Source organism: Mytilus californianus, unplaced genomic scaffold (genome assembly GCF_021869535.1).
Source record: "Mytilus californianus isolate M0D057914Y unplaced genomic scaffold, xbMytCali1.0.p SCAF_31, whole genome shotgun sequence".
In the NCBI taxonomy this organism is placed as follows: domain Eukaryota; kingdom Metazoa; phylum Mollusca; class Bivalvia; order Mytilida; family Mytilidae; genus Mytilus; species Mytilus californianus.
Window position 1 is genome coordinate 2,546,915 of NW_026262681.1, and position 106,881 is coordinate 2,653,795.

At 32.3% G+C, this 106,881-nt stretch overlaps 3 protein-coding genes and 1 long non-coding RNA gene across 6 annotated transcripts; 2 read left to right on the forward strand and 2 right to left on the reverse strand.

Annotated features, from left to right (window-relative positions):
• Positions 1 to 12,290: 12,290 nt before the first annotated feature.
• On the reverse strand, positions 12,291 to 13,779 carry LOC127736515 (uncharacterized). Its single transcript, XR_007998996.1, has 2 exons — positions 13,558 to 13,779; positions 12,291 to 13,365 (listed from the first exon to the last, which is right to left on the reverse strand). It is a non-coding gene; the product is annotated as an uncharacterized LOC127736515 (long non-coding RNA).
• A 444-nt stretch (positions 13,780 to 14,223) lies between these two features.
• Positions 14,224 to 46,128, reverse strand: LOC127736511 (probable ATP-dependent RNA helicase DDX10). Its single transcript, XM_052247077.1, has 18 exons — positions 45,925 to 46,128; positions 40,072 to 40,132; positions 37,238 to 37,368; positions 35,963 to 36,121; positions 34,839 to 34,959; positions 34,158 to 34,272; positions 33,230 to 33,326; positions 32,648 to 32,752; positions 28,401 to 28,563; positions 27,201 to 27,285; positions 26,175 to 26,276; positions 25,014 to 25,101; positions 21,466 to 21,554; positions 20,135 to 20,627; positions 18,131 to 18,289; positions 17,355 to 17,423; positions 15,579 to 15,712; positions 14,224 to 14,943 (listed from the first exon to the last, which is right to left on the reverse strand). Exons 1-18 carry the CDS (start codon positions 46,096 to 46,098, stop codon positions 14,763 to 14,765), a joined length of 2,526 nt encoding a protein of 841 aa, XP_052103037.1. The 5' UTR covers positions 46,099 to 46,128; the 3' UTR covers positions 14,224 to 14,762.
• A 4,746-nt stretch (positions 46,129 to 50,874) lies between these two features.
• Positions 50,875 to 64,337, forward strand: LOC127736514 (N-acylethanolamine-hydrolyzing acid amidase-like). The gene is made up of 10 exons (XM_052247082.1): positions 50,875 to 51,073; positions 53,725 to 53,825; positions 54,234 to 54,303; positions 56,272 to 56,398; positions 57,087 to 57,177; positions 60,278 to 60,357; positions 60,695 to 60,867; positions 61,981 to 62,043; positions 62,710 to 62,805; positions 63,135 to 64,337. Exons 1-10 carry the CDS (start codon positions 50,883 to 50,885, stop codon positions 63,205 to 63,207), a joined length of 1,065 nt encoding a protein of 354 aa, XP_052103042.1. The 5' UTR covers positions 50,875 to 50,882; the 3' UTR covers positions 63,208 to 64,337.
• A 2,400-nt stretch (positions 64,338 to 66,737) lies between these two features.
• Positions 66,738 to 105,908, forward strand: LOC127736513 (quinone oxidoreductase PIG3-like). 3 transcript variants are annotated; one of them, XM_052247079.1, is made up of 7 exons: positions 66,738 to 66,823; positions 90,214 to 90,369; positions 91,309 to 91,576; positions 92,703 to 92,915; positions 94,454 to 94,558; positions 95,396 to 95,487; positions 105,364 to 105,908. In XM_052247079.1, the coding sequence occupies exons 1-7, from the start codon at positions 66,770 to 66,772 to the stop codon at positions 105,556 to 105,558; spliced, it is 1,083 nt and encodes a 360-aa protein (XP_052103039.1). In that variant the 5' UTR covers positions 66,738 to 66,769; the 3' UTR covers positions 105,559 to 105,908. The 3 variants fall into 3 exon arrangements, with proteins under 3 accessions (XP_052103039.1, XP_052103040.1, XP_052103041.1); XM_052247080.1 differs by lacking the exon at positions 66,738 to 66,823 and adding an exon at positions 89,613 to 89,709; XM_052247081.1 differs by lacking the exon at positions 66,738 to 66,823 and adding an exon at positions 89,629 to 89,709 and having other exon boundaries at positions 90,177 to 90,369.
• Positions 105,909 to 106,881: the final 973 nt, after the last annotated feature.

Consider the following 106,881-nt stretch of genomic DNA (forward strand, 5'->3'; position numbering starts at 1 on the left):
GATAAAGTGTCTCTGTGTTTAAGATCTTCTGGTCAAAACAAACTTGAACCGTGTGTCAAATCTTCAAAAAAAAAATTTTTAAATGACAAAAATTAATTAAAAATTTGGTTTATATTCTGCTTTAAAACATACGACAATAGGTATTGAAATAAAATCATTATGGAAAACTTATTCATTTTACATTTTTATTTATCATTTTTTCATTATTAATGTTGTATATTAGCATGGTTCATTTTTTTATTATTTAAAAGATTATTATATTATAGTGATAGTTAAAAAAAAAACATAAATAAAAAGAGAAGCGAAGGATACCAAAGGGACATTCAAACTCATAAGTCGAAAAATAAACTGACAAAGCCATGGCTAAAAAAGGAAAAAGACAAACAGACAAACAACAGTACACAAAACAACATAGAAAACCAAAGACTGAGCAACACGAACCCCACCAAAAACTGGGGGTGATCTCAGGTGCTCCGGAAGGGTAATCAGATCCTGCTCCACATGAGACACCCGTCGTGTTGCTCATGTAGTACAAACCCGGTGATATGTCTTATTCGGTAGGTTTCATTCGGGGGAAGGTGACGAGTTTGTAGTTACGACAATTGGAACATATCCGTCGTCATCTGTGAAACGGATATTCCATAACTGACAACCAACTTCTGTAGGCGTCCATAAAGTACGAAAGATTTAACTTTTTGAACCAACTTTTAGTTATTTGTACCATTCGATTCCTTTTTGCCCTATATCAAACGGCGATGCAGTACAACATCTTGAGACGCATAAGGAACAGGCCATTATTTTATTAACAGTACAATACAAAGATACGTTTAAGTGTTTACAGTGAATTAATAAAAAAAATTGTTTTCCAAATATCGTAACCGCAACCGAGGTCTTCATTTATACACATAAATAGAAACATTTTGTTTAAACAAAATATTCCGACAAAGGTTTTATTTCATGTCTGAAAACATGCACAACCGACAGTTTCATATCCGATTCAATATCAAGGCATATGGTTTTGCATTTCGTCATTCGTTTCAATGGTAAGCTTCAATGAGTTTTTTTTTCTTGTGTTCTTCATTGATTGACAGTTTGATAAAATATGTCGACCATGTAACAGAACCTCCATAGTTTTTTTTCCAGGAGAACACGTGCCTAAGAGCGTATGTTTAACTAGATAATAAACTTTTAAATGATGTCTTTAAACTTGATGTAAAACAAAAGTTTCAACCATTCATACAGAAAGTCTATTTATAATATTCATTTTGTAACAAAATTGGTATGGTAAGAGACATTTATTTAATTCAAACCAAATGCATTGCTTTTTTTTAACATAAATAAATTGTAACATCAATGGCTGGATGGAAATACGATCCAAACCATGCATCTAAATCAAAATGATCCCTTCTTCATATACTTCGGGGGTATGGGAATATGAATTGTTATTTAATATCTTAGCTGTATTTGGCAAAACCTTTCGGAATTAAGGGTCCTCAATGCTCTTCAATTTCGTTCGTTAGTTGGCTTTTTTACCTTTATATTCGAGCGTTACTTGGTAGGTCTTTTGTAGACGAAACGCGCGTCTGGCGTACACAAATATAAGCCTGGTATCTTTGACGATGTTTTTTATATCCCCATATTTTCTCTGGTGCGTACATAACTTGTGTATCCTAGAAAGTCGTTTGTTAATAAGACAAATTATATGAAAGAGTGTAACCTACGGCAAACGTTTTGAAAACCTTCTCTCCGCGTATTAAGCTGACGATTACTGCCATGTACGTGTCAGAGGATTACTTAATTTTCTTAATTTACTGTGAACTACTTAACTTTTATTGGGGAGGATTATGGAAATTAATTTCTCACATATAATCTAAAAGTTTCTTTTTCTCGATTAAACATTGACAGTACAAAGTTTTTATTGGTTGATGGGGCAGAGAGATGTTTGTTTAAAGTTTTAATTTTCTTAATCTCAAGTATTATCGAATTTCTTCAATTTGAGAAAAGATGCGCGGCAAAACTGTAGTCGATAACGATCCGTGTGACAAACTATATCAGAGTGGTCGAGGCAAATAGATGTTTTCCTGTAGCGTTTTTACCATTTTTTTAAATGTGTTTTTGTGCAAAAAGACTTATTAAAAATGCACTTTCTAGAATTGTTTTTGTTCACCGTGTTTTTTTTTATTCCACGTTCTTACAGAAAATAGTCAACTGAAGAGGAAAAAGACACTAATTTTGTATATTTATATTGAATGTCTGCAATTGTTTTCAGAACGATACTCATGATGATACCAAAAAATAAGCAAATACCCTCAAATGCATTATAGCCGCATAAACCATAAAACTTTTACTACAACCTGAGACTACAACTAATGAAGTAATAAAGAAGCAATGTAGTACCTTTATGCTATGCTCCCATGCTAACAAAGGACCAGATTATATTAATAAGTCTACTAAGCAATATTATAAATCATAGTTTATTAATAAAATAAACAAAACTACACTTTCGTCGATTTCTCAAATAATTATAAACAATTTGAAGTTTTTAAACAGAAGTATAGCAATTCAGGATGTCAACGATTTGAATATTCACAGAAATGCAATCTAATTAAAATTCAGATCTATCGTAACTTGCTTACTCATCTTATGAACATAACAAAATCAGAGACCTTTAGATTGGCAAAAATAGACATAGCTAAAAATGCCGAACCAATATCATATAGTAAAGAAAAACAACGAAACAATATCATATTGAAAAGCAAAGCACCAAATACCACAAGCTCGAGACCACAAGTAATCTATAAAGAACTATTCGGAATTTCACGGTAAATGAAAAGAGGGGATTAGTAAACCAAAGATTTCGTACAATAGGTGTGTCCTCGTTTTACTGTTTCATACGCACACATTTTGTTAATTTTGTCTGGTACATAATAGTCCCAGATTTTATGTATCAAAATCAAAATGAACATTCATATTTATAAGTTGTTATGTATCAAATTCTTATTAAAAATATATTGTTCATATCTTTGAACATTCTAAGATTATTATCAGCTGCTTTTGATTTTCGCAATACTATCATTAATAAGAGAGTACGATTTAGTTTTTTTCAAGATTTTATTTCCAACAAACCAGGCACACAAGTGTGCAACATAAGCAAACACAAAACATAATATTATATAATATACAAAAAGCAACATAATCTATAATGAACAGTGTATAAAAATATGGGGGAAAGAGAGGATACAGGAGTCCAGTTTTAAAACAGTGGACTAATTTTTTTAATAAACATGGACAAGTTTGAAAGTAACTCTGTATGACATAGCATAAGCATACCACTCATTTTAGCTTCACATGGATTATCTAGATAATAGTTGATGAAAAGTGCCATGTTGACATTTTGCCAATACTTGAAATACATTTAAAAACGTTGATGTAATATTTTAATTCGTTAAACAAATTACAAGTTTATTAGAATATAATACTCCTGATTATTGGACTTAATTCCTTAATAACACTACATTCTTGAGAGGAAAGTCATAATTGTTTATTCTTTAAGTAAACAATTTCTTGTCCACGCGACCGATTGTCTCAGAGGACAATTGACGGAATGACACATTGAAAAAAATATTCTTCCATTTTAATGCCTCAATGGTGTTATAAAAATTCAAGCACGTTCACGTACTGTATTCTCTTTCCCCTGGTGTGTTCTGTGTAAAAAACGGGTTTTTGTGTTGCAAAAATTAAACTCGAATAAGCATAGTATTACAGTACATAAAGTAATTTCACATTTTAGAAATTTGGAATCACCACTTCTGAGTTGATGCCACTGATGGTTCACAAATCAACTGAACAGTGCGTTTGTAATTGCCTGATCTCGGTTTGATATTGATAATATGGAAATAGAAAACTAAGAGGCACTAATCGTTAGTCCTTTTTTGTCGATACATCGTTTTTATTTACTCGGGTCAAAATTATAACTCAGAAATTTAATCAAAAACAAACTATATTCTTTTTCAGTAACGCTTTTTTAAATTCAAATGAATGTTATTTTCTATACTTGATTTTGAATAGAAACTAACATTTTTCCACTTCTTTTTTTATACTAATTTATGATTCATTTAACGATAAAAAAAAACCGTGCTTCCCAAAAATAGAATGAATGGTCGGTGTTTCAGGATAATAAATTAAAAGATGTTCCTTCTCATCTGTTTTATTGATATTCCATTTTGTGAGTAATCATCTTCTAAATTTGATACTTACTTTCAATGTTTGGTTTCGAGTACTTTATAGTACCACTGATGACAAATAAGTTTCCAAAATTTGCAAATATATGGTGCATCAAATAAATTTCAGAGTCTTGTAATCTTTTTTTTTTAACATGAGAACATTTGAATATTATCGACCTTCTGTTAAAATTGGGGTAAATTGTAAAAATAAAAATTAAGTAACCGTAATAGTCTTCAGTAACGAAATTTAAGTCTTATCTAGTTGTATCTTCCGTTTCGCATTTTAATCTGTTTTGATTTTTCTGAGTTTTTAAAAAAAAAATTACATAAACAAATTTACTGCATTGAACATTTTATCAGCTTATATCTTTTGGTCAGTTTTATAACGCAATGAATGTTTTACTCATTAATATTTTTGCGATAGCTTTAGCTTCAAGCCAGTTATCATGACGAAGGTCGGTTTGTTCTCTCCGGGAATTCCGACTTCCTGCACCAATAAAAACCTAATGCCTCAATGGTGTTATAAGAATTCAAGCACGTTCACGTACTGTATTATCTTTCCCCTGGTGTGTTCCGTGTAAAATGCGGGTTTTTGTGTTGCAAAAAATAAACCCGAATAAGCATACGCTTCATAAAGTAATTTCATATTTTAATAATTTTGAATCACCACTTCTGAGTTGATGCCACTGATGGTTCACAAATCAACTTAACAGTGCGTTTGTAATTGCCTGATCTCGGTTTGATAGGGTTACTATTGAAATAGAAAACTAAGAGGCACCAATCGTTAGTCCTTTTTTGTCGATGTGTCGGTTTTGTTTTTACTCGGGACAAAATTATAACTCAGAAATTTAATCAAAAACAAACTATATTCTTTTTCAGTAATGCTTTTTTAAATTCAAATGAATGTTATTTTCTATACTTGATTTTGAATAGAAACTAACATTTGTCCACTTCTTTTTTCATACTATTCATGATTCATTTAACAATAAAAAACATGCTTCCCAAAAATAAAGTGAATGGTCGGTGTTTAAGGATAATAAATTGAAAGTTGTTTCTTCTTATCGGTTTTATTGATATTTCGTTTTGTGAGTAATTTGAGTAATTATCTTCTAAATTTGATACTTACTTTCAATGTTTAGTTTCGAGTACCACTGATGACAAATAAATTTCTAAAATTGCAAATATATGGTGGATCAACTAAATTTCAGAGTCTTGTAATCCTTTTTTTTAACATGAGAACATTTGAATATTATCGACCTTCTGTTAAAATTGGGGTAAATTGTCAAAATAAAAATTAAGTAACCGTAATAGTCTTCAGTGATGAAATTTAAGTCTCATCTAGTTTTATCTTTCGTTTCGCATTTTAATCTGTTTTGATTTTTCGGAGTTTTTTTTTTTAAATTATATACACAAATTTATTGCATTGGACATTTTGTCAGGTTATATCTTTTGCTCAGTTTTATAACGCAATGAAAAAATAATCTCTTGTTTTACTCATTAAATATTTTTGCGATAGCTTTAGCTTCAAGCCAGTTTTCATGGCCCAAAAGTGACAGAATAGCCAACATGATAACGATGGTCACTAACCGGTTGAAGTAGAAGCATGACGAAGGTCGGTTTGTTCTCTCCGGGAATTCAGACTTCATGCACTAATAAAAACCCTTAAATTTCGTGGTTTCGTGATCGAATTGAGTGCTTCTGCCAAGCAAGTACGTAGCATTTTTAAAAGAGCAAAAGCAAAGACTGGTAGGCATGGAGTCAGATTAATGTGTCCGATACCGTAGGTTTTCCTCCTGTGGTCTTTTAGCACGTCTTCTTAAGCATTTATCGACCTGAATATGCATGTAATATTTGCCATTATAGACGTTAAACAAACAACAATCAGTCATAAATATGTATGTAGTATTTGTTGCTGGACATTTATCAGTCATCAAAGACACGAAATTAATTTAATTGTCAGCGCATGAAGTCAAATGTTGCACGTTCTAACCGAAACCAATTGTCCAAAGTTAATAAAAAATCCCCGTTTTGTAATTCTTTCCATCTTTTCGTTTTATTTCATATCTTAAATAATTGAAATTCGTGTACCGATGCCAATAAAACACACGAAATCTCTGATAAGAACTTATATAAAGATAATGATTTTTTTTTGGAAAATTTTTTACATTTAAATTGAAACTCACTTGCACACCCATGCTGAAACTTGTGTTGCATCAATCCAGTTAAAATTTTCTCAATAAAATGTGAAAAATAGTGAAGTCTGAAAGTTATATGCTTAATTTTTGTATTATTTCAACAGCTGTTGTTTAATACTGGGCAGAACTTTATTAACAATTTACCGAGGAGAAAAACAGCTGTCCAGTTGACACAACAAACAGGTCACCTGAATAGACATGAGTTTATTGTAGGGTTTTACCATTTAGAAGCCATTTCATTATAGATACGTACAGTGCATACTTTGTTGATATACAGTTTGATGTTTTGTATAGAATTTAAACGCAAAATTTTGTATTTTATATCTACTTTTTTTTAAATTAATTTCCGTTTTCCTAAAGTGATTTAGGGTTGATACAGGGTTTTTTGGTACCTTTTTATATGGTGCACATAATGTATGTTATCACTTATTCAATATTTTTTTTTATTTCTTGTCGATTTTCTTCTCGAAATTTTCTAAAAAAAACATGCATACTCTTTTGACAGTGGAATATCCCAAGCGAACAAATTAAAGATAAATACGCATATGAATGAATGTTTTCACAGCGTTACATAAAATTAGAATAAAAAATTGGGTTTATAATTAAAACAAACATTTTTGCATATTTTTTTTCGTTCCATACCTTTTTTTTTAAATTCGTAAACAGATATCGTGAGTAGTTTTCTAAGATAAACAGGTTATATTGGTATACATTCGGACTTTTCTGTTTAAATTAATTGTTTTCCAATTCCCGAGATGCAAAAAAAAAATGTTTTACGTCTTAGACTTATCTTTAATCATTTATCAATTCTATATTTAGAACAATAACGGATTAATGTCTGGTCAGTGACCAGATTATCTATTTAATTCTTATCTCATTAAGAACAATTAAAGTGGTCAACTGTTTTATCAGTTGAAAAAATAATTTGAAGATTATTGACAAGAAATTATATCTTTATAGCGAAATGAAAGAAAATTATTGCCAAATATATTTAAATGTTACATAAAATCCCACTTTGACACTATTAGTTTTGTAATTTTCATTTGTTTTTCAGGCTATAATAATGGAACACTGTTGGAAATCTGTATTCAGATATGTCAATTTAGCAGAGCAAATGAACCAATATAAAACTACCCACACTTTTCTTAAAACTTGCCCTGTCTAAACAAATATTCTCTTTATTTTTTTTATTTGAAGATTATTGTCACGAATTTATATCTTTATAGCAAAATGAATAAAGAAAGCTACGCCATGAGCGCATGATCGATACGCCCGTCGCCCTTTAAGCTCCAAAGTTCCATAACGCCGCAATGTCATTTCAGAAATTAAAAAAAAAGCAGAAGAGTGTTTATTTCAATAGATATAAACAGCCACCAAAGTTTCATGAAAACTGCTCAAAGCATTTTTGAGTTACAATGGTTAAAGTTAAAATTGACACCCCCTTTTTATGAATAAAGTCCCAATACTCCAGAACGTAAAATCAGACATTTAAAAAATCGAAAGTTTAACTTATGTCAATATATATAGAAAATTCACCAAAGTTATATGAAAATTGTTCAAAGCATTTTTGAGTTATAGTCCGAAAACTGGTAAATCACCATTTTTTTATGAATAAAATCCCATAGCTCGGAAACGTAAAATCTAAAATTGATAAAAATCGAAAGGGAGCTTTCGTCAATAGATATAAACAATTCTCCAAAGTTTCATGAACTGGTGAAAGCATTTTTGAGTTATTGTCCGAAATGTTGACGACGGACGGACGGACAGACGGACAATGGTATACTATAAAACGTGCCGTAAACGGGCGTATAAAAACAGTAGAGAAACAGGTATTTATTTTGACAAAGATGAGTTTTATTTCTTCCTGTCTTCTTGTTTAAACATTCTGTACCCTTTCACATATATATCTTTGAAACTTGCATACAACTGCATCACATTATTGATGTGTATTGCAACATTAGCAATGTTTTATATTTATATATCAATAGAATAAAAATTATGATTTTTTAATCAAATACTATTTTTTTTAATTTAAGATCTAAATTATAAAATCTAAATCAAGTGTGGTATGATTGCCATTTGTCTATCCACAAGCACAGTGCCACAAGAGGCTTAAGGACGAGGATGTAATAACTATATGTCACCGTACGGCATCAGTCAACAATGAACAAAACATAAAACGTAAAGTAAAATATAAAAGGCATCAGCATGCAAGAATGTTAAACAATTTAACGAGAAAACCAACTGTATGATAAAACAACAAGAGTGCATATGCTGAAATGTCTCGCCTGCTTTACTTACCATGATTAAACTTATGTTGAAAGTCTGTAAAATGAAGGTTTAACTAATAGAATAACATAAACGTAATATAAACAATGATCTACGCAAACGAGGACAAGATCAGAGGTGGCAGACAGACACGTGCATATTTACAATCATACCACACACCAAATATAGTAAGCCTATTGTTCATAGCATCTGAGAAACTGACCTTTAATTACAAATTGAGGTCAAGGTCAGATGAACCCTGCCTGACAATTATGTACACATAACAATCATTCCATACACAAAATAAGTTGACCTATTGTTTATAGTATCTGATAAATTGACAAAACCAGGAAAACTTAATATTGAACAATGAACTATCAAAATGAGGTCAAGGTCATATCAAACCTGCCAGACAGACATGTACACCTTACATTCGTTTTATACACCAATTAAAGTTGCACTATTGCTTAAAGTGTATGAGAAATAGACCGTAACACAAAAACACTTTCCAATGAACCATGAAAATAGGTCAAGGTCAGATAAAACCTGTCAGACAGACATGGACACCATACAATCATACCACACACCAAATACAGCTGATCTATTACTTATAGCATCTGAGAAACCGACCAAATTACAAAAACTTAACATTGACCAATGAATCATGATAATGAGGTCAAGGTAAGATGGAACCTATAATCTTATAAATTCATATTTTTTTTTAAGCAGTCGATGAACCATGAAAAGAAACAAGAGTGCACACGCTGAAATGTCTCGCCTGCTTTACTGACCATTGAATTTATGTTGATAGTCCTAAATATAAAGTTTGACTACAGATATCACATACCCTTAACATGATCAACGAAAATGAGGTCAAGGTCAGATGAACCAAGCCAGAAATACATGTACACCTTAAACTCATTCCAGACACCAAATTTAGTTGACCTATTTATATTGCTTATAGTATACAAGAAACAAACCAAACCATGCAAACTTAACAATGAACAATGAAAATGAGGTCAAGGTCAGATGAACCCTGCCAGACAGACATGTACACCTTACAAGCATTACATGCTTTAATATAGTTGACCTATTACATATAGTATTTAAGAAACAAATTTACAAATGAAAACTTAACATTGACCAATGAACCATGAAAATGAGGTCAAGGTCAGATGATAACTGCCAGACAGACATATACACCTTACCATTCCATACACCAAATATAGTTAACCTGTTGCGTATAGTTTAAGAAAACAGACCAAAACACAAAAATTTAACATTAAAATTGAACCGTAAAAATGAGGTCAAGGTTAAATAAAATCTGTCAGACTTACATGTACATAGTAAAATATTTTCATACACCAAATATACAGTATTAGAAAAACAGACCAAAACACAAAAACTTAACTTTAACCACTGAACCATGAAAATGAGGTCAAGGTCAGATGACACCTGCCAATTGCACATGTACACCTTACAATCATTCCATAAACTAAATATAGTAGACCTATTGCTTATAGTATCTGAGATATGGTCAAGTGAAAACTGTCTGATAAGCATGATGACCTTGCAAAGTACGCACCTACCAAATATAGTTATCCTTTTACTCATAATAAGAGAGAAATAGACATTACAAAAAATCTAACCTTTTTTTTCAAGTAGTCACTGAACCACGAAAATGAGGTCAAGAACAATGGACATATGACAGACGGAAACTTCATATCAGAAGGCATCTATATATAAAGTATGAAACATCCAGGTCTTTAAGCTTCTGAAATATCAAGCTTTTAAGAAGTTTGTTAACGCCGCCGCCGCTGCCGGATCACTATCCCTATGTCTCGCTTTCTGCAAAAAGAAGTCGCAGGCTCGACAAAAAAAGACCCTAGAACAAAGGACATATGACAGACAGAAACTTTGAAACATAATGCATCTGCATACAAGGTATAAAGCAATAAGGTCGTATACCTACTGAAATATGAAGCTTTAAGCCAATAGTTTACGACATCAGCGCTGCTGCTGCCAGATAGTAATCTGTACGTCTCGCATTCTACTATTTTTGTCGCAGGCGACACAAAAAAAGCGAAAAACAAATATTGCAGACAGCAACCAACGACAACCACTGAATTACAGCTCCGGCACAAAAAGCATGTGACTGGGTTTAAGATGATTAATTCTCCCCCTAATCAGAGACAGTGGTGTAACGACACAAAATAAGAACAAACTGTAACTAGAGGCTCTCAAGAGCCTGTGTTGCTCACCTAGGGTTAGGTGCATCTTCAACAATGGACACTCTCCAACATTGTGGACTAGAATAGAATTCATGACAAAAAATCTCCTTTGTGTTGATCTTGTATTGCTGACCGTTTTTTTCTGTTTTCAGTTTCTTTCTATCTTCTTTAGTTTTTGCCCAAAACACCAAAAGTGGTTAACATGTTGTCATTTAAGGGCAATCACTCATATAAAGAGTCTACTAACGATTTGGGAAACATTTGGCTTATTTGTAGATCTTTTCTTGCTGATCATTTTTCCTTTTAAATTGTCTATCTTTTTTAGTTTTTAAAATAATATGGAAAAACATAACATATTAGTAAAAATCGTCATTAAAGAACAAGAACTCTAATCTAATCTTGCTGATCATTTTTGCATATGTATGCTTCAATCTATCTATTATAGTTTTTCAGATACTAGGCAAAAACGCAAAAACATCCAAAGAAACTTCAATACATGTGCAATCATTCTATTAAGTTTCAAGGATCTACGCTGGACACTGAAAGAGGAGTTGATACACAAAGGTAATATCTTTTATAATTTTGCTGAAATACTACTACAAGTTTCCAAGTCTGGAAAATGTGAAAGAATTCATCAAACAATTCCATGATAGCAGGATTACAACTTCAATATTTTTTCAATCGTTCTGTGAAGTTTCAAGGATCTTGTTGAAAACTGTAGTAGGAGTTGATTACACAAAAAGTAGACTTTTCATTGCTAGCCCGAATCACTTGTTTCGCAACACGGCAAAAAATAATGAACATTATTATAATTGAATCAATGAATGCTCACAGTACTTGTAACCTGCTGATATCGATTGCTATACTTCAAAGAAGATTTCATACGGCAACTTTATAAATAGTATTGGAAGACCTGATCCCATCCAATGACAAGAAGAAACTAGATTTTCAATGTAGAAAACCAAAGCAAAACATTCTAGTATTGCATCAAACTTTAAATTAGCAAATTAATGTTCATCCCACCAAAATACTAGACAAAGTGATTGAACAACAGTGTAATTATAACCTTTTACCAATAAGTCTATTGAACCAAAGACAGAGGGGTTTATTGATTGATTGTTGGTGATTAACACCACTTTTAGCACTCTTGGCTATTTCATGGTGGCTAGTTTTTATAAGTGGAGGAATCTGGAGTGTCCAGAGAGAGTCACAATCTTCGATAGGAAAACTGGCTATCCTAGTCAATCAAAATAGCAGCTCTATCCACCTTGTCAATTGCGGGTGTTGAACTCATAACCTCACTGTTGGCAGTATAGATTAACCACTTAGACTAATGACTACTGAGGCTCAGAAGAAGAAGATTTGAAAGACAATTCCTTTACTTATTAGCTTTATTAATGATATTACCATAAAAAGCAGCCTGCTAATTACAAGTTAAATTCTAGCAGGTGAACACATAATTTAACAATACACTTAATTAAGTAAAAGCTTTAACCAGTTAATTGTATCTTTACCCTTGCAGTAAAAAGTCAATGAGACAACAAATCAACAACACAAAATATCAAAGAGAATGAAATCACTGGTGGAAAGATTGCCAGAGTTGTGAGTATAATTTCAATAATATTTTAATCTTCCATTGAGGTATGTTGGTGGACAAAAACCCATTGAACTAGCACTTTAGCATTTTGCATTGTTGAAGTTCTATAGAAAGATAAGCATTTTTTGTCAGTAGCTAAAATGAGCTAATGTGTTACAATGTCAGTAGGTCACTGAATTTGCATAGCAGTTTATCTTTAAGTTGCAATATTTGTTGTTGTGCTATATTCAAATATTGGTATACTTCTTTCTAAATCTTCAAAGGATTTTGTATTGAAATTGTTAAAAATTCGTAAGGGTTCCGCGGAACCCAGTGTCTCGCCTACTTTTTCTGTTAATCGCAGGCTCAACAAAAATGAGGAAGTAAATCAATAAAAATATTCCTCTTGATACTATCTTTTGATTGTAAGAAGGTTCTGTCCAAGTTTGGTTAACTGGAAGAAAACAAAATTTCCTTCTAGATACTAGCATTTGATCATAAACAAGCTCCTGTCCAATTTTGGTACAAATCCAAAATAGTATAAGGAAGTTATTAAAATTTTAAAAACTTTAACCACAGAGTGAATGTGTTGTTTCCTGGCAGAAAATCTAAGTCTATTTAAAAGTAAAATACGGAAAAAATGGATTTATTTTTTTACAAAATTTCCTTCTAGATACTAGCTTTTGATCATAAACAAGCTTCTGTCCAAATTTGGTACAAATCCAAAATAGTATAAGAAAGTTATTAAAATTTTAAAAACTTTATCCACAGAGTGAATGTGTTGTTTCCTGGCAGAAAATCTAAGTCCATTTAAAAGTAAAATAAGGAAAAAATGGAATTTTATTTTTACAAAATTTACTTCTGGATACTATCTTATGATCATAAACAAGCTTCTGTCCAAGTTTGGTAGAAATCCAGGATAGTTTAAGAAAGTTATTAAAATTTTAAAAACTTTAACCACAGAGTGAATGTAATATTTCCCGGCAGAAAAACTAAGTCCATTTATAAGTAAAATACGGAAAAAATGGAATTTTATTTTTACAAAATTTACTTCTGGATACTACCTTATGATCATAAACAAGCTTCTGTCCAAGTTTGGTAGAAATCCAGGATAGTTTAAGAAAGTTATTAAAATTTCAAAAACTTTAACCACAGAGTGAATATTTGTGGACGCCGCCGACGACGACGACGCCGACGGAATGTAGGATCGCTGTGTCTCGCTTTTTCGACTAAAGTCGAAGGCTCGACAAAAATCATATAAATCAAGATGAATGAATGAATGGTTGTAGGGTGACAAAGCGAAATTTTAATTTCTATACTATTTTTTGAGGCAAATTCTTATTTTGAAATTGCACTGATGTTACATTTTTTTTCTAAAAATTTGTCATGAATGATTTCTGATATAGTTGCAAAGAGGAATTTTTCAGAGCGAAGTGATGTATTTTTTTATTGGAATTTCCATAAGATCATTTGTTTATATTTACATAGACACGAGAAGTAATGGGAACTATATTTCAGTGTATATTGATTTCCCTGCTAACATGGTTACATCCTGGTTTGTGAGGTGATGCTTAAGAAAGAATTGGAAAAATAGTTCCAATCTCTAAAAAACAGTAAGTTTTCCAACATTATTACATGCTTCAGATGCCTTCCAAACTTACAAATGAAGCTTTCACAGTAATTTTTTCTCTTTGAATATAATATAAATGATAGTTTGTTTTCTTTTTAAATTAAGGCTGGTAGACGCAAGAGACACAAGGTTTGAATCATGATAATCTTCATATCATCCATTCACCTCTGATGGAGAGAAAAAAGGTATTTGGCACTTTAACATAAATTAAGAGTTCTATCTCTCTAGGGTAAAGTTCACCATAGCATGTTTTGGTTGCTCTTGTTTTGACAGGAGGTTTACCCTGTCAACGCACCCTGTCTTGTTCCTTCTGGAGTTCATGTGATTGCCTTGGTTTTTGTTTGTTACCTTGATTTGTCCCTTCCTAAACGATTTAAAGATTTGAACATTGGTTACCTCGTCTAAATTTTCCCAATTGCTTTCGATTTTCTAAACTATCAAAAACTTCTAAATTTCAAAAAAAAGCTTAAAACATGTATTTACATGACTTTTAACTTTAAAATGTAATTCAAACAAACTTTTACAGAATACAGTGCCTGCAAATTCAATCCAAACAAATCAAGATCTAAAGATAAATAATTTGCTTACAAACTTGAACAAATGGTCCACATAATAGAAAAATACAAAAAGTTTATTTTTTCAACTTTTTAATAACTTTAATGCTAATTCTTCATCTGCCTCTATTGTTAACCCAGTATCCATGGTGACAGAATCTCCATCTGAATTGTCTTCATTATCACTGCTGTCTTTTTCACTATTATATTCACTCTCTGAATCTTCATCATCAGAATCAAAGTCTATCTTAGCTTTCTTCCTTGGACTGAAAAACAAAATCAAAAAAGTTTATTTCAAAAATTGAATAATTCTGTAATTACACAAAATGTATTTCTGAAGAAGACATGTCTACTTATACTTATCACTGTAAAACTTTCCATTGGCCTTTTCTCAGAAGTAACCATAAAACTTTCCATTGGCCTTTTCTCAGAAGTTACCATGTTTGACACTTTTGCATACATTTTGACATGAACACTGCAATTTGACACCAAAAAGGTCCATAATAATCAGGCTATTGAACCTTGTTTACATTTGTTTTGTTACCTTGTATAGATATAAATGTTCTGAAAAATCATAAATTTGAGAGAAAAATAAACATCAATGCATCACCTGTAGTAGGAATTTACTAGGTTGTTGTAGAAATAACTGTATTAAAAAATAAAAAATAACGCACACTTATTGTAAATCAGACATCATTGGATAATGCCAGATTAGTTTTACATCTATCTGTTCTGGTCATGTTTAAGTATATTTTTACTATCAAAACTTATGACAATAGTGAGCAAGCTCACATACTCCACACTCAAAGATATTGCTAAGTTGTATAATAACAAAGTTGCCCTCTGCAAAAAGGCTTAACTGTCAGAAGTGATTTTTTTAAAGAATTGTTTTAACAAATACCCTTCATCATCACTTTCTTCCTCTTCACTGTCATCTTCCTCTCCACTTTCTCTTCCATAGATCTTGTCAGGGTCAGGTAACTCTGCTATAAGCTGGTCTGTATCTTCTGTTCCTTCAAACACTACACCTTCTTCCTGTTATAAAGAATAACATATTAAATTATAAACATTACTTCTTGTTTCAACATGTACTTGATTTGTCAGGTTCTTTTCCTTTTTTTTATTGTCGAGCCTTCGACTATTGTTGAAAAAGTGAGACAAAGCGATCCTACATTCCGTCGTCGGCGTCGTCGTTGGTGGTGTCCACAAATATTCACTCTGTGGTTAAAGTTTTTGAAATATTAATAACTTTCTTAAACTATCCTGGATTTCTACCAAACTTGGACAGAAGCTTATTTATGATCATAAGATAGTATCCAGAAGTAAATTTTGTAAAAAAAAAAATCCATTTTTTCCGTATTTAACTTATAAATGGACTTAGTTTTTCTGCCAGTTAACATTACATTCACTCTGTGGTTAAAGTTTTTAAAATTTTAACAACTTTCTTAAACTATCCTGGATTTGTACCAAACTTGGACAGATGGTTGTTTATGATTAAAGGCTAGTATCTAGAAGGAAATTTTGTTAAAATTTTGTTCCATTTTTTCCGTATTTTACTTATAAATGGACTTAGTTTTTCTTCCAGTTAACATTACGTGCAGTCTGCAGTTTAAGTTTTTAAAACATTTATTAGATTCATAAACTATCCTGGATTTTTACCAAACTTGGACAGAAGCTACTTACAATCAAAATATATTATAGAGAGGAATATTTTTATTAATTTTTTTCCTCATTTTTGTCGAGCCTGTGATTAACAGCAAAAGTAGGCGAGACACTGGGTTCCGCGGAACTCTTACGAATTTTGTTATCTGATTATTTTTTTTACTGCAAGTTATAAAATCAGTGTTATCTCCCTTTCTTGAACATGTATAATATTAAACCTCTTTTCTGTTTGATATTTATTTTGTAAGGTAAATCAACAAAATGCATTCAGGGTAAACTATCTGATTCTCAAAAGGCAAAGTTTATTTTTATTGATAGATTCTCATCTAGTTGGAGCAATGAAGTATACATGTAATCTTTTTCAGATTAATGCAGATGCACTTAATATTTTTGTTGGTATCTATTTTCTTGATTGGAGAAAAATCCTATTTCTAGTCTTTAATTTCATGGTTTCATTTTTTGTTCCTATCAAAGTATTTTTAAATTGTTGAGTATTTGAATTCATGGTTTTCCCCTACCCACAAAATCAATGAACATTGGTATCCCACGAACATTAACAAATCCATAGTACACTTGATGTATATGGCTACTGGAAATAATTTAAATACAAAAATATTGCCTATTTTGTTAACTAAAAATTCTTTTACAAAAACCATGACATGAGTTAAGGAAAAGTATATAAGTTAGCTTGGTTAAAAGTGGATTTCCTGAGAAAAAATAACATTGAGTGTCCTCTCTTTTTTCAAAAAAGAAATCTGGTATACCTTTTAGTAATTAGCATTTGTTTAAAATTATGGGATGGTTTACGATATTGTAAGTAATCTTTAAAAAGCACAGTTTTACCATTACAATTTGTTTGTGATGACACTCATATTGCTTGACAGAAACATTGCATATATTTATGAAGCTAGACTGTAGATCAAGAATTAAAACTTCATCTGTATCTTAGGCATTTCAGAAGACAAATACTCAATTTTTCTATTTCATAAACAGTTTTACAAGGCAAAAATCTTACATCATCATCATCATCATCTTTCTTCTTGTTCTTTTCTCTCATTTTCTCTTTATTCTTTATTCTTTCTTCCTAAAAATATGAACATATGCAATTAATTTTACAACCCATATACCCATATATTGCATACAGTGGATTAACAAATTGGTATGAAGGTTAATTAGATGTTTGTTCTGATAAAATTATGTGTTTTAAAATTGTCAATTAAAGTCAAATGTACAATTATTTTTTATTTGCACTTTAACAGAAGTCAATATAATTTGTGGAATCAAACTCAAATGTATATTCTAGTCTGCAATTTGTCTATATTACCCTGCCTCTGTCAGGTCTGAAATACACAGGTGTGGTGTTATACACATCTAGCAATTAAATCTGATCAAATCAGCTTCATCTTGAACTTGCCTCGAGGTGTCAGCTTTTATTCCTTCTAAAAGGCCCTACTGTGACCTTGAGATGAAAAACAGTAATCAAGTGCTGTCTTTTACTTTGGGTTTTTGTCATGTGTGTGTAGTGATTTTGTATAATGAATTAATCACCCATATCTCTCCTTTTCAATTGAATACTGTGGATTCATTTATTTTCGTGAGTACCAATTTTTGTGGATGTTGGATTTCCCAAAATCTGCAAACAAGCCTATGTATACCTTTACCCACAAAATCCATGAAAATTGGTATCCAAGGAATAATAATGAATCAACAGTAATTTCTTTTAGGTAGTAAAATTCATACTCAGTACAACAAGGCACAGAACTGATTAAAAAGTATTTTATGGCCCTTTACCTTATGTTTTTGTTTGATCCTCTCTCTGAACAACTGTTTATCAAACTTATCTTCCTCCATCATGCGTTGCCTAGCAACTTGAATATTTATTCCACCCTCATCCTCGTCGTCCTCAAATGTCTTCTTTACAACTGGTTTCTTCATTTTATTCTCTATTTCCTAATAAAACAAATCAAAAGCTTTTATTTAACACTATTGAAAACTATATTTCAAAACCAAAATAAATGATGTATAATGCGCTTAATATAAAAATAAGAAGATGTGATATGATTGCCTATGAGATATATATTTACCAGAGACCAAAGGGGATGTGATATGATTACCAATGAGATATATATTTACCAGAGACCAAAGGGGATGTGATATGAATGCCAATGAGATATTTATTTACCAGAGACCAAAGGGGATGTGATAGGATTGCCAATGAGATATATATTTACCAGAGACCAAAGGGGATGTGATATGATTGCTAATGAGATACATATTTACCAGAGACCAAAGGGGGATATGATATGATTGCCAATGAGATATATATTTACCAGAGACCAAAGGGGAATGTGATATGATTGCCAATGAGATATATATTTACCAGAGACCAAAGGGGGATGTGATATGATTGCCAATGAGATATATATTTACCAGAGACCAAAGGGGATGTGATATGATTGCCAATGAGATACATATTTACCAGAGACCAAAGGGGGATGTGATATGATTGTCAATGAGATATATATTTACCAGAGACCAAAGGGGGATGTGATATGATTGCCAATGAGAAAATATTTACCAGAGACCAGAGAGGGATGTGATATGATTGCCTATGAGATATATATTTACCAGAGACCAGAGAGGGATGTGATATGATTGCCAATGAGATATATATTTACCAGAGACCAAAGGGGATGTGATATGATTGCCAATGAGATATATATTTACCAGAGACCAAAGGGGGATGTGATATGATTGCCAATGAGATATATATTTACCAGAGACCAAAGGGGATGTGATATGAATGCCAATGAGATATATATTTACCAGAGACCAAAGGGGGATGTGATATGATTGCCAATGAAATATATATTTACCAGAGACCAAATGACAAGGATATAAACAACTATACAATTGTCATCCATCATACCACTTCAACAATGAGCAAGACCAACAGTGACATTACGGCACAAATAAAAACAAGCTATTAAAATCCGTTGGAAAGGGCTTGACTCATCAGATCAGCAAGAAGCACAAAAAAAACAAATCCCAAAATGAAAAAAAAGACAAAAAGTACCAATCTTAAGAGTACTGGCAGTTCCTGAAAACTAGATCCAAACCAATTTTGACCAATAGATGAACTATGAGGATTTAATATCCTGATTTTAATAAGGTTTTGACAGGTACAGCCAAACTTCCAAACCAAATCTTTGTATTTATGAAATTCTTTAGTAAAGGTCTTAAGAAATTTGTGGTTATGAAAACCCCTGGCTTGATAATTTACCAGTTAAACATAGATTATGTTAATTAAAATCTGAACTGTCACTACATACAAGAGCATAGTGAATGAGTTAGGATAAATTCACACCAAAAGAAGAAACCAAAGAAATATTACCGTTCAAAAATGGAAAATTAAATGTACATGGCTTGCATGCAACTTTTTTCAAATGTACATCTACCCTTTACCCTCTTTGAAAAATAATATATCAAGAAGTCATTATCTGTTTCAAATATGGTACGTAATTAGTTTCAGGTCGTAATTTTTCATGAACTTGAAGAACAACATCTTGATATTTATTTTAATTTTTGCAACAAGATCAAGACAAAAAGTGCTTTTTACTGAGTAGTTCTTTTATATTATTTCCAGTGTGTTTATTTGATTATAGTTTTTTTTTTTTTTTTTTTTTTCTAATTAGTACTCTCACATCTTGACAATCCATCAAATCGCTATGGACTTGAATTTTCTTTTCCAGAATGCATTCATTTTTATTAAAACTTGCTTTAAAAATAACAAACCTCTCCCTCCTCATCAAACTGTATCTTTGTATTCACTGTAATCTTTTGCTTCTGTAATTTCTTTGCAAGAGCTGCCTTTGATTTTGGTTTTTCTAACTTTTCACTTTTTTCCAATTCCTCTTCTGAATCGTCCTCTAATTCTACCCGTTTTACAGTAAACAGATCATCAACATCGTCCTCATCAACATCAAAATTCATTTCTTGGTTGGATTTATTTTTAGTCACATTAGAATTTTTATTTTCACTTTCACTTTCTTCACTCTGATCTGAATCGTTTTCAGAGTCAATGTCTTCATCTGATTCACTTCCTGATTCTGACCCTGATGCTATTTGGGGATTTAGTCTACTTTCACTTTCTGAAAGGTCATCACTTTCATATTCTTCAACCTGTTTATCTTTTATTTTCTTTTTAATTTTTGCTGCTTTTTCTTCAAGTCTTTTCTGGTCTCTCTTCAAAAATCTTACCTTTGGTGCTATTGCTAATCCAAGAGACCTAGACAATAGATGAAATTAAAGAAAATCTATATTAAAACTTCTATTAAAAGAGACCTAGAAATAGATGAAATAAGAGAAATTTATATTATAAATTCTATTAAAAGAGTTCTAACAGTTAAACCAAGACATGCAGTCAATTAATCAAGTAAGAAATGTTTTCACTAAAAAAAAAAATATTCATGATTGATTCTCCATACATTAAACCTGAATGAACATTAGGTTGGTGAATAAGACCTCTCAAACACAGTGAATCTATGAATAAAAGGAAATGTGCAGTATATGGCAATGATGACATATCAAAAAAAAAAAAAAATCCATCAAGATAAAACATGTCAAAATCAAAATATGTTCTTCAAGAATGGAAAAGTGTTAATGTAAAAATAAGAGATGTGGTATGATTACCAATTGTCAACATTACATTAAATCTTCAAAAGACAAAAACATGAACTTTGTAAGTTATTGACACTGTTATGATACAGGTTTTTAGTTTGAAATACTGTTAATTCAGAAATTATTGGAATGTTTTATTGCCAAAAATGCCACATTATCAGGTTTGCAATAATAAAAACTGGCATTAATAATATCAGTAGTGATTTTCCTTCACAAAATTTTTGCAATCACATTTATTAAATCTAAATTTTTTACCAGTATTCAGTGATTAACAATAATAAATGCACATACTGAATTTTCCAATTGGGTAATCACATGGGACACTGATAAGGACATTTGAGCACATGGATTTTTTTCTCCGATAATTTGTGCTGTAACATACTCCACTTGAGAAAAAGAGCATTTTAGAAATTAATAAATCAAGCACACTGCTCTATTTCTAGTACCTTGAATATTCTTCAATATCAAGCTTGTGAACATCAAACACTTTTTTGTCACTCATCAGGAACACTGATCTTAAATATCCCAGGAAGGCCTGAAAAATAAAATTGTCCTAAGTCAGGAGCCTGTTTTTCAGTGGTTGTCGGTTGTTGGTGTTGTTCATAAGTGTTTTTCTCGTTTCTCCTTTTTTTATATAGATTAGATCGTTGGTTTTCCTGTTTGAATTGTTTTACACTAGTCTTTTTGGGGCCCTTCATAGCTTGCTGTACGGTGTGAGCCAAGGCTCCTGTTGAAGGCTGTACTTTTGACCTATAATTGTTTACTTTTTACACATTGTGACTTGGATGGATAGTTGTCTCATTGGCACTCATACCACATCTTCTTATTTACAATTAGGTGACACAACATAAAGTAAAACATAGAGTATAAATAAATAAATGGGGAATGTGTCTATGGGACACAGATGAGGCCCCGCTTGCATATCATATAAAGTTATAAAGGGACATAACTGAAGAACGGTAAAAGTGACGCTAACCAAATTTGTACCTGATCTGGGTTTTGTGGTAATAAGTATTGTGTATAAGTCTCATAACATTTGGTTTAGGCAAACTTAAGTTAGAGAACAGAAACGAAAAATTCAGTAATTTTTCCATTTGTAAACAGGCATAACTATAGAACAATAAGGTGACATCCCCAACATTCAAACTTGATCTGTATTTTGTGGTAATAAGCATTGTGTATAAGTTTCATAACATTTGGTTGAGGCAAACTGAAATTAAAGAACAGATACGAAAAAATTCAGCAATTTTTATGTTTAAAAAGGGGCATAACTCGAACGGTAAAAGTGACACCACCCAATTTCAAACTTGATCTGTAATAAGCATTGTGTATAAGTTTCATAACATTTATTTGAGGCAAACTAAAGTTAGAGAACGGAAATGAAAAATTCAGCATTTTTTATGTTTATAAAGGGGCATAACTCAAGAATGGTAAAAGTGACACCACCCAATTTCAAACTTGATCTGTATTATGTGGTAATATGCATTGTGTATATGTTTCATAACCTTTGGTTGAGGCAAACTAAAGTTAAAGAACGGAAACGAAAAATTCAGCAATTTTTATGTTTATAAAGGGGCATAACTCAAGAATCGTAAAAGTGAAACCACCCAATTTCAAGCTTGATCTGTATTATGTGGTAATAAGCATTGTGTATAAGTTTCATAACATTTTTTTTAGGCAAACTAAAGTTAGAGAACGGAAATGAAAAATTCAGCAATTTTTCCATTTGTAAAGGGGCATAACTCTACAACGGTTAGAGTGATGCCACCAAAAATTAAACTTGATCTGTGTTTTGTGATAATTAGCATTGTGTATAAGTTTCATATTATTTGGTTGAGGCAAACTTAAGTTAGAGAACGGAAACCAACTTTGGGACGTACAGACGGACTGACGGATGTACAGACGGACAAGGGTAAAACTTCATGCCCCCTCCGCTACAGCGGGGGCATAAAAAAGATAATTGGTATATATCAATGAGAAAGCAACTAAAAGACAGGAAAATCAAAAGGCATATGCGTTTTGCTAGAATATGATCTGTAAAAATATTCAATAGAAAGTTCAATTGATTGGCAATTTGCGTAAGGTTCTATGCAATATTTTTTTTCCTACTGCAACATTGTCGACATTATATTTTCAAAGGATAGTTTTCCAAGATCATTCATAATACATATAAGCAGACAATTTTTTAAACTAAATGTCTAGCTTCATCCTTAACCATGATCCACAGGTACATGGCCAATTAAAATCTTTTCTTGTCAGTATCTAAAAAATAATTTTTGCAATAAGTTATCTACAGATAAACAATTTGGATGTATGGGTCTGTAATTAAACAAGCATTCTGTGAATATTGCCTGGTAATACATAGTCCCCTTCCGGTTAAAAATTCATTGTACTGGAACAAAATGCTAACTTGATCTATAACTTGTCATGATAAAACTATATACCAAACATCAAATCAATATCTTCAAGCATGACGAAAAAAAGTGAGGAAAACTATTATTTGAGTGAATTTTCTAAGTTCAAGGACCATAACTCTGCACAAAATCGTCAGAATGGAACAAAATTCGAACTTGATCTGAAACTTGTCATGATTAAACAATGCACAAAATATCAAATCAATATCTTCAAGCACGAAGAAAAAAAAAAGCTCCGCTGGGCGCAGCTTGATACGACCACAGAGGTCGAACCCTGAACAGTTGGCAAGTATGGACACAACATTCAAGCTTGATACACACTGAGTTTGGATGGTGATTAAATATATGACACAGCATAGGTTTCTGACACAGAATGAATGTGGTCTAAGAACTTATAAATTTTTAATTTACCTATTCAAACCATATCATTATTATTTGCTTTTATATATAAATCAGAACTAACCAATTTAAAATGGAAAATTTTAAAGAAAAAAAAATGAAAAAAAAATCCCTGCCCCCAAATTTTTTGAACCCCTTATGATTCATCACCCCCAAACTCAATCCCAGCCTTCCCTTTGTGGTATGGTACCTTGCAGTACAATTTCAGAGAGATCCATACACTTGAACACGTTATTTTCTGGAAACTAGAAAAATGCTTTTTTTTTGGCCCCCTTGTCCTAAACGTTTAGAACAATTACCCCCAAACTCAAACCCAGCTTTCCCTTTGTGATATGGAACCTTGTAGTACAATTTCATAAAGATCCAAACACTTACACACAAGTTATTGTCCTGAAACTAGAAAAAATTCTTGTTTTTTGCCCCTTTTTGGCCCCTTATTCCTAAAATTTTGAGACAATTACCCCCAAAATCAATCCCAGCCTTCCCTTTGTGGTATGGTAACTTGCAGTACTATTTCAGAGAGATCCATACACTTGAACACAAGTTATTGTCTGGAAACTAGAAAAATGCTAATTTTTGGCCCCTATTTGGCTCCTTATTCCTAAACGTTTTGGGCAATTACCCCCAAACTCAATTCCAGCTTTTCCTTTGTGATATTGAACCTTGTAGTACAATTTCAGAAAGATCCATATACTTACACACAAGTTATTGTCATGAAACTAGAAAAATGCTTGTTTTTGGCCCCTTATTCCTAAAATTTTGAGGCAATTACCCCCAAAATCAATCCCAGCATTCCCTTCGTGATATGGAACCTTGTGGTACAATGTCAGAGAGATCCATACACTAACACACAAGTAATGTCTGGAAGTTACAAAAATGCTTATTTTTGGCCCCTAATTCCTTAACTGTTGGTACCATAACCCCCAAAATCAATCCCAACCTTCCTTTTGTGGTATTGAACCTTATGGTAAAATTTCATAGAGATCCATTCACTTAAACTAAAGTTAGAGTGCGAAAACCAATGTGTCTTCGGATGACAACGACGACAATGATGACGATGAAGACGACGCCAATGTCATACAGATGGACAGACAGACAGACGAACCTAAAGTCCCCTTCGACTTCGTCGATAGGGGACTAAAAAGACTTATTTTGAATACTGATAATTTGTTTAGGATTACCCTCTGTGCCATTTCTTTCAGACTGGGATCAGCTGCACAGTTAGATTCTAACTTATTCTGTATACTCCATATCTTCTTAGAATTAACTCTGAAAAAAATAAAACACATAAATGCAGAGTGAAATATAAACTATTTCAGTTATTAATGATATTTCTCCAACTGAAAAAAATGCAAACATGAATCATTTTGCAGTGCCAATTTTGTGAATGTAATGTTTATTGAAAATTAACAACTGCAATACCATCCCATGTAAACACATAAATTACGAAACCACAAAATACAGCTATAAACAAGAAAAATTGCTAAAGAAGAAAAGAAATTCAAATTCAGAAATGAATATGATGCAGTGTTTTCTTAAAGTGTAAAATGAGACAGGATATAAATTGCAATAATCTAAATTCACTTTACAGTCTTTGCTAGTAATATTCTACAGCAACAAGGGCAGAAAACCCCAAATTTAAATTTTTGATCATCACTGGTTGACAACTATTCACACTCATAAATACAAAAAATCAGTCTGAATTAGTAGTACTTGAAAGTTCTTACATTTCATTTTTAAATTTTGATATACATGTACTTGCCAAGGTTATTTTATGAACTTCCACTTCAAATTTTTACCTGCCTGTAGTCTAATCATGATAAATCAGTCAACCAGAACAAAACACAAACTCGATCTGTATGTCATCATTATACACTTATGTACCAAAATTCAGTCCCAGATTTACAGGCAATACAAAAAAAGTCAGGACATTTGTCACAAAATCCAAGGGCCTAAATGTAGTCAAAAGTCAGTCCACCAAATAAAATGCAAACTCGATCTGCAGGCATGACCAAAAAAAATCAGGCCAACTGTTTGATTCCAGAATAAGGTAAGGATGGATATGGGTAAAATTATATGCCCAAGGTACTTAGTGGTGGGGGAAGGTGGTCGCTTAAAAACATCAGGAAGACAAATGGGCATTATGATTACCAGGTATGCATTTTTCTATTCAGGGAAAATAACAGTGATAAGTGATATTAGGATGCAAATAAATGAACAGAGACCTATAATTGATTTTATCTTCATCATTTGAACTCTGGTGGATAGTTGTCACATTGGCAATCATACCACATCTCCTTATTTTTATAAAGGTCATTGTAAAAAGATTTTACTGCACTTACTTAATACATTCTATAGGTATCTTTTTATCTTTTAAATGCTGAACCATGGCTTCCTCCTCTGATGGCAATAATAACAACATGGCCTCTCCTCCTTTCTCATATCTGTGGAAGATTATGCGAACATTATAGGTTTTGTGCTTTTGATTTAGTTTTCATCATCAGATAAATATTTTACAACTAATTGGCATGTAGGCAATTGTAGATGTAGAAAAGAATGATTTTATGTGGAAATTCAAAACAGAAATCAGATGTTTCATTTGTGAATTTTTCTCTTTTTGCCTGTCCCAAGTCAGAGTTTTGTAATTCAGTGGTTTACTGTTTGTTGCTGTATATCACACCTATTTTTGTTCATTGTTTTGTACATAAATCAGGCTGTACGTTTTCTTGTTTGAATTATTTGAATGGTCTTCTATAGCTTGCTATGAGGTATGAGTTGTACATAATGATGAAGGCCCTACAGTGACCTATAGTGGCTTATTCCTATGTCAGTTAGTCTTGGGTGGAGAGTTTTCTTTTTAGCAATCATACCACATCTTTTTATAAGTGTAACTTTTTGTCACAGTCAGGTTGAATATCTTTCACCAACAAAATATGGATTATCTCCCTTAGACCAAGTATTCAATGTCATCTTCATATTATTTTGAAGGTGGTAATTTAATCATTTTCACAGATTTGCTAATACCATACGTTAGCAGGTTTTTATTTTTGCAGTTTCATAAAAAAAAAGCAATGTGTGTTTCTGATTTTGAATAATCTTTTAAAGGACACTATATTTCACAATTCTATTTGTATCACAAACAAATCAAAATGTCTTACAACCTTTAAACATCTATTTTTCGACAGTAATAACTTTTGTGGGATAATTTTATAATTTGACATATTTAAAGACAAAAAGTGCAGTAAAAATATGCATGTTTTTGTATAAAAGACAGTAAGTGCAAAAATTCATCCATGATTAAAGATGAAACTTTTTGGAATATGAACCAAATCCAAGAAAATATCTTAAAATTTTCCCATCATAAATACCGTGCAGTTCTTCCAGCTCTGTGTATGTATGTGTTAGCATCTTCAGGACAGTCCATCTGTATTACCCAGTTAACAGCAGGAAAATCTATAATTATTTATTGACAAACATCATAACATGCTTTTTTATCCAAACTTTTGGTCCTGATGAAGTTTATTCCAGAACCATGTGTCTATGTACTGACATTGTCACCATGCATTTATATCATAAACAGGTAAATTAACAAATAAAGCTCTAAAAAATAAATGGAAATTCTGACTTTTTTTAATCTACAATTCCTCTTAAAACTTACTTTTTTGCCATCTAGCTACTGAGAAAAATGCAATTTTTCATGACAAACAGGACACCAATTTATCAACTGATTGTGGGATTTAAAAAAAAAATTATGGTTTTTAGTGCAGTAAATTCTGAACAAAACATTTGAAAGGTCAAACAAACCTCGCCACATTCTGTATGTGGCTGTTCCAAGTCAGGACCCTGTAATTCAGAGATTGTTGTTTGTTGCTTTATATCATATTTGTTTTTTGTTTATTCTTTTGTTCATTATTCTGCCTGTTAGTTTTCTCGTTTGAATTGTTTTACATTTGTCATTTCAGGGCCTTTTATAGATTGCTCTTCCGTATGGGTTTTGCTCATTGTTGAAGGCCATACAGTAACCTATAATTGCTAATTTCTACTTCATTTGGTCTCTGGTGGAGAGTTGTCTCATTGGCAATTATACCATATCTACTTATCTTCATACTTATCCCCTAGCAGTAATATCTGTGGCAAAAAAAATAAAGAGCTGCGCCATGAGCACATGATACGCCCGTCGCTTTTTCAAAGAATAAAGTTCTATAACTCCTCAATGTTATATCAGAAATTTATAAAAAACTAAAAGGAGGTTATTTTAATAAATATAAACCAGTCACCAAAGTTTCATGAAAACTTCTCACAGCAGTTTTTGAGTTATTGTATGAAAACTGGAAAATCCCCCTTTTTTTTATTAATAAAACCCCATAATTCGGAAACGTAAAATCAAAAATTTATAAAAATCAAAAGGGAGCTCACATCAATAGATATAAACAATTCACCAAAGTTTCATGAAAACTGCTCAAAGCATTTTTGAGTTATTGTTCGACATGTTGACGACGGATGGACAACAGTATACCATAATACATCTCTTAAACAGCATATAAAAACAGTTCAAGGGTCAAACAAACCTAATCCTCTAGCAGCAATATCTGTGGCAAATAAAACAGCATGTTTCTTTCTACAGAATTCTCTATAAGCTGCCACTCTTTTTAACTGATTCATTCCACCATGTAAACAAAGAACAGTGACACCTGGTCGGAATCTTCTAAAACATTCAAAGATGAACTTCACCTATAAATTTAAATAAAATCATCTTTGAGTATGCTTTGATATTTTAAAAGTTAAAGAAAGAAATCTTATATATAATCACATAAATTTAATTTGTGAACTTACAAAACAGAAAATGCTTACATGAATGTTTTACTTTAAAAATTGCAAATGGAACTCATTTTAAGCAGTTTTCAAAAATGTCAATGTACTTTCAAATTTTAATATAAAACATGGGGCCACAAAGACCTATTTTTCGTTAAAATACATCGAAACCAGTTACCAGTATTCTATATGGGTTATATAGGGGAAACTTAATTTTTTCTTACTGATGAAACATTAAATAGAATTGGTTAAAATTCAAAGAGAGAATTGCTTTTCATAAATACTTCCAAAATATCAAATAAAACTAGAGGCTCTAAAGAGCCTGTGTCGCTCACCTTGGTCTATGTGCATATTAAACAAAGGACACAGATGGATTCATGACAAAATTGTGTTTTGGTGATGGTGATGTGTTTGTAGATCTTACTTTACTGAACATTCTTGCTCCTTACTATTATCTCTATCTATAATGAACTTGGCCCGGTAGTTACAGTGGAAAATACTTTGTAAAAATTTACAAAAATTTACAAAATTTATGAAAATTGTAAAAAATTGACTATAAAGGGCAATAACTCCTTAAGGGGTCAATTGACAATTTTGGTCATGTTGCCTTATTTGTAGATCTAACTTTGCTGTACATTATTGCTGTTAACAGTTTATCTCTATCTATAACAATATTCAAGATAATAACCAAAAGCTGCAAAATTTTCTTAAAATTACCAATTCAGGGGCAGCAACCCAACAACGTGTTGCCTGATTGGTCTGAAAATTTCAGGGCAGATAGATCTTGACCTAATGAACAATTTTATCCCATCAGATTTGCTCTAAATGCTTTGGTTTCAGAGATATGAGCCAAAAATTGCATTTTACCCTATGTACTATTTTTTAGCCATGTCGGCCATCTTGGTTCGCGGGCTGGGTCATCGGACACATTTTTTAAACTAGATACCCTAATGATGATCGTGGACAAGTTTGGTTAAATTTGTCCTAGTAGTTTCAGAGGAGAAGATTTTTGTAAAAAATTACAAAAAATTACGAAAAATGGTTAAAAATTGACTATAAAGGGCAATAACTCCTTAAGGGGTCAACTGACCATTTTGGTCAAGTTGACTTATTTGTAGATCTTACTTTGCTGAACATTATTGCTGTTTACAGTTTATCTCTATCTATAATAATGTTCAAGATAATAACCAAAAACTGCAAAATTTCCTTAAAATTACCAATTCAGGGGCAGCAACCCAACAACGGGTTGCCTGATTGGTCTGAAAATTTCAGGGCAGATAGATCATGACCTAATGAACAATTTTATCCTCATCAGATTTGCTCTTAATGCTTTGGTTTCAGAGATATGAGCCAAAAACTGCATTTTACCCTATGTACTATTTTTTAGCCATGTCGGCCATCTTGGTTCGCGGGCGGGGTCATCGGACACATTTTTTAAACTAGATACCCTAATGATGATTGTGGACAAGTTTGGTTAAATTTGTTTAAGTAGTTTCAGAGGAGAAGATTTTTGTAAAAGATTACAAAAATTTACGAAAAATGGTTAAAAATTGACTATAAAGGGCAATAACTCCTTAAGGGGTCAAATGACCATTTTGGTCAAGTTGACTTATTTGTAGATCTTACTTTGCTGAACATTATTGCTGTTTACAGTTTATCTCTATCTATAATAATGTTCACGATAATAACCAAAAACGGCAAAATTTCCTTAAAATTACCAATTCAGGGGCAGCAACCCATCAACGGGTTGTCCGATTCATCTGAAAATTTCAGGGCAGATAGATCTTGACCTGATAAACAATTTTACCCCATATCAGATTTGCTCTAAATGCTTTGGTTTCAGAGATATAAGCCAAAATCTACATTTTACCCCTATGTTCTATTTTTAGCCATGGCGGCCATCTTGGTTGGTTGGCCGGGTCACCGGACACATTTTTTAAAATAGATACCCCAATGATGATTGTGGCCAAGTTTGGTCAAATTTGGCCCAGTAGTTTCAGAGGAGAAGATTTTTGTAAAAGTTTACGGACGACGGACGACGGACGCAGGACGACGGACGCAGGACGACGGACGCAGGACGACGGACGCCAAGTGATGAGAAAAGCTCACTTGACCTTTCAGGTCAGGTGAGCTAAAAAGGGGCCACAGGCCTTAATTTCTTCAAAAATCCAAAAAGCACAAATTGTCCTATCAAATTCAATATAATTATCTGCCCTTGATTTTAAAGGATTTTTTCTGAAAATTTTAAATACACTTATAATAATGACACTTCATTTGTTGGTAGTTTAATCTTTAAATTTAAACTTTTAGATGTTTCTGGTGTATATTGAATGATACAAGTACTTAGGAAAATATTTTTAAACCAAAAGTATTTTTGCAACATGCCCAGAAATTAAGCTGAGCATGAGACTAATGAAAATAATGATTACAGTTACAGGTATATATTTTGGAGGACAACTTACCAATTTGTAATGCCTGGTGGCATACAGTTTGGAATAATCCAATATATTTTTTTCAAATTAAAATAATTTTTAGTTTTTTTTTTAATTTAGTATGTATGTGAGAGAAGAAATTGGTGAAAATTTCAATTGTGTTTATACTATTAACTCATTCGCCCCCAAGAGATTTCTGGAAAATCAGGCATTTCCGAAAATTTGCAATCATATGCAAATTATATGCAAATTAGCAGACTCTTGATGCTGTAACTGATGCTCATCTATTAAACTATGTATTGAGATTTGGGGGCGGATGGCATGGGTTGGGCGTGGGGTGGGAGGTGGAATATTTTCTTGTGGGTTTGAACCCACCCCCACTGAAAAATGTTAATTTTCCGTCTATTTTCCGATTTTAAAACGACCTTGAGAGGTGAACATTGACCAGACTGTTTTTCTTTGTCATTCAAGTATTACCCTATAGTTACAGCAGTCCATTCATGCTAACTGGGAGTATATTGGACTTAAGTGTCTTGCTGGGGAATTATTATTGTCAAGTCAGGTCTGCCTAAATGTCCGTTTTTACGGATTTTTGACAAAACGGTGACCTAAATTTTACAGACTAGATTCCTATTGGCCATATTATACCTCGTTGTGTTCCTTTACCACCTATGCATGCATTTATGATAATAGTTTATACCTACAGTCACTACGAGTTACGTAGTGGCCATCAAAAGATGCCCACCCCCACCTGATTTTGGCTACTTTTCACGTTTTTCCGATTTTGAACTCTTAAACGGCTTTCAAAGTGCCATATTTTCATGAACAGACATCTGAGAAGAGTTTATGGACCATGAACTGCTTGGTTGAAGTCCCTGCTATCATGACAGTTCAGCTGGGGCAGTTCAAAAAAGGTATGGAGGGTCATACGGGCCATCAAAGAATGGTTGTCGCCATCACGCCTACAGGCGGGATTGGGGGCTAAAGGGTTAAAGTGAATCTTAACCAAATGCTTTCTAAAAAAATAAATTTAGTACCAGGGTAAAAATTTAACGTTTTTACTGCTTGTCTCACAGTGTTTTGTACTTAACGAGCATTGAGGTCAGTAAAGAATTTTATAATATGATATTTTAAGACAAGATTGCCTTATACTTGATGCACTGACTATATGAATATAATGAGACTACTACAGGGGTGTTTAACAACCTGGACTACCCATGTGGGTGTCGCATAGTCAGTAATAATGAGAAATAAACATATTGTATTATCAATAAGGGCTATTCCATTAAAATGGATGAGGGAAGATAAGGAGGGAAGTTTTATTGTTGGAAATTTTTGTTGTTGGTTATTTATTGTTGTAAGATCATTTGATGTAGGCAAAATCACGCTGATTGGGGAGAGATTTTCTAGGACCCTTCTGACACTCCTATGTCCATTTTAATGGAATAATAGCCCTTAATATAATGTTATTTCAATGATAAGGAAAACATCCAAAATAATATGCCTACAAACAAAATATAGTTTTTTCCTTAAGGACTTTTTTGAAATAGTACATAATGACAAAATCTTACTTGTTTGCAGCTAGACATGAAGATTAAGACTTTAGACTTCAGATGATTCTTTACAAATGACCATAAAATATTCATCTTGTCATGAAGCTCACATACAATGTAACTCTGAAATGTAAAATAAGAAATTGATGGCTTCTAGCAGAGGGATTAATTCATTGCTTATAATATTGTGTACAATGCATTATAAATTTAGATTTCTTTTTAAATTGTGAAAACTTTCAAGAGTATCGATTATATATGACACTGCATCCAGATGGAAATAATTTCTCAACTACATGTACTGAAAATAGTTGAAATATTAAAAATTTTAACAATTGAGAGTGGAGAGATATAGCTCCCATGTGATGTGGAGAAATAATCTGTTTTCCTAATGTTTTTTTTTTTAATAGAATCAAATATTATTGGTGTCCTATTTTCTATCTATTTACAGAAACTGTGTTCCATTGAGGTGTTAACTTCTATAAAAATTTTGTGTATATTGTCAATTATAAGTGACTTACCTGTTCAAGGTGCGTAGGTGTGCTATGAGCAAGTGACTTAGCTGTTCAAGGTGGGTAGGTGTGCTATGAGCAAGTGACTTACCTGTTCAAGTTGCGTAGGTGTGCTGTGAGCAGCATTTTCATGAACAGAAACATAAACAGGATTATTCAAACTAAGTCTTGCCAAGTCCTTGATAGATCTGAAAACATCAAGTAATACAATAATTATTGATAATATATCAAATATCAAGTTCCAATTGATTTGAGTAAAGAAGTTTTGAGATAAAAAAAAAACCCAATATATTAGGGCTATAGGGTAGGAAAGGGTGTTTTCATTTTTGAATTATGTTGCAGTTCGTTTATCATTGTATGTCCAAATATTGAATTCTTCCTAAGTGTTTCAGAACTATAGAAATATCTAACATGTCTGAAGACAAAAGTAATTACTTCACATCTATAAAATTTTTAACCCTTGGTTTTTAGTTGGATTCTTATTGCTCAATGTAGTTTTCTGTATGTTTTAGAATAATATTTGTTGTTTACTTTTGGAAATGGAGTTGTCTGCCCCTTTTTTAGGTCCATGATTTTTTTTTTGCTCCTTCTTGTGTTCTTGTTTATAAGATATATTTTTGTCTTTATTACAGTAGTTTTTCAGTAGCATTTAAAGAGAGTTAATTTTCGTTTGCTGATCATTCTTATGTTGCAGAACTTGTAGTTGCTTCATACGGTGAAAGTCCCTACTTTAAATTGTAAATTTCAAACTTCAGCAATTATATACATGACACTTAAGAAGCAATTGTGTGCTTCAAACAAAATTTGCTTTGGTGAATGCTATTTCACCCAAATAAAATTTAGAAAAAGAAGCATTCAATTCTTAAAAAAATCTTCTGAACCAACTACCGTTCTTTTACTTAAATAGTGTAACATCAACACAAATGAACCATGCATAGAAGTATAATAACTTTAATTTCTAGAAAAATACTTAAAAAGCATATAATTTTTTTCCATATAATACACATATATATACTTACTTAGTTTGTGTGGCACTGAATAACAATGTCTGTCTTTCTGATGGTAAATTTTCTATAATGGCATTCATTGACTGGGCAAAACCCATATCTAATATCCTGTCTGCTTCATCAAGAACTGAAATATATAGATGCACAATATTAAATTAACATTGATTTCTTTTTCATTCTAAAATATTATTCAGAATAAATTCTCTTCTAAACACAGTTTTTTCTGCCTTTTGGAACTTACAGCTAATTTTGCAGATGAACTAAATATTCAGTTACATTTATGAAAAAACACTTTTATTTTTGTATAAAACAACAGATATCATTGCTGGTTGTTTTGCAATTTTTCATTTGCTGATAATTCTTATGTTGTTGTTGCTTCATACTGTGTAGTCACTACTTTAGAAAAAAAATGATACTTTGGAGTGTATTTTCTTACCCAATCTGATTAGAATATAGATCCTGTGTCTAAGCTTTACTTACAAGGATCTGACAACACTCTGTTTTATTTTCTGTTCTGGTATTATTACATCAGCCAATGAAATTTCAACCTTCAAATTTTTGAAAGTGTGTATTAATCCTACAAAACCAGAGGATCCCGAAAGAACTTAAAACTGAAAGTAGAAAAGGGAGTTTTTAGATCCTTGAAAGATAAGCTTGGACACAGGATCTGTATTAACCAGATTGCTTTCTCACCAAGAATTTGTAAAGAATCCGCTGTAAAGTTGAACGTTTCATCCATGTGTTGTAGAAGTCTGCCTGGGGTACATATCACTATGTTTGTCCTGTTTAATCTCACCGTTTCTTCTCGTAAATGCTAAAAAAAAAAACAACACATAATTATTTCAATGAAAGAAAAAAGTTTAATGTAAACTGAACATTTTTTAAAAGTTCATTTTGCGAAAACAAAAAATTAGAATAATACATTTTATCATAAAACAAAGGGTAACTTTTACAAGTAATAAGTCTGATATCTTGGTACTTTCAAATGGCAGAGCTGAAACTTATCATACATCTGATCAATTGAGGACAGTTAGTTATATCTGAATTGATGTAAAACATTATCATAGTAAGAAAGCTATAAGATGTTGATTTAGAGTATATGCTATCACTAAAGCATTTCTCTGACAAATGAAAATGTGTAAAATGTTGAGTATATTGACTGTAATTACAATGTCTTGCTATTGTGATCAGTACTATATCGTTTCAATGCCTTTATTTCAGTCAAGTAGTGGCTAATGACCTTCTTCACATACTGTTTATATATGTATCATTTCCACATTGCAATACTGTAAATTCAGAAATTATTGTGAGGTTTTTATTTTTGCAAAAAAAGCGACAGAGTTGCAAACGCAATAATTTAAACTCGCATTTTGAAATATTTTACATGAATAAAACAGGATTTTTCTCAAAATCGTAAAAATTAAAATCGCATTTAAGTCTTAAATGACAAAATCGCAATAATAAATGCATGCAATAATTTCTGAATTTACAGTACCCTTTTTCACATCTAGAAAAAAACATGACTTGTTAGAAATAAACCATTAGAACAAAAAAAGTATACATATTATGTTTCCTGCCTCCCTACCTACCATAAATTTTCATGCCCACCCTAACACATTTTATGGGCAACTTTGGTTAAGCACCTTTAAAGTTCAGTCATTTTTTATCATAATCCCTGTTGAAGTCCAGAACATTTCATTATAATGTCTATGTAAAATATTTTTCAAAAATAAAATAACTTTACACTTTTTTATCTGGGGAGACAGGAAACATGTATGTATTTTTTTGTCCTTTTATAATCATCATGGATATACAACCTTCCCACCAATGACAAGCCCAGCTGAGAAGTCATGCCTGTTTCCAACCCTTTTTAACACTTCAAATGTCTGGTAGGCTAACTCTCTAGTAGGGGAGATAATTAGAGCTCCTAAACCATCCATGTGACTCCATTTTTCTCTGAATAAACATTCTAACACCTGGAATAAATTGTAATTCAATAAGATACAGGCTAGTCATTTAATCAGCATGAACACACCTTTGATATAACAATATATAAAAAAAAAGTCATTTTCCTGCAAATGGTTGATTAGAAATCTGTATTATTATCTCCATTAGGTATAATAGGTAGTTGTTATCCAAGTACACTCCTCTTTTAAAAAAAAAAAAAAAAAATAAAATAAAAAAATGTCAAACAAAATTAAGTTGGCACGAGAACATAGCTATTTTGTAGTGCATTTCTCTAGAACAAAAAATGCAAATCAAAATAATCTCATCCGCCCTTTCTCAATAAGATTTTTACAGTGCAATGCAATACTCTTGGGACAAATTATATAAAACTTCATCAACTCTTAACTCAAAATATGAACAATTTTATATTGAGGGTCTTGAATTCAGTTTGACAGCTTCAGAATCTTTTTTTACCTTTTTCAACGGGACCAAATTACTACTTTACCTTATAATTCATGACCCAAATTCTTTTTAACAGTGTAATTACATTTCCATACTTGCTATTTCGTGCATAAAAAATGAAGAAAAAAACTTGGAAGGTGTAAGAAAAAATTTTGCAATTAATACTCTTTCCAAACTAGGGACTATATTTGTAGACAACTAAAATCAAAGGAAGATAACAATATTCTCAAACCTGTTTTAGCCTATTTCAATGGATATAAAATTTGTAGATTTCGTACATAAAAAAATCATTGAAGTTTTATATATATCTAACATGTCTAACAAAACATACATTTAATAAATGTTATAACTTTGTCACTCAGACTGTATGAAGGATTAAAAAACTTGATTTGATTTGATTGTTGGTGTTTTAACGCCACTTTTAAGCATCGCTTTCAGGCTATTTCGTGGCTGCCAGTTTTTATTGGTGGAGGAAGCTGGAGTGCCCGGAGAAAACCACCGATCTTCATTAGGAAAACTGACAATCCTAGTCAATTAAGATTGGAGTTGAGTGCACCTGCAAGAGCGGGGTTCAATCTCACAACCTCAGTGTTGACTGGCTAGTGATTACAGTAGTAACTACTTAGACCACTCGTCCACCGAGGCCCCTTTAAAAAACTTGTTTCTATGTCATAAACACATACTGGAATCAGAAATGCTAGAGTTTTTCCTGATCCTGTTTTAGCAGCTCCCAATACATCATTTCCTTTTAGTGCTAGTCCTATTGATTCTCTTTGTATATCTGTTGGTGTGGCAAACTTAGCTATTCTCAAACCTAAAAAGAAATACATATGAGGCAAACTTGTGAATTTGGAAATCAAGACACAAAACTATTTTTAAAATCTATGCAAATTTTTTAGACAATGTTAGAAAAGATAATTCGAAACAACTTTATTTAAAGAAAGAATCACTGTGCAAAAATAACAATTAATATACAATGGAACTCTGCAATGAGCTAAGGGAATAACTATTTAAAATTCACAAGTTTCAATTCATTTGCCTAAAATACAAATATTCTGACATACATGTATGTTTTATGAAATAAAACCTGGTTGGTATTGGAGAAAAACACAACTCTCAACTTTAAGTTAAAATGGTTGAATCACACTGGCATGTTATTTGAAGTAAATTAAAAAAATGATTTCTTCTTTAAAGCCTCATAAAGTTACATTTATTCAACCAAAAAACAAACTCAAACAGCCAACTTTGAAACAAAATATAAAATATTTTCATGAATGTGTATACACTGTGGCAAATATTTCTACCCAAAAACCATCTGTTTAAAAATATCAGTTATTTGAAAACAATCATTTTTATCCAGAAATGATTGATAGTCTAGAAAAAAATCTGAAAAATAAAGGTTTGTTTTAGTCATACATGCTACGATGACTGCAGTCTGCATCTTTTTATAGAACAAAGAATAAAATGATGACTGTCCATGCTTTTCATGTTTAATGCCAGAAACACATAATCAGGAGTTTGGCAACTCTACTTAATAGCTTTCTCATTGTTTTTAAAATTACATTTTGATACAATGACTTCAATTTTTTTCTTCTTGTTTTTAGGATTTTTCATGATATGGTTTTTTAAAGGCTTGAAAAAGATAATTTTTATTAAAATATAATTTTTGTATAAATAGCTGGATATCAATCATGATCAATTTTTGAAATTCATTGTTCATTTATAAACAATGAATTTCAAAAATTCATATTCAGATATTGAAAGTTCAATGAAGTCACAGAACGAGGGATGGAGTTGGTATGGTTGATGTTTTTTTTTATAGTACAAATGTGTTGTTTCAAAAAATTGAAATCTAAACGATTTCTTAATAAGGTATTAAAGGTTTTAATCAAACATCTTTTGTGATTATTGATTTTTGCTTTATATCAAGGGATTTCACATAGTTGCAGATGGGGTCAGACCTATAATCTGACAGTCCCATAATCCGACAGTCCTGTAGTCTGACAATCTTATAATCCGACAATCCTATAGTCCGACAGTCTTATAATCCGACCACCCAATAGTCTGACGCAAGGTCACTTGTCTCTGAAAAATATGCCTATATAGACATGTAACGTTTGTAAATTGGTATATTTTTTCACATAGACATGATAGAACATAATCAAATCAGTCAGTATGACGTCTTGTACAGGGCCGCACTAATCCCATACAAACCGGAAATTAACGCAGTGGGCTAAATTCAATTGGCAATCCTCGGATGAATAGCTAATACCCTTAGACGGTGGAACGAAATCTGTAGCTGCATTATTCATTATTGGGAAACATTTTTATTGGAGAGTAGTAGAGAACCACAGGGCTGCTCTGCGGGAATAGACAAACCGAAGAGTTATCAGCAGATTGATTGATTTCCAGGTCAAAGTTAAGGGGAAACTTTGACCATCTAGGCCCCAAAGTTTAAACTCCGATCTGGTTACCAGAGATGTGAGAGGGAGGGCGAAATTCACCCTTCTGATTAATGAAATGTCTAGCACCCAGAGTCAATATCCGTCTTAACTGCTATCTGCTTTGTCTGCTGTGTGTGAATAAGTACTGTCTTCACGTCATTGCCCATCTTCGTTCTGTTCTTTTTCACATAATTGGTGTCATATCGTGATGATTCTATGACTAGGAATGATTAGGTCCATATTATAATTTACATAGAAGTGTTATCATTTATCAGCAAAAAGTTCAGGTTCTGGCAATTAAACCAGAAAAAGACAAGATAGTACAGTGATTTATATTGCCATACAAAAGCAGTTATAAGGTATCATTTTGATGACAGAAAAATAGACGCAATTTATTAAGATTTCATTCCAAATCCATAACAATGAAACATCTTCTGAAAGTGTTACTGCATCTGGAAAATTCAAGATAACGACACTATACCAACTTTATCAAAACTAATTGCTCTTTTAAGAACAAGAGAAAAGATAAAAAAAAAAAAAAATATTTATTACTTCTATGTAAGTTGTCTCATACTTCGGTGCTAACGCCCCCTCAGATATGAGAAGCATACATCTAATACATGTGACATTTCACATTCAACCACATAATACGTTACATGCACGTGCATGTATGTAAACAGACATTCTCGTTATCAACTTCGGCATGATGAACAGAAATGGAATCTTAGATTAATTGTTCAAACAGTACAGGATTTAATTTGGATCCCATTACAACGCATTCCACTTTTAAAATTTTAAACACTTCTCATGTTTCGACAGTATACTAATAAGCTTATATGAAGACAAGATCAATATCCTTTGCAGCAGCACGGCCTAATGTCGAACCATCGGGCTGCCGGATTTACAGACTGTCGGATTATTGGACTATTGGACCGTCAGACTAATCGACTGTCGGACTACTGGACTGTCAGAATTTCTGGGGGTCGGATTATAGCTACACTCCTGTTGCCGATCTCTTGTATCATATCAATTTATATGTCACTGGTGTTACTTTGCACTGTATCAAACATTACCTTCTAAAGTTCGTTTAGATAATGGAAAATCTGTGAAACTGTTAATTTTACTTGGTTCAATCTGAAATATATAAAATTTCCTCTTTTATAACACTATAATAAATTTTTATCTACATGTTCATGTACATTGCTATACATGTACAGTATATGTATTTCATATGGTACATGTATATGCATTTAGAATATTGTGGTCCTTTGCATTTTATTCAGGTGCCATAAGACAATGAATTTTTATTTTTGATGAGGATTCCAATAATTACCCGTGCCATTGATTATTTTACCATCCCCAAGGGAAAATTGCACAGACACTTGTTTCTATCCATGGGAAGATCTACTATCAATGTATATTTACAATAAAATGCTCTGCTCGGGCGCAGCTTGATACGACCGCAGAGGTCGAACCCTGAACAGTTGAGGCAAGTATGGACACAACATTTAAGCTTGATACAGCACTGAATTTGGATTGTAATTAAATATTTGACACAGCATAGGTTTTTGACACAGAATGAATATGGTCTAAGAACTTAAAAAATTTTAATTTACCTATTCAAACCATATCATTATTATTTGCTTTTATATATAAATCAGAAATAACCAATTTAAAATGGAAAATTTTAAAGAAAAAAAAGGAAAAAAAAATCCCCCCCCCCAAATTTTTTGAACCCCCTTATGATTCATCACCCCCAAACTCAATCCCAGCCTTCCCTTTGTGGTATGGTACCTTGCAGTACAATTTCAGAGAGATCCATACACTTGAACACAAGTTATTGTCTGGAATCTAGAAAAATGCTTGTTTTTAGTCCCTTTTTGGCCCCAATTTCCTAAAATTTTGAGGCAATTACACCCAAACTCAAACCCAGCTTTCCCTTTGTGATATGGAACCTTGTAGTACAATTTCATAAAGATCAATACACTTACAAACAAGTTATTGTCCTGAAACTAAAACAAGAGTGCACACGCTGAAATGTCTCGCCTTCTTTACTAACCATTGATATTATGCTGATAGTCCTAAATGAAAGCTTTACTACAACTATTACATAAACTTAACATGATCCAAGAAAATGAAGTCAAGGTCATATAAACCAAACGAGAAATACATGTACACCTTACAATCATTCAATACACTAAATATAGTTGACCTATTGCTTATAGTTTCTAAGAAACAGACTTAACCAAGAAAACTAAACATTGACCAATGAATCGTGAAAATGAGGTCAAGGTCAGATGAACCATGCCAGGCAGACATGAACAGCTTACAATCCTTCCATACAACAAATATAGCTGACCTATTGCTTATAGTTTAAGAAAAACAGACTGAAACAGATAAACTTAACACTGAGCAATGAACCGTGAAAATGAGGTCAAGGTCAAATAAAACCTGCGAGACTGACATGTACATCATAGAATATTTCCATACACCAAATATGGTTGACTTATTGCATATAGTATAAGAAAAAAGACCAAAATTCAAAAACTGAACTTTGACCACTGAACCATGAAAATGAGGTCAAAGTCAGATGACACCTGCCAGTTGGACATGTACACCTTACAATCATTCCATACACCAAATATAGAAGACCTATTGCATAAAGTATAAGAAAAACGGACCAAAACACAAAAACTAAACTATAACCACTGAACCATAAAAATGAGGTCAAGGTCAGATGACACCTGCCAGCTAGACATGTACACCTTACAATCATTCCATACACCAAATATAGTAGACCTATTGCATACAGTATAAGAAAAACAGACCAAAACACTAAAACTTAACTATAACCACTGAACCATGAAAATGAGGTCAAGGTCAGATGACACCTGCCAGTTGGACATGTACACCTTACAGTCCTTCCATACACCGAATATACTAGACCTATTGCTTATAGTATCTGAGATATGGACTTGACCACCAAAACTTAACCTTGTTCACTGATCCATGAAATGAGGTCGAGGTCAAGTGAAAACTGTCTGACGGGCATGAGGACCTTGCAAGGTACGCACATACCAAATATAGTTATCCTATTACTTACAATAAGAGAGAATTTAACATTACAAAAAATCTTAACTTTTTTTTCAAGTAGTCACTGAACCATGAAAATGAGGTCAAGGACATTGGACATGTGACTGACGGAAACTTCGTAACATGAGGCATCCATATACAAAGTATGAAGCATCCAGACCTTCCACCTTCTAAAATATAAAGCTTTTAAGAAGTTAGCTAACGCCGCCGCCGCGGGATCACTATCCCTATGTCGAGCTTTCAGCGACAAAAGTCGCAGGCTCGACAACAATGCTTGTTTTTTTGCCCCTTTATGGCCCCTAATTCCTAAAATTTGGAGACAATCACCCCCAAAATCAATCCCAGCCTTCCCTTTGTGGTATGGTACCTTGCAGTACAATTTCAGAGAGATCCATACACTTGAACACAAGTAATTGTCTGGAAACTAGAAAAATGCTTATTTTTGGCCCCTTTTTGTCCCCTTATTCCTAAACGTTTTGGGCAATTACCCCCAAACTCAATTCCAGCTTTCCCTTTGTGATATATAACCTTGTAGCAAAATTTCATAAAGATCCATACACTTACACACAAGTTAATGTCATGAAACTAGAAAAATGCTTGTTTTTCCCCCTTTTTGGCCCCTAATTCCTAAAATTTGGAGGCAATTACCCCCAAAATCAATCCCAGCATTCCCTTTGTGATATGGAACCTTGTGGTACAATGTCAGAGAGATCCATACACTTACACACAAGTTATTGTCATGAAACTAGAAAAATGCTTGTTTTTTGCCCCTTTTTGTCCCCTAATTCCTAAAATTTGGAGGCAACTACCCCAAAAATCCATCCCAGCATTCCCTTTGTGGTATGGTACCTTGCAGTACAATTGCAGAGAGATCCATACACTAACACACAAGTTATGTCTGGAAGTTACAAAAATGCTTATTTTTGGCCCCTAATTCCTTAACTGTTGGTACCATAACCCCCAAAATCAATCCCCACCTTCCTTTTGTGGTATTGAACCTTATGGTAAAATTTCATAGAGATCCATTCACTTAAACTAAAGTTAGAGTGCGAAAACCAATGCGTCTTCGGACGACAACGACATACCAATATACGACCGCGGTCTTATAAAAAAGTACCCAACTACTTTTTTCACCTCTCCACTTCAAAACCTTATTTTGCTGTCAATTCATGCTCAAATTTCTTGTTCCATATATACCCCATTCTATTCGTTAAATGTTTTTCTTTCAGATGGTATGCATTGTATTTACCCTTGGAGTACCCCTTACCAGCAACACACAAGATTTGTCAATAAATTTTCATGTGATCGTTAAGCGGAGAGGTGAAAAAAGTAGTTGGGTACCTTCTCGTAAATATACATTGATAGTGGATCTTCCCATGGATAGAAACAAGTGCCTGTGGAGAATTGATACATGACACGATACATCATTGTTTTTATAATGTACTGTCATCTGTCAGACAATTGGAACACTATGCAATGAGACAAAAAAATGGAAAAAGGCTGCTGACAGATGAATTCTAAATTATCTTATTTAATCAATTTATATCGGACACTATTGATTTATAAGTTAGCAAGAGCAAGAAAGAGCATTTGAAGAAAAAAATTTTGATTTGATGTGCCTTTACATATGATTTAAGTATAGCTGCTTTGGGAAAATTGGGGAAAATTAAATTACACAGCCTTGGACCTGGCCCTTGACCTCAGGGATCTCCATGACCTGTTTTATGATGGTGCATCGCCATCGTTAAAATATATTCCGCCACCGTCAAATGATCCCCGCCATCATTAAATTATCTTCTGCCATCGTCAAATGATCCCCGCCACTGTCAAAATGTGTGTTTTCGTTTTTCTAGCTGCTGCCATTTATGTTAGCAATTATATAAATTATAATCAATTGCATGTAATTGCATTACCCTTATGCTTTTTGTATTACAATCCAAAGGGTCTTCAGGATTACAATTTTAAAGTCCTGAGGGATATCCGGCTAAAGGTCGCTAATCACTTGTACAGGTACATTTTTTGTACACTGTAGATCGACACACCTGACAGGAGAACACTTGATCAAGATAGACGATTGATTCATTGCATGGTTTGATTTTAATTAATTTAAAATCCGGTTACAAAGTAAAAAGTTTAACAAGGCGAACACGTGCTTTTATATTGACTTACTAAATCAGCATCCCCCTTTTTAAACAAGTACAAAATAAGATGTAAAACAGAACATAATTTCATGCCAAATAACACAAGTACAGCAATTGTTTATAATATTGAATCACTTTACAAGTTTAAAGTAAATTCGTGAATATTAACTGCAACTTGATAATCTGAAAAAATTTCGTATCGTAATTCCGAATTCATTTTGTAGTTTACAATCAAATTGATACATCCAGTTTTCCGGTTTACATTCAAAACCGAAAGATGCATGTTGCATGAAATTTGCTAGTTAGTCATTAAAACGGTATAAGTATGGGTATCGGGTCCTTTCTTTCTCATTACATGTTCGACCCCCACACGCTCGCCCCCCTGGGTTTGTTCGCACCTTATTTTTATTCAAATCCTGATTGAATTATTAGATGTATTCATCAAAATATTTAAATTTTCTTTAATAAAAATTAGGGAGTTTTTAAATGAAATATTTGTTTTTGTGATTTGATGATTAATTATTAATAAAAGGTTAATTATGTATGACTACTGCTAATTGGTATTTACAAAGCCAAATTTGGTATTATTGTTCCTCAGTATTGTTCTGTGTTTGAAAATCATGATTGTTGTTGTAACTAGCTTTGATGTCAATACCGCATGCAGTTCTCTTGGCATGAGTAAACTTAATGAAGATTTGGTATCTTCCGTCTTTCTTTTACAAGTCTTATACGAATGAACTTTGCCTTAATCTTCATGACAATTTTTTATTCATGATTATTCATTTCGTCAAAATAATAAATAAAACACTATAACATTAAAGGAAATCTGTTTACATTTTTATTATATCACTTTATTTTGAAACGATTAGAAAAACTTAATTTATAGCAATACACTAACTTAAATACGATTAAATCTTTATTCAACACAAAACCCATAAAAAGTGTGGGAACAGACCCAGGGTGTGAACGTGTGGGGTGCTTATGTGAAAGGGGGCGAACATGATTTTGGGCGAACTGACCTGGATTCCATTAAAACCTTTTAAGTTGTAAACATTTAACCTCCAAATCTTTCTTCAACGTTTTACAAAACGGGTACTAAACCTCTTGTTGTTGATGCTGCAAATCGTCGATACCGGTTCATGACTTCTGAATTTGACAGTGAAAAAAAATGATCACCCCGATTTTTAAGCCCTAAACAATTACCATAATAGCAAGAAAACGTTGTGGGAACTTTAAGGACAGCTTGTGGTCATCCTTGATTAAGGGGGAGCCATGCCAGCTTGGCATTGGAATTGTTACAAATGACAATTAATGAAAGTATTGGTTATTCTATAATGAAAATTAAAATAAATATAATATAAATAAGCAATATATTAGCCTGTTCACCATTCCTTAAGTGGAAATGGAAGAATGATATACTTTCGATCACGAAACGCCGTAGACGCGGGGATTTGTCTGGTGAAAGTTCCTCCATCGTTAAATCTTCAATAGAGACTTCATCCATGAAGATCCCTGGACCTTGTGGAATATTCTTAAAATCCTGTGTTTGTAAATAAAAATAGAAATCATTTATAAAATCGTAACTATACAGACTTCGTCCCTTTTCATTTTAAGGCGAACGGATTCGTTATGACGGTTATCTTTTCTTAAACTGTAAAACTAAAAGTAAAAATCTGTGAGAGGTTACCGTACCTGTGAATATCTGCTGCGAATATCAGCAATTTCTTTATCAAGTGCGTCAACTTTACGTTCTTTTATGCTCAATAATTGCTTTTTTCTTTTCTCGCCGCTTCGCCCTTTAAAATTGTCTTTTCTTGGACGATCTTGTCCACCAAACAAAAACCTCGTGTTCGTGTTTTTCTTCATTTTCTTATTTATCCGGAAGTGTAGGGTAAAAACGCCTCCAATATAAAAATCGAGAAATAAATTTGCTATCCCATGTATAATATAATCATAGGGTTACACTAATGTCCTGACAATGTCCTGACAATGTCCTGACAAAGTCCTGACGGATATGAAAATGCTAATTACGTTTTCATTATATAAAGGATTTACTTTAAATTTGGAACCAAGCAAGATGACAACATTAATCTAATAAATAAAAGAAAAAAAATTAAAAAAAATATTTTTAAGAGTTAGAAAACTTGACCTGACCAACTTCGACTTTGAAATCACTAATGTCCTGACCGATATGAAACGGCTAAATACTTTTTTATTATTCACAGGATAGACTTCAAATTCGATATCAAGGAAGATTAAAACATTTAATCCAAAAATATAAGAAAAAAATGAAAAAAAAATAATTTTTAGAGTTAGAAAACTTGACCTGACCAATACGATTTTGCCGCGACTAATGTCCGGACCGATATAAAACTGCTAATTTCTTTTTTATCTTTGGAAGGATTAACTTCAAATTTAGTAGCAAGGAAGATTTCGACATTTAACAAAGAAATAAAAAGAAATGAAAAGAAAGCAAATATTCAAAAGACCAAAAAACTTGACCTGACCAACATAGGCTATTCACCAAAAAAAGACATGTTCGTTTAAAAAATAGAAAGACTATGTATATTTCTTAAATAAATGTCTTTAAGTTTGATAAATATCAATATTTTATTAAATATTTAAATGACAAAAAGAAAAAAATGTGAACAAGTATTGCAAGGGTAAAAATATATTGACCTGACATTGTCGAACTTGTCCTGATCAATTTTCTAACTGAAAGAAAATGTTAACCTCTTACCTTAAATCATTGAAATTGAAAATATCCGATCACAATGATATTACAACATTGAACGCAGAAAGATACTGTTGAAATGAAACGAAAGAGAAATATTAGAACCAGTTGCTGAATGTGAGTATTGTTTATGCATGTTAACTTTCTGTTATTGCTCTAATTGTTTATCTGATTAGGGGCTTGTTATGATTAGATTAATCACCTACTTGTTAATCCAATTAATTAATTATGAACGTGAACTGTGACCAGCTATTATTAAGACTGATAATTTATGATAAACAATACATTGGTATTTATGGGCTTCTACAAGCTTTGGTGATTGCTTTTTAAAAGTGAACATTAGTTACTTACAGTTATAAATGAGGATGAAATACAGCTTATATCGCCGTCCGTGTCACCGAAGAGTACCTGCCGACTTCCGATGAAAAAGCGTAAATTAACAACAGACGCTAAAAGTATAAACCATACACCTTGGGTTGCAAGTTTAAATACAGAACACAAACTTATGTTGGAGAATAATTCATGGCTATGTTCCGAAATTATAAATGTGTGCATGAATATGCTAGCGAAACAATTTCCAATTATATCTGGATTTCAATCAACAGGTTTAGCGCCTCTTTTTGATGAAGATAAACAGTGTTGGACAGAAAATTTCGGGACATTCACCAGTCAAGATACACCATGTGTGCAAATTCACCATACCGGAAAATCTCATTGGATTACATCTCTTCAGACTAAAAAGGATAGTGCCGTTTATGTGTTAGATAGTTACAGTAAAGATTTCAGATTAACACCATCGACAGAAATTCAGTTATCAGCTATTTATTCTCATGGAAAAAAGAACTTGCTTGTTAAATTACCTGATGTTCAACAACAAACAAATGGATATGACTGTGGTGTTTATGCTATTGCCAACATGGTGGAATATTGTCATAAAGAAAAACTCAACACTCAAAGACGTACGAAGTTTATTGAGAAATACATGCGACCACATTTAATATCGTGTTTGGAAAAAGGACATTTTACACCATTTCCTCAAAATACAACATCAAGTACAGACTTTGTTAGGATTTTTGCCAGAAGAATTGAGTGTAGTTGTCAGTGTGGTAAACCAGATGTTTTTGAGAACATGATTGGATGTGAAGCGAAAAGAGGACGGATCAGCTGTACTAAGTGGGTTCATCAGACATGTTCAGGAGTTTCAGAAGATTGGTACTGTGATGAACATCGCGATGCTTGAACATTGTATTGTATTGTATTGTATTGTATTGTATTGTATTGTATTGTATTGTATTGTATTGTATTGTATTGTATTGTATTGTATTGTATTGTATTGTATTGTATTGTATTGTATTGTATTGTATTGTATTGTATTGTATTGTATTGTATTGTATTGTATTGTATTGTATTGTATTGTATTGTATTGTATTGTATTGTATTGTATTGTATTGTATTGTATTGTATTGTATTGTATTGTGTTGTGTTGACTCCTATATATTAGATATGAACGTTTTTCATTGTGGTAGGTAATCGTGACTAAATTGTTCTTTTCCATTTATCTTTATTGAACTCAATTTAATTGAATGTCTTCTTTTTTTCTGTTAGTGAAAATTGTGTGTATTAATTTATTTTATTTCTTTGTGATTCTAACATAATTGTAATTTATATGCTTGTATATACATCGTTTTTAAACAATACGAATCTCATTTCCTGCCTTTATATGACATGTATAATCACTCAATAACTAGATAAACAAAAAATAAATAATCAGATAGGAAAGAAAACATTCCAATTTGTGTAGGTAACTAATTACATTTCACTTTTATAATTATTTAATTGGGTTTAATAATTCAATAATTAGTTTCATTAGTCACACTTATTAATCAAATCAAATGAAGTAGAGTTGTGATGAGGGGTAAACAATACTCACAGTCAGCAACTTGTACTCATATTTCCCCTATCTTTTCATTTAACAAAATTTATTTGCTTTGGATGTTGTGTTTTATGGATAAGATAAATATAAATTCAATGACAATATAAGGTAAGAACTAAAAACGTTTTTGTTTGTGTATTAAGTTTAATAAATTGAAGGTGGTTAGGTCAAGTTTTTATTTCGTATGAAATATTGTTTTCCAATTACTTTATAAAAAGTATTAAAAAGAAAACGTTATAATTTGACTTGGTTTCAAATAAGAACTCAATCATACCAACAATGTTACAAGTATTAGCACTTTTATATCGGTCAGGACATTAGTCACGACAAAGTCGATGTTGGTCAGGTCAAGTTTTTTTACCCTTAAAGTATTTTTTTCCCAATTCTTTTCAAATAAGTATTAAATCAATATTACTTTCTTGTCTGGTGTCAAATTTGAAGTCAATCCTTCCAAAGAAAAAAAGGAAATTAGCAGTTTTATATCGGTCCGGACATTAATCGCGGCAAAGTCGTAGTTGGTCAGGTCAAGTTTTCTAACTCTAAAAATTATTTTTTTTGCATTTTTTTCTTATATTTTTGGATTAAATGTTTTAATCTTCCTTGATATCGAATTTGAAGTCTATCCTGTGAATAATAAAAAAGTATTAAGCCGTTTCATATCGGTCAGGACATTAGTGATTTCAAAGTCGAAGTTGGTCAGGTCAAGTTTTCTAACTCTTAAAAATATTTTTTTAAATTTTTTTTCTTTTATTTAATAAATTAATGTTGTCATCTTGCTTGGTTCCAAATTTAAAGTAAATCCTTTAAATAATGAAAACGTAATTAGCATTTTCATATCCGTCAGGACTTTGTCAGGACATTGTCAGGACATTGTCAGGACATTAGTGTAACCCATAATCATACCGTATGTTGTCTGATATGCGATCGAAGTTCCAGGTCAGATTAAATGATTAGAGTGTGTTGAAAATTAAAGATAATAACATAAAAGGTGTTTTAAAAAAGAGACATATATAATAAATGAGTCTAGTTGAAATATGGCCGGTTTTTCACTTCAGTGTAATGCACTACATGTGTACACACGAGCAGCTGGGATTAAAAAAACAAAATATATATATTTGAGGGGCCTGATGGGGGGGGGGGGGGGGGGTCTCATCACGATTCATGAGTTGATTTTTTTGTCAATCACGATTCACAGAAAATAAATTTCCATGATCACGGATCACGTAAATATAAAAAAAAAAATCTGTAGAAAAACGGATCACGATAGCGAAAATGCGCCGATCACGAAGAACGAAAATAACCCATCAGGCCCCTTATATTTAAACTTAGCTGAAATCCTGACCATACATATATTTGGAGGAAAAAACATAACTCAGCTCATATATACCTTGTTATATTAAGGTAAAGAGGGGTTTTCAGAGATAAGGGAGCAACCATTGAACTTCAAGGGGGCCTGGGTTATGGTTTTTATGTGGGAGTCAGAATTTTTTTTAGTTTAACGACGCTATCAATCAAATTTTTTTTTCAAAATTGAACACTATAAGGTATGGGGAAAATCTGGATTCAGAATATATTTTTTTTTGTCATCTGCTTGATCACAGTTTAACCCAATCACAGGACCCAAAATACAGGCAAACAAATCATAACAAAAACCTTTATACAAGGATTTGTATAGTGAGGGTCAGCTCACTATGCAAATCCTTGCTTTATAGAATATATATAACTACTTTTATTAATATTTTCACATAACTATCATACTGATTGTATTGTATTGTGCAATAGTTAAGAACCATTATTTGTCTTTTCGTCTTTTCCCTTTTGGCCATAATGTTGTCTGTTCTCATTTGATTCGTGATTCTTTATCACTCTGCAATAATTTTTCTGTTTTATTCAAAGGTACTATAATATCACATACTTAAACGTGAAAATTTATTGTACGATTAAAATCATATGACATATCCTGACATGTCACATGATAAAAACATGGCAACCTCCATAACAATGTTTTCTGCTTTCTTGATTTTGTTGTCAGTTACATGCATTAATGGATTTTCTGGCGACCCTGTCAATCCTCCTGCGTTTGTTGTTAATCTTGATCTACCTGAAGAGCAAAGATGGACAGAGGTGGCTCTGAAATACAAACAACTTGTACCAGATATTTACGCTATAATGAAGTAAGTCTTACTGATCCGTTAATAAATTTGTCCGGTTTCAGCTCTTATACTTTCTTCTTATTTCATTTTAAAATGTTTAAATATCAGTTATTAGGAGGATGTCACTTTTGCCCCATTTTGACCAAAAAATTTATTGAAAATCATGTATGTATGTTGGTGTAATTTAATTTGATACTGTAACGTTTTTACGGAAAATATGCAAGTTATTTTTCAAGGTCTTTTATGACAAAGTGCACGTGTAACATAAATTAATGTCCCCTATGAAATACTGTTTGTCCAATAAAATATTTATTATGAAATAGTGTCCTTGTCCATGAAATTTTGTCACCTCCTTCTGGAAAATATTTCACTATGAAATGCTGTCCATGACAATATTTCTGACAGTGTAAACTGCTGTTCGTGAAAATATTTCTTAAGGTTCATGTAGTCCCTTTGACTACTTTGTTTACACCGCAAAATTCACTCTGAGTGCAGACACACCTGTGCATCTGGAAACATTTTAAGGCATATCATGCCCCAGATATATAAAATTCAAATGCATTTTATGTTTCAGAAAATTAAAAATTTAACTGGATTTTGCTGTCCATGTTTTCTTAGTCCTTCAGAAGATGATGAAATAAACACCTGAGTTGCATTTGATACGGTCCACTCAGTTACACAGTTTATAAATCTATTGTTGTCAGACATCTATTGTCCTCTATTGTCCATGCCAATCAATACAGTTTACCTTAAGTATTGCACAAGGGGAAGTTCTCAAAACACTTTCCTAACTTTGTTTATTTTGGCACCTTCTGCAGGAATGAAAAAAAGTGGACAGCAAAATCCAGTTAATTTTTTAATTTTCTGAAACAAAAAAATGCTTTTGAATTTTATATATATCTAGGACATGCTACATGCATGTCTAAACAATTTTCAGATGCACAGGTTTGTCTGCACTCCGAGTAAATTTTGTTGTGTAAATACAACCCATATTAGCCAAAATGTCCACATGAACCTTAATCAAATTATGTCTTCCTCTGCATGAAATTGTGAGTGTCTGGAATCTTTAAAATATTTTTCATGATGAACAAAATAAAACATTTTAATAATATCATTATCCAAAATAATATACATGTATGTTGATAACCTCCCTTTCATGAGACAAAATATCATGACAATCCGTCTATGAAATATTGTCTCAAAATACACAAATTATAACCTTGGATAACCTCCCTTTAACAAGACAAAATTTAATACTATTCATCTATGAAATATTGTTTATATATAGACAAAACTTTATATGGAAATTTATCCTTCTTTGGACACTTTTTCATAGATGGGGACAATATTTCATGATACATAAATCATGAAATATTGTCTAGGGGAGGGGTGGGGGTGGGGCAATATATCATAGGATAATATTCTGCTTTACACACGTTCCATAGTGACTTTTCTCTGCACACTATATAGAGAGTTGATGTGGAGCTGCTTGTGTTGGCTTACTCTTATAGACGAAGGCGTATGATATTACATGTCATGATATTCATGACGATAAAATGATAATGAATTATGAATATACCCTACTTTGTACTAGACGACACACCGAGGAGGATTTTAACGCGATAACTCGCAAGGTAATAGTCCAAAGGAAAACCATCCTGCTCTAAGGTCGAGCCGACTATTATTTGCTAGCTTTATGTATAGATTCCAGGTGCTTGGGGTAGGGGGGAGCAGCAAAACGAAATAGTGTGGTTAAATTACCCGAACGGAGAATCGACCTACAGCACTCGAGATGATTGAGCGTGCTCCCACAAGACCATCGTGGTGATAAGGCTTAGTATCATTCATTTGAAGTTACTACAGTCTTACATGTCATGGATTCATAGATGGTTTGCATTTTCCTAGGTTCTCTGTATCAAACCAAGTGTTATTTTGGTATTTTTGGTTAAGATGTTTCATCGTTACCCCGGCGTATCCGCCGCGCATCTAAGAGTTTTGGATACGTTTTGGTAAACTCATGAAACAATAATTGGATAAAATTTTATAAACAAATTTATTACATACTTTAGTTTCATCAAATCTTCTTTAGGTATGACCTGGGAACAGTATATCAATATATATGTTCCTGGGTATGACCCCCTCTAAAATTGTATGGAATGTGAGTGGCGGAAGGACGTTTTTCGGGACATTGGGACTGGGCCTTTATTTTTGCGGGAATTCGGGATTTATACTTATCGGGACTCGGTAATTAAAGCTTAATTTTTCGGGATCCGGGAAAAATGCTTCATAATTTTCCGGTAATTCAGGATAACACCCCTCTCACAACCCCTAATGTGTGTCCAAAATTAAGGAAACATGATGACTAGTCTTCTTGTAGAGATGCCGAATCTGATTGGTTGCATAACAGGCAATCGTGAGGCATACATGTACATAAGAAGTGGCGTCTTGTTGCTTGCAAACACGTAAGTGGAATTTCATCTGGCTCTGTTACCTCGTGAATGTTGAGTTCTTTCATAAACTTTGTAATTTCCTTACACCCATATTTAATTTTAGTGTTAAATACATAATAAAATTAAGAAATAAACACTTCGAGTGGTTGTGTCTGATTTCCTGAATCGAGAAAGACAATAGTACAAGCTTGAAATTTCTTCTGGCTTTAATGTTTTTTTCAGACAATTTCTACCCGATCCAACCATCAGTTTACCACTTATCAGGAAAATAGCTGCGGATGTCGACAAATATCTAGCGAAACCGTATGCTGGTGAAATGAGAGGTATGATTTTCTGGCTTAGCGGATGAATTTTAAGGTATCACTCTAAAATGATAAAATAGGGAAAAGAATGTATCACTAATTGTGGAAGTAGTTATTCCTTCTTATTTTGAACACATAAGTAGATTTAAATTTACTTTAGCTTAACAGTTGCACTAATTGTATTCATTTAAAAGAAAAATACTGCTATACAAGTCAAATAAAATAAGCGTAACTTGAAAGTATACTTGGTTTGGATAACAAACCATAAAGTGTAACTATTCTTGTGTCATTTATGTCTATTTTACTTTATTTGACGTGAAAATGCTTCTAATTAATTATATTTTGTTTTTATATTTTCTTTATATTGCTGGTATGATTTTGGAACTACTATGATTATATAAGTAGACTTTTGTTTTCTTTTTACTCCAGGTATCGCCAAAACACTGAACATGAGCCTTGGGGATGTGGTAACGTGCAATTTGTTGTATGATATTTCTGCGTAAGTCGTTCTGTATGTTTTTGAACGAATCAATAGCGACAATGAAGGAATACATAAGGGCCTTTTATGCTCTGAACGGTAATCTTAACTTGCACTTCGGACGAGCAAGTTGCTTTGGAATTATTAATTAAACCCTACATTCCTATGATGCATAACAGTTGAAAATTTCAGGTGGTTCATCAGCAGTGAACAAATGTTTAAATTGAAATATGATAAGACGTTTGGATTAAGGCAACAGTATTTTACTAATGTTCAAATCTCATAAATTCATTAAGAAGATACAAATCATTGTAAAACACAAAATCTGGGAATCGCATGAACTCCAAAGTGAGCTTCATATAGACCGGATGCGTCAACAGTATAAGCATTTTCTAGCTGCTATGCATGCATCACCCGCCATGCGAATTCACACTCACTGAAAATATCACAATAGGAAATAGGACACAATTGATAAAATTACAGATCAAACGACTCTTCTGGTATCTTATGACCTAAGACTGCCAAACCAGTGAGTTAAAACACAGTACCAGTTAACCAATTCGTGATGGTGACTGCAAACCTTATGTTAAGTGCCAGTCTTTGTAAGAATCAGACAATTTTGAAAAAAATCAAAGCATGGCCGAAAAAAACCCACCGACCTAACCATACTCTTTTGAAGTTACCCTCATCATGAGTTAGAAATGGTAGATCTTTCATTTCTGCGTGCCTGGTAATTCGAGAAATCTTTAGATAACTTTTGGTAAGAATGATACCAAATTGCGGAGTTAGCTCCCCTTATTTGTTAATTTCTAGTGCATTTCAACCAAATTATATCTCGAATTATCAGAACTGGAAAAGAAAACGAATGTTATATTCGTGCACCATTATACATTTTGAACATAAATTTATGTCAACTTGAGTGGGTTTTTGTTTGTCATATTATCACCACTGCCTGATTCTTAGGCTGATTGACACTTAAGTCGATTTCGGCATTAACATTAACATGCCGAGAATGAGAAAGAGAGGCGAAAGATACAAAAGGGACATTCAAACTCATAAGAGTTGTTGAGAGAAGTTGACAATTTGATAGTTAAACTCGTCATGTTTGTCGTATATTCTAGTTTGAAGTCATCAATATCAGTTATGGTTCACCAAAATCCGTACGTCTCCAGTTCACTGGGATATATGAGATGTTAGCACTCACTGAAATGTTGTTTATTGAAGATATCTTGGGTGTATTTGTTTTTGAAATTATTGTGGTTCTTCACACACAGTAAGATTTTTCATGGCTTAAAACAAGGAATTTGTATCTACGATTCCAAAGTTAATTTTAGGAAAAGCTCTATTTAATGAGACGATATAGTCGACAATGGAACATTTGGTAAAGTAGCGTAAAGCGTACAAAAAAATCTTAAGTTTCGATGTTACTGCAAATTGTAAAAATTGTATTTAAGTCTTTAGAATTTTTAAGAATCTACATTTTTAGACAACGCTGGTTGAATATACATCACCACAATATTTCTGAAGGTCATCATTTACTGTAGAAAGAATGGCGGTGAGAACTTAACAGAGATGCTTAGTCAAACATCTTGACAACTCGACTACATATCTTTCTTTATAAGTATTTTGTGAAGTGTAGGTATCCAGTATGTAGACGGGAGATTTCCATCGTCCTTTTTTATGTAAACACCAAATGAGAGAAGGACGGATTTGTGATTTTCTAAAATTTTCTCTTACGTGAATGATGTAGAGGTATATTTGGAAACAGTAAATAAGTGTTCCAGATAAGTTGAACTACAGCTAGATACTGAAAGCTGTAGATTTATCAAAACAATATATAAAATAGATTTTCATGAAGTTGCATATAATTTTGGAACAATTCCATACACTCATGGCGTAGTTTAATACTGGGCTTATGATTTGTTTTTATGTCTTGGTGGGATGACAGAATTTCCGATCCGAATAATATTGATTATATTTTATGGTCAGGTTTTGTACTAGTATAGTCATGCAGGATGCTAATGGTACAATATGGCATGCCAGAAACCTAGACTACAGTTTCACTGAGATACTGAGAAATATTTCGATTAGAGTAGACTACCAGAAAGGAGGAAAGGTATGCATTATATGGAAAGATTAGTTGACCCGTTGATCATGTTAATGATTTTGTTATCATTTCTAGTTTGATTGATTAATCTGTTATAATTGGTGAAATTCAGAAACACATCTGCGATATCGAAAAAAATCAAAAATATATCTGCAGGACGAAGTTATCGAACAACATATTTAGGATCGAAGTACAAAGTAATAATGAAAAAACACACGCAGGATCAAAGTAAATGAAAAAAACATTAGCACTATAAAAAAAACCTACAAACACAAAACTATCCTGACGTCAATTAAAACAGTCTCAAGGACGTCTGAGATTGGATCACGATAATTGGTGCAACGGATGTATAATTAAGGTAATTGATACGATATAAAGATGTTATCCTCCTTTTGAAACCAGAAAACGTACGAGCAAATTCGACATATTGATCACCACATAGGTATTGAAACGGATAAAGATGTAAAATATCACACTTAACCAAATATTACTAGAATGTAATGCATGTAATATAGATGATGCGTCCCATTTTTTTTTAAACCTTTAGGCTCCTTAATTAATTGGTGACGGGGAGCACTTGATTACATTTGTTGTGTGGTATTATTTTAATGATGCTGTTCTCCTTACTTGTTTGTTTGTCCTGTCCCTTTTCATGTATTTTTGTTATTAGGATGACATTTTCCATTTTGAATTTCAGACAGCCTATACAGGGATTACCTACGCTGGCTATGTTGGGCTTGTAACTGGCCAAAGACCAAATGCATTTACTATGACAATGGACGAAAGAGGTGAACATGATTTTTCAAGAGAACTTTAGATTTATTTGTTAATACTGATAGAGGAATATGATTCATAACGATTATCTTACAGCACTCTGGTTACCTGTTGGTTAAATCTGACACATAGAGATAATATTGTACGGTGCATAAAATGTACCATTACAACCAAAGATTTATAGGAACTGACATAATTATCAGATGTGGATTCTAAACAAATTCCAAAATCTATTAAAGTACATACAAATCAAAGTCCCTTATGTCTTACAAAAGTATACAACCGTTTGATTTATTTACTCGGCGTTACAAAAATATTCATCATTTTAAACCTGAAATAAAAGATAAATCGGGAAAAGTGTAAAGATAAGATGAAAGAATTAGTCAAACTTTGTTTCATAAAAAATCGCCAATGTAGATAGAAATGTCTTGTTTTAGGAATAGACGAATCATACTTCTTATTCATCATTGGCTTTCAAATATTCGGCGCCTTCAGTTAGTGTTCCTGGTAAAGGTAAATAAAAAAAAAAACGCTTCGGACGCATGAAATTTATAAAGTGCTATTTTTATTTTTTTATTTTGTATAAAAACATGCACACTCTGATTCAAACAAAAGTTTTATCTGAAAGTATGGAAAGCCACAGTATGGAAAGCCACAGTGAACCCCCCGATTATTATTATTTTTCCTTTAAAAATACATGGATACAAATAAATCTTCGGCTTTCAGAATCCCGCCGATTATTATCAATTCTAAAATCTTCGGCTTTTCAAAATCTTCGGCTTTTCAAAATCTTCGGCTTTTCAAAATCTTCGGCTTTTCAAAATCTTCGGCTTTCAAAATCTTCGGCTTTTCAAAATCTTCGGCTTTTCAAAATCTTCGGCTTTCAAAATCTTCGGCTTTTTAAAAAGTGAAATGATTAAGATTCTGTTCTTTTTTTATTGACAACATATATTTGTTATTTTTGGAGAACGTGTATTTTAACAGAAAATTGGTATTCCTATGGGAACCAAATGTTCTCATCTTCTATTCGATTTGGTCCCATTTTCGTATGAGGCAACCTACACAAATGGACTTTTCAAGAAGAATGGAAAGACGCTATCCTCTCAGTTATATGTATGATGTTTTCTTACATAAAATTCAAATATGTTGAATGAATCTGTCCAATGGAACATGAAATAAAGGACACCTCATAGCATATATTTCCCAGATGATACAATATTTCAGGATTTGCATTTCTTAACATGATTTCCATAATAAAAAGGTTGCTGCTTAAAAGGAAGCGATCGAACGGTTCTGAATGACATCGTTTTACGGAAGCAATAAATATTTGGTTGACCGTTATGGAATATCTGTCTTATAATTTAGCATGTACGGATAAGTTTCTTATTTCCTCGTTTCTGCTGCTGAACTGTAAGTGTAAAGTAAAATCACAAAAATACTGAACTTCGAGGAAAATTCAAAAAGGAAAGTCCCTAATCAAATGGCAAAATCAAAAGCCCAAACACATCAAACGAATGGATAACAACTGTCATATTCCTGACTTGGTACAGGCATTTTCTTATGTAGAAAATGGTGAATTGAACCTGGTTTTATAGCTAGCTAAACCTCTCACTTGTATAACAGTCGCATCAAATTCCATTATATTGTCAACGATGCGTGAACAAAACAAACAGACACAATAGGTAAAAATGTCAAAAATAGGGGTACATCAGTCAACATTGTGTTATCATCTTAATCACTATAAAAACAAACAAATGTAACGAAGAAGCACAAAAAGGCATACATCAAATTTAACATCCTCATTTTGCTTTTTTATTTATACGGTTTTATTTATCTATGTAAAATCCACCCATAAAGGATGGAAGGTTTTAAGTACTGGCGTAAAATCGCGCGTTTGAAATTCGCACAGGTAGACATAAAATAATTTTGTCGTTAAAAGTATGACGGGATACATAAGTACAGAGTCACGTAAAATGGTTATCACAAAAAACAGACTTAACAGTAAAAGTAATATTAATAAATAAAATAATTTTGTGGTTCAAAGTATGACGGGATACATAAGTACAGAGACACGTCAAATGTATATCACAAAAAACAGACTTAAAAAACACTATTGTTTCGGAAAAAGGGTGAAGGTTTGGTACCATTAAAACGTTTAAACCCGCTGCAATTGTTTACACCTGTCCTAAGTCAGGAATCTGATGTTCAGTAGTTGTCGTTTGTTGATGTGGTTCATAAGTGTTTCTCGTTTTTTATATAGATTAGACCGTTGGTTTTCCCGTTTGAATGGTTTTGCACTAGTCATTTTTGGGGCCCTTTATAGCTTGCTGTTCGATGTGAGCCAAGGCTCCGTGTTGAAGACCGTACTTTGACCTATAATGGTTTACTTTTATAAATTTTGACTTGGATGGAGAGTTGTCTCATTGGCACTCATACCACATCTTCTTATATCTATTAACAGTAAAAGTAATATTATTAATAAAACAATTTTGTCGTTCAAAGTATGACGGGATACATAAGTGTCTAACTGTATCACCAGCCCATCAGCCCTTCAATGTTTGTATTAGTTTGATTTGCAAATATTTTGACCTCTAGCATCATGGAAGAGTGAGATCAATTTTCGAAATGTGCATCTGGTGCAGTAGATTTTTTTAACGTTATTATGACAATACCGATTGCATCTTAGCACCATATTTAAATAACCTTGAGCAACACCAGTGACTAGTGGAGGAGGAATTGCTCATCCGTTAGAGCAAAATACCTTTTTGATCACTGCAGTTTGCATTTTTCTACTATGTTAACGAAACTACGCACTTATGTTTACATTGATATTTTATAACCGATTCATGTTTAAGTCAATGTTTCACTTCGATTACACAGCTTGCATATCGTCTTCTCCTGTGATTTTTTAAAACAAATTCAATGTGCTTGGTTTCGAATCTTTTGGTCATACACATAATCAAGTACTTACACATCATTGGCATTTTTTTTTTGGTATAAGCGTTCTCAATGAAGTTAAATTCAGAAAATGGGTTCGAACTCACCAAATATATAAAGTGTTATTTTTATACTATACAAGAGTACTAAGTTATTATTGTCAATTTCAATTTTCAGACCAGGGAGCATGGTGGATGAATATTTTAATCGCCATTTTAGACAGAAATGCCAGCCCTGTCAGTTTTCTCCTGAGAGATGTAAGTAGTTTACTTCCTTGTTCATAATTGATAACCCTAAAAGCTCCAAAATTCTAAGAATTCCATTTCCTGATTCTGGGCCAAAGTTAGCTATTTATTGATATTGCAAAATGACCAAAGTAAGATGAGACGTATATGCAAATGAGACAAAGAACCAACAAAGGAAAAGACGGAATCATCTAGATATTCTGAATAAAACTTGATTGTTTGGGCAATCCCAAAATGTATAAAGTTCAATAATTTATATTGATGGAAAAGTGAGGCAACATTATATATGAAAGTCAAGACCGTATATATTTTTATCGTTTTCCAACTACTTAGATTTCTATTTTTGTAGACATTAGCAATGTCTGAAAATTTCACATCCGCACTTGAAAAAGTTGCCTACACAACAACAGCTGCTTCGTTTTACACGATTATGGGAGGCGTTCGCGTAGGAGAAGGGGCAGTCATAACTAAAGGGAGAGTTGGTCCAATAGATATATGGAAACTGGATGCCAAATCAGGAAGGTTTGTGAACTTAAAAAGTGTCATAATGACTTTTTAATGACTGGATTGCAACTGCCTAAGGCAATGTTAAACTTATATGGTTTTGGCTACTAGTATATAATTCTTTTTATGATCTATTTATTTATAGTAACCCCATATATTTATCCTTTTTGTTTGCTTCAAGTTTGTGTCTGATGATTCCTGATGAAGGTTTATTCAGAAATGTGAAATGAATGCAACAAAAACAAAAAAGATTCGTTTTACCTCGATTGTGCTACTTAGTTCCAAAGACATGAACTTTGGAATGGCTAACAACATTTGTTTGGATAAATATAATGAAACAGCTATTTTGACAAACAATGTTCCTAAAGAGTATAAAAAATACTCATGCAAGATATACCAGGCTTTTGATTTGTATATCTGTATAATTATAGTTAAATTTAACATTAAATATAAACACTGACATTTCTTTTTAAGAGCAAACAAACTCCATAAAATCACCGTACTGTGTATGTCACGTTTGTTTTACCAAACCATGTTAATAAATGATTAATTGGCATAACAGTATATGATAAAATTGTTGACAATCCATTGATTCACATATTTTAGTTAATAGTTTTTTTTTATCTAAATGCTATGTCTTGTTGTTGAAATTTTAAGGTGTTCTTGATTTATAATCCATCCACCCTAAGTGCACGTGAATTTTATAGTTTTCATAGTGATCTGTTTATATATTTTTTCTTACACGAATAATCAAGTCATTTTATTCCGCTCATACGATCACTCCTCGCTCGGGAACATGATTCCGGACAGGGGCCGCAGATTTTACTCCGTTTATCACTTTTCAGATATATGAGTATTTTATGTTTAACACGGGTGACTTACTTTTGCTGAAGACCCCAACCCCCCAAAAAAAAAGAGAAAACAAAAGAAAGACTGACAGATATAATGGGATTGACAGAAAACTAGTGTTTGAACGATATTGAATTTACCGCATTGAAAATATATGAAAACTGAATGAGTGACTGCACCTCATAAATTCTTGTTCAGAATCATATTATAGGTCCAGATCCTAAGTACCATTTCAGTTTAAAACGTATTCACTGTTTGTACTTTCACCTTTTGCTTATTCAGATGGTATGAAGTTGAAACAAATTATGACCACTGGGCACCACCTCCAGCAGGTGATGACAGAAGGTATGTGATATGTTTGTTTGACAGAAACAAATTTGAGCAAGAATTGTTTCCCTTTTGTTACCATGTTGGCGGTCAAAGTGCACACATTCCTTCATAATTCAGCCAAGTTCAACATTTTATGCTGACCTTTAGACTTATTAACAAAAAGTTTTCCAAAATATTTCTTTAAGCCTTGCATGATTCATCACCAGAATCTAGTTAGAATTTCTTCTCACACTTGCCTGTACTACATGTTTCAATTTGGTTAGTCAAATACAAAGATCAACCAGTTACACCTAGGTCCAACATGGGGATAAGGGAAATAACTCAAACTCAAACTTAGTCTTATCAAAATATATCTTTTATAGTTTCAAGCAAGTTTTCTTATAAGCTTACTTGCCAGAAAAATATATAATAAGAAAGTTGATTTCATATTTATATTATATTTATTTGAGAAAGGGGTATAGAAATACCACTCAAAGTCGATTCTCTCAGTCAGAGTATCAACTTTTTTAAAGATATTTTATCCGCCATTTCTGCATGAAAGTGAATCAGATCATCAAAGTTTAGATTACAGTCAGTAGTAATATTGTGGTAAAATTAAATTATGTTTAAAAGAAATCTATATGATCCTATGGTTTTGTTACATTATTTAAGTTCAGCTATCGATTTTAATTTTTGTTTCAGGGATCCTGCAATAAAAGCAATGAATTCCATGGGTCAGAAAAGTATATCAAAGAAATCACTTTTCAACGTGATGTCAACACCACCTGTTATGAATAAGTAAATAGTAAAAAAAGATTAAACATATTTTTATACACTCTTCAACTCATCATTGAATCACATGCTTACAGGGCTAACACATATAAACTATCACACTAATTTTTATTTATTTTTATATGAATCAATAATATTGACAATATATGGCAATTTTTGGCATATCAGTTTTAAATAGCATACAACAAGTTTCACAAAAAACAAAGCCATGATTTGATAACAAAGACATTTTATTTGCCATTAATTTTACCACATTCCTTCATAGACTTTGCTGAGTAAAGAAGACTTAAATTGTATAAAGACTGCTTTTTAAAAAAAATGTTTTATACTTTTAGCAAAACTACATATACGGTTGTAATGTCAGCAGCACAGCCAGATATAATGGAGGCCTGGATTAGAAATCCGTAGAGAACTCATGTCAAATATGTTTGATGAACAGTCTGTGATAGAAACATATACTCATTGGTTGTTTGTTAATAAAAATCAATATTAAATCGCATAATATGTTGATTCATGAGGGTCTGGATAAGGTTTACAGAATATAGAATAAAGGACAAAAAATTTAAGAATAAATAAAAACAGAAAAAAAAGAATAGTAAAAAAGGCTAAAAAAATTAGGAAAACATACATGCAGACCCCATCCGGACCCTCAACCATGACAATTGTACAACTGAATAAAAATCAGTTTTAATATTATTTACTTTTGACATGTTCACAGCGAAATCAATTCCACATGCAGGTTTTCTAGCTTCATGATAATAACATTAAACACGGTTTTCATTGATGCAGAAATTCATGTACTCTTACTTATGATAAAACAGCATTATCATGTAAACTTGTGTCATGTTTTGGAAGCTTGAATCATTATCACCCACTTCTAATAGCGGGGGTATGCATAATTTGTAATCTTATCATAACCCCTATGTTTTACATGCACGGGGATTACTTTGCAAACTGTAAATTCAGAATCATTTGCGATGTTTTTATTATTGCCAAAAAGTGATGAATTAGTACTACATTCGTTATTAAAAGCTTAATTTCAAATTTTGACTTCATTGTATTTCCTGAAACTGCACCAACTAGTCCTGCATTTTTATCCTGCTAATGATCACCAATCGCAATAATAAATACATGCAATATTTCAGTTCCATTATTTTCAACATGGTAGTTGTATTACATTTAATTTCTCTTACATATATAGCTTCTCTTTACTTAATAAACTGCAGAAGGAATTCTAATCATATTACATAAAGGATTCAGTTTACATTTAAAAGCATATACATGTATTATATTTGAAATACATTATTTTATAACTGCAAGTGAATTGAACATTAATTTATACCATTATGGTACATACTAATTAAGATTTTGCTATGAAATTCGTTTGTATTTCTATTCTTAGTGTTGTGAAATGATAAATTGTTCAAAATAATATAGACAGTCACTGATTTTTCAAAGACCATTATTATAATAATATACTTGTTGATACAATTTAGATTTTTTTCTTTATGAAATAAATACAATTAATGTTTTGGTTACGTTATGTTGTTGTGTTGCTGTCTCGTGTTGCTGTATCAATGATGTTAACACCACTATGACACCACTGTCAACGTATATTTGTTCCGTCTAACAGAAGTTCCCCTGAAAACTTTGTTATAAACAATGCCATAATATCTGTTCCTGTTGGATCATATATTATATACCCTTTATTCTGTAAGGAACAAATTATGTTATATTTTTCCAGTGGAACTTATATGGTCCGAGGACACAGTTATCGTCCTTAGATTTTCGTTGTCTTACAAATATATTCCCTAGTGTGGACAGTGTATAACTTGCAAATTTTTTTCATACACTTTCCAAATTCATTTCTTTATATTTTATGCATGAAATATTAAGAAAGGGGATGAAATTACATGTTAAAAAAATTTTGGGTGCTGAATCTTTATGTAAAGTAGTGATTTGGTCCAGTTAAAAAAGGTCAAAAACTAGTATGCCTGAAGCTGTCAAACTGAATTTTAGACCCCCTTAACATAGAATTGTCAATATTTTGAGTTAGAGCTGGTAGACTTTTCTATAATTTTGATATTATTTGTCCCAATAGTAGTACACTACACTGTAAAATTCTTTTTGAGATAGAGCAGGTGCGATTTTTTTAATTTGACTTTATTGTCTAAAAGAAATGCACAACGAAATAACTGTGTTCTCGGGCCTAAGAGTACAGAAAATGTATTCCATTTGGAAATTATATTATGAAGGAACTTCTATTTCATGACACCAAAACCATACAAGATTAAAATACAAGAAGAACATATTATTATATTTTCACCGTAGCTCATTTGGTAGCTGTCGGATTTGAGTGGACTACACATCAACAAATAACCAAAAAAGAAAATTCAACAACCTATTACAAATATAGTCGTGACAGGTAACACTATATTCTATCAGAGACTATATAAATATGACAATTGTCTCTGTTTCTGTTGACGATGAATTATAATCGAAAACCATAATACTGTATCTGACTCTTTTATAAAATACTTTTCTAAAATTCTCCGTTGATAAATATATATTATTAAGAAATTATTAAGAAAGTAAAGTTCCAACCCCTCGGCAATAATGACCTTGGTTGAATTTGGCTATTATTTAGTTCCTTATTGGTCATATAGTCCCCCATAACGTTTCTTCACAAAACCCCTTGCTTTAAAATGTTACGATTTGAGCGTTTACGATGAAGGTTAATACAGAAAATCGCTTCAGATGCACGAAATTTAAGTGTTATTTTCATTATGTATCCTTGTTCTAACTTTAAGGGATTTGAAACCCTTTTTAGACTTTTCAGTAACACACCAGACTATTTTAGCTTCGAAATCGTATCGGAGCAAAAGGGACGATTCGTCTTAACATCCTCCAAATTTGTGTATTATTATAGTATGAATGAATGAGTATGAAAGCTAACCATTTTATAGTCAAAATATCTTGAACTCATATGATTTTGTTTTGATCTATTTTGTAGCAATGAACTAAATAAATATAAGCATATCAAAACTAAATAAGTATGTTTTTGTTTCGTTTTCTATTTATTTCTGCGAATAACTAGTTTTTAAAAGTCGCTGTTAGTTTGTGTGCACAACGTCAACGGAAATATGTACTTTTACACACTCTGTATAGGTAAAGCTTTTTGCTTAAATGAAGGCCTGTACAACATAACAATAAACGAGTTATAAGAATGAGAAAACGTGAAACTTAAAACCCTCTTAAAAACAACTTGCAAATAAAGATTTCATTTTCATATTTATGAAGGGTTGTAAATTATCATGCATATCATACACTAGAAAACTATATAGTAATGAATGTGTTTGTGACTGAGGATGGACAGACATTCGTAAATGATAGAAAAAAAATGCAGATAATAATTAACATAAACAAAATACCAAATATTTGAGATCGAATTAAAAACAAAGATTACACGCCTTTTAGGCAAAATAAACTGAGTGGAAAACTGCAAAACGCAATCTGTCTCAATAACAACACTGTCATAATGAATATGACCAAGTTTTAAAGCAAAATTAAAAAAAAAACGTTATCCGATTAGACGACTTTGGAAATTGTTAACATGTTTACAATTCCATCTGAGAAATGAATTGTATTCTTTGACCGTCAATATACTGATTGAACACTTAAAGAGTCGGCGATGTAAACTAAAGAACACATTTACATAATGGATGTAGGTACATTTGACCCTTTTAAAAAAAGCCCCCTCCAAAAACAAACACAAAAAAAAAAAAAAAAACACAAAAACAAATTAAAACAACACAACAAACAAACACGGATAAAAACAATTTTATGACTGACGTATGCTCCGGATGTTTCCTTTATGAAACCTATCACGATGATAAACATAATTACCACAAATTATACGGTTCTAAGAAAAAAGAAAATCTCGCCTATACAACATACACCTAACTTTAGAATGGTGGTTAGACTAAACGTACCTTGCACAACAGTTTGTTGGTATAAGAGAATGGTAAGTAATGTTTTTTTTAGCTCACCTAACCTAATGGGCCATGTGGGCTTTTTCCATTACTTGGCGTCCTTCGTCGTCGTTTTAAAATTTAAAATATCTCTGAAACTACTGGGCAAATTGTTACCAAACATTACCTGGATTTTCCTTAGGGTATGTTGTTCATCCAGGAATTTGAAACATCATCAACCATGGCCGATGTTGCTACACATATAACATAGTGTTAAAACTCAGTTTTTGGCTTATATCTTAAAAGCTAAATCATTAAGTGGAAATCTGACATGGTTAAAAATGGTCAAGTTGAAGGTCTGTCGTCTGTAGAGTTTTCAGAAAAATCGAACAACACATTTTGGCGTGATTGTCTCTGAAATGTCAATATTTTGCAAATTTTGTATTTTTCCTACTATCTTGAGAACTATAACAGATAGAGAGAAATTTCAACAGTGAGAATGACCAGAACAATAAGATCTACAATTAAGTTTACTTGGCAAAATCATCAAATGACCCTTTATAGGAGTTATTGATTTTAAATAATGATGTTTTTCCTTTGTTGCAATTTTTTTTTTGAAACTCTAGTTGATAGAGAGAATCTTTCAATAGTAAAAATGTTCAACAAAATATGACCAACAAATAAGTCGACATGGATGAATCGTCAATTTACCCCTTACAGGAGTTATTGACCTTGACAACCTAATTTTACGTTTTTTGCACAAACTGTTATAGAAAAAATTTTAAAAGAAAAAGTGTTCAGCAAAGTAAGATCTACAAATAAGTCAACATTGCCGAAATTGTCAATTGACCGCTTATAGGAATTATTGCTCTTGAAAGTTTGTTTTTATCCGTCTTTTCATTTTGTGCAGAAACCATTTTAGATAGAGATAAATGTAATAAGAAAAGAAGTTTAGCACAATAAGATTTACAAATAAGTAAACACAGCCGAAACTGTCAACTTACTCCTTTAAGGAAGTTACAGTAAATGGGCTATGTCACAGATTTTGGTAAAATTTTGCATACAACTTTGGCTCGTTGAACTAAAAATGAAAATCGGAAAAATAATGCATTTATCTCTTTTATCATCTGAAATATTACTGGTTGAAATCTTTCAAAATAGGTGAACATTTGTATAGAAAGCACATAAAATCGGCGAAAAACCTTCTTAAATTTATCTTAAAATCATTAAACCTCTAATTTCTAATACATAGATTTTCTTAAAAAAAAACTATATGTTGTTGATCAATTTCCGTTTTGATAATGTAAAACAATGATATAGTCACCGACTTCGTTTTTACGGTATACATCATTCAAAGTGGTGTTCTATGTGAAAAAATACCACAAAACGTCGAAATCGAATTATATCATTGGTAGCATTGAATTACATTGATTTCCCAGTCAAATAAAAACCGATAATTTCACATGTGAAATAAACGTGGTTATTTCACTCTCTGACGTCATACAACAATAGGCGTTGTCAAGACGTCGATAACGTTGGATCAAAACAAATTGTGAATGCGTAGAAAAAAGATATAGTTCCTTACATTTTCTACATTAATTTCATTAAAAAAAGCCATTTGCCAATGTAATAAAAAGAATAACTAATCAAAGAATTCAAATATCGAAAAATATTCAACTCGTGACCAAACAACACTGATAATTAACTCATGCGCTACGCGCATTCGTGAATTAATGTGTTGTTCGGTCACTCGTTGAATATTTTTCTCTATTTGAATTCTTCGATTAGTTATTCTATAAATAATCGTAACGTCATCGCGTAGCAGCAGGCCGTAAACCGTTATTTTTTTACGTTTTTCACTACCAACTAGGTAACAGATTCATTATTAGACAAACAATGAAGTCGGTGACCATATGATTATTTTATGTCATTAAAATGGAAATTTATATATCATCAACGTATAAATTTTTTAAGAAAAATATATGTGCTTGAAATTGAAGTTTGATGATTTAAAGACAATTTTAAGAACGTTTTTCCCCGATTTTATGTCCTTTCTTTACAAATGTCCACTTAAATTTGAAAGAATTCAATCAGTAGTATTTCAGACAATAAAAGAGATAAATGTATTATTTTTTCGATTTTTAGTTAAAGTTCAACAAGCTAAAACTGTATGCAAAATTTTACCTAAATCTGTGACATAGCCCATTCACTGTTCCTTGACCTTAAGGAATAATTGCCCTTGAAAGATGAAGTTTTGCCATTTTTGCAGCTTTTGCGCAAATAATAAAAGACAGAGAGAACCAGTAGAAAAAATTAAAAAAATTAAGGACAATAAGATTTATAAATCAGTTATTATGACCCAAATTATCAACCAACTCTATATAGAAGTTATATTCCCTGAATGAGTCATCATGACCCAAATTATCAATCGACTCTATATAGAAGTTCTTTTCCCGGAATAATGATTTTTATCCATTTTTGCATGTGCATCAAAAACTATTATGAGTTGGAGAGAAACTTTAAATAAAAAAACAAACAGATCAGCAAAAGAGATCTACAAGTAGATCAACATTGCCAAGTTGTCACACTAGTTACAGTATTTTTTTATCCCAAACCAAAGGTACATCAGAAATCCCATTAGACCGGCAGATTAAAAAAAAAAATCAAAACCCGAGGAACTCTATGCAATAAAAAAAAAGGATTATTCAACCGATAATTTGATTTGTGATAATCGGTCATTATAATTCATTATCGAAGTTTATAAGTAGTTATAATAATAGATTATATAAATGTAACGATGTACTAATAGAATTATTTGATAACTGTTAAAAGTTAATAAGAGGTTTATGTAAGCAAACGTTTATTCAGTTCATATGTAACAAGCACACTTGTCCTCGGCTAAACATATTTTCAGACCTTAGGTTGGCCTTCACATCTGCATATATCTTTGTGATCTTTATATATAAGGAACTACCTAAAAGTATTTTTTATTTCACGTGCATTCTTGAAATATTTTTAAATCCTCAAGAAACATATATTTGAATGTACCTATTTTAGCATTTGATATTACAAGTTTTTTCATAAGTTTTGTAACTGTTTGAAAATTAATTATATTTTTTATACTTTAACTAAAAACAAAACTAAAAGCTTGATATGCGTCGTCTAACAATTACTCTATACAATACGCAAATGTTGGTTTGGTTTTCATGAATTTTATACGTTCAACCAATTTAGGATGCACAGTAGTAAATTTTAATGATTTACTTTCATGAGTATATAAACTCATCAAAGATACCTGGTTTTGTGAAACGTAATAGCCACTTTAGAAAAAATAAATCCTAGTTTATCAAACTTAAATTAGGATTTTTCTCAAAGCAGTCTTTAATTATCTCTGTTAAACCGGGACTATCTGAGCTTAATTCGAATTCAAGAAAACCGGGATTTTGTTTTAGCTTAACGCGAGATATTGAGATAACCCTTAGAGTACTTTTAGATCTGATGCCAATATATAATATCTTTCAAACTGATATAAAAGTTTGTTCTTATGTTGTGCTGTTACACCACTGTATCATAATCAGGTTAGGAAACGGATAAAGGTCAAAACATGCTGAAACCTGCTTCATTCTTTATGTACATGTCAAAAATTAGGAGCATATACTAGTAATCCAGTGGTTTTTGTCGAGTGTCGTGTGCTATGATTATTTTCAGTTTATTAGTATTATTCAGGTCGTGAATCTAATGACACTTTAAAAAGTAAAATAACAAAAATACCGAACTCCAATGAAAATTCAAATCGAAAAGTCCCTTATCAGATGGCAAAATCAAAAGCTCAAACAAATCAAACGAATGGAAAACAACTGTCATATTACTGTCTTGGTACAGGCATTTCCTTAAGTAGAAAATGGTGGATTAAACCTGGTTTTATAGCTAGCTAAACCTCTCACTTGTATGACAGTCGCATAAAATTCCATTATATTGACAACAATGTGTGAACAAAACAAACAGACACAATAGGTGAAAATGTCCAGTCCATTATTCAAAATTGGCTATTTCAAAATTTTCACGCCTATTTTGGCTTGTAGGTCCTTCGTAACCCCTCTAATCGGCATTGCGGCACATATTGATTATATACCTTTTGTTCCTCTATGGATAAGCTTTCGATTGGTGTATATATAAGGTTTCTCTGTAATTAGGGGATTGAGGGTCTTAACAGTCCATTCAATTATTCAAAATGTCCAGTCAATTATTCAAAATTGGCTATTTCAAAATTTTCACGCCTATTTTGGCATTTAGGTCCTCCATAACATTAAAACACGGAATTCCCGTTAAGAATAGTTTAACCTCCGAAACTAAATAAATAAAGTAAAGATAAAAATTTCAAAGAGTATTTTTTTTCTTTCTGATATCAATTATAAAATTTGTAAAATGACATAAACAAAATGGCAAAGTTCAGAAATACGAGATTGTGTCACAGTCAAATAATAATTAAATGATCTATTTCATTATTTACTTTTCAACTTGAATACTGAAACATGAACTAATTCATTATTCATTACTACACGTTGAATAATGAATACTGAACTATTTCATTATTCATCATTGATTTTTGAATAATGAAAAATGAATAATGGACGTACTTTAGCGCGGTCAAAAATAGGGGTACAGCAGTCAACATTGTGTTATAATCTTAATCACTATAAAAACAAACAAATATGTCAACAAAGAAAAACAAAATGGCATACATACAACTTATTAACTTTCTTTTCATATAAAACTGTGTATTGAAGGACATCCAGAACTCGTATTAAATCTTATCTGAAAAAGACCATCCTTCTTATTTTTCAAATAGTTCATAAAATAAGCCGAAAATCTATCAAAATGTGGTTTTGCAGCGACGAGTTAATACAATTACCACAAATTATACGGTTCTAAGAAAAACAAAATGTCGTCAATACAATATACATCTTCCTATAGATTGATGGTAAGATTAAACGTTTCTTGTACAACATTTTGTTGGTATAAGGGAACAGTAAAAAGGTATGGCAAAAAGGGGAAGTCCATAAATACGGACAAAATCAACATTAACAACCAACGGAACGAGTGGAAAACAACTGTCATATTCCCGTCTTAGTACAGGCATTTTCCGTAGAAAATGGTCAGTTAAAGCTGGTTTTTTGCTAGCTAAACCTCCTACTTGTATGACAGTTATTCATAGTTCCTTTTTGTTGACAAGACTTGTTGACCAACTCAAACGACATAATAGGTTAATGTGACAATACTTGGAAACAACACTGTAAAGAAGTTTTTATAATCTACATTTGAAATTTTATAATGATATGAGAATTAGTAAAAGAGCGAATAAACCATGTTTATTTGAATTGATATTAACAAAAATGGTCAAGAGTTGTTATTGTATAAGCCTATCTAGGCTTATAAGGTAAACCCAGAAAAGCGCTTAGGACGCATGGAATTTGTAAAATGTTGTTTACATTTAAGGAATGACTGTAATATTTTTTCTGTCTATGAAGAAATAACAGCGGGTTATTTTAAAGTGTGCACCACATTTTTTATGTTATTTCGAATAGACAGAAAAAATATTACAGTCATTTCTTATAATTTAATTCTAAATTCCATTTTAAACCGGAGTAAACCATGAAAAAACGTTGATGACGTCACGGTCACATGACAAAATTATGTCTATGAGCTGATAAACAAAACAACGTCAGCCAATCAGAAGACGTGTTACATCCAAAATTAAATTATTTCTTATTGTTTTAAAATTACGCACAACGGAGATGAAGTTCGAATTGTTTTCTGTACATCAGAATTGAAAAGACGGAGATTTTTAAAGATGTATTTAAGTGTAAAACTTTCTAAAAAAAATGTTTTCAGCTGATTTATATGACCTATAGCACAGCATGCAACAGTTGACTGTATACAGTGAAACAACAAAACATTTGTTTACCATTACAAAAGATATAGCTATTCCTGATGTCCCATCACAGTATTTTTAAACGTTAAGGATTAAAGTTTTACAATTATTGGTTTGAAAGGCAAGCTTACATCGAAATGATTTTTTTAAATGATTATGATGGTAGCCAGTCTGTTGAAAATGTCCAGTTCAATCATTAATGTTACAGATCAGTTGTGGTTAAATGGACTCAATTTCTCCTTATTACTCCATTCTTTGAATGATCACCAGCCCAGTAGTCAGCACTTCTGTGTTGACATGAATTATCATTGATATGGTCATAATTATAAATTAACTGTTTACAAAACTTTTCATTTTTGAAATACTAAGGCTTTTCTACCTCAGGAATAGATTACCCTAGCTGTATTTGGCAAAATTTTTAGGAAGTTTTGGTCCTCAATGCTCTTCAACTTCGTTCTTTATTTGGCCTTTTTTACTTTTTTTGATTCGAGCGTCACTGATGAGTCTTTTGTAGACGAAACGCGCGTCTGGCGCAAATACAAAATTTCAATCCTGGTATCTATGATGAGTTTATTTGAATTATGTACATTGATACAAAAGAAGATTTCAAACCTTAAACATTAATTTGCAAAGCAAGCGTGCGATCTTTATCTATTTCAGACATATGCTACAATCGCTTATAGTATTGATGGTACAAAAAAATATAAATGCAACATATGTACCTGCATTCTTAAAATGTTTTACATGTATTCATCATAATTCTATTTTGCGCTATACAATACTGTTGATGATGATTGTGATTCAATATTACAAATTCTACGTGGTTCTTTTCATATAAAGCTTTAAATTGCATTGAAGGCCATCCAGAACTCAGAATTTAATCTTATCTGAAATTCAAAACACAAAACCCTAGTCGTACTTCCGATAGAAGACATTCCTGTTAATTTTTTGAATAGATACAAGTAAATGCTGAAAATGTATAAAACTACAATTTTTCTTTTTTTATCCGTATTGTCATGCATGCACAATGATATAGGGAAAAATCAAACTGATAATTGTATCTGTGATAATAATTCATCATTAAGGTTTTATAAGTAGTTATAATGATAGTTTATATAATTGTAACGATGTGCTAATAGAATTATTTGATATCTATCAAAAGTTGATAAGTAGTTTATATAAGCAAACATTTATTCAGTTCAAATGTACCAAACACACGTTTCCTTGGCTAAACATAATATTAACAGAAATTTTATTGGCCCACAAATCAGTATATATCTTTGTGTCCTATATATTATATGAGTAACTACCTAGGTAATTTGTATTTCAAGTTCACAGACTTGTAAGCGTTCTCAATCGGATCCTCAGGAGGCATTTATTTGAGTAAACCTATTTTAGCATTTGATATTCTAAGACTTTTTTTATAAGTTTTGCAACTGTTTTAACATTAATTACTATCTTGTAAATAAATGAGAACAGAAACTTGATATGAATCTTCTGAGAATTACTCCGTACAGTACGCATATGTTTGTTTGGCTTTCCTTTATTTCATGCATTCGTCAGAGGATTTATATTACTAACTAAAATATATATCCTTGGTTCAGCCAGTTTAAAAGGTACAGTTGTAAGTTTGAATGATTTACTCTCATGATAATATGACACTATGTAAACACTTTAATTAATTAATGCTATAAAAATAAGGAGATATGGTGTGATTGCCAATGAGACAACTATCCACCAAAGTTCGAATAAAGTGGATGTAAGCAATTATAGGCAACCGTACGGACTTCAACAATAAGAAAAACCCATACCGTATAGTCGGCTATAAAAGGTCCCGACATGAAAAAATGAAACAATTCGATTGAGAAAACTCACGGCCTAATTTATAACAAAACAATTTACGAAAAGCAAATATGACGGACATCAACCAACGACAACCACTAAACTACATGCTCCTGACTTGAGACAGGCACATAAAGATAGTGGCGGGGTTAAACATGTTTATGAGCGCTCAACCCCCTTACCTGGGACAGTGGTGTTACAGCACAACATAAGAACAAACTATAAAAATCAGTTGAAAAAGCTTATATTAGATTGTTAAACAGAAAAACATATCTTACAAAAACACAGACCGGACGTGGCATGGTATTTATACATCCCTGACAACAAAAAAGACACAAAGTACAGATCTGAGAGTACTTGCAGTTACTGACAGCTAGTTCAAAGCCAATAACAACTAATAAAAAAAACATGAATCTTAGACTAAAATGTCAATCAGTACACATCCAACATCCAAAGGATTTAGTGTAAAGACGTTATTAACCGCTAGAGAAGAACACGACCTTGTGCATTGCCAAAATATAGGTATCGACAGATTGTAGTACCATGAAAGTGCATATGTGTATAACAATAATATTTAGTATGATTTTAATTTAATGATATAACAAATTCAATATTTATACAATAAAAACAATATTCAAAGATCTAATTACAATATTGAATTGGTAACCTTTTAGAATAAGTTTTTTTAAGGATTTCCAAGGTTTACCCTGATCGTATCTAAAATTTCCAGGCTCGGTAAACAACATCACCGTAAAAATTGGGATGTGCTATTCCGTTTGAAATAAGTTTTTTTACAGGTACAGCCAAACTTTCAAACCAAATCTTTGTATGTATGGAAGAATTAAGTAAAGGTTTTAAGTAATTTGTGATAACGAATCCTGACTTAAAAATTTACCAGTAGTACATAGATTACGCTCATTGATTACGCTAGTCTATCTAACTTAAATAGGATTTTCTCTACTGCAGTTTTACAATTAACTTATATGTTATTTTAGCTTAATTCGGATTCGAGGAAAGCCGGTTTTTTCTCAGCTTAATACAAGATAGCAATATAATCCGAGATAATGAGAATACTTTTAGATCGGTTATTTTTGATTTTGTCTTACTTGATACTGGTATTTTGTCTTAGTACCGATCTGATGAGTCAACCCTTTCTAACTGTTTATTCCTATTTAAGTTTGTTTTTCGTTGTCACTACTGCTTCAGTTAAGGAATGGGGTAATTTAAAAGCTCAAAACATGCTGAGCCCCGCCTCATACTTTATATGCATCCATGTACAAAATTAATAAAAGCATGTAATCCAGTGGGTTTCGTCGATTGTCTTCTGGTATTATTGTTTTTCATTTATTGTTTTTTAGTATTAATCAGGTCGGTAGTTTTTTTCCTTTGGATTGATTTATACTTTGACATCCCGATGCTTTTTATATAATAGCTTACAATACGGTATGGGTTTTGCTCATTGTTGAAGGTTGTGTTTTGACCTGTGATTATTCACATTCAAGGTCTTTGTGGATAGTATACCGTACATTGAAAATAAAAAGATTTTTTCATGATACGGTTGTGTAGAAATACCTTACATTTATCAAGAAAAATATAAATCTGGGTGGTACCAGTAGCTATTTGGTAAAATTGGACCCAAAGCAAGAAAAACATTTACGATGGTTAAAATGCAGCCAGTAACCAAACCCCTGTGTCTTCAACTGCAGTATCAAAAATATACTGTATAAATTATAAAATTTCTAAGAAAGGACCAAAATATCGTCCTCAGTCGATAATAAATTGGAAAGAGTGTCGTCGGATCATCAAAGATGCTCTTTCATGGTATTGTAAACTCTGGTGTTAACGAGAGAAATCTGACTAAAAGTCACTTGATTCCTATTTGAATAAATGTATGAATATTGTGGATATTCGCATATCCCATTTCGAAAGTAGTTTAAAAATTAATAAAAGGGTAAGTAAAACGTCCATTTCTAGGAATAAAAAAAAAACAAATTTCAAGTACTCGTAAAGCGTTTTGTGTTCGTGCCGGCCGAAAAAAAAACCAGCCAAGCCAAAAAATATGATAGTTGTCGGACATTCTACATGGAAGTTCTTAAGAATGAAATTATAAATTCTTCTACATTCAATTAATACCATGCGCTCCACAGATAGTCAAGTAGTAAATTATGTCACTACCATATCTCAGCTTAAGGCCTTCTCTGCATATATGAAGGTTTCTTCTATGTTCGGCTACCTAAACTACACAAAAAAAACCCCTTGAAATGTCGTTTCATTTCAGTTTCTATTAAGTGTTCTACGACTATTTTTTTCTGTGAAATGAAAATAATAGAATTAATTATTTTTGGAGTGTCAAAAATTCTTTGGATGGTTTGTTGAATTTGGTTGACATTTATGACTTCTATACAATCTTATCAAACAGAAGTGTTCTTATTAAATAAATGGCCTTTTGAAAAATCTTATTGCAGATTTATTTGCTGGAATTCATATAAAAAATTCTTCTGTAATGAAAAGGGAAATATGCAAGATATACCTACTAGAACTGTGATGAGATGATTCAAGCTGTAATCTACTTGACAACATCTATGTACGTTTCGGCAATACAGTTTGTCGACAGGTTGTAGGCATTCCTATATGCACTTATTGTGCCACTTTTATAATAGACTTGTTCCTGTATTGTTATGAATCACAGTCTATTCACGTGTCTGTAGTCGCGTTTTAGATTTCAATGAACATAATCTAAGAACAACTGGTAAATTATTAAGTCAGGGTTTTCGTTACCGCAAATTAATTAAAACTTTTACTAAAGTCTTTCATAGATAGATGTGATGTTGTTAATAAAGCACGAAAATTTAGATACGATCCATGTTAGCTCATCGATTCATCGAATAAACTTATTCTTAAAGTTTATCAATTTAACCCCGTAGTAAAATCTTTAAATATTGTTTTATCGGTACCGAGATTTATTTTGTTTTTCAAAATTTAAAACATAACTAAATATTTATTGCAATATATGTACAGTTATGAGTACTCGTGATCCTACATCCAGTCGATACTGTTTAGTTACATTTTGGCATTGCACAAGGTCATGCGCTTCTCATACTGTTCATGGCGTTGTTTATGACGGCTTTACACTAAATCCATTGAATGTGTACTGATTAAAACTTTAGTCTGGGTGAACATGATTTATTTTTTTTATTTGTAATTGGTTTTGAACTAGCTTTCAGTAACTGCGAGTCCTCTTTTATCGATGCTTTGTGCTTATTTAGTTTATGTACATTTAATTTTTTGGGGTTTCGTACAGATCTGTTGAGCTAAGCCATTTTCAACTGATTTTTACAATGTGTTCTAATGTTGTGCTGTTACACCGCTATTCCAGGTTTGGGGAGGGTATCGCTCCCACACGTATTTAACACGTACCGCCACATTCTGTATGTGCCTCTCCAAAGTAAGGAGTCTGTAATTGAGTGGTTGTTGTTGGTTCATGTCTGTCATATTCTGTCATATTTGCTTTTCGTAAATTATTTTGTTATAAATTAGACCGTTAGTTTTCTCGTTTAAAATGTTTTACATTTTTCATTTCGGGGCCTTTTATAGCTAACTATACGGTATGGGTTTTTTTCTCATCGTTGAAGGCCGTACCGCTGCCTATATTTGCTTACATCTTCATCACCCTGGTGGATAGTTGTCCCATTGGCAATCATACCATATCTCCTTATTTTTATCTACCACATTTTAGTCCTTATTTTGTATATGTACAGCTTCATACAATACTGTTTTCCATTAAACAATTGCTTAATATGATTTTTTATGTTTGTGAAAAGAAATCAAAACTCAATTCAAACTTGTAAGGTGGAAATCTGTGCTCATGCAGGAAATACAATGCTTATCCATCAATGCAAGAGTTTGTATATATTAAATCAAAGCAAATTATTTAAATGGTTTAAAAATCCAAATGTACGACTATCATGAAAATCTACAAATTCAACATTAACGAACACGCAACCGACATATACCTAAATATAGATAAGAATATACATGGCACACATATGTTTTATATATGTAGAAAATCGATGATGTATAACCAAAATTAAAAAAATCATAAGCATATTAAAAAATATAATTGTACTCTAACATGTGCTAACTGATATACAAAGGTCCATAGAACTCCAAATTCTCTATGAATATTTTATGGTATGCTTATTGTTTCTAAATAATGCATGCAGTTGCATAAAAGAAAATATATTAATCATCTTAGTAAGATGTGGTAATTAATTTAGAGTAAGATAACAACTGGTCGGTTTGTTTCGTTATTTCTATAATAAGAACATAAAACTAGTTTGTGGTTTTATGATGAGTGGAACTATATTGTTTTTTCCATACAAGCAGAGAGCAATTCACTTTTCGACAGTCAATAATTATGACAGTACATGTAGTAGTCCACTTTTGACTAGACGAACTTTACCGCGGAAGATATATCTTAAAGAATAATATTACAAAGGACTCCTGATGAATTCAATACTTAAATTAGAAAATTACTCTTATGCTTCCAAAAAATAAAAGGATGCATAGTATACGGATATAAAAAAACTCATCATTAAAATACATAGCCTACAATTTAGTCCGCCAGACGCGCGTTTTGTCTGCATAGGAATCACCAGTGGCGCTCGAATCAAAATAGTTGGAAGGCCATAGCAGATACGAAGTCAAAGAACATTAATAACAGAAAATTTCTAAAAGTTGTGCAGAATACAGATAAGGCAATCTTTATTTTTTTTGGTACGAACCAGCTGAACCTTCATAATGGAGTCATCCTATAGTGTATGAAAATAATGGGGAAAATTGTGTAGCTCCATAACAAATCACACTCCTGTTATAAAGACATCGTCATCCCAAGCACTTCCAGAATCAGAAGTACATTTGTTGAAACACATTTGTTTAATCTTTTTTCGAAACTCAGTGAACCGTAGAAAGTAAATGATTGGATTTCCAAGTGGTGAGAGAATGAAGAAAATGTTTCCTATGGTACTTGCTTCCGCTGGCATTATGAATACTATGATATATTTCGGAAGTATACTCACTGTAAGCACTGATAGAAGAAGTCCGAGAGTGAAAATGTTCAGTTTCAGTCTTTTCAATCGATGCACATGCTGCGTTTCAGACATGGCCTGATCTCCAATGGCAACCTTTGAAAGCATCCTTCGAAGATGAACAATGATGACCGTATATAAATATATAATTATAATAAAAATAAATAAAATTGGAATTTGATTTGCCATTACGTATGTAATATTCTGATGGCCCGTGCAACCTTCAGAAAAATCTATTGAATTAATGGTAGCTTTATATGCAAGGCTTATAACTAAAAATATCGGCAATATTTTTTTCTGAGTAAGTTTTCCCCTCAGCGATTGGTTGGTCGATTGTGTTACTGCCATATATCTTTCTATGCATATCAATAGCGTCTGAAACATAGAAAACGATATGAAACAGTAGACTAATGACGAAATGACTTTACACAGGTACGGCACATGCCATCTAAAAACTTCTAGAGATGCATTAACGAGCATTGCATCGAGTAAAATCATCGATAGAAAATCTCCTATACTTCGACACAGAGTGAGGTAATGGAATCGGCTTTTCTGCAACTGAGGGGTTTTGACTAATACAATTATACAGACAACATTAAGGAGAGCGATAAGAAATACCACTGTTGCTATCCATATGTACTGAGAAAGTTTGGTCACATCGCTGGAAACAGAACCGTTGTTGAAAATTTTCGAATTGTTCATATTGTGGTCTTAGGTTTGCATAAATAAAGACAGGTAATATTATTTATATTTATATTTACGATATGTTTATCATGTCAGCTTGGTTTTTTCAGTTACTTTCATTTTTCTTCTAAGTACTAGTAATCCATTTGCCAAATTGTATTTTTTGTACAATAAAACTAGTCTGATGGAAGTTATTTTCCAGGATCACGTTAAATCCAAAGGTATGTTTTCATTTTGTCTTTTCTTTTGGCTTGTTGGTATAGATTTTCCGTCAATTTTTTCTAAACTTTTCCTTCGCAGTGAAGTGTTTGTTATTTCATCAGTACTGTGTCAACTGTTCTTCTAGTTCAACCCACTGCAGGCCGTTTTATATGTGTTCGTGTTATATGTCTCTACATTTTATGCAGCCCCTGTTTACGAAAATGCTCGTCTCCACGATAGTATCGTCCCTTTTTAAAACATTATTCCTTTATGGTCTAGTATCTAGTCAAGAATTCTGTTATATAGTATAACATTATGTTTTATCGATTTCGTCTTTATGTTTGTGATAATTGTGTCGATGTAACAATCGTATTATTAGACCTTTTAAACAATTGTCTACACATACAGTTGAGAACGACTACGACAGGTGCGATATGAGGGACCGTCTCAAAAATAAAATTGAAAAAATTATTATTGATCGCATATGATTATTTTGATTGCCAATGAGACCACTATCCAACATGACGTGTATATAAGCAATTGTTGTGTACCGTACCTTATTTTGTTTTTCAATAGTATTTACCTATTAAGATTAAACTTATTTGTGAATTGACTGTGAAGAAAAGGAAGGACTTCGATGTTTCATTTCTTTTAGACGTAGAGTTGGAAAATGAAAAAAACAAACAAACTGAAGACAAACCTGTATGTTTGTATTAGATGTTTAATTAATCAACGTTTTATGTCTGTTGACTACATATTTCTACAATGTCTGTTAATTTGGCTTCGAATGCCTCAATGGTACTCATTACTTTATTTCTATTTAATTCATCAATTTGATTTCAACTTGAAATCGATATTCAGCGACAATGCAATTTAAATTTCGACTATTTCTCTTTAAATTATCCGGTTTACTGTGCCGTCACTGGACCTGCTACTCGGCAACCAGATGCCGTAGCTGACCAGAGAAAGGAAGAAGCTGATGAATTGCCTCGCCCTAATGCTGTACGACCAAAACAAACTTAAAGCAAAATAGCGCCCACAAATGAACCTCATTCGCGAGAATCAGCTGGAGTACAATAAATCCATAACAAAATAGGTACCAAGATTTTTAAGGCCCTTGGTGTCTCTTCTGATAAAGATTCAGATTTAAATCGTAAGCTTTTTTTTTCGTTTTCTTGTTATTTTTATGACTTCCGAAATAGGAAAAAAATAAAACAATGCAACATATAAAACAGACATTCAGAGTTACAGCATGGTCTCATTCTGCTAAAAGACCACCATCCCCAACCCCAAAAAAGGAAAAAAAGGGAACAAAGTTACTATCTTCGATCGAATAAAAAGGAAATAAATATAAGAGCATTGAAGAGCGAAGCATAATGTCAAAATATAAAATTGTAAACTAAAAGTTATATTGGGACAAAAACTTACCAATTGCAATGACCAATTTGTTCAGGAATTGTTTCAGGCGCATACAACATGCGGCGGTTTTTTACTTGTATAATTGGATCTAAAACCTCTTTGTATAATTATGGTCAGAGATGAAATTTTAAAACTATTATGCATGAAAAAAATAGAAAAAAGTAGAAAACCAAAGCTATGTCCTGAAAAGAGTAAGGGTAAGCAGTTCTCGCTTCTTGCAAGACACACGAAGGTCATTTTTCGGAAACAAGGAAAGGAATCTACGGCAAAGTGACAAGGTATGTTGTCTTGTGGGACACGGACAACCTATAACGGTCAATCAGCTCGGCACTGTCCAAAAGACATTGCAATGACAACAAGCTCTGTTGAGATATGAATACCATACGCATCACTGAAGAGACATTAATTGTCAAAATGTGCATGTGGCGCAGTAAAAATGGTGCCGTTAATGTTTCCAGTTCATTAAGGAAACATCACAACTTTAACATGGTATCTACAAGCGATGTGGCCTTTTCCTTTGACCTTTAGACCAATAGGCTTTTACCCCTCCCAAAATTGAATGTGTTCAACGAGTGACGTGAAGATCGGTTGAGAAACACAAACTCTAGCGGACGTACGGCAGTCCTGTTACAATGTTCCTTCCGCAAATTTCATAAATAGCATTACAAAAACGAATTAATCGCTATTGGTATGTGGAACAATCTGCGTTGACAGACTCGCTTATCTAAACACTCACATAATCATAAAATTTAAGAAGAAAAAAAGGCAGATTACGATGTGAATTGATTGCAGTAATTATTTACTTGAAGGTTTAATAAATTCAACGTAAAATGTCGTTTGAATACAAGTAATAAGAATGTTATACAAAAGAGAGAGAGAGATATAATTCATATTTGTTTAAAATGTTTTTTCGTCAAAATAGTGAAAAACGATAAATCAAATGTGTAAACGTAATACTATTCATGAATGATTGTTAATTTGGAGAAGACCCCTTCATTTTACCTGTAAACTGTAGGTGTCATTAGTCGGTAACGAGAGTTGATGAAAAAGTCTATTAGTAAACATCATCAGTAGTTGTAATTTGTAAATAGCCTAATGCTATATAAGTATTTCACCTTTGTTCACTTCAATTATTTATATAACAGATTCAAAAGCGCAATTTTTTTTTTATGACGCAATCTGCGGCTAATAGTGTGACAGTGTATATAAAGTGCGAATCCAGTTAGTTCATTTTCACTGTTGTATGCGAGTATATCTATTGTAGAATAAAGGATGATGGGGAAAACAGCGTTTGTTTACTTTTTGAAAATACAAAATAATTGATTTGAATGTATGTTTTAACACAATTTCATTAGAATATAACTTTTTAATGTATAACAACAGGATTTAATTCCAAAAAAGTGTAATTAAAGCAGCAGAATCCATAATATTGATTACTGAATGAGATTCATTTTAACTATAGATGCGATGAATTATCACTGTAAGTGCAATCATTTCTGATGTGGAATTTTTGGAGGTGCGATGAATTTTCAATTGTTTTTATTAATATGTAATCGACATGCAACAACTGAAAATAGTTTTTAAATTACTTTAATATTGATGATAGTCGTAGATGCTTACTTGAATATACAAGGGTATAACCACGTTCATATCATGTATATTCAAACATTGTTGGTGAGTTTGCTATAAGCTTGTCATGGATCCGAAAATTTACTGGAGCAGAACATTCATGAATGTCATACGTATGTCTACCCTATTGATAGGCTTTTTCACAACGAACAGTACAATAATGTACAACGAACGGTGCTAAAGAAAGTAAACAAACTACAATGTGAATGAATCGTACAGTGCCAAAATTGTGAAGTCAATTTTGCAAGTAAATGTCTTCAAAAATAATTAAAACAACGGGTTTCTCATTCGCATTATGTATTTTTAACAACAACAAATCACAAAATACACGGTCGCATTTAGTGTAAGAGCCAACCAACTATGCTCTATTTGTAGATTAAGGCAAGTTTGAGTTACACAGAGTGTTTGTTTCGCGATGTTTTCAAGTAACTCACAGACCTGTCTATTTAAAATAGTGACATGGTGTTGGTGTTTATGTAATATAAATGATATACAATGCTGCCAGGAGCAGTAAACTTTGTTTTCATAAATATTGAATACTTAACTGAACATTACGTCAATTAGTCTTTGGTGAAAATATAATGACCTATAATGGTATACTTTTACAAATTGTGACTTGGATGGAGAGTTGTCTCATTGGCACTCATACCACATCTTCTTATATCTAAGAACGGTACCGGTATATCTACCAATATCGCTTCGCGATGTAGCTATTAACGTCCGGAATCAACTGTACGGTGGTTATACCACGTGGTATAGAACCATTTAAACATGTAATAACAAACTGTTTTCAATATTTCCATGTATTCTTACAACTGCGTATTTTATTATTTGTAACACCAACTTATAAGAAATTCAAACATAAATTAAAGTGACTCGACTGTTGCTCGAACATTCTTCACTGTATTAGATGTATACACAATGGCACGATAAATATCACTTATCTAGTCATCAAAGCGTCAGTTGATTGTACAAGATGAAAACGTATCCACTCATTTAATCGTGAAATGAAGATCGTTTTGTGAATGCTCTTTATTATCTAAAATGCATCCATTAGAGCTCTTTTCCTAATGCTTGTAGTTTAAAGGTTTGGTTGACTTGCTTGCTTTGTTTGTATAAATGTTTGCTCAATCTTAATTATAATGCTTAAGCAAACATTTATACAAACAAAGCAAGCAAGCCAACTACACCTTTAAACTACAAGCATTAGGAAAAAAGCTCTCATAATGTTTAATTTATTAGTATGCGATGTAGATTTAGACCGAAACAGAAACTTTGCTTTTTTCTGTGACGTGGATTGGCTTAACTTTCCAAAATATATGTATTCAATGATGGCGTATCATAGGGAAGGATAAATTTTATCCTACATATAGATCTGGATCTGGACAAATTATTAGAGAAAATAGATTTGACTATATTAACAATAAATGCCATTTTTGGGGAATTTATTGATATATTACCTCAGACTTTCACTCACTAAGTATGCATATATAATCAATCCTTCTGACTTCATAAATTTTGTTAGAGAGTCGGCTGAATTAAGACTTTATATAATGAAAATTAATTAATTTCCTTCTGTGAAAATGCATCGCATATACAATAGAATGAATCGCCCTACAGTGAAAATGAAAGTCTAGTATCATTATTCGACAGTAAACATGAATCGCATAACGAAAACAACATAGTGGAATTTGATTCAATATCAACAAGCTGAATAACAAAACCTGTTTTAAGTTATACAACATTCATAATCATGTTAAAAGGTACATTTTTCTACAAATGAAACTTAACTGCTACTTTGAAATCTCTTGCACGCTCTGTTCGTGAACTTTTCTTAACATTTATCTATTTGTGTATCAATTTTGCACCTGGATGGCTGTAGGCGCGATGAAAACTCGTCCGCATCTCATACCAATATCATGAATTTATAAAAACAGTACACATTATATATTATCTGTTATTTTATTCAAAAATCATGAATTTGTCGTCTGTTTATTTATCATTCTACATCAGAAATTCATCACGGATACAGTGAAAATGACATTTCAGGATTCGCACATTACATACACTGGTGTGATATATCCAATCACAAATGCCTTTTTCAATTTTAAGTCATGCTGTCAAAATGTTTATATTAAAAAAAATTGTGCATTAATACAACGAGGGGTTGATTGCTTATTAAATCCATTTAAACATAAAAAAGCATGTTTAAACATAAAATAAGCATGTTTAAACACTGAAATGATTTAAGAACAGTTATACTTATATGCCGGTGTGGTGTCCACTCTCCTCGGTGCCAATATAAAAATAAGATGTGGTGATATGATTGCAAATGCCACAACTCAACACCAGAGACCAAATAACGTAGAAGTGAACAACTTCATGTAACAGTATACGGCTTTCAACAATGAGCAAAACCCATACTGCGTATTAAGCTACAAAAGGCTATAAAATGACAAATGTTAAACAATTCAAACGAAAAACTAACGGCCTGATTTATGTACAAAACAATAAACGAAAAACAAATAAGATATAAGCAACAAACGGCAACCACTGATTTACAGGCTCCTGACTTTGGATAGGCACATTAAGAATGTGGCGGGGTTAAACATGTTTGCTGGGGTCAAACCCTCCCCAATCTGGGACAGTGGTGTAACAGTGCAACATAAGCACACACTATAAAAATCAGTTGAAAAGGCTTAACTCATCAGATCGATACAAAGCACACAAAAAAAAACAATAAAAAACAAAAGAAACAAAGTACAGATCTTAGAGTACTCACAGTTATTGAAAGCTAGTTCAAAGCCAATAACAACTACTAGTAATAAAAAAATCATGTATCTAAGATTAAAAAAACAATCAATACACATCCTACATCCAATGGATTTAGTGTAAAGACGTCATTAACAGTCCAATAAATGTAATAGCAAGATGCATAATTTTATATGGTGTCATGATTATGTTAAGCAGAATTTATGAATCCTGGATTGATAATATCAATAGCTTAATAATATTGCTTATATGCAAAGATATCTGAATTTGCATAAATTTTTATGGTTACTTCTGTTTTCTTAGAGAAAATACGAAAATAACTTTCAGAAAACACTACGGCCTCTAAATTTTATGACAAATTCAACTTTCTGAATTTAAACGGTTGTTCCTCAAGTAGAAATTTAATTAAAACTCTTAATTTAAGTGTCGGAAAATTTTACTGACTGCATGGATCGTCACTTGCCAAGTTTACTATACAATCGATTGGCATCCATAAAGTCACCAATTCAATTGGTGCACGACCAAACATAAACAAAGTGAGCGAGTGCGGAGATCTAATTCTAAGTACATTGTTAAATCCCTTGGTTGTGTATTTCTTTGTGTGTTCCTTGTTTGCTCTATAAAGATGATCCAGATGAATAAAAATGACAGTTCAGACATTTTTTGACGATTTGGCGTCTATCAGTGCACCCCTTTAAGACAACTTAGATTACCCATATTCAAAATCGAACAATCTCTTTACAAGACCAAAACAGTATTCCAAGTAGTTTTAGATGAAAAACTATTTTGTTTTATTTTGATAACGTCTATTACAGAAGGTCTGGATGTGGGGTTCTTCATTTCTTAATTCTTTAATTTTTAGACCATTTTTCTTTATTCTTTATTTGTTTTGTCCATTGTTCTCTATTCTTTGTATTTTAGCACCCCATTATTCTTTATTCTATTTTTTTCACTATTCTTTATTTTTTTCCCCTTTATTCTGCACTGTTTGTCCATTATTCTCTATTCGGGAAACCCCATCCAGAGCCTCATTCTCACAGAGAAAATAATATGGAACTGTAGACTTATGATGAAATGCCGTTGCAAAGGTAAGACACATGCCATTCAAATACTTCTAGGGATGAATTAAATAGCATTGCAACGAATAAAATCATTGATAGGCAATCTTCAATACTTAGACACCGTTTGAGGTAATGAAACCAACTTTTCTGGAGGGAACAAAATTGTACTTGAATGTTTTAGAACTGAGCTAGATAAGACTATCATATGCTGATTAAAAACTATATCACTAAAGTTAAATTATTAAAGATGTATTTTATGGATTAATTTTCATCAATTTTTAAAATAGACAGTATCCTTCAGATGCCAGACGTGATAAATAACATATCTTTCTTAAATTGTCCGTTATAAATCAGAAATTATAAAAAAAAACAAGGTTTTAACTCCCTAAGGCAAAGTTGACCTTAGATGACCTGAGATGGATTTGGCTATTATTTGTATGTCTTTTTTTTTTTGTATAGCTTTTCACCTGTTTCGGTTCTTATACATCCTAGCTTGGCTTTCAAATATTCGGCTTTGAGCATTCTTGTAGATGGTAAATCCAGAACAGCGCTTCGGACGTATATTTATTTAGTGTTATTTTACACTTATTCCATATAATAAATCATTAATTTTCTGTAAATGTAAGCATAAACAACTAGCGGTTGTAGAAAACAGAGGGGCATAGCTTGGCCTAGTTTTTTTTTAAATGGGGTGGGGGGAAAGCAAAAAAAATAAATAGACAATGTATTCAAAACTCGGTAAAAACTGCCAAATGAAATAGTTAAGGAAATGATCTCAGACCCAATGCCTTAGCGCAATGGAGGCATATGGGACCAATGTCTCGTTAATAAATAGTAATTATAGCTGTGAAAAGTTGTTCTTTTACAAAGCCCGATCACATGACGTCAGACAGGTATGGGCTGTTATTAGATTAATAGGTAGCCTGTGTATGTTTTTTCACCGCTTGAAAACGTTAGTAACAGCTTTAATCTTTTGTTTTGATAAATGCCATTTATCTTCTGTTTTATAACACATGCAAAACTGGACATAGCTTTACACTCATCTGACGTTTGAAAAATCCACTTAATTGTGTCTGCGTAAAAAAAAATTACTTGAGATCGTGGCTATTATGTTGTTGACGTCATATTTAGAGGGTGATAATAGGGTTATTACCCAAACTTCGACTGAACAGTGACGCGACGCTGACTTGTCTGCAAGTTTAACGTAGCGACGTCAACACTATTTCGGAGTTATTTCGGTTATTACCATCTACAAGCCCTAGTGCAAACATAGGGTTGTTCCCCTAAGTTATCTATTTTTGTTAAAACATCTTATTTTCTGCGTTTTGTGTTGCAAGATATTTCAAGACAAGATCATTTGTTTTCCGTTTTTACCAGGCCAGGGTATTAATTTTCAAAATCCTCCTGCCCCCCCCCCCCCCCCGCCCCCCCCCCACCCCCACCCCCCTAAAAAATCTAAAGGTCGTCCCGTTAGTTTAGTATAGAGTACATGCATTGGATCCCCAAAGGTTAGTGCAGGCATATGCCAACCTTTTTTGATATAAAGAATGTTAACATTAGGGACTTGTCATTTTTTACCTGGGAGGGGGGCTGGTCAAAATGTAGGGGGGATCAAGTTTTTTTTCTGTAAGTGGAAAAGGGAGGGTTCAAATTTTTTTATTACTTCAAAGTGGGGGGATCAATTTTATCTCTAATGAAACATTTGTGAACTTTTGAATCTTCAAGTATATCCTACATATCATGTATGTCCAAGGTAAGTGATTTGCATGTTAAAATTTTGGCATGTTTAAATGAGGAGGGATCACATTTTTTTAAAAATGTTTTTAAGAGGGGGATAAAATAAAAATAGTGAAATATCATAGGGGGATCAAGAAAAATTTATATGTTTGATTTCAAAATGACCCCCCCCCCCCCCCCCCCCCATTTCCCCCAGGTAAAAAGTGATAAGTCCCTTAACACAAAATGTACTATTTTACTTAAAGTAAGAAATATTTTCAACCCCACCAGGATGTAACAATTTGATTCTGAGGAGGGGGCCTGTTACGTATTTTTTATGTCATGTTTTTATCATGTTGCTCGTTCTTTTTTTTTTAATATAAATTGGTAAATTATCCATTTTATTTGTATTATTATTAATCGATTTATATAAATTAAAGTTTGATAATAATTTGAATTTTTTTAAAACTACTTTAATAGGCGGGTCAGACTTACTTCCCTTAGTTATTGTTTACGTGTCATGAATTAGGACGTGTTATCTCATGTCGAATATTCTAAAGATCTTGAATTTCTGCATAGTCATTAGAACAGTGCATGTAAGTTTATTTTAATTTTTGCCATGCTATATGATATTAACTGGAACTGTACTGCTTTGATTAATTTGATTAATATGTAACTGTATGCGCATACGTTTAATACTTGTTCCATTAATGACAGTCTTTGAAAGGAATAACTATGATAGCTTACCATTTTTAGAGATGAAAAAGGGGTGTTTTTCAGGAATGTACTCATTCCATTTTTTAGAAACGTGAAGTGTAAAACTCTAAGACATATTTTTCCTTGAGGCTAAATTTCCTCGACTAGGATAAAAGCACTAGTGACAAGAAGAAATGCACCAGACTAAGTGCATATTCCTTGTGCCGGAAATCATATAATTTTAAAGTTCAATATATCCAGTACACACAGTAAAATTATTTTAATTTAATAACAAGTATTCATATCTTTGAAATCAGTAATAATACTGCATTTTATGCGTTATCTAAACACGGAAATTAAAAATTAGGTTACGACTGATCTACTTCAACAAAGAAATATTTCAGCTTTCTCAGATGGCAGGGACTATGAGAGCAGTACAGTTTCAAACTGGTGGTCCGGAAAAGATGAAGATTGGTGAGGTTCCAATTCCAGTCCTTAGGAAAAAGGAGATTTTAATAAAAGTTTACGCTTCTGCAATAAACAGAGCCGACACTTTACAGGTTAGTAAATAAATTCACAAAATAATCTGAACTCATGATCCTCATAATTCAGTACAAAAAGCTTCTGTTTTCACCAATCAAGGAAATACAAGAAAATTAGAACGTCCAAATATGAAATAACTTTTGTTCACTCAGAGTGCTCTCTTATACATTAAGTTCATTGACATTTTATTTTAGGAACATGCAATTTGTTGTTGGTGGCTGTGGAATAAGGAATCTAGGCACTAGGACTAAACCAAGTTATCTTGCCCTAATCAAAACTAGGGTTTGAATCAATTATCTGGAGGACTTATACGTTGACGGACAACCGTCAAAATTGTTTTTTATGGGATTCCTGCTTCTTTTGCCTTATTTTATTCTTCTTTGAATTGTATTGTAGACTGTTTTCATTTCGTATTTTTTTTCTTTCTGGGGTGCATTTTTACTATAAACTATGTTTTTGAGTTCCCCCTTGGTGTCTAATTTTTTTATCTGGTAAAGGAGGACAACTCTTATGGCAAATTTTTCAATCACCAAATGATACAAATACATTATATCATTAGCTCAGTAGTCAGACAGGATTTTAAAAAAATAATAAGGTTTGAAAATTATTGATTCAGGGCTTGCACACTGAGAATTTAGGTGGGTTTTTTGAAAGTATAGTTTTAAAATATTTTTACACTTTATTATATGCATTTTCGTTAAAAAGGCAGTTAAAGTTATTTTTATATTGATGAACATTCCACTTCATTTAAACTCTGGTGGATAGTTGTCTCATTGGCAATCATACCACATCTCCTTATTTTTATATTTATTTAATCGTACAACATTTTTTACTGTCTTATTGAAGTAAACTCAACATTTCGAATCATTCATACCCCCAACAACCTTGAATGTCAAAATAAGGACATCTTGACCTTCAAAAATCGAAAGCAATCAAATCAGTGTTTATTATTTCAGCGGAAAGGAGCTTATCCACCACCAGCTGGAGAAAGCGATATCCTTGGTCTAGAGGCTGTAGGGACTGTTGACAAACTTGGACCAGACTGTTCAAAAAAATGGAACATAGGAGATCGTGTCATGGCCCTATTAGCAGGGGGTGGTAATGCCGAATTTGTCGCTTGTCGAGAAGAGTGTTTAATGCCCATTCCAAAGAAGATGTCTTTCACCATAGCAGCTGCAATACCGGAAGTCTGGTTAACGGCTTACCAATTACTTCATACAGTGGGTAGGTTTACGTATTTCATGTTTTGAAATAGCAAAATAAGACGAACAGACAAATGCAAGACTGTGCAAATTTAATTGCTAATATTTCATAGTCTTCCTAACCGAAATATATATTTTGAACATTTATATCCATCTATCACAAATGACATAACTCGAACATTAGGTGAACTTGTTTTTTATATATACTTAAAAAAAAGAAAAATAAAGGAAAAAAGATGGATGGCTGTCCAGTGGCAAATTAAAGGCACATTCTCGACTAGAACATGTTGCATAATGTGTAATGCATATGAGTCTTGCTTTGTACTATATTGACCCCACGACCCCCACTCTCAAGGCTAGCGCCATTTACGAGCCCACCAAGGCGGTCCAGGAAAAGGAATAATAAGTATCCAGAATAAGTCAAGGCATACATGAACAAATAAATCAACAATAGGTTATGGATAATTGAAACGAAAAAACAACCAACAGAGCAACTCTTTTTTTATAACCGAAGATGGAAATGGATAGTTTGTGTATATGTCGATAGAAGCTTTTAATTTGGTAATGAAAAGTGAATACATTTAGAACAAGAAATGTAAAATATCATTTTGTATTCCTCAACAGCGCCTGCAACAAGAGTATATATCTCCCAGTTGATACGATATTCTATAGATTGCATGTGTTTCCTATCATGATTTCCTTGATAGAGAGTTGCTGTTTTAATATACAAGAATGTAATGGTTAAGTTGAAGTCATTCCTTCAAAAATTATACGCCAACATGGTTTGGTTGACCGCTATGGAATTTCAATATCTATGTCACAGATGACTACGGGTAGTTATGTTCAAATTGTCGTGACCACAGCCCCTCTTTTCCCTCGATTATGACATCACCGAATGCGACTTTTTACCTGTCATATGTTAAACAACTGATGCCACTAGTGTAGCAGGAACTGCTTAGCCTTTCAGAACACATGAGTTTACTTGCGGATTTTCGTGTGATTCGTGTTGCTTAATCTTAAGTTTTATGTGAATATTTTTATGAACTAGTTTGTCTTTTCGTCCTTTTATTTATGGTCATTGTGTTGTCTGTTTTTTCTTCGACTATGGGTTTTTTATTGACCCCTGGTATATTCTTTCCTTTTTGTAGGTGGAGTTAAAGCTGGTGATACCGTGTTAATACACGCTGGCGGAAGTGGTGTTGGTACTGCAGCGACACAGTTATCTGTTCTGGCAAAGGCCAAACCTCTAGTAACAGCAGGATCAATCGAGAAAATAGATATGGCAAAGTCCCTTGGAGCAGTTGCAGGGTTCAATTACAAAGAAGGAGACTTCAGTCTAGGTGTGAAGCAATACACAAAAGGTACTATAAATTTTGATATGAACACATTTGTCTTAGATACATGATTTGTTTATGTTATTGGCTTTGAAAAAAATAACTGTCAGTAACTTCGAGTACTCTAAGATCTTTACTTAGGGTCTTTTTTGTTGTGGGATGTATAGATACGCTGCCACGTCCGGTCTATGCTTTCGTTAGATGTTTTCTGCTTTGTATCGATCTGATGAGTTAATCCCTTTTCAACTGATTTTTATAGTTTGTTCTTATGTTGTACTATTACACCACTGTCTCGGGTTAGGGGAGGGTTCGCGCCTTCAAACATGTTTAACCCCGCCACATTCTTTATGTGCCTGTCCCAAGTCAGGAGCCTGTAATTCAGTGGTTGTCGTTTGTTCAGTCTGTCATATTTGTTTTTCGTAAATTGTTTTGTTATAAATTAGGCCGTTAGTTTTCTCACTTGGGTTGTTTCATATTTTTCATGTCGGGACCTTTTATAGCCGACTATACGGTATGGGTTTTTCTCATTGGTGAAGGCCGTATGAGAGATAATAGATAGTTGTCTCATTGGCTATCATACCACATATCCTTATTTTCATATACAATTATAAAAGCGTATTTAAACATGTGAAATTGATTTTTTTATGAAACAATACGAGGACTTTTTTCAAACCTTGAACAACTCTTAACATGTGACTGGCTATAGAAATTAATGAATTTTATAGTCTTTCTACTAGAATAACTCTAATACTTTTAGATATGAAATGCAGCAAAATATATTATTGTCTCATGCACATGAACTACTTGGCATTTATTTTTTCTATGCTACAGTGCAATGTAGAAATTTAACTGGAAAATAAGCTTCGCGATTTTTGCTTAAGTTTGTTTTAGTGTCATAAAACTTCTGTCGGTCAGACCTAAATTGAAAAATTAAAGTTTTGTAATAGGTTAATAATGTAAATGTTATGAATGAAATCCGGGAACTAAGTCCTGTGTGTTCACGATATACGAGATATATTGAATATGCTTAAATCAAACATTTCGGCATGTAATTGTAATTTCATATGTATGCAAGTCTATACAACTATTGGCTCATTCGGATCGGGCGTATACATTGTGGTGGAAGATTCGATAAAGTCTAGTAGCAAGGAGTTGCAAATCATTACATTGTATGTTACTATTCTGAAAATTTGCTAGCAGATTTGTGATTTTTTTTCATTACTGCATCGAGGATACCCCATGGACTTACTGGAATGAGATACTGCATCGAGGATATCCAATGGACTTACTGGAATGAGACAATGCATCGAGGATATCCCATGGACTTACTGGGATGAGGTCTTCTCAATTTATTTTTTTAAATTAAAAAAGATGACATGGACGTTTACTGGATATTATTAAGGCCCCTTTTAGAGACACTGATCCCCTTGTTTATACATCTTTGGCCTTCACAATAAATGAAACGTAACAGAAATGTGCATCAAACACAGTTAATTTGGTACGTTATTAAATGAATATGATCTATGAGTACACAGTATTACCGTACTTTGATATGTATTTTTAAGATGTTGGAGTGAACCTGATATTAGACTGTATCGGTGAATCTTTCTACAATCAAAACATCGAGTCCATAGCAAATGATGGTACCTGGGTTGTTTATGGCTTATTGGGTACGTATGCTTTGAACCTAAGATGAAAACATGCAAACGAGCAATAACATTCATAGTTTCTTCTCCAAAACGGTTAGCAAGTTAATACATCGCCACCGATTTACAGTAAATACATTCAGATCACTGTTGATGTCGAAGTTCTGAAAACAAGCCACAAATCATAATCAATGGAATAGATTATTTTAGAGATCCTAATTTTAAACTGCACTTGCATGTATTTAAAAATATATCTTTAGTTCCTTCTTTTTTACCTACATTGTGTAAATGTCTTCTTACAGTATCGGGATTCCAATACATGGAAACAATTTCAGCAATTTACACATAATTGATGACAACAAGTGTGAGAGATTGGTTTCATACCATACACAGTTCAAATTTGTAGACCATTACTTAAAAAAACAAGAGTTTCCTGGTGTATAAATTAATGTCATCTGGACGACTTCTCCTGTCCGGCAGTAAAATCCTTAGGTGGTCTGTCGCAAGAAAGAAATTCTGCTTCTATACAAAATCATCTTTCTCCAATGTCAGTTCATACTTCATCCACGTGGACTTACTTTGTAAACTTATCTACTGGATTAATTGTTTTTTGCTATCGTCCTGAAATGCATGACATATTTGCAACCAGACGTTTTACAAAAATCAATCAATAAATCAATCAACCATATATAATTTTAATACCGATGCCATTTTTATATATAATACGTCCACTTTTTAGATCTTCAATTTTTAAACGAAGAGTTGATTTGCAATACGTAATATCCACAGATTACAAATGAACACTTGCGCATGATCGTAACAACCTATATTCTTTATCATAAATACTTTTAATTTTAAAAGGTGGCGGGAAAATAAACGCTGATCTATTGAGTAAACTGTTGAGGAAAAGAATAACTATTACTGGTACAACTTTACGTGTACGTCCAATAGAGGTGAGTACCAGACTACTTTTCTAAAATCTCAATCAATTAATTTATGAAGGCTCTAAATTGATATGCGTTTTTTATACGACCGCAAAAAAATTTTGTGGTCGTATATTGGTATGACGTTGGCGTCGTCGTCGTCGTCGTCGTCGTCGTCGTCCGGCGTCGTCGTCCGAAGACACATTGGTTTTCGCACTCTTACTTTAGTTTAAGTGAATGGATCTTTTTGAAATTTGACCATAAGGTTAAAGACCACAAAAGGAAGGTTGGGATTGATTTTGGGGGTTATTGTACCAACAGTTAAGGAATTAGGGGCCAAAAAGGGGCCAAAAATAAGCATTTTCTAGTTTCCAGACAATAACTGTGGAACGGTGTATGGATCTCTCCGAAATTATACTACAAGTTTCCATACCACAAAGGGATTGTTAGGATTTGCTTTGGGGGGTTATGGCTCAAACCGTTTAGGAATTAGGGGCAAAAAAGGGGGAAAAACAAGGTTGTCCTGGTTAATGGACAAATACTTTAGTACAAAACATAATTTAAAGCAGTGTAAGGGAGATAAATCAAATTCATCATTGAAATTATCTCCCTTACACTGCTTTTAAATTATGTATAAAGTAATGGTTAATGAACAATAAAGATAATTTAAAACAGTGTAAGGGAGGTAATCCAAATACAACGTTTTGGTTACTTCCCTTACACTGCTTTTAAATTATGTTTAAAGAAATGCATATTTATAAAGGAAGACCAGTAAAAATATCTGCAAATGTTGCATCTTTGTTTTTTACAAAAAAATCCATATGAAAGATTTGACACTATATTTTTAATTCTATTATAAAATAGATTAAGTTAGCACTATGGTAAATTTAAATGGGTAATTATGGTTGTCAACTCCATTGGAAATTTGAATTTAGATTATGACCATATCTTGAGGGAAAGAATTTTTTGGGGGAAAAAAAGGGGGGGGGGGATAAAAAGAAATTGTGGGGGGTCAATTTTTTCTCATTTCAGATTTCAGAAATTAAAAAGAATTATTCTTCAAATATTATTTTTTTTTCAAATTTCAAATATTGAAAAATTTCAAGAAGTAATCTTTAATTGCACAGTATGGCGCATTAGATTTGTAAAATCTTTGATCACATTTATTTATTTGTTATGCCGATTCTAACAGTGTATTTAGATTTTAAATTTTGGGTCCAGTTTTCAAATTGGTCTACATTAAGGTCCAAAGGGTCCAAAATTAAACTTTGTTTGATTTTAGCAAAAATTGAATATATGAGGTTCTTTGATATGCTGAATCTAAACATGTATTTAGATTTTTGATTTTTGGCCCAGTTTTCAAGTTGGTCCAAATTGGGGTCCAAAATTAAACTTTGTTTGATTTCAACAAAAATTGAATATATGGGGTTCTTTGATATGCTGAATCTAACCATGTATTTAGATTTTTTATTTGTGGACCCTGTTATCAAATTGGTTCATATTGAGGTCAAAAGGGTCCAAAATTAAACTTTGTTTGATTTCATCTAAAATTGAATTATTGGGGTTCTTTGATATTCCAAATCTAACTGTGTATTTAGATTTTTAATTTTGGGTCCTGTTTTTTAAATTGGTCTACATTAAGGTCCAAAGGGTCCAAAATTAAACTTAGTTTGATTTTAACAAAAATTGAATTCTTGGGGTTCTTTGATATGCTGAATCTAAACATGTGTTTAGATTTTTGATTATGGGCCCAGTTTTCAAGTTGTTCCAAGATAGGGTCCAGTATTTAAACTTTGTTTGATTTCAACAAAAATTGAATATATGGGGTTCTTTGATATGCTGAATCTAAACATGTATTTAGAATTTTTGATTATGGGCCCAGTTTTCAAGTTAGTCCAAATTAGGGTCCAAAATTAAACTTTGTTTGATTTCAACAAAAATTGAATATATGAGGTTCTTTGATATGCTGAATCTAACCATGTATTTAGATTTTTTATTTGTAGGCTATCAAATTGGTTCAAATTATGGTCAAAAGGGTCCAAAATTAAACTTTGTTTGATTTCATCAAAAATTGAATTATTGGGGTTCTTTGATATGCCAAATCTAACCGTGTTTTTAGATTTTTAATTTGGGTCCCGTTTTTTAAATTGGTCTTCATTGAGGTCCAAAGGGTCCAAAATTAAACTTAGTTTGATTTTAACAAAAATTGAATTCTTGGGGTTCTTTGATATGCTGAATCTAAACATGTGTTTAGATTTTTGTTATGGGCCCAGTTTTCAAGTTGGTCCAAGTTGGGGTCCAAAATTAAACTTTTTTTGATTTCAACAAAAATTGAATATATGGGGTTCTTTGATATGCTGAATCTAACCATGAATTTAGATTTTTTATTTGTGGGCCCCGCTATCAAATTGGTTCATATTGAGGTCAAAAGGGTCCAAAATTAAACTTTGTTTGATTTCATCAAAAATTGAATTCTTGGGGTTCTTTGATATTCCAAATCTAACCGTGTATTTAGATTTTTAATTTTAAGTTCCGTTTTTTAAATTGGTCTACATTAAGGTCAAAAGGGTCCAAAATTAAACTTAGTTTGATTTTAGCAAAAATTGAATTCTTGGGGTTCTTTGATATGCTGAATCTAAACATGTGTTTAGATTTTTATACGACCGCAAAAATATTTTGTGGTCGTATATTGGTATGACGTTGGCGTCGTCGTCGTCGTCGTCGTCGTCCGGCGTCGTCGTCCGAAGACACATTGGTTTTCGCACTCTAACTTTAGTTTAAGTGAATGGATCTTTTTGAAATTTGACCATAAGGTTAAATACCACAAAAGGAAGGTTGGGATTGATTTTGGGGGTTATGGTACCAACAGTTAAGGAATTAGGGGCCAAAAAGGGGTCAAAAATAAGCATTTTCTAGTTTCCAGACAATAACTGTGGAACGGTGTATGGATCTCTCTGAAATTATACTACAAGTTTCCAAACCACAAAGGGATAATTAGGATTTGCTTTGGGGGGTTATGGCTCAAACCGTTTAGGAATTAGGGGCAAAAAAGGGGGAAAAACAAGGTTGTCCTGGTTAATGGACAAATACTTTAGTACAAAACATAATTTAAAGCAGTGTAAGGGAGATAAATCAAATACATCATTGAAATTATCTCCCTTACACTGCTTTTAAATTATGTATAAAGTAATGGTTAATGAACAATAATGATAATTTAAAACAGTGTAAGGGAGGTAATCCAAATACAACGTTTTGGTTACTTCCCTTACACTGCTTTTAAATTATGTTTAAAGAAATGCATATTTATAAAGGAAGACCAGTAAAAGTATCTGCAAATGCTGCATCTTTTTTTTTTACAAAAAAATCCATATGAAAGATTTGACACTATATTTTTAATTCTATTATAAAATAGATTAAGTTAGCACTATGGTAAATTTAAATGGGTAATTATGGTTGCCAACTCCATTGGAAATTTGAATTGAGATTATGACCATATCTTGAGGGAAAGAATTTTTTGGGGGAAAAAAGGGGGGGGGGGGATAAAAAGAAATTGTGGGGGGTCAATTTTTTCTCATTTCAGATTTCAGAAATTAAAAAGAATTATTCTTCTAATATTATTTTTTTTTCAAATTTCAAATATTGAAAAATTTCAAGAAGTAATCTTTAATTGCACAGTATGGCGCATTAGATTTGTAAAATCTTTGATCACATTTATTTATTTGTTATGCCAAATCTAACAGTGTATTTAGATTTTTAATTTTGGGTCCAGTTTTCAAATTGGTCTACATTAAGGTCCAAAGGGTCCAAAATTAAACTTTGTTTGATTTAAGCAAAAATTGAATATATGAGGTTCTTTGATATGCTGAATCTAAACATGTATTTAGATTTTTGATTTTTGGCCCAGTTTTCAAGTTGGTCCAAATTGGGGTCCAAAACTAAACTTTGTTCGATTTCAACAAAAATTGAATATATGGGGTTCTTTGATATGCTGAATCTAACCATGTATTTAGATTTTTTATTTGTGGACCCTGTTATCAAATTGGTTCATATTGAGGTCAAAAGGGTCCAAAATTAAACTTTGTTTGATTTCATCTAAAATTTAATTATTGGGGTTCTTTGATATTCCAAATCTAACCGTGTATTTAGATTTTTAATTTTGGGTCCTGTTTTTTAAATTGGTCTACATTAAGGTCCAAAGGGTCCAAAATTAAACTTAATTTGATTTGAACAAAAATTGAATTCTTGGGGTTCTTTGATATGCTGAATCTAAACATGTGTTTAGATTTTTGATTATGGGCCCAGTTTTCAAGTTGGTCCAAGATAGGGTCCAGTATTTAAACTTTGTTTGATTTCAACAAAAATTGAATATATGGGGTTCTTTGATATGCTGAATCTAACCATGTATTTTGATTTTGGACATTGGACCATAATAGGTAAATTAAAAAAATTCAAGTTCTTAGACCACATTCTTTCTGTGTCAGAAACCTATGCTGTGTCAAATATTTAATAACAATCCAAATTCAGAGCTGTATCAAGCTTGAATGTTGTGTCCATACTTGCCCCAACTGTTCAGGGTTCGACCTCTGCGGTCGTATCAAGCTGCGCCCCAGCGAAGCATTTTATTGATTATGGGCCCAGTTTTCAAGTTTGTCCAAGTTGGGGTCCTAAATTAAACTTTGTTTGATTTTAACAAAAATTGAATATATGGGGTTCTTTGATATGCTGAATCTAACCATGTATTTTGATTTTGGACATTGGACCATAATAGGTAAATTAAAAAAATTCAAGTTCTTAGACCACATTCTTTCTGTGTCAGAAACCTATGCTGTGTCAAATATTTAATAACAATCCAAATTCAGAGCTGTATCAAGCTTGAATGTTGTGTCCATACTTGCCCCAACTGTTCAGGGTTCGACCTCTGCGGTCGTATCAAGCTGCGCCCCAGCGAAGCATTTTATTAAATTTTACAGATATCATTTGTGATAATCCTTCAGTTTTTTTGTTTGTGTTTTTAGATAACCTTGTTACCATGCTAGAGATGAAATCAAATTGTTCTAATTCATTTTCTTGGTAACTTTTCGACTAAAAACAAAGTTGAAAAAAAAATGACAGCCCAGGTCTTTGAAAGACGTTGTGATATATATTCACAACTTTTGTTAGACTCAGGGCGATTCGTAAACCCCACAACTCGTCTTATTCAAGATAATTTTGCCAAGACAAGACAAGACAAGACAATTTATTACAACTTAGGCATACGTATAGTGCTACAAGAGGATAACAATTATACATTAACAATTACATAATTATACATTTGCAAGCAAGACAAACAATAAATAAATTAGCGATATCATACAGTAGAATTGAAATATACAATATTTGGTTGATGTTTTTGCAATATTTTGAATTGCAACGTGAATAAAATTTTATTTTAAAATAAATACTACATTGTAACATGATACAAATTATGAAAATATCTTTTCTAAGTGTCTTAAAAACGTGCACAGTTTTGTTAGAACTGGCACGTTACAGTGTGACAATAGACCTATGAATTTTAATTGGGAAGGATTATTTGTGTAATATGTAGGTATATACTTTCCTCTTAATGACATAATTTGTTCATTGGTACATGTAAACAAATAATGACATTCGTCACCAATTGTAGTGACGGCATATACGATCCTCTTTTGGTGTATTTTTCCACCGACCAACTTCAATAGGGATTTTGATATTTGAACATCTAAATCTACTGTAGATATAACGATCTGTCACTTTAAGATTGAGTAAATATTGCTCTAAACAAAAACTAGTTTTGTAATGACGCATTAAACACACCTCTTGACGAGTTTGTTATATTGGCAAATAGACGCTGTCCGCATTGGTCAACTAATCTCTGTTTTATTTCTTTTTTTAATATCCGAACTTTTAACACCCTGTGCATTCCAGACAAAGGAAAATCCTGTATCATCTAATATTTGTTTCAGAGAAGATAGCCATTTAAATGAGTATTGACCTGAAGTATGCAAGTTATACATTAACTGATACAAAATCCCGGATAATTTGCTACTACCGCTTTGCACTAACCTTGACCAAAAGCAAAGTAATTTAGTTTTAATATTAATTATTAGCGGGAATCTGCCAGTTTCTCCATAGACCATATAATTTGGTGTTGTTGATCTTACATTCAAGACCCTCTTCAGGAAACTTAAGTGCACCTTTTCAATCATGTCAACATTCTCATGACCCCATATACCCGAGCCATAAAGTTAAATTGGAGAGACCATACAATCAAATAGTCGAAATTGCAGATCTGAAGGAATATTTACATTTCTTAACTTGTAGTATAATGCGTACAGTGCTTTTTGTGACTGTTCAGCCAGTTTTTTCTTTGATAGATTAAAATTGCAATTGTATCTTATTAATAATCCCAGATATTTATAACTGACTCTGTCCGTGAGCTGTAACTCCTCGCCTCTTAACATAAATCTCAGATTTCTTTTACGCTTCGCCTTCTCAAACACCATTACTTTTGTCTTATCAATGTTTTCATTTAGTTTCCAGTTAGCACAGTATTCATCAAACTTATTCAACACTCTTTGTAAATCGTCAGCTGATTCTGCCAGTAATATTGTATCATCAGCATATAATAATGAAATAATTCTAATATACATGCCAAGTTCACTTAGACAGTATTCATTTACCTTTTCTAAACATTTTATATCATGCTGAATAAAATAGCTGTCTAGATCAATAATGAAAAGAGCAAACAGAAAGGGCGATAAGTTTTCACCTTGTCTAACCCAACTTCGCACGGAAAGAAATTTGAACAACCTGAGTTGTGTCTAACACATGATTTGATATTAGAATAGAGGTTGTAAATAGAGTTAAATATTTTGCTTGTAATGTTACTAGAGATAAGCTTTTGCCACAGCCCTACCCTCCACACAGTACCAAAGGCTTTCTTGAAATCTACAAATGTACAGAATAAACGCTTTCCAGAGAGTAAATACAGTTGAATCAAACAATATAAACTAAATATATTATCAAGTGTAGAGTGACCTTTCCTAAATCCTGCTTGGCATTTTGAAAGTAATTCAATTTCATGTGCAAATTTGTCTAGTCTATTATTTAGTATAGCTGTAAATACTTTTCCTAAACATGATACCAGTGTTATACCTCGACACGAGTCTGGATCTTTAAGATCTCCCCTATTCTTATAAATGGAATTAATTGTTCCTATTGACCAGATTTCGGGTGTAGTCCCTGTGTCGAATACGAAATTGAACAACTTGACGTAAAGAGGTAAACATACAGACACTGAATTTTTAATATACTCGTTTCTTATCCCATCATATCCAGCGGCTTTATTATTTTTAAAAGTATTAATGACTTTGATAATTTCTTCGTCGGTAATAGGCCAATTTAAAATTTCATCAAACTCATTAGACCGTCAGTAGGTTAGGTAATTGAAACTCTCCCTCAATATTTACCTCACCTCCATTAAGCTTCTTCAATGGTCATACCTTACTTCTAGTGAAATTGAACTTTCCTTTTTTTGTTTCGGAGAAAATCTATTTAAAATTTTCCAAAATTCTTTCGGGTTATTTTTTGATATATTACGAAGCTCCTTTTCTGTCTTTAACTGATATTTTTTAAAAACAATTGCTTATTTCTTTTTTTATATTCCTTACTTGCTCTTTTTAGTGGCTTTTTCTTATTTATACTTTTCTGTTTATTATATTTATATATTTTGCCGAGTGAAATTGTTTTCTTTTCAATTTACATGATTTACCAAACCATGGTTTATAACCCTTTTTGACCCCATGAGCTTTTTTCATCGGACTTTTATCAACAAAAGTTCCATAAGAATCTTTAGCTGCCTGCGAGTAAAAATTTGTTAAACTAGTTATAACTCCGTTTATGTCATGATCATCTTTTTTGAAGGATTCCAATTCATTACACAAATCAAGTATTTTTTCCTCGCTCTTTCTTACATTTTCGATGAATTTGTGTTTATCCTGTTCCATCCATTTTATTGACGTCTTTTTATGTGAACTCTTTTCCTCTACTATTATATATTGGCCTCTGTTATTAGTTTGACATGTATGCGGTTGTGTACATCAGAGAATAATGCATCAAACAAAATAACCTCAAACTCTTCAATATTCTAAAAAAAAGATTTGACGAAACTATAAAATAGTCAATCAAACTATTGTCATTCGTGGTAGCCTTATCTGCCCCAGTCCTACCCGCTGTAATGTACAAATTATTTCTCTTACAAAAGTTTACTAATTTATAATCCTTATAACCCTGAGAATTTGGACGCACTTTATCTTCTGAAAATCTTTTTAGTGGAATTTTTAATGAAATTAGATTTTGGTAATCATATAAAAAAATCGATTAATTCATCGTTTCAATTTTCATCTAAAACCTCTACCAAATTTTCATCTGGAACGACAAAATCCAAAAGGGTTCCAGTTCTGGCATAAAAATCGCCAATAAATGAACACAACTGTTCATCATCTCAGCGTTACCATCTCCCTTTATTTTTCCTCGGAAGCATCTTTTGATGCATATCTGCTATTTTCTGGTGGTATATAAACACATCCGATAAGCATGTTTGATTGATTTGAAATATTATTGAGTTGAATCCGTAGAACAAATTCACAGTCGGTTTTGATGAACTTGATATTTCTTTCTATTGATTTACTATAAATGACTGAGATGCCACCAGATTTTTTCTTGATTTTTTTTCTACATTTTGAAAAAGAAAGATACCCATTGGGCAAAGATAGCATATCAAATTCATCAATTTTTGATTCAATACATACTAGAATATCGTAATTTTGAATAGTTTCAATGAATTCGGGAATAATTAATTTAGATTTTAAGCCACATACATTAATAAAAGACACTTTTAATCCCCCGTATTCATAGTTTAAAAGTTCAGTAGAAACCTTATCCCTTGTATCGGTGTCGTCCTACATATATCTATTCTCTGGAGGCATAGTAATTACCCTCCAGTCTGCTACGCTACACGTAACAGATGAGGAATTCCACGTAGAACTTGGAAATGTTCTATTCCAAGCTCGTTGTAGATAAAGCTTCGAAGCTTTTCTTCACAATTTTCATTTGGTGAAAACCTAACCTAGAGAAAATAAGATTGTTTTTCATTGACCTGCACCTTAAATCTAGAAGGCTATGATCCATTTGTTTGATATGCTCTTTTAGGTTGTAATTTTCTATTTGCCTTTCAAGTTCTTCGTTTCTGCTCTTCATATTCTCAATTTCTTTTTTGTTGCCCGAACACCTCTCAATGACAGTGTCAAGCAACCCTCCGATATCTTCCACACTTTTTTCAATTAATGAATTCCTTTTTATTAAATTCAATAAGGATGTTTCAATTTCGGTGATCTTGTTGCACATTTGACTAACCGAACCATTCATTTCATCTATCTTCGTGAGCTTATTCTTCAATTTCTGTTGCCGCTCATCTATTCTTTCCAGGATTATCAAGATTTTATTCATATTTGAAGCTCTGTCGGATTGTTCCATTGCTTTCTTGCTTTCTTTGATCAGCGATTTTGTGTTTAGAGCCATGTTGTACATTTGTGGAGGTTAAACAATGCCAAAGTGGAATTAACATTGATATAAGTAATATTAAATTTATGTAAAATGTACTATATGTTTTAATTGAGAATTGAATGCTACTTTTTGTAATTGTATTGGTCGGACGCGTTGACCTAATCACATTTTGTGTGAAGCTTGGAAGCCTTTAAATGTATATATCAGTGGCTCAAAAGTTGTTTCACTATCTAATTGGATCAATTAAATTTTTTTAAATCATAAAACCTGTTACTTATTTGGTATGAGCGGTTTTCTTTAATATGTTTTGTTTTGCCATTTCAGTACAAAGAATCGTTGGTTCAAAACTTCACACAGAATGCACTTCCGTATTTTGAATCTGGAAGACTAAAACCAATCATTGATAAAATATTTCCGCTCGAACAGATTGGAAATGCTCATCAGTTAATGGAGGAAAACAAGAACACGGGGAAAATTGTCTTGAAAATTCGCGAGGAAGATGGTAGAGATGAACTTTAGAATAAATTAAGTCGCAGCTATCTATAGTCAGACTGCGATACCCGTGTGATTCCCAATGAAATCAACTTGCTCGTTCTGCAGATTTCTGCATCTAAATGTATGTTGTAATTTTGATATGAAGGGACAAAAATATGAAATGCTCTAAAGTTTGACTCATCATTTTGGACAGAAATCAAATCGTTTGAATTTCAAGACGCTTTCATGAAGTAGAGTAGCGCTGACACATATAATCTAGAAGAAGCATGTTTTCATTCTATAAATATACTACCACGAACATGCATAATAAATGTAGAGCTAGTCAGATTTGCAGAACTGTTATGATTGACTTTGAATAAATTTATTTTTTATTATTTTTTTGAACAAATTGTTACTTGAACCTATATATACATTCTATGCGAAGTAGATATGGTATTTCTCTACTGTAGACAGTTAAAATGATAGTGTATCAAAAGTTAAAATGAATTTATGAAGTTAGTTGCTTTAATACACCTACGTAATTTGGTCTCTGGTGGATGTTTGTCTCATTGGCGGTACATATCACATCTCCTGATTGTTATTTTTATTTGAAATCCAATCTTTTGGCGACACACACTGGTGGTGAGCAACAATAATACTACGTATCATTAAGGATTTAATTAGGTGAAATTAAAAAATCTAGAATTTAAAATTGATACTATAAGTCAGAAGAACAAAATAAGCTAAAAATATTGATAGGTTATGAAGCTAACTTTCGAGATATTTATTTTTTTTTAAATGGCGAGAAAACTTTTTAAGGCTGACTCGGACTTTTACCTTATATTTGCATTGGTATTATTTGGGTCTCAAATCGAATGAAATCAAATAAAGAACCTGCTTAAATTTTGGTAAATGAACTTTTATGAGCTATTGAAGTTTTATATGAAAAGAAAAATGGGTTTTATGGGGCAAAATATTTTACCCTGTACCATAGGAAAAAAACCAAGGAGTCCGAACATCTGACAAAAATTCCTAAACCTGACCTAAGTACATCCTTAATATCCTTCTATGCATTCAAAATGTTTGAGGTGGATATGACTTTGTATATCTATAAAAAGTTCGTGACGTTAACTTGCCGACAGACATTTTAACATTATTTGCCACACATTCCCTGGTGGTGGGCAACAATAATACCAAGTATCATTAATATCCATTAACTTTAAGGCATTCAAAAGATTTGAACCTGACGACTTTCAGACAGACAGATATGTATACAGAGTGATTCCTTAGGCTATATACTCCTCCGAAATTCGGCGCGAGTGCTCTAAGTGTAAACCATAATGTCGAAAGCCAGAGAAGGGGTTTTCC

Excerpts from the sequence above, each read along its gene's own strand:
- LOC127736511 (XM_052247077.1), bottom strand. The coding sequence starts at position 46,098 with ATGAAGAAAAACACGAACACGAGGTTTTTGTTTGGTGGACAAGATCGT. Across the intron at positions 40,133-45,924 it reads TTCGCAGCAGATATTCACAG|ATTGAACCAAGTAAAATTAA; the intron begins GTACGGTAACCT and ends TATATATTTCAG. Across the intron at positions 21,555-25,013 it reads TGAAAGAAATGGCACAGAGG|GCCTTCCTGGGATATTTAAG; the intron begins GTAATCCTAAAC and ends TTTATTTTTCAG.
- LOC127736514 (XM_052247082.1), top strand. The coding sequence starts at position 50,883 with ATGGCAACCTCCATAACAATGTTTTCTGCTTTCTTGATTTTGTTGTCA. Across the intron at positions 51,074-53,724 it reads GATATTTACGCTATAATGAA|ACAATTTCTACCCGATCCAA; the intron begins GTAAGTCTTACT and ends TGTTTTTTTCAG. Across the intron at positions 62,044-62,709 it reads CCAGCAGGTGATGACAGAAG|GGATCCTGCAATAAAAGCAA; the intron begins GTATGTGATATG and ends TTTTTGTTTCAG.
- LOC127736513 (XM_052247079.1), top strand. The coding sequence starts at position 66,770 with ATGGTGGTTAGACTAAACGTACCTTGCACAACAGTTTGTTGGTATAAG. Across the intron at positions 90,370-91,308 it reads ACAGAGCCGACACTTTACAG|CGGAAAGGAGCTTATCCACC; the intron begins GTTAGTAAATAA and ends TTATTATTTCAG. Across the intron at positions 95,488-105,363 it reads TACGTGTACGTCCAATAGAG|TACAAAGAATCGTTGGTTCA; the intron begins GTGAGTACCAGA and ends TTGCCATTTCAG.